The sequence below is a fragment of the Leopardus geoffroyi genome, chromosome B2, assembly GCF_018350155.1.
Source record: "Leopardus geoffroyi isolate Oge1 chromosome B2, O.geoffroyi_Oge1_pat1.0, whole genome shotgun sequence".
Taxonomy (NCBI): Eukaryota; Metazoa; Chordata; class Mammalia; order Carnivora; family Felidae; genus Leopardus; species Leopardus geoffroyi.
Window position 1 is genome coordinate 113596160 of NC_059332.1, and position 144179 is coordinate 113740338.

The 144179-nt window shown below is 38.7% G+C and overlaps 2 protein-coding genes, 1 long non-coding RNA gene and 1 pseudogene across 10 annotated transcripts; 2 read left to right on the forward strand and 2 right to left on the reverse strand.

Annotated features, from left to right (window-relative positions):
- Positions 1-856: 856 nt before the first annotated feature.
- Positions 857-10079, reverse strand: LOC123608980. Of its 5 annotated transcripts, none has more exons than XR_006717555.1 (4): positions 9966-10079; positions 9644-9694; positions 3916-5620; positions 857-2489 (listed from the first exon to the last, which is right to left on the reverse strand). It is a non-coding gene; the product is annotated as an uncharacterized LOC123608980 (long non-coding RNA). The 5 variants fall into 5 exon arrangements; XR_006717556.1 differs by lacking the exon at positions 857-2489 and having other exon boundaries at positions 3540-5285; positions 5449-5620; XR_006717557.1 differs by lacking the exon at positions 857-2489 and having other exon boundaries at positions 3540-4050; positions 5156-5620.
- A 108-nt stretch (positions 10080-10187) lies between these two features.
- HINT3 (histidine triad nucleotide binding protein 3) lies at positions 10188-28263 on the forward strand. Its single transcript, XM_045499485.1, has 5 exons — positions 10188-10550; positions 19244-19361; positions 23555-23624; positions 25597-25723; positions 27860-28263. The coding sequence occupies exons 1-5, from the start codon at positions 10350-10352 to the stop codon at positions 27890-27892; spliced, it is 549 nt and encodes a 182-aa protein (XP_045355441.1). The 5' UTR covers positions 10188-10349; the 3' UTR covers positions 27893-28263.
- A 10985-nt stretch (positions 28264-39248) lies between these two features.
- Positions 39249-97911, forward strand: TRMT11 (tRNA methyltransferase 11 homolog). Of its 4 annotated transcripts, none has more exons than XM_045499486.1 (13): positions 39249-39400; positions 45476-45541; positions 47087-47160; positions 48517-48598; positions 48688-48780; positions 49006-49140; positions 49845-50001; positions 58742-58822; positions 61924-62088; positions 62540-62612; positions 62726-62857; positions 77506-77626; positions 97339-97911. In XM_045499486.1, exons 1-13 carry the CDS (start codon positions 39329-39331, stop codon positions 97468-97470), a joined length of 1383 nt encoding a protein of 460 aa, XP_045355442.1. In that variant the 5' UTR covers positions 39249-39328; the 3' UTR covers positions 97471-97911. The 4 variants fall into 4 exon arrangements, with proteins under 4 accessions (XP_045355442.1, XP_045355446.1, XP_045355443.1 ...); XM_045499487.1 differs by having other exon boundaries at positions 39316-39659; XM_045499490.1 differs by lacking the exon at positions 48688-48780 and having other exon boundaries at positions 39272-39400.
- LOC123608982 lies at positions 72253-72877 on the reverse strand (annotated as a pseudogene).
- Positions 97912-144179: the final 46268 nt, after the last annotated feature.

Sequence of the window (144179 nt, forward strand, 5' to 3'; positions counted from 1 at the left end):
AATTAAATAGATTAATATATTTAAAGTGTTATTATAATACATACATTTACTTGTTTTTTCTTTACCCTTCAATGGTGTTTCTAAGATTCATTCATGTTGTTACTGCAGCTATATTTTACTGTGTGTGTGTGTTAAATATTCCTCTGGTGAATATACCACTATTTATCCACTATTTATCCATTCCCTGTCAGTGGATAGGGTTATTTGCAGCTTTGTGCTTTTTGTTATGTTTGGTCGACAAAATGTGAAAGACTCTCAATGGTTGGAGCTGCTGGTCACTGGGGTATGTGAATATTGGGTTTACAAAACCCCACAATGTTTCACAAAGCAATTGTATCATTTACATGCCCACCATAAGAATACCTAGTCCAACATCTGATATTGTTAAATTTCTTCATTTTTGCCATTTTCAAGGGTGTGCAAGGTTATTTCATTGTAGTTCTAATTTGCATTTCCCTACTAATGAGGATGAACATCTTTTAATATGTTTCTTGGTCATCCATGTTTTCTCTCTTGTGAGATGCCTATTTATGCCTTCTGCCTGTTTCTTCTAGTCTGTCTTCTGGGAAGTGGTCACATGAAATCCTTGCTATTCCTGCCTTACAAATAATAAACATTAGTCAGCCTGCTAATCCTATCTACTTCTGATGAGGAGGACAAATAATTAATAGGATGAAATCAGAGGTTCTCAGGCCCTACAAAGGTATTGTCTCAAAAGTCTCCCTGAAGCAGGCAGTATCTAGGGAAGGAGTGAAAAAAGAGGATGTTTGTTGGATTACATTTTGCTTTGCAGATTTGGGCATGTATTGGTACTTATTAATCTGGTTACGTGATTTTTTTTAAGAAACATCATAAAGCAGTTTATTAAACATTTATTGAGTACTTATGAGATAGGTACTATTCTAAGCATGTTACATATATTCTCAATTAATATTCACAATAATTTATGATGGTCAGGAGGTAAGATACTACTATTTCCCAATTGAGGAAATGGAAGCCCTGAAAAATTAATGACTTGTCCAAGGTAGAATTATTACATGGTGGAAAAAGTCTTCAAATGATAGAAACAGGCTTCCCCAGCCCATGCCTTTAATCACTCAGATAACCAGAGAAGAGAGCGAGCTGGTTGGGAGTATAGCAAAGATGGAGGGAGGGCACGGTGGGTACCCAGAAGCCACAGTCGGAGAACTTATGGGCCTTTGGGGTCTATGCTGGGCAAGGATGAAAGTGAAGATGGGAGGGCAACTCAAAGAATTGAAGAAAGATCAAGAACAGAAATTACTAAGAAGTCAGGAAAGTGTCAAAGTTGCAGAGGTGTGAAGGGTCACTAGAGTTCTGGTTTTCAGAGCATGTGAGTAAACATAAAGTTAGGATTTTGCCACAGGAATGAGTTGTGTTAAAGAGGAATGGAGGCAAAGGGCAATGGAATCCAGGTGCTTGAGGAGCTGTGAATCACGGGCATGAAGGCTGTCTGAGATTACAGTGAGAGTCTGGCAGCATTTGTGTGGGCCAGGTGCTGAAGCTTTCAGTGAATCTGGGGGAGTGACCTTGAGCTGGTGGATGATGATGATTACACTTCATGCTACAGCATGAGACTCAAAAGGGGGCATAAAGTGGGGAGTTTCATACAGGTAAGAATGGAATCACCTGGAACTGGCAGCTAGAAGCTAGGAGAATATCAACACTGCATCCACATACCTCTCAGCATGTTGAAAGGCAGGGGAAAAAGCAGTTTTTGTTTGTCAGGGCTCAAGGGAAGTGATGTCTTTGGGGGAAAAGCCAGGTTTCACTTGAGGCAAGAAAGTGAAGGTATGGCTCTGTGAGGATGTTGAGGCTGTAGAGAGTGCTTATGATGAAACTGTGGCTTCTGCAGTGGAAAGAGTTTCAAAGAGGTCAGCGGTGGAAAGAAGCTGGGGGAAAGAAGCATAGGCAATTTATGTACGAGTAAAGAGTTTGAGGGTAAGTAATAAGAACAGGAATGAATGGTGTAGATGAGTTATTTGGCCTTGAAGTTATAAAGAAATGCAAGTGTGGATCTGACTAAAAATTGACACTAACTTCAAGATGGTGGGGTGTGCTAATTTACATAGTAGCTGTCTTCTGTCCATTGGGGGCAACAGAAAGTACCTCTGGTCCTACTGAAGGGGTGGAGGATAGCCCCCTCTATCAACCACCAATTAAATTGATCCTGAGTAGGTTGGTTCATCTTCCTGGGTCCCATTTTATCCACTTCTAAACTAGGGACAATAATATCTACCTCTCTGCATTGTCAGAGAATCAAATTAATGTACATACAAGAAAGTGCTTTAGAAAATTATAAAATGCCAGACAAAGGTAAGTTAGTACTACTGATTAGGGTGTTGGTTATATCAAACTTTGTTTATGCTGAATTCTTTATCAAAAATACAAAGTCCAAGTGTAACCTTGTTCCTGATAAAGTAAGAATTGCTTTCAACAATTTGTTTGAAGACGTGGCTTTCAGGAAAGCACTATGGGGGAAAAAAAACAGAAATGTTTGCATTACACCTGTACACAAATAAACAAAATAATTCATCAGGGGAATGGCTGGAATCAAAGTTGTAAGAAGGGATTTTTTTTTTTCTTTTGTCATCCTTTCCACTACAAATGACTTACACAGTTTCCATTTAAGAACAACAATTCAGGACTTTCCTTCAAGCACTTTAGCAAAGCTCAAACAGCCACAAGTTGGGACTCTGGGCCACTTGCCAATATTTATTCAAAGAGAGTTTTAAGTAAGGCAGCCCAGTAACCAGACACTGGAAATTTCTCTCCTTTCCCACAGATAAGCACTCCTCCCTCCCCTTCCTTTGCCTGACACGTCACTCATTCTAACAGATGGAGGCCAGTTCACATCTAATATTTAGTACCAGGCAATAGCCATTTTAGCCTGAAATATTTCCTTTTATACTGCTTTTCTTAGGGAAGGAGAAATGTGTTCATGCTTGTTTTCCTCTTACCTTCAGAAAAATCAAATTTTCTTAGGGCACCTGGGTGGCTCAGTCAGTTGAGTGTCTGATTTTGGCTCAGTCATGATCTTGTGGGTCCTGGGTTCAAGCCCCGCATCAGGCTTTGCACTGACAGCATGGAGCCTGCTTTGGATTCTCTGTGTCCCTCTCTCTCTGCCCCTGAGTCACTCACACTCATGCTCTCTCTAGCTTTCAAAAATAAATATTTTTTAAAAATTAAAAGAAAAGAAAAATCAAATATTCTTGAGACACTGGTGAAATAGCAAAAAGTTATCTCCATTTACAAAATAGAAGCCAGGGAAGGTCTTTGTATTTATGTTTAGGAAATTTCTATTTAGGATGTGGAGAAGGGTGTCTACTGTGGAGACACAGTGTGAGATTAAGATAAATCCACCCACACACTTTCCCTATCTCACTGAAAAGGGAAGAGACACACTATACTGTATCCGGCGTATAGTTGTATCAGTTCTATAGTCCATCTCTGCCAAAAATACGAAAATTTGCCTGAAAATGTCCTGTACTTTCTGATATCGGGGTTGAGCAACTCAAAAATTTATGGAATGAGATGTTTATTTATTAAACAGAATGATTAAAGGGAATGAAGTTCATCTGGAATCCTGAATTTTAAAAAAATCTATAAGGATATTTTCCTTGTGGTAAATGTAATATATTTTCATTGTTGAAGATGTAAAAAATACACATAAACAAAATCAAGGAAAAACATCAAACCATAACTTATCCATCCAGAGATCACAGTGCAAATATATTGGTATATATCCTTTTCGCATTTTCTTACAAATCCATATGTCTATATAACAGGGACTCATACTAGACGTAACATCGTGTAACCTACTGAGCATATGCATGTGTCAAAGTACTGTGGGGCAGAGCACAGGTTCCCATCAAGCTGCTTGAGTTGGGGTCTCACCTCTGTCATTGATTAATGGGATGACACTGGGCAAGTTTCTTAATCATTCTGCCTATGGGATTGGAGGTTTTGAGCAGAGGAGTCACAGAATCTAGAAGTGGAAGGATCAGAATGCCATCAGCCGAGGTCAGAGGTCTGTGAATAAGAGGTTTGTAGTAGGGTTATCAGCAGCAGTTCAATCTACTGGACACCCAAATGGAAATACCAAGTATGCAGTTGGATTGTGATTTGAAGAAAAGGATGAATAAAGTTAGAAATGTGGGAGTCATGGCATATAGATGTTTCAAGCTTTGAGACTGGATAAGATCAAGGAAGTGAATGCAGATAGAGAAGAGCAAGGAGTAAAATCTGGGGCACTCCAAGACCAGGGGTTTAGAGAAGATGTACAAGGAAAGAAACTTTTAAATGTAATAAAGGTGGAGTTAATTGATCGGGAAAGGGTGGTGGGTTGATGTAGCTTCCTCAGATGGTGAGGAATGGAGACACCTGAGTAGACGCACTTAAATGATGTGTATTTGAGTTGGCAACAGCCACTCTGCTCCTGTACTCAGAACTCCAGCATCTCTGCTTCTCTGATCTTTACCAGTGTAGCTGTGTCTTTGGCATTCTTTCAGTACCTTCTTTTTTCTTCCTGTGAATACTCTGTTTGGTCTGTTCACATTTGCTCCCTTTACTTCATTTACTACCATTCTCTCTTAAACCCACTAGAATGAGGCTTCTTCCCCAACCCCAGCAGTAAAACTGCTTTTCTCAGCTTTACAACAACTTGCACTCAACTGCCAGTCCTCTTTGTATCCTACCAGCAGGCTTTGACAGAGCTCATCACCCCCTCTTACCCGAGATCATCTTTGCTTTACCTCCAGCACACCACTTACTCCAGGGCCACTCTTTTTCAGTCATGGTTGATTATTTCTCACTTTTCTGATTTCTAAATTGCCAGAGTGCCCCTGGCTCAGTCCTCTGAACTTTTCTCTACTTATACTTACTCCTTTGGTGATCTCTTCTAACTTCAGGAATGTAAATATTACATGCTAAAGATTCTAAAATTCATATATGCAGCCTGGATTTCTCTCCTGACCTTCAGATTCAGACATCCAACTACCTAGTGACATTGCCACTTAAATGTCAAATAGGCATCTGCAGTGTACTGTATTATTATTTGAAATATTTTTTGCCTTCTGCTTTTTACAGTCCTAGGATTATACTTAACCTTGATGTCAGAGTTGGCCACGTGACTTACTTTGACCAATGACATATGAGTAGAAGTGACTTGTGCCAGCCTGAGAAGAAGCCTTAAGGGCCATGATGTGGCTCCACTGTGCTCTTTCTTCCCTCTGTTCTAAAATCAGAACCATCTCTGCTCCTTCAGCCTGGGTCATGGGATGAAGTCAACACAGCTAGAGTCAACATGCAGCAGACACACAGGTGAGCAAGAAATAAACTTTTTTGTTTTAAGGCACTAAGATTTTTGGAGTTGTTTACTGCAACAAACTTACTCTAAAGAGCCTGATATAACAACTCAAATTCATATACCCAGAACTGAATTCCAAGGCTTCCTTGCTCCCAAACCTGCTATTGCAGAGTTCTCCATTTCAGTAAATATCAGCTTCGACCTTCCAGTTCTTGGACTAAGAACCTGGGAGTTGTCCTTGATTACACTTGGTATCTATACTCCACATGCAGATCTTGAGGATACTTCGATGAACTAAAAACAGACAAAAATGATAAAAATTCCTGAGAATTTTTGAGATTACATTCAAAGAGGATGAAACAGGCAATAATAATATGTAATAATATTAAATATTTAAATATTTAAATATAAATATCTAGAAGGTAATGGGCAGGATGGAAATGACAGAAAAAGGGAAAGGGAGAATTAGGGGGTGAGAATGAGGGATAGGTTGCCAAGGTGGTCAGAATTGACTTCATTAGGGAAGAAACATTTGAGCAAAGACTTGAAAAAGGTGAGAGGAGAAATCTGCACTGCCAGTAGTAGAAAGGAGTGTGTTCTGGGCAGAGGGACAACCATTGTGCCTAGATGTGGGTGCATGCCTGGCTGGCATAAGTAACAACAAGGAGTCCAGTGTGGCTGGAGTAGAGTAAGCAATGGAAATGGTGGTGGTAGCTGATGTCAGAATGTGAGGAGGTGGGCAGGTGGCTTATTATGTTGAGACTTATGGATCCTCATAAGTAAGAACTTTGGCTTTTACTCTCAGTGGGATATAGAACCATTGAAGGATGTGGAACAGAGGAGTGACACGATCTGATTCACATTTTAAAAGAGTCCCTCTGGCTGTTGTGTTAAGACTACACAGTAAAGGGGGCAGGAAGAAGGTTCGAAGTAGGGAGACCATATAGGTTATTGAATAATTTACATAAGAGGTGATGATGGTAGCTCAGCCAAGGTTGACAGTAGTGATGACATCAGATTCTGGATGTACTTTAAATTTCCTGATGGATTGGATATGGAGTTAAAGGGAAGCATCAGATATGATCTCAGAATTTTTGTCCTCAGTAGATGGCAGAATGGAGTTTTCCCTCAAGTAAGATGGTAGCAGATTTGGGAAGGAAAGAGCTTTCCCCATAGTCTAGTTTCAGACATGTTTATAATATATGTTATACATGTGCATAAGGTAGTTGAATAGGCAGTTGGCTACCCAAGTCTGGAGTTGAGGGAAGAGGTCTGTATTAGAGATTTAAATTTGGGAGTCACTGGCATACATGTGCTCACAACCACAGACGCGAGATTACCAAGGGGGTGAGCGTAGCCAAAAAGAAGAACCTTAGTAAATATGTACAGCTTTTTGTATGTCAGGGGGAGAGAAAGGAGGGGAGGGGAAAATGGGGGAGAGGAAACGATGTTACAAAAGTCTAATTCAGTTTCTATGTTAAATAGGAGCACTGCACCTTCTATATTTAAATGCAAGTAAACCATATGATCCCTTACCATCACTACCTATTTATTGGTAATGACTTTTAACATTTATTGAGAGTTTTGTGCCAGGCTTCCAGGCTTTAGTTCTCAAAATAATGTTTGCATTAAACATTATTATTATCCTCATTTTATAGATGAAGAAAGCCTTGACACAGAAAGATAAATAACTTAGCCTACATCTTCACAGATGGTAAGTTGTAGAATTTTCTGACTCCAGAGCATGATTGAAGCAAGGCTGCTACTAGCCCATATGGTGCCCTTGTGAAATCAGAAAACACTCCATTTCCACAAGTAAAATGTAGTTATTGTCACAAAACCCAAATGGCTGATTTCCAGGGGGGCTAACCAGAGCACCAACTGGTAGCAGCTCTGTGTGCACACACTGCCTATGCTTTTGCATGATCCCACACCAAGACTCCAGACAAGTTTTAAATAGTTTGTGTTGCTTCTCCCACTTCCATGGCAGACACCTCTATCAAGCTCAAAGCTGGAAATGGGAAGGGAGTCTTCAAAATTGCCAGGTAGGGGAGGGACCAATCACAGGTGTCACTAAGACAGGACAGGTGCACCTTGTGCAGGTATGTGCCAGTGTGCAGGTGAATGGTCTCCTGAGTGTGTCTGTGGTCATATGCACCCAATGAGGGTTTAAAAAAAATTCTTTTTAATGTTTTTATTTATTTTTGAAGGAGAGAGAGAGACAGAGTACGAGTGGGGGAAGGAGCAGACGGAGAGGGAGACACAGAATTTGAAGCAGGCTCCAGTCTAAGCTGTCAGCACAGAGGCCTATGCAGGGCTCGAACCCACAAACTGTGAGATCATGACCTGAGCCGAAGCCAGATGCTCAACCGACTGAGCCACCCAGGCGCCCCCCAATGTGGGTTTTTGTAGGAGCCAGCTCTCCACTGCTCTGGAACTCTTAGGCCTGCCTGTGATTTTAGAGGATATTTATCTATGATGCAAATTAACACATTTGCATTTATGGTACGCTTGTACAGTGTGCAATCTGAACACTTCCATGCAGCAAACTTATTCCTAGACACTTTTATTCATTAGACAATTGTTAAGTGTCTACCTACAAGCAAAGGGCTATAGGAGGCACTACAGTAGATTCACTTTTTATTTTTATCAAGGAACATAATTTCTAGTAAGAAAAAAGGTATCTACATAAATAGTATACAATACAAAGTGTTTAGTTCTACAAGAGAAGTATTGAAAAACTGCTATGTGAATTCACAAGAGGAAGTACTTATTTTCAGTTAGGTTAATTTAAAAAAAAATGTCATGAAGGAGGTAGTGTAGCAGGATTCTCGCACAGGGAGTCGTGACACTAAGGCTTTTCTTTCCAGGAAGCAACTTTATTCCTGCCAGCACCACTCAGTTGGGTTTGTACCCAAAGAACTGAGCCCCGAATGCCATGTGGCATAGTTTTTTATATATTTTTTACTTCTTGGTTTCCCGTATATGGTAACACACAAACATGCAGCCTGATTAAGTGGTCTCATGTTACAAGGTTGTGAGGCATGCTGTCACGTAGGCATATATATAGCCAGGTTGCCTTGAGGTTTTTTTTTTTTTTTTTTTTTTTTTTTCTTCCCTTAGGGAGGGGACCACAGTAGCTACCACAGTAGCATTTGAGGAATGGATTGGAAAGGGGATGTGCAGAGATGGAAACAAAGATTATTTCAGAGGGAAAAGTGTGGATAAAAACAAAGTGATGTGAAAGTGTATATCAAAGTGTATATTACAGTGCATGAAAATAGTGGATACTTAAGTAAGGCAAAGTACTGCATCGATTCTGAACTTTGTCTTGGACTCCCGAGAGAGGCTAGGAAGCTATTATAGTGGTCCCCCAAACCATTGGAAAACTGCAAAAGGAATGAAAAATATCTTGAACACATGTGTACTACTTAAAAATATATAATTTTTTTTTAGGTTTACTTATTTTTGAGAGAGAGAGTGAGCAGGAGAAAAGCAGAGAGAGAGAGGGGGAGAGAGAATCCCAAGCAGGCTCTGTAGAGCCCCATGGGGGTCTTGAACCCACCAACCGTGATTTTCTGACGTGAGCTGAAATCAAGATTCAGAGGCTTAACTGACTGAGCCACCCAGGTACCCCTAAATGTCTTCAAATAATACAACAGAAATCATTCAAAAACGACTGCATTCACAATAGGGCTTTGTTATTACGTATTTTCTGAGCCAACAAATAACAAGGTTACTATAACAAGCTAGTCTAAGAAATTTTTCAGTGTGAATAAAGGAGTTCTGTGTTCAAAAGGTTGGTGGGGGCACCTGGGTGGCTCAGTCGGTTCAGCATCCAGCTTCAGATCAGGTCATGGTCTCTCGTGAATTCAAGCCCCACGTCAGGCTCTGTGCTGACAGCTCAGAGTCAGGAGACTGCTTCGGATTCTGTATCTCCCTCTCTCTCTCTCAAAAATAAATAAACATTAAAAAATTTAAAAAAATGCTGGTGGATTCCTGAGTTAGACCAACTTTTATCTTAGTGGTCTAAACCAACCTTGTTTATTTTAACAATTAGAGAAATATATGGCACATTTTAGACGTTCAGTAAGTGCCAAGTATTACAAAATGAAAAGCTTAGGTCAAATCAGAGTCCACCCTGAGTATCAAATTAACAAATTGGGGCTTTTTGGGGGGGGGGCGCGATAATTACTGAGTAACAGGAGAATGGAGGAGGGAAGCTAATTAGAGGGTTACCGTAGCATGAAAGCATGAAGCAGGAGCAATGAATTTCTGGACTATTACAGACTATAAACTACAAGACTCCACATTTACCTGTGTATTGAGGAATGTGAAATAAAAGCCGCTATTTTGATCTAGATGGTGCTGTAAACAACAAAAAAGTAGACAGAGATATGAAGTTCAGTTTTGGATATTCTGAGCTTTAGCAAACCATCGTTGCTGAAAATGCACACGAAAGAAAAGATCAAAAATAATCTATGTTGAAAAGCAAGCTCTAGAAATTGTGATCATTCGTTTAAAACGTACGAAATTTTTAACACTTTCTTCTTTCTCTCTCTCTCTCTTTTTTTTTTTCTTTTTTTCTTCAAAATAAAGCGAACTTCCACCTTCGGAAAAGAAAGTCCAACGTACCCACCAAGTTCCTTTTGGCCAGACATGAGGGCGCGCAGGTGACGTCATCGCGACGTACGCGCTCCTGCGTCTCGAAGGACGTGTTGCGTCTTTACCAATGAGACGCAGGGGGCGGGGCGACTCCCGTAGCCACCAACTGCTCTTCCCGCTAGCACCCATGTGCGTACTCGCACGCCCCCTCGTGTTTCCTGGCTTTGAGGACCATCCCTGCGTCGCCCTTTGTCTATCGTCATCCTGGATCAGCGCGTGCGCCCAACTCCCTGCCATTCTCTGCGCCAGGCGAAGGGCGACGCCTCCAGGTAAAACTGAGGAGGTGCAGGAGGCGGACTCTACGCAGGGCCAGTGGTGCCCGAGCCGTCATAGCTCTTGGCCACCCGGGGCGGGTGCGATGGCGGAGGATCAGAGGTGCGACAGCGTGGGGTCCGAGCCTTGCTCTGAGGCAGCGGCGACTGCGGAACCTAAGGTGTCTTCATCGAAGACCGCCGAAGTTGTCGCAAGATCGTCGAAGCCCGAGGACTACAGTAGCAAGTGCGTGTTCTGCAGGATCGCGGGGCGGCAGGAACCGGGCACCGAGCTCCTGGACTGTGAGGTGGGCTGCGAAGCGGACGGGGCGTGGGTGCGGGAGCCCCGGGTCCGAGGCCTCGCGTGGCGGACCGTTGTGCGGTCGTGTCAGGCTCCCGGGAAGGAGGGAGGCCTCACAGGTGTGGACCGGGATTGGGGAGGCTGGGTGTCGTGGTGTTAATGACGGACTTGCTTCTTTCGGAGTGGGGACTGTCTCCAGCAGTATCCTTGCTGTGTCGAAGGGAGGACATTGTAGTGATAAAGCCGAACACTTCGGCTTCTGTCTGCTGATACCAGGTATTTGGCAGAAAATAGCATTTGTGATCTGTTTTTAATTGTGGGATTCCTCCGCCGTGTCCCCCACCGCCTGCCTTTCTAGACACTGCTTTTAAATTCTGCGCAGTCTGCTACTGCTACTGAGGAGCAAACTGGTGGAAAAGAGATAATGGTAATTGGGGAAAGCTTCTTTGTGAGACTGGAATTAGGCTGGGGGCGGGGGGGAGCGGGGCAGAGGTCGAACTATTTCTTAGTCGGCGCAGATTTCCACTGCAGGGTACAGTTCCTACAGGTGTCGACATTTGGAATGTATGCAGATTTTCAGAGCACTAAGATTTTGCTCAGATGCTTGCACACAGATACCTGCTACACGTTTTTTTCTACCGGTTCTACTTGCCTTTAAAGAAGCAGCCTTTGGGGAGGATCAGCTCCAGAGATTCTGGTATCTTTTTAGTAATCATTAATGCATTTGTTAAAAGTGAACTGGAATCTGTTCTAAGCACCTGGTGTTGGAGATTCACTGGCGAATAGGATAAAGGATAGTCAGTGTTCAGCTCTTGTAATCTAAAGGGTGGCATGAATACGGAGGAGACAACTGATGACAGTGCTCTGTGCTTGGTGAGGTGGTTCTGCCGCTTGCAGTATTTTGCTGAGCTGTGGGTTTGGTTCGGTTTGATCCCACCAGCCACAGCCCCAATCTAGTTTTAGACAAGGTGGTCAGTTGTGTCAACCCAGGGTTGGGTTTGGCTCTGTGGGTGTTACGGAAGGGCAGTGGAACAAACGTAAGAAATTATGGCTGACAGAGGGCTGAAGTGATGGACCTTGACATCTGTGCTGAATGGGGGAAGGAGTGAAGACAGGCAGCAGCTGACGGGGGTGGGGGGGGGGTGGGGGGGGGGAGACCCAGTAGTCAGTTGTCTGCCAAGTAGGCCTCTTGAGCTGATCCACAGAGTCAGCAGGGACCACCAAGCTCTCCTCCTTCATTCACTTCTTATTTTACTAAATTTAAAATAGAGGTAAAGTGAGGTTCTTAACTTCACAGAATTCAGTATTTCGTAGATTCCCAGGGACTGCTTTTAAATTTTGCACACTCCAACACCGATGATGAGGAAAACTAGGAGATAATAGATACTAGTAGTGTAAAAAGTTTGTCTACAAATAGTTGGGGGGGGGGGGAGTGGGATGGCCCAAACTTGTATCACAGGTTTTGTTGTTGTTGTTTTTCTTGGCCAAAGGTCAGGGTTTTTTCTTTGTGAAGGACATTTTCAGAGAAAATTATGTGAAAAGCCTGGGACATTTTTATAGAGGAAATTAGACAAACACTTTTTACTTTTATACCCTATCTAGGGGGCACACGATGAATATAGACATTAGTCCATGCAATACAGAACATAAGCAAGATGCACATGCTTGTACAATAGTGCCTCAAAAAGGTGCAGATCTTTTTACAATTGAATCTAGAATGATTTGATATATCAGAGCTCATTAAATGTTAAAGATTTATGTTTTTAAAAAGAGAACCTAATCTTTAGCCTATGTATTTTGTATTATACACATTATATTCCTATATTAATTCATATGTTTATTTTTAGAAATAAATATTTAGAAACTATTGGGTTTATATAAAGTGGAGTAGATTTATAATTAAGTACAGAGGAGAACATTGATTTGGAATCACTGGAGGTACTAACATAATGTGTGGGTCAGTCTGGGAAACCTTTCTGGCAAAAGCTAGAGAAGGTTCCTCACTCCATAAGCATCCATATAGTGTTTTCTTGTTGTATACTGAAGAGACTAAACAAATACTAGACCACACATTCTCAGTGGGGGAGATATCACTTCTGAGGGGATAAAAGTTGGTTTTGGGGCGCGGTATCTTACTCTTTTTGTATGAGGCAAAGATAAACATAGTGGACACAAACAGAAAAAGCGTAATCTGAGGTATTAAACTATCGTGACAGTGGAATCAGGAAAAGAAGTCTTAAGAATGTCTTTTGAGGGGTGACAGTGAAGAAATGGTTGAGAAACACAAGGCTAGATGTTTATTTTCACCTTGCTTGAGACCACACCGAGGAAATACTAGTTTAACTTTGATGTCCTCCCCCTTCTTAAATCAAACCTCAGATGGCAGGGTACTGAAATGTTCCTTCAAATGTTATTTCTTCTTAATTTGCTTTAGATATTAGGGGTCAGTTGCAGAAATAAAAACTAGTTATTTAAAGCAGAAATGGATTTCATATAGGGAATTAGTTGCTAAAAAAGTCGTTGCAAGGGCTGAAGGAACAGGATCTAGAAAAGCCTTCAAGAATGACATCCAGAACAGTATTTGCAGAACTGGAGCCCTGAGGAGCCATTTCCTGTGCCACAGTCAGGAAGGTGACTGCCATTGGAGCTGAGACTTCAGGAAGAGGTCTCTTGAGGTGTGACCCAGAGGTGAGGAAGCAGTGTGACTGCCACTGTTGAGCGGTGTCTCCAGTGGGAGCACTGTTGGCAGTTTGGGCTGGATTCTGCTTCATTGTGCATGGCTGTTCCGCCTCTTGCAGGATGTTTTGCATTTCTGACCTCTGGACAACGAAGGCCAGTAGCACCTACATATTTCTACTCTTCTTTGAGCAACAACACAGCGGCAGAGCTCTACTGCACCTGCTAGCTCCACACCGGTAGGCCATGGCGACAAAACAAGGGGTGTCTCCTGTGTGTCTCTTGACTCCCGGAAACTGTTGACTAGACATTGGAATGGGAGGGGAAAGGAAGAAAAAGGAAACTGGGTAGTTCTACAGCTGACCAGTTCGCCGGCTGGAACTAGCCGAAGCAACAGAAAGATGGCTTTGCTTCAGGTTAGCTCGTCAAAGCACCTAGGTCTGAAGTACATCTAATTGGCAAGAGCTGAGTTCCATCTGGGGATTTTGGCTTTTTAAAATTTCTGAAGTACTAAAGACACCTAAGTATTTGCAATGGAGGTTGAGTACCTACCTACCCTGTTCACCGCAGTTTATTTGTTGTATGTAAGTGGATGCTTAGCCTACATTGCTTAGATTCAGTGGTATAATGAGGTCAAGAGAGACTAGCTGTTTGTCTAATCTGTGCATTCTCAAAAGTGTTAAAAATTGATGTTTTTGCCTGGGGCAGGGGCAAAAAGCTTACTATTTATATATATGAAATACAGGCATAGCATATAGGATATAAATGGATGTCCGAATGGCTGTGGTTCTAAAATATCAGAGGAGGGGAGCAATTAGAAAAAAAAAATCTATAAAGTTTCCTTAGGGGGATGATAATGAAAAAAGGCTGAGAAACACTGTTAAAATCAAACAGTGGCCAAAATTCCAACTTAAGGTGTTTTGCAAGGACAGACTGAAAGATCATGGAAAGTCCATCTCTTATTGGAAAAGTATGTAAAAATTATAATGACATCATTTAAAAATTTTTTTTAAAAATGTTTATTTATTTTTGAGAGACAGCAAGCAGGGTAGGGGCAGAGAGAGAGTGGACAGAAGATCCAAAGTGGGCTCTGCACTGACAGCAGCAAGCCCGATGTGAGGATCAGTTTCAAGAACCGCGAGATCACGATCTGAGCTAAAGTCAGACACTCAACCACCTGAGCCACTCAAGTGCCCCAACACCATTTTCTTTTCTTTTCTTTTCTTTTCTTTTCTTTTTTCTTTTCTTTTCTTTTCTTTTCTTTTCTTTTCTTTTCTTTTCCTTTTCTTTTCTTTTCTTTTCTTTTTTTTTCTTTTCTTTTCTTTTCCTTCTTTCTTTCTTTCCAGGATTAGAGGAGGGAGCATTGATAGCTTTATCTTTGTATTTAAGCTTCTGTCATTTATTCACATTTATTTATTAAACAGTTTTTCAGGTTTACTATGTGTTATTCACTTGAAGTTCAAGGATAAACATGGCATGTCCTATACTTGACAAGCTCGCTGTGATCTGCGTTGAAAGCCTAAAGGAAAACTTCTCACTTAGTGGTTGTCAGTAATGGAGAATCAAAATTCTGTTTTAGAGTTACTTGAAATATCTTTCTTTGTGTAGTTGTGTTATCAACATGGCATACAGTTAGGATTATTTGTTTCTGTTTGTTTTCAGTTTTTAAGGATTACCTTTTTTTTCTATTTAAGTCCAAAAAGTATGTTAAATATTCATGTTTTAAAGTCAAAATTGTAAAGAAAAGTACATTCGGAAAAATGTAGCATCCATTCTCTTGTCATCTTTACCCTGTTGCTCTTCCTTCACAAGAAACTAAAAAACATATTTTTGGTTTATCCTTCTTCCATTGTGAGAATATGTATGTGTATGTTTAATTTTGTATTCTTCTTTCTTACACGAGAGATGGCCTAACAATTCTCCTGCTTCTTGCTTTATTTATTTATTTTTTTAACTTAGAAGTATGTTTCAGGGACTCCTGGTGGCTTAGTCGGTTGAGCTTCTGATTCATGATTTCTACTCAGGTCACAATGCCAGGGTCATGGGATTGAGCCCTGCATTGGGCTGCATACTGAGTGCGGAGCCTGCTTAAGATTCTCTCTCCTTTTGTCCCTATCCTGCGCATGCATGCTGTCTCTCTCTCTCTCTCTCTCTCTCTCTCTCTCTCTCAAAAAAATATTTTTCAGCAATCATTTCATAAGTATATAAAGATCCTCATTCCCTTTTATGGCTATATATTACTTTATCGTATGTATTTACTATAATTTATTCAACCAGTCTCCTAGTTGAATTATGGACCCTTGGGTTATTTTCTTCTTTTTTTCTCTCTTTCTTTCTTTCTTTCTTTCTTTCTTTCTTTCTTTCTTTCTTCCTTCCTTCCTTCCTTCCTTCCTTCCTTCCTTCCTTCCTTCCTTCCTTTCTTTTTCTATCACAAATCATGCTGTAAAGGATAGCTTTGTATATGCATCATTTCATACTTTTTTGTCATTGTATCTTTGTAATAGGAGAAAGTTTTTCTTAAAATGAAGAGTCTAAAAGGAGCAGCTGGGTGGCTCAGCTGGTTAAGCGCCTGACTCTTGATTTTATTAGCTCAAGTCGTGATCTCATGGTTTGTGAGTTTGGGCCCCACATCAGGCTCTGCAGTGACAGGGCAGAGCCTGCTTGGGATTCTCTCTCTCTCCCTCTCTCTCTGTCCCTCCCCTGCTTGTGCTGTCTCTCAAAAAAAAAAAAAAAGTCTAAATAATGGCTGGTTCAGTAGTAGCAGTGGGAGAGAGGGTAACATCAGAGGGCCAATTTCAATATTTTAGAAAGCTTGATGGAAATCTAATTCAATCATTGATTGCATAGGCTAAGTTTACTACAGGATCTTAAAAGTAACCATTTCCCCCTCCTCCCCATCCTCATCTTATAGACAAATTACACTTAAAAAAATTTTTTTTAATGTTTATTTAGTTTTGAGACAGGAGAGACAGAGCATGAGCAGGGGAGGGGCAGAGAGAGAGGGAGACACAGAATCCAAAGCAGGCTCCAGGCTCTGAGCTGTTAGTACAGAGCCTGATGCAGGGCTCGAAACTCACAAGCTGTGAGATCATGACCTGAGCTGAAGTTGGACACTTAACCAACTGAGTCACCCATGTGCCCCGACAAGTTACTCTTTAAAAAAAATAAAAAGATTTTATTTAAATTCAAGTTAGTTAGCATTCAGTGTAATATTAATTTCAGGTATGCAATATAGTGATTCAGCACTTCCATACTTCACCCGGTGCTCATCACAGCAAGTGCCTTCCTTAATCTCCATCACCTATTTAACCCATCCTCCCACCCACCTCCTTTCTGGTAACCATCAGTTTGATCTCTATAGTTAATGTGTTCCTTGGTTTGCCTCTCTCTTCCTTTTACCCCTTTACTCATTTGTTTTGTTTCTTAAATTGCACATATGAGTGAAAGGATATGGTATTTGTCTTTCTCTGACTTATTTTGCTTAGCATAATACTTTCTGGCTCTATCCACATCATTGCAAATGGCAAGATTTGGCTGAGTAATATTCCATTATATATATATTATATATATCATACACACACACACGCCCTACGTCTTCTTTATCCATTTATCACTCAGTGGACCGTTGGGCTGTTTTTGTAATTTGGCTATTGTAGATAATGCTGCTATAGACATTGGGGTGCTCTTGCACTGTTGGTGGGAATGTAAACTGGTGCAGCCACTCTGAAAAGCAGTATGGAGTTTCCTCAAAAAGTTAAAAAGAGAAAGAACTGGGGCGCCTGGGTGGCGTAGTCGGTTAAGCGTCCGACTTCAGCCAGGTCACAATCTCGTGGTCCGTGAGTTCGAGCCCCGCGTCGGGCTCTGGGCTGATGGCTCGGAGCCTGGAGCCTGTTTCCGATTCTGTGTCTCCCTCTCTCTCTGCCCCTCCCCCGTTCGTGCTCTGTCTCTCTCTGTCCCAAAAATAAATAAACGTTGAAAAAAAAAAAAAAAAAAGAGAAAGAACTACCCTGTGATCCAGCAATTGTACTACTAGGTATTTATCCAAAGAATACAAAAATGATAATTCAAAGGGATACATAGACAAGTTACTCTTAAAAGCTGGATAATATTCAAGATTTTCATGTTGTTGTGCCTATTTGTTTTTGCAAATCTGGGTTGAGGGTACGTTAAGTGAGGACAGCAACAAAGTCAATAATTAAACATTGTTAGTATTATTATTTAAATGTTTATTTTTGAAAGAGAGAGAGATTGTGAGCAGGGGTGTGTCAGAGAGAGAGGGAGACAGAGAACCCCAAGCAGGTTCCATGCTATCAGTGCAGAGCCCAACACAGGGCTCGAACTCATGAACTGTGAGGTCATGACCTGAGCCAAAATCAAGAGTCAGACGCTTAACCAACTCAGCCACCCAGGCACCCCAAACACTGTTTTAATAAAATTATGTTGTGGGCATTTTATAGAAATTTTGAGATAGGAAAGGGACACATAATACCCTGTTTTTGCTGCCTTCCATTTCAATCATGGCGCTCCTGAGGACTAAAGTAGACAAAAAAGTCTCATTTTCTGAAGTGTGGTCTTATCAAAAGTTGACTTGTCAGTCCCCTGAACCTTAGGTGATGAGCAGTATGGCTCCTGATAAGGAAGTTCATGGTATAATATGTACAATGGACTTTCACCATTGTTCTCATTGAAACCAAGATTACTGGTAAGGATATGAGGCCCTCATTAAATTGAATTTTTGATCTTGAAACAGAGAACTAATGAGCAACAGTGTATTCTGGGAATTTTTCTGAGGGAAACTTGTTGATATACTGATTTATAGTGATTTTAATTTTGACTTAAAAAAATTACTGAAATGTAGTTGACACACAATGACAATTTCAGATGTACAAAATAATAATTCAATAATTCTATACATTACCCAGTGCTCACCATGGTAAGTGTAGTCACCATATAACATTACTATATTATTGAGTATATTCCTTATGCTGTACTTTTCATCTCCATAACTTATTTTATAACTGGAACTTTGTACCTCTTAATTTCCTTCACCTGTTTTGCCCCCCTGCCCTTTCTTTGAGCAACCACCAATTTGTTCTTAGCATAAGAACACCCTCTGGGTGCATCCATGTTGTCAAAAATGTCCTTTTTTTATGTCTGAATGTATTGTGTGTATACATCATCTTCTTTATTCATTCATCTATTGATGGATTCCTGGGTTGCCTGCATATCTTAGCTATTGTAAATAATGCTCTACTAAACACAGAGGTGCATATATGTTTTTGAATTAGTGTTTTCATTTTCTTTTGGTAAATACACAGTAGTGGAACTGGTGGACCATATGGTATTTCTGTTTTTAATGTTTTGAGGAAACTTCATGCTGTTTTCCACAGTAATTGCGCTAATTTACCTTCCGATATAATGGATCGGACACTTAGTACAATATACTGGAGTTTGTTTTAGTATTTCAAAGGCTTTTTAATGTTGCAAATATAATAAAAATGTATTTATATACAGTTTATGGAAAAATGTTTAAAAAGGTAATATATGTAGATGCTAGATGATTTTCTTGTTATAATTGAGGAATATCTATTTTGTAAAAAAATTGTACAAGTGAAAAAGAATTTATCAATCTCGCTATGTTTCTGTAGTCAAACTTTAGAAGTACATATTAAGAGTGAAAGACCCTTAGGTAGGTAGAGATGGAGAAATATCTAATGAAAATAAAACTCTATTATTGTTGGTAATGAAGTTTTAATTAACTTCATTGATAATTTTTTTCCTGAAATTAGCTTTATATAAATCTTCTCATTTTCTGGAATAAATGAGCATGTCATGAAGGGCAGTAAGGCTTGTCTTTGTGGACTAAATGCATATTCACAAAATTGCCCAGGTGGGCTTAGTTGTAACGTAAGTACTATTTCCCTATCAGACTGAGATTTATGGTATTCAAGACATGCCAGAACAGCATTAGGAAATTCTTAAAAAAAAAAAATCCACTAACAAACGATATGTTTTCTCCTTCAGAATGAAGACCTAGTTTGCTTCAAAGATATCAAACCAGCAGCACCTCATCATTATCTTGTGGTGCCAAAAAAGCATATTGGAAACTGCAGAGAGCTAAAGAAAGATCACATAGAACTGGGTAAGAGGACAGTAGTATTCTTCTTAGTTATATCATTTTCAGTTGGCATCAGTGATGGCCATGACAGTTAAAAGAGAACAAGTCTGGCAGGTATTATGAAAAAGGAGCATTATGACTCTTCGAAATTTCCACTGTGAAAATTTTCAAATATATACAAAAATAAAGAACATAATGTAGTCTCCATATATTCATCACCCAAGCTCAACATTTATTAACTCGTGGCCAATTTTTTTCATCTGTTAACCTTCTCCCACTGGATTTGAAATTCCAGACATCATATTATTTAATCTTTAAGATCTCTAAAAGATAATGCCTCTTTATGTTTTTTTAAGTGATGGCTTTTCTCGACTCTGGAAATGGAAGATGCTATTTAAAAAATAACAAGCAAATAAGTTGTGATATGGCCTAGAAGCTCATATTGCCTGGGAGTGAGACCATATTGGTACCTCCCTTGTAAGCTTCTGGTGTAGATGAACTGACACCAAAATTTAGTTATGAGGTTTAGCAATGAATTTTTCACTTCTGAAAAGAAGATTTTGAATCTTATCCTTATAGGATTATCCTGTATTTTCCTACTCATGATTTCTGTGAGTTACCAGTTATCATTTACTAAGACATTTCTAAGTTCACTTCATATATGTTTTGATAGCCTTTGCCAACAGGGTCTGGGATTAGTTTGGTCAGTAAATTAAGTAGCCGATAAAATAGATAAATTGGGCCAGATTATTTTGGTGTTTTTTTTTTTGTTTGTTTTTTCATTTTTTTAAATGTTTATTTATTTTTGAGAAAGAGAGAGAGAGAGAGAGAGAGAGAGAGAGCCGGGGAGGGGCAGCAGAGAGAGAAAGAGAGATACAGAATCTGAAGCAGGCTCCAGGCTCTGAGCTGTCAGCACAGAGCCTGATGTGAGGCTTGAACTCATGAACTACAAGATCATGACTTGAGCCTAAGTCAGATGCTCAACTGACTGAGTCACCAGGCGCCCCTGGGCCAGATTTTTTTTGAAGGGGAATAAGAAATATCTTTGAGGGAAAACTTTGATGTGTACTTCATTAGTGTTTAGACTACTGAATTACCCATTTTTAAATTGTTTATTCTCCATATTGCCAAATGCCTTAGTCATCTTAAATTCTGTGAGTACATTCCATACTCATTCCAGCAGGGAAAGGCCAATATATATGCAATATTTAATATCAAGCAACAGCTACCATGCCTTAAGTATTTCCTTTTTATACTGTTTTTAAGGAGCGAAAAATATGTTCATGCTTGGTTTTCTTTTTCTAATATTTCTTCTATTTTATTGAAAGTTGTTATAATTGTTGCAAATAAAATGTTACCAATTTTGAAGCAGCATGGTAGGTGTTTGTGGTTTCTTTCTGATTTTGTTTATATTTTGATAGTTTCATAATAAAAGTTTAAAAGTTCTTTCAGGGTGCTAGGTTGCTCAGTCTGTTAAGCATCCCACTCTGGATTTCAGCTGAGGTCATGATCTTGTGGTTTGTGAGATCGAGCTCCATGCTGGCAGTGTGGAGCCTGCTTGGGATTAGGTCCCTCCCCCTCTCTCTGGGTCTCCCCAGCTTGCTCTCTCTCTCGCTCAAAGTAAATAAACTTAAAAAAAAAAAGATCTTGCAATTAATATTTTTATACAGTTTATAAAGTTGGGAAAATAATAAGCATATGGAAGAGTTCAATAACACTGTCACAAGCACTGTGATTATAACTGATATTTATAGAACTCCACTTAACTATAGAATACACAATTTGTTGAGACCACATGTTCACCAAGGTAGGCCATATTCTGGGCAGTAAACTAAGTCTAAATACATTTCAAATGATTGAAATCTTATAACATCTGTTCTCAGATGACAATGGAATTAAAGTAGAAAAATAATAAAATCTAGAATAGCACTAAGTATTTTTAAATTAACATACTTTTAAATAATTTCTAAATAAATAGGTCAAAGAAAACAATATTGAATTGATTGGTAACAAAAATCCAACATATCAAGATTTGTGGAATTTGCCAAAACAATGCCTACAGGGAAATTTATAGCTGTCTGTGTTTATGTTAGAAAATGAGGTTTGGGGCGCCTGGGTGGCGCAGTCGGTTAAGCGTCCGACTTCAGCCAGGTCACGATCTCGCGGTCCGTGAGTTCGAGCCCCGCGTCAGGCTCTGGGCTGATGGCTCAGAGCCTGGAGCCTGTTTCCGATTCTGTGTCTCCTTCTCTCTCTCTGCCCCTCCCCCGTTCATGCTCTGTCTCTCTCTGTCCCAAAAATAAATAAACGTTGAAAAAAAAAAAAAAAATTAAAAAAAAAAAAAAAAAAAAAAGAAAATGAGGTTTAAAACCAATAACCTAAGTTTCTTCCTTAGGATGCTAGAAAGGTGAATCAGTCAAAACCAAGTATAAAGAAAGAAGACATAACAGTGAAATGTAAAGGAGACAATAGGTTTTACTCCATGTATTTTGAGTTTGATTTTAAGTGAATACATAATTATGATTGTCATGCCTTCTCAATGAATTGAGCCTTTTTTATCATTGTAAAATGTCCCTCTTGATCTCTGGGAATATTTCTTGAGTCTATTTTGTATGATATTAATTTAGCTACTTTAACTTTCTTATTGTTCACATTGGGTATCTTTTTCTATACTTTGAACCAATTGAATATTAATATTTAAAGACTTGAAGATAGCAATAGACTTGGGTCTTGCTTATTTATAATTATATTTTAAATTTAATGTGAAAATCTGACTTTTAATTGTTTAGTTCATAAATGTTTAATGTAACTATTGATACAGTTCAGTTAGGTCTCCTGTCTTGCCATTTGTTTTCTGTTTGTCCCATTTTTAAAAAAATGTATTTATTTTGAAAGAGAGAGAGCATGAGCTGGGGAGGGGCAGAGAGAGAGAGAGAATTCCAAGCAGGCTCCACACTCAGCATGGAGCCTGCCACGGGGCTGGATCCCATGACTATGAGATCATGACCTGAGTCAAAATCAAGAGTTGAACCCTTAACCAACAGAGCCACCCAGGTGCTGTATGCCCCATTTTTTGTTATTGCTCTGTTTCTTTCCTTCCTTCTTGTGGTTGATCAGATATATATATATATATATATATATATATATATATATATATATATATTTTATAATTCCACTGTAATTTATCTCATGCCTTTTCATGTATTCCTCTTCATATTAAAAAAAAATTGTTGCTCTAGAGAGATTAAAATATACATTGTGTAATTATCACAGTCTACTTAGACTTCACATTGTAGCAATTCATGAAAAATGTAACTCTGCAACACTTTGTGTTATTGTTGTCATATATATTACATCTACACACTTTATAATATGGTACTGTTAAAAGCATTGCTTTAAAGCAATTAAAAGAAAAAAAAAACATTCTTTACCCCCATGTCTAGGATCTTGGGAATATGTTAAAAGAAAACAAGATACAATCTTGCTTGAAGTAATGAGCTTTTTTGGATGATATGCTACTGTCATCCTCCTGGCTCAAGCCTGACTTAGAGAAGAAAAATTAGCAATAATTTTATAATCTTCTTTATGATAACCATCTTCTGTAGATTCTCATTTCTTCCTCTTCTAAATACTTGACTACACCTTTCAGAAATAAAAGGGGTCTAAAGCTTGGCATTGTGCTTTGGACATTGCAGGTTACCAAATTTTTTCTCATGGGAAGCATATTTCCATCCAAAGGCCATAAAAGACCAAGATAATAAAGACAGTAAGGCAGAGAGAGTTTGGAAGCCAAAACAATTATACAAACATTTAGCTAGTCAAAGGTGGCCTGACACAAAGTGCTATCATATCTCTAATTTTGACTGAAAGACAAATTCAAAGTTTTCCTGTCTGTCTTTTCTTAATTCAAGTAATTTTTTTATTACTTGGTCTCCTTATGATTTGAATTAGACTTCAGTAGGATCAGATGTCCTAAGTAGTCACTTGATAGTACCCCTTAACAGCTGTTCAAAGTCAACCTATACATGACGCTTTGTGATAGGTTGAACCTTCATTTCAGTGCTGATGGGCAAACTTCTCAGTAACTTAAAACTATTAAACAGGTGGTTTAAATGCTTACCCATTTGATACAACTTTTGATTGGGACCCTAAAAATTAATATTAATTACAACTTAGTAATGTCTCCTGCTGTGTAATGTCATTTCTTTTCTGTTTTATAGTTGAGAACATGGTAACTGTTGGAAAAAGCATTCTTGAAAGGAATAATTTCACTGACTTCAAAAATGCCAGGTATGTGTACTTGCAGATAGAAACCAATATATGCAATTGTTTTTTCTGAAATATTGTTTCTTCGTGGGAAATGAGAGCAGAGGCGGCAGAGAGCCTGGTTTAAATGCAGTTTTCCTGAGAGTGAAGCATTCATTGTTCAGTGGTAGTGTAAATTTAATAAATAAGTCTTCTTCCTGTCATGTCTCAAGATTTTCTAATGATTGCCACTCATAGTTTAGACAGACAAATATATTTAAGCAGTGCATAGGTAAAATAGTTGAGTCTACTTTTCTTTGTTCAAGATGTGTTTTTCTATAAAATTGTGTGTAAATTGAATTTCTTTAGAAAATATTTTGTATGATTTAAAAATATATTATTGTACTTGTCGTGTGAAACTACTTGAATTTTTTCCCTGCTGAACTGAACTCTGGCATTCACCAAAGTTTGAGCAAAAAGCATGTAATAAAAATATTCAACTTGGCAATTATTTTAATTAATCTAAATAGTGGGTTTTTTCCTTTTTAAAAGACTTGTGACTTTGCCTAGTGTGACCAAAGGAGTAGCAAGGCAGGTGTAGCAGAGATCACATCTAACATCAGAACTGGAAGTGAAAGAGATCTGAATTCTGATGTTATCTGTGCTACTTGCTGAGTACTGTGCTTGTACTGGCTGTGCTACCTGAAGACATTTAACCTCTCCAAGATAACACCTGCTCTGCCTACCTATGGGCTCAAATAAGATGGCGTGTGAGAAAACGCTCTGAAATCTGTTAAGCACCATTCAAGAGTGATAATGACAAGGAACAGATAGTATTTGAGACCCTTTGGCCAAAAGCAGCACATTGCCTTTCCAGTCACAGGAGTGTGTACTAGAAGAATGAACGGCACCATGAGAGTCAAGAGCCCTGAGTCTCAAGCCTGTCTCTACCACTTCCTTACTTGGGGACCTTGGGAAGTCTCCCACTTTCTGGATTTTGGCTTCCCCATCTTTGAAATGAAAGGGTTGGATGAACCCTTGAGTCGCTTCTACCTTTTAGATTAGTTGATTCTATATTATGTGAGCTCCTGTTTCATGGAGGGAAGACCCAGTCTCCTTTTCTCAGTAGTGATGGAAGCTTTTCAATCTGTCTTGTGTATCTGACTCCACATTGTTAGCTATACTGTTGCTGCAGCATAGCCCTTCTCCCATGCCTTCCTTCTACACTCCACTCACTGGAGTTTTTTGTTTGTTTGTTTGTGTGTTTTTTAATGGAGACTCACAAATATTTGAGCAGGCAAATATTCCTAGGCTTGGATTATTCTTACAGGTATGCCTTGCTCCACTCAGAATTGCTAAGTGGACTTACAAAACTGTGAACTTATTTTTAAGAGGTAGAATCACATTTCTTAGTAGAAATTTGTTAGTAGTCCAAGGAATTCTCTTATGACTGTTTTATAAAGCAGATAAATTGTGAATAATTAGGTTATCTTCATTATTAAGAAACTTGAGTGATAATAAAATTTTTAAAATAATGGTATAATTAATCTCATTAGTGAAATATTGGTTGGTAAGGAAATCACTATTAAAGGAGAAAGCACACCATCTACTGGCTATGTCCTGGAATAAAGGAACCCTTCTACTTGAGTGTCCTGTAATTTTTTTTTTTTTTTTTTTTTTTTAAAGATTCATTGCAGAGCCATATCTTAGGAAAATTAAAGGTTAAAATGTTAAGGACCAAGGTGATAAAACATAATGCCAAATTAGAATTCATCAAGGTTTTACTGAGGCATAGTATGCCTTTAAGCCCTTCCTTGATGAAGAGTTTGTTACTATGAACTTCATGAAAAGAGGAGGAATTGTGAATACTTTTAAGTATAGAAAGAAGGCAGTAAAAGATACTTGACTGGTAACCTGTTTGGGACGTCCTAAATGTTTATGTGTTTTATCGTAAAAAAAGTAGTTTTAAACTATTGTAGAAGTGATTTGCCAAGTATCTCTTACCTTTCTGTTTTAGAATGGGTTTCCATATGCCGCCTTTTTGTTCCATTTCCCACTTGCACCTTCATGTTCTGGCACCTGTCGATCAACTTGGCTTCTTATCAAAATTGGTTTATAAAGTGAATTCCTATTGGTTTATCACAGTAAGTGTTACTATTGTAGTAGCTGCATACAAAAGTATTTAAAATATTTGACCTTTTTGTTGTAGATCTTCTTTTTTTGGCAACACTAGGCACTTACAGCTCTCATAGACCTGATCATCTCTTTTAACATACTGCTCGAATGTATGCAAAATAATATTTTTAATTTGAGGGATTTTCCAGGTTATCGTATCTGTAGGAAGAGAAGCTATGGCTAAGTCTCTCCATTGCAGGCAGTGGGTATGATATAAAAGAGCCATGGCATTAATAGTTTAGAATCCAGGGTCCAATCTGGATTGAAATTGTGGCTCCATTAGTTATTTGAGGTACTATGTGCAAGTCACGTAAACTTTTTAAGGCCCAAGTTCTTTATCTGTTACCTACCGATAAGGAATACTGCCTACCTGTAGAGTTGATGAGTGGATTGATAAAATAATTTGTATGTAAAGCACTTAAAACTACCTTGCAAATAGTGCTAGTAAATATTACCTGCTGCCTTTGTTATCATCATCAATATTATTATAGAAATGAATTTTTGTAATTTTCTAGTTTAGAAAAGGACTGCAGTAGTAGCATCTCCTGTCAGATCTGAGGTGGAAGCTTTGAGCCTAAAAAAATGCAGAATTCTGTTTTGCTAGTGCAAAAGTAGAATAGAATTCAGCTGATTATAGGCCTGTTGCTGGACAGTCAAGCCTTAGTTGATAAGTGACTATGCTTCCAAGGCCACTTGACTAAGTAATATACCAGTTGCTATTGTGTCCGTGATGTTAAGGTGACCTGTAGTTGCCATATACAAATTATCACTGAATTACAAATTAAATAATTACTGTTAGTTAATGCATATTATTATTATAGCCATGGTACACAAGAAATTAAAAAGCATGATTTCTAGAAACTTCATATTTCAAACTTATCCCTCTAATTAACTTGTCCAGATGATTCATTTAAAAATAATTTAAGATACATATGTGTGCGTGTGTGTGTGTGTGTGTGTGTATGTGTTCAAAATTTAAAAAGTGGATGTTTGACAGGGCAGTTGGTGTGGTCTCTTTAAAAAAATCAGTGTGATTAAAAAAGGAATGTTTTTCCTTATTTGTATTTTTGATTTTCTACACTATCCATGCTTTTATAATAAAAAACTCATTAAAATATATTCTTGTAGGGTTTTTAACTATACTTCCTTACATGACTTTTTAGTTAGAAAAAAATGAATGAACATTGTAAGTTATAGGATCTGTTAATGGTTCATCCTGTGAATCTGAAGTCTTCTTAAATCTGTCAGTATGTATTATGAGACTTTGAAGAAAATTAAGAGAAAGATATTAAGGTTTATTTCAAAATCTCTTATATGATGTTTCAGATATATAAGATGTTTGAGAAAAGTATTTGAAATAATAATCAGAAGACTTTGGTTTACTTTTTTTTTTTTAGAGTGGTTTTAGGCTCACAGCAAGATTGAATGGAAAGTACAGTGAGTTCTGATATAACCTCTGCCCCCCATACTATAGACATCCTATATACCACAGTGATACATTTGTTATAACCCATGAAATTACAGTGATACATCATTATCACCCACAGTTCGTGATTTACATTAGGGTTCATTCTTGGTAGTGTATATTTTATGGGTTTGGACAAAAGTGTAATGACATGTATCCCCCATTATAGTATAATGCAGAATAGTTTCACTACCTGAAAAAATCCTCTGTGTAGCCACTGATCTTTTTAATGTCTCCACAGTTTTAAGCCTTTTGTAGAATGTCTTATGGCTGGAAAAATACAGTATGTAGCCTTTTCAAATTGGCTTCTTTTACTTAGTATTATGCATTTAAGATTCTTGCACATCTAGTTAACTTTTTAAAATGTCAGTATTATATTTATTTTCCCTTTCTTATTGAAGCTTTTTAACAACTATGCAATGTGGATAAAAATCTGCCTACTTATATACAGTATTGAATCCTTTTACTATAGTTTGTAAAACTATTATATTGAGAAAATTTTCAAGATATTTTTAGGAACAGAATATGTCATATCCACCTCTTTTGCTGTGACTTATTATAATAGGGATGCCAGTAGAATTATTTCATGTAGGCTGTAATAATTAGAATTTAAAAATATGTTATGTTTTCAAAATTACAGGCTGATTGTTTGATTGAAAAACTAAGAACATGAAAATGTCAACAGTGGAAGATTTTTCCTAATCTTGGCTCAACATAAACTAATATTTTGGTCCCTTTGAAGTCTAATTACCATTGTAAGGTTTGTTGGGTTTTATGAGAGGCTATTACTGGGTAGCCTTAAATCTTTTTTGAATGTTTCTTGAGATCTGTGATACAGTTACATGGATACTTTGTCACTAACTTCTTTGTTTTAATGGTTACATGTCTAAGGTATAAGATACTGTAGATAATATCCCATTAAAACAAGTTCTGTTAATCAGGGAGGGCTCTATTTTCTTTTTTAAAAGTTCAAATGTTTTCATTTTTCCAGTAGTCAATTATAATCATGATTTATTTATGAAGAATAAACTGATATAGAAAGTACTTTGTCGACTTTGTTGGAGCCTTTATTATTATAAAGGGGGGAAAAGTAACCATTTCTTGACAGTTCTGTAATTTTACACACGAAATTTAAAAACAAATAGTACCATACTACATAGTGAGCTCTGTTCTTATTGCTGGAAAGAATTGTATATGTATTCCGTTTTACTCAGATTTCGGGTGCTGGTTTTCACTTCCGAAAGCCTAATGTTTTTGTAATAAATTGAAAGCTATAATATACAAAAATAATTTCTAATGGTGAATTTACAAGAACAATCAACTTGGTTATCCAAGAGAAGTCGCTGTAATGGAATTTTACCCATAAGAGCATAAATGGGGAAGAAATACAAAGTGGTTATAATAATGTTATTAAAACTGGACAGAAACTGTTGTTTTATGGTTTGTTTATTGTACCAAAGGAAAAGTAGCATTCAAAAGTGGTTATGCTTAGCTTTTATCGTGAAGAAATCCTGATTAGAAAGTAGTGATAGATAAGCTTAGGTGAGAAAATTTATTTTAATAGCACAGAGTTAGCATTACTGATCTATCATTTCATGAGACTTATATCTTTAGGAATTGTGCTGATCTACACTAACAATAGTGAATGTGAATGAAGACTAGGTACTGAAAGCTTATCCTACATTGTGCCAGCGTATAATAATACCATGTGCATGAATATAAATGAACACAAGGGTTAAAGTTTTGATGTTAGAAACAGGCTGTGATGATTAGTTTTCTTTCTTATTTTTGGCATGATATTAAACGTAGTTTTATGTAATGAAATAATTATTATAATGTTTAGTTACAACATCTGGCCTATTTAGTTACAGCATCTGAAATAAATATTCATTTATCCATTTAGCAAACATTTGTTGAGCATTTAGCATTTACCAGACACTGCCAGGATCAGGAAATAGAGAAGTGAGAGAGGAGAGTCTGTCTTCAAATGCTAATCTGAAGACAAAACCAGTGATCGTAGTGTAGTGTGTTAAGTGCTATAAAGTTCTCAGAAGAGGCTGTGGAAAGGAATACAATTTTGAGAGCAGGTTGTCAGTAGAACTGAATATTTAAGACTCAGTGTTAGGTAGGTAGATAGCGGGAGTTCAGTTAGGCCAAGAGTCCCACATGTACTTTTCTTGAGTTCTGCTTCTGTTATTATTTATTTTATAATTGAAATGAATGTTCACATTCCATTTTATTCACTGAAAGTGGAAGTAGTCGTTATAGGCTCTCAAAATTAGATTTCCAGGGTTTCCAGGACAGCTTTGTTAAGTAGTTCTCTGAGCACCTACACGGATAAGCAGTTCCAAGTTTGCAGAAATCAAATATGACCACTTTCAGAAAAGGAATTTTCTGCATGTACAACATGTTGTACTATGTGAGTTTGCAATGGTATAATTGACAGTATGATGATAACATGTAAGGTATTTAAGAAATTCTCAAATGCCTTATGGACTCTTCAAAAATATGATTAGCCAACTGATTTAATTTATATATGTTTATACCCTCTCATAGTTGTTTTCCTTCTTTCTTGGAAAACCATTGATCCTCATATTCTTAGCAGCATTTGTCTTTTACTTGTAAAGATTAATAAGGTTACTACAGTTAAAATTCACTGAACCTTTTCAGTAAAATATTTGATAACTTAGTAGCTATCCATAACATTAGCTCAGCACAAAACTAATTCATAACTTGTTTTTAAAATGTTTAGGGGCGCCTGGGTGGCGCAGTCTGTTAAGCGTCCGACTTCAGCCAGGTCCCCATCTCGCGGTCCGTGAGTTCGAGCCCCGCGTCGGGCTCTGGGCTGATGGCTCAGAGCCTGGAGCCTGTTTCCGATTCTGTGTCTCCCTCTCTCTCTGCCCCTCCCCCGTTCATGCTCTGTCTCTCTCTGTCCCAAAAATAAATAAATGTTGAAAAAAATTAAAAAAAAATAAAATGTTTAAAGTACTATCTAGAGCATTATTTATGCATGTTATGATTTTACTTGTTTGTAATTGCAGAATTGTAAAATTATTAGTGACCTGTTTCAAATTGTTCTTACATATATAAAAGAAGGCTAAATAAATATGGAAAAATACTATGTCAAGTTTTGCCTCTGGAGTTTTTAATGTATGTGGGTTTTTTTTTTAGTGATTTTATTTTTTTACAGCAGTTGTAGGTTCACAGCAAAACTGAACAGAAGGTACAGAGATTTCCCATATAGCCCCCCCCCCACACATATGCATAGCCTCTCCCATTATTAACATTCCCCATCAGAATGGTACATTTGTTGCAATTGATGAACCTACACTGACACATATAATTACCCAAAGTCCATTGTTTAGCTTAGGGTTCACTCTTGGTGTGGTACATTCTAGGAGTTTGGGCAAATATATAATGACATATATCTATCATTATGGTATCATGCAGAGTATGTTCACTTCCCTAAAATTCCTCTGTGCTCTGTCTATTCATCCCTACCTCCACCAACCTCTGGAAAGCAGTAATGTTTTTACTGTCTGTGTAGTTTTGCCTTTTCCAGAATGTCATATAGTTGTAATCACACAGTATATATAGCCTTTTCATATAGGCTTCTTTCACTTAGTGATATGCATTTAAGGTTCTTCCCTGTCTTCTCATGGTGTGATAGCACATCTCCTTTTAGCACTGAATAGTATTCCAGTGTCTGGCTGTACTACAGTTTATCCATTCACCTACTGAAGGATATCTTGGCTGCTTCCTAGTTTTGCCAGTTATGAATAAAGCTGCTGTAAACACCTGTATGCAGGTTTTTGTGTGGACATAAGTTTTCAGTGCCTTTGGGTAAATACCAGGGAACATGATTATTGGGTTGTATGATAAGCATATGTTTAGTTCTATAAAAAACTGCCAAACTGTCTCCCAAAGTGGCCATACCATTTTGCATGTCCCACCAGCAATGAATGAGCTTTTTGCTCCACATCCTCGCCAGAATTTTACATCGCAGTGTTTGGGATTTGGCCATTCTACTAAGTGTGCAGTGGTATCTCATTGTTTTAATTTCCTTTTCTCTGATGACATATGATAAGGAGCATGTTTTCATATGCTCATTTGCCATCTGTGTATCTTCTTTGTAGAGATGTCTGGGTTGGACCGTTTTTAATTTTTTTTTAATGATTGTTTATTTTTGAGAGAGAGAGGACAGAGTGCGAGTGGGGGAAGGGCAGAGAGAGAAGGAGACACAGAATCCGAAGCAGGCTCCAGGCTCTGAACTGTCAGCACAGAGCCTGACGCAGGGCTTGAACTCACGAACTGTGAGATCATGACCTGAGCCGAAGTCAGCCGCTTAACCAACTGAGCCACCCAGGTGCCCCTGGGTTGGCCTGATTTTAAATTGAGTTGTTTTCTTATTGTTGAATTTTAAGAACCCTTTGTATATTTCAGATAAAAGTCTTTTATCGGGTATGCCTTTTTGTAAATATATTCTCCCAGCCAGTGGTTTGTCTTCTCATTTTCTTGACATTGTCTTTTCATGGAGCAATTTTTAATTATAATGAAGTCCAGCTTATCAGTTATTTCTTTAATGGATCATGACTTTGGTGTTGTATCTTGCCATATCTGAGGTCATCTAGGTTTTCTCTTATATCTTAGGAGTTTTATAGTTTTGCATTTTACATTTAGGCCTGTGATCAATTTTGAGTTAATTTTTGTGAGGGTTGTAAGGTATGTGTCTAGATTTATTTTTTTGTATGTGGATATGCAGTTGTTCCAGCACCATATGTTGAAAAGACTATCTTTACTCCATTTTATTGCCTACGTTGCTTTGTCAAAGATTAGTTGATTATATTTATATGGGTCTATTGCTAAGCAGTCTGTTCTGTTCCATTGATCTGGTTGTTTTCACCAATTCCACAGTCTTTATTACTAGAAGCATCATAGTAAGTGTTGAAGTTGGGTTGAGTCAGTTCTCCAACCTCATTTTTCTCTTTCAACCTTGTGTTGGTTATTCTGGGTCTTTTTCCTTTCCATATAAACTTTAGAATCTGTCAGAATCCACAAAATATCTTGCTGTGATTTTGATTGAGATTGCATTCCAAATCCAATTGATTTTACGGATCAATTTGGAAAGAATGGACATCCTAACAATATGGAATATTGAGCCTACCTATGAACATGGGCTATCATTTATTGAGTTCTTTGATTTTTTTCATCAGAGTTTTGTAGTCTTCCTTGTTAGGATCTTATACATATTTTGTTAGGTTTATTCCTAAGTACTTCATTTTTGGGAGTGCTAATGTCAATGGTAATGTGTTTTTAATTTCACCTGTCACTTGACTTTTGCGTATTAACTTATCCTGCAACCTCACTATTCATTTGCTTATTGGTTTCAGTAGGTTTTTTTTTTTTTTTTTTTATTGTTTTGGATCTTCTACCTAGATGATCATTTGATCTGTGAACAAAAATAGTTTTATGTCTTCCCAATCTGTATACCTTTTATTTTCTTTTGTTGTCTTATTGTACTAGCTAAATCCTACATTATGATGCTGAAAAGGAGTGGTAAGAGAGGACATCCTTGCCTTGTACCTAATTTTAGTGGGCAAACTTTGATTTTATGACTTTAAGTATGATGTTAGCTGTAGGCTTTTTTTTTTTTTTTTTAAAGAAATTCTTTATCAAAGTTGAGGAAGTTCCTCTCTAGTCCTAGTTCAGTGAAAGTTTTTATCATAATAGGTGTTGGGCATTGTCAAATGCCTTTTCTCTATTGATACGATCATGTGATTTTTTTTTAGCTTGTTGATGTGATGGATTACATTAGTTGATTTTTGAATGTTGCACCAACCTTGATACTTGGGGTAAGTCCCAACAAGTCATCTGAACTTTTTAAAATAGTACTAAAAACAGAGGTTGAAATAAAAGATGTATAATAAATTGATCCTAATATATGAAAGATCCACTGACAGAGTTGTAGACATACCTCTTCTAAGAATCCGAGGTCAAGAGCACAGCCTTTATTATTGCTATGCTCATACATTTCTAGATTTTGATATCAAAAGACCATCTACAAAAGTTGATACCCATACTTTCATTAAGTGCCCACTACTCCAATTCACTAAAATGAAGCTACCTGTTGATTATCTGCTTGTGAATCAGCTTTTATTATAGCAATATAAATACAAAAAAAAACCTGTATTTCTGATTCGGTTTAAATAACCTTATTGAAAAGTCTACCTTTAATTGAGAAGAATCAGATTCCTGGGGACACCTGGGTGGCTCAGTTGGTTAAGTGTCCAACTTTGGCTCAGGTCGTGATCTCATGGTTCATGAGTTCAGGCCCCGCATCGGGCTCTGCACTGACAGCACAGAGCCTGCATTGGATCCTCTGTCTCCCTCTGTCTCTGCCCTACCCCAGCTCTCAAAAATAAAAAAATTCATTAATTAATTTAAAAAATAAGAATCAGATTCTTGTATGATTATTTCAAATCACATAGGTAGGGATGAATCCACAATCAAAACCAATCCCTAAGTCAATTTTTCTTTTAGGTAAATGTATTATATTTTTTACTGATATAAAACAGGCACCTTAAGCTTATTTCCCTCTATCCTGCCCATTCCTCTCCATCGTTCCCATCTTTGTTAATGGCAACTGCAATCTTACAGCTGCTCAGGCCAAAAATCTTGCAGTTATCCTTGACTCCTGTTTTTCATACTTCATATCCGACCCATTCACAAACCTTAGCAGTATTCTCCAAATATATTCAGAATTTGACCACTTCCCACCACTCATACTTCTGTCATCTTGGCCAAGTTCTCATCATCTATTGTCTGGATTATTACAGTTGGCCTCTGCACTATCTCCCTGCTTTTGTCCATGTCCACCCTCCAGTGTATTCTCAACATATTTGTACATTCAGTGTACAGAACATGTATGCCTGAATATTCTCTCAGCCCATTGGTCCCAAACAATTTGCCTTCAGACATGATGTTACCTTGAGGGGCCTGAAACAAAAATCAACTCATTCCTCACAGTGTCCAGTGTCTGTCTGCCTTTTCATCCATCCTCTCTTGCTCTGAACATTTCTAGAATCACTTGACTGGGCTCCATGCCCCCACTGGCTTCCTTTCTAGCACAGTCTCCATCAGAGTTCTTTCTACCTTATGACCTGATTATGCAATTTTCCTGCTTATGAAAACTTCACTGTGTTCCCTCAGAATTATTCATCAGCATTTTCAGCTTCATCTCCTGCACTTGTATCCCATATGCCAACCATTTTTACTATTCCAACTAAACTGAGCACACCCTTGGAAATCTGTTTACTTTTCATAACTGGGTTATTGCCTCTTGGAAGTCTTCCCTAATACTCCAATCCACAACCACAGTATTGGTTCTTCAGCTCTAATCCATGATATTTTTTCTTAGCATGAACCTTACACAGTCTAACTGGGGAATAATAGGATATCTCTTGCCACTGGATTTTGAGGTTTTTTTGAGCTGGGGAATCTAATTTTTTATCTTATGCCCCCATTGCCTTAGCTCAATGACTGACTTATATTACTGGTCAATAAATGTTTTATTTTAATCTCTGAGTCCCTTAAAATGTTACCACAACAAACCAAAATCTAATTGAGTACTATGATAACTTTCATTTCAACTACTTTCAATCTAAAAATCAAGAGTATAACCTAGATGTCAGCTGGATATCCCTGGCCTTATGTTCTTAATGGCAGTATACACAACCACTATAATTTAGGTGTAAAACCTCTTTGACTTTCTGAAGAATTAACCCACCCCAAGCATTTCAAGCATTTAATAACCAAATTTGGCAGGGCAATGGTAAAGGGTCATCTAGTTCCTGCCATCTTGCTGACTTTTCCTCTACTTCTCCCCTTGCCTTTAGAACATATTTCTCTTTTTTTAATGTTTATTTTTGAGAGAGACAGAGAGAGAGAACAGGGGAGGGAAGAGAGAGAGGAAGACACAGAATTCAAAGCAGACTCCAGGCTCTGAGCTGTCAGCACAGAGCCCGATGCGGGGCTCGAGCTCACAGACTGAAAAATCATGACCTGAGCTGAAGTCAGATACTTAACCAACTGAGCCACCCAGGCGCCCCTAGAACATATTTCTCTTCTCTTTACATTAGAATTTTTAAAATTCTCTCTGAAGCCTTTGTTCTAGCCAACATTCATTGCCCACAGGAAATCACCTAAGTAGGCTATTCTAGATATTTTCTCAGCTAAGGAGATTCTCTTGAGATTCTCAATCAAGTTGCTAAGAGAGGAATACTTTCTTCTTGTTACACCTTCTCAGAAAAATATTTGCAGCATTTTGCCAATTTATCACATTCTCCCCAAGCAGGCGTACGCAGTACTGGGACTCAAAGCCTATCTATCCATACTCTTCTTTCCCAGGCAAGGATTCTCAAACTTCAGTGTGCACCAGACCACCTGGTGGGACTGTTTGAAACAGAATGCTGGATCCTTCCCCCGAGTTTCTGATTCAGCAAATTTGAGGGTAGGCAGGACTTTGCATTTCTAAGTGGTTCTCAAGTAATGAAGTTGCTGGTGTTTGCCATCAAATTAACTGAGGAGTTTTTAAAAATATGTTCATGCCACACCCCAAGTTCAATCTGAATCCCTAGGGATAGAGTCCAGGCCCCGTATTTTTGAAAATCCCTCAGGTAATTCCAACAGGCAGCCAACTTTAAGATCCCGTGTCCTGTAGGACTGAGTAAAACTCCTTCTAGTGCCCTGTTACAGTAGATTCTCAGGAAGGAATGTTAATATTTGCATATGACTTGCCAAAAGCCTTTCTTTGTTTAGAAATCATGTTTGCTTCTTATATTTTAGGAATGAAGGAAGGAAGGGGAGAAGGGAAGTGGGAAGCAGGGAAGGAGGAAGGACAAAAGGCCTGGCTCAAACCTGGCAAATGCACTGTGAATTTACATTACCTCTGGTTCACAAAGTTCTGCCCAAGAGAAGTATTTAAATGGCGTCCCACTCAAAAATGTGCAAAGCTACCTAAGCTACAAAGTTGAAGCCTGGTGCAGTGTGGATAATATCCAGGTCTTGCCTTGCCTTGTATTTGGAGTGGAATACAAGTAGAGTAAAACGTTTTTTGGTTTCTCAACCTCAACCTCATTGCAAACAAAAGAACCAAATTAAGGACTGGCCCAAGGAAGGAAGGCATCCCTAATTTTGGTAGGCCCTAGGTTAGGCTCCTTATGGAAACCTGTTTCTATTGCAGCCAGTTGCTAAGATATGGGAAAAGTTGTTCTCTAGCCTAGCTCGATCATCTGTCTGGAAGTGCATGGCTTTTGGTTATTTGAATTGTGGCAGCATTAAGAGTTTAAGGATGACCTGGACAGAAGGCTGAATCTCCAGCCCATTTTCCTTCACATTTTTTTCTGTGCACAGAACCAACAATTCACAGGTAGCAAATTAGTAGGCCTAATTTACAATCAGCATTTCAGGTTTGTTCTGGGGAGTTTTTTGACCAGATGACAAGCTCTACTTTTTTCCACTTCTGGAGATCTTGAGTCATACTTAAATCAACTGCAGCTGCATAAGTTTAAATTGGTGCCTCGTCCCTACTTGTTTTATTTCCTAAGAGAACCCAGTGTTAGTTCTCTCTTACCCTCTTCCGGGATTATCTTCATTAAGATTGAAGTTACTGGAGACCCTCTGGCATTTCATGAAACTGAAACTCTGTCAGGAAGTTTCACTTCACTATAGTGAAGTTTCCATAGTTGTTACATAACTTCTTCCAACAAAACTTTATTCTCCAAACTGTTCAAACTGGTTTTTCCTCATTGCAAAAATCTTCTAGTCTTAATACATATTGTAAAGAAATTTGCTACCCCTCACTGGTACACAAATCTCCACGGTTCTCTGTGATACCCAATTCCTTTTCAAGTGTTAGGTGCTCAGCCTGAGACAGATGTATGGACAGTTTTAACATTACATATAACTTCTGCTGCTGGGACCTATGAACTCTTTACTCATTTCCTTTCCTCACTGACTCTGCCCTACTAGTCTCAGCAGTATAGCAACATGTTATAACCAGAACTCAAGATCCTTCTCTCCAATTTCTGGTCCCAAATATTCAGGAATAACCATGGTTTTCCAATCATCATCAGCCTATTACCAGATACTCCAATGCTTGCACAATAGTAATCTCACAGAAGCAGCCAAGTTTCTAAGAAGTCTGCCCTGGTAGATGAAGCATGGACAGAGCTTCAGAGCAGTTCCCAGAAGACAGACTATGAACTCTCTTGCCCCTTCCAGTACAAATTAAAAAAAAAAAATTGCAAATCTCCAGATGTTTAAACACCAACTTTCAAAGTCCGTACTCTCTTGCTGCTTCTTAAGGACTCTAAGCTCAAAAACATGGAACAGCTGTGTGACTTCCTCAAAGGCTGTTTAACGAGTAGTTCCACACTACCGCTAATGGCCTGGCCTGTGCAGGGTTAATTTCTACTTTCCCAGACCATGTACCCAACAGTTTGAGATTCATGATGTACATGGTCTGCTCATTTATGGAATGGAGAATTAGTGGGGATTTAGCTTAAAGGAAGCTAAGGAAATTCATGTGAAGAACCAGTGAAACTTGAATTTGTCTGGGTTCTCCTAGATTGTGTATTCTCATTTGCTGTCTCTACACAGCATCATCGTAATCCAGGCATATCTCCTAAAAAGTTGCCCCATCAAAATTTAATGTTTGGTGATTCTGACAAGTTTTGGTGATGGGGCATATCAAGCACTGCATGTCATTCCCCTAATGTTTCATTAGTTCTCTGTCCTACCTTGACCTCTCTTCTCATGTCTCAGAGCACTTTTATTCCTTTTCTGAGGCCTTGGAGCCAAGAGACATCTGTGTTCCTCAGAGACTCACTTTATCACTTAAGTGGACTTATCAAGACATTTTCCTAGCAAAGAGATTGTTTGTTAAGAGAAAATTTTCACACTTTAAGAGGAGAAAAGTCTCCTTAAATTCCATTTATTGGTTTGTACAATATACCAGGTATTAACATTAAACACTTTATGTACATTATTCCACTTAATCCTAATGATCCCTTGACAGAGGCAGTAGTACTCCAATTTAGATAAAACTGCTGTCAAAGGAGGCTAAGAAATTTGCTTAAGAGCATATAGATTGTAAATAGTGAAGTTGAGATTTGAACCTAAGACTGACACCACAGCCTAAATTCTTAATCACTGCTACTAAGTATCTAGTATATTCCCAGCACATGGTGCTCGGGATATGCAGTACTCTTGTATTATGCACAACGTTATGGTGGGAGGCAAAAGAAATTGCTCTCAATAAGGCAAAGGATTCAGTACTCTCAAAAGCAATACACATATACATGGACTATGCAAATTTTAAAAAAATTGTGAATACGCTACTACTTATTTTATGTGCTACTATGAAATTTGTGCCAGTGTGGATAGTTAGAAGCATTTCCATCGTTTTAATATAGAGTTGGCTGTGGATTGAGCCTGTGAGTCTAACATCACAACTCCCTACTTATTGAGTACTTCCTCTGAGGATGACATTGTGTTTTCCGGGGAGGTACAGAATGAACCATAAAAGATGGTCTAGGTCAAGAGCTTATTGTAGTTGGCGCAGATGCTATGTATCCTTTAGAAGTTATTGAAAAAATACAAAAAGTATACTGCACGTTAGATGAGTGGTCCAGGTCGTCCAATCTTGGAGTGGTTAGAGAAGTCTGAAGTAATAAGGTGAAATTCCAGTCCAGTTTCGAAGAACGAGGATTGGAATTGTTGTAGAGAAGGTTGAAAGTTCGCTCCTGGTGGGAGGACCAATGGAAACTACTTGTGTTATCACAACCTGCTCCTGAACACAACACGGCCCATCAACCAGCTACTCGTACTCCGGCACTCAACCAGAAAGCACCTCGCAAGCGGACATTGCTCCTCCAGCAGCTGCCAAGCTCAAAGTACCAGTGCGGGAACCCCGGGACAGCGCCCACCTCTCCCAGCTTCCGCTTCCGGTCCTTCAGGCTCCGCCTCAGCGGAAAAGGCTTTGTGAGAAGGGGGAGGAGTAAAGGTGGGAAACTGCGCGAGCCGCGCAGGCGCACCTTGGACGGCTGCAATGGCGCTGTCGTGCTCCCTGAATAGATATCTGCTGCTCCTGGCTCAAGAGCACCTGGAGTTCCGCCTGCCGGTGAGCCCGCAGCGACCTCCACAACTTAAGGACGGGAGAGGACGGCACGGTGGGGGTTGGTGTGCGGGCGGCGGCGATCGTTCCAGCCTGAGCAAGCAGGGACCCGGGTGTGTGTGCTTGTTGGGGATATCACGGGTCCCCAGTCCCTCGGTCCCTAGGAAGAATCTGAGCTTGGAGGAGGATGTGTGAGAAAGAAGTCCAAGACGCACTCTCTCAGCCTTGCCAAATGTTTTCATTCATTCTTCTACCCATGCGCCAGGTATTGGAGTTAGGTGAATATGACCGGTCCTCTTGCTTCGGGAGCTCTTCGTCTAGCAGAGAATAGAGACAGCCGATAGAAATGCTCAGGGCGGTGTTTTAAGTGGCAAATATGTAGGTCAGAGCCCGTGTGGCAGGGTGGGATTGCTGATGGTGGTAGTAGGTGGTAGGAGTTAGATAATGGAGAAGTTGGAAAAAGTGTTTTATTCATTCAAGAAACATTTTCCGAGTACTTGTAATTGCACGTGCTGGACGCTGGGGATATAAAGATGAAAAAGACTATTTCTGTCTTCAAGGAGCTTACTGTTTAGGCTAAGGGCTGAACAGATGTGAAAACATATTATGAAATAACATTTGTAAGTGCACTGATAGATGCTTAGGGAAGTATGAGAGCATAGAAGGGGAATCTAATCCACCTATGGAGTGGAAGATGTTGGTCTTTAAGATCGCTTCCATTTGACACTTGAAAGTAACTAAAGTATGAATATGAGTTAGTCAGGCCAAGCAGAGAAGTAAGTAAATTAGGATTACAATTTATTATTACTGGATTATGAAATAAGTAGCTGAGAGTGACAAGAAGAGAGCAGGAGAGGCAAATAGGGGCCAGAAAATGCAAAGCCTTGAAAACCCTGGAACGGAAGAGAAAATGTATTTAGCTTGTAAGGGAAACTTACTGAAAAATTTTAAGCTAGGAAGTGACAATAGATTTTTCCTTAAAAATCACTTTGGCGGCAATAATGAGGACAGATTTAAGAGGAATTTGAGTCTAGAATCAGAGACCAGTTATGAGTCTGTTGGCATAGTTTTATTAATAGATCAAGGAGGCCTGAACTGGCAGGGGGTAAGAGGATGGGATAGACCGAGAAAATATTTAGGTGATGAAATCATCAGGACTTGATGATTGAATATGGGGAGAGGGGGGAACAGAGGCCAATTAAGAATGACTTCTGGGGTGCCTATAAGAGCTTCTCCATTTAAAATGTAGAGCACAGGCAGATAAAAGATTTAAATATTGGTTATGCCAAATTTGATGTGTTTGTGTAATAAGTGGAGATGACTGGGCAGTGAATATATGAGTAGGCACAGAGTACAATATACTGGTAATAAATGTTTGGGAGGCTTCTGCATATGAATACTGGTAGTAAATGGATACTAGGAGGGAAAGTGAAATTATTTAGAGAAAGCACAGTGTTGAAAGAGTGATGGGCCAAATGGAGGTGCTTGGAAGCATGGATGTGGAGGGGAAGTGAGAAAAGGAGGTCATGAAGAGGATAGGCAAGTATCAGAATAGGAAGACTGTGAGGGCACAGAAATCAGGAGGGTAAATTTTTAGGAATTTTGCTAAAGCTGTTGTGTAGAATTTTAGGAGGGTAAGCTAGATTGCTTGGTTTAATGGTCGCTGAGAAAAAAGGAGAGATAGACTGCTCCAGAGCAGTCTAGAGCGTAAGAAGGGAAAGAGATTGGTTAACAGGTTGAGGGAGGCCTAGGGTCAAGCAAAGTTTGTAGGCTGAAGAGAAGGGGAGAATGGCTATAAGGACACAGTGGGGGGTGTTGGCCTTTCACTAGAAGGAGACAGCTTACAAAGGAGAGTTAGTTTGGATGTGGGGTGGCTGCCAGAAGGTCTGCTTTCTAGGTAATGAATGAGTCAGGGTTATTTCTTGAGAGATTAGGGACCAAGCAGTTGAGTGGAGAAGTTGAGAAAAATAGTTTAATTTAAAATAGTCATTGAGGGGCGCCTGGGTGGCGCAGTCGGTTGGGCGTCCGACTTCAGCCAGGTCACGATCTCGCGGTCTGTGAGTTCGAGCCCCGCGTCAGGCTCTGGGCTGATGGCTCAGAGCCTGGAGCCTGTTTCTGATTCTGTGTCTCCCTCTCTCTCTGCCCCTCCCCCATTCATGCTCTGTCTCTCTCTGTCCCCAAAAAAATAAATAAACGTTGAAAAAAAAAATTTAAATATATGCTAGATGTCTTTGTAAAGTTATTTGAAGAAATAACATGAAGACTGGGATGATGTAAATCCTCTTAAAGATAGGAACATTAATGATCTAGAGTGACTTGAACTCATTTTCTGGTGTTAAGTTTTGTTTCTGTTCTGATTCACACATGCTCCTCTGGTATGTAGTTTTTGGGGATCTCAGTCCAGACTGAGTGGTTTATCAAGCCTTCCTTGGTTTCCCAAGGAAGCAAGTGGCTGCACCTTGGGATTTTTGGCTTCTCCTGAAGTTTGGTTTGGTAATTCTTATAATGTCTCTATGCCTTCAGATGCCAGGTTTCTCTAGTTCTCCTCAGAAGGCTTAATCTGAATTACCTAGTTTGCCATCAGTGGAAGTGGAAGTCCTCTTTCATTTATACCGATTCTCCCTGTATTACGGGCTTAAGTCAGTTTCCATGAAAACTTCTAAAACTGAAGTAACCTTTTCTCTCTTGAACTCTGATATAATACCTTTTTGAGCACTCACTGTTTTACACCTCACATTTCAGTTACTAGGTTGAATGTTTTGTTCTACTAGACTGTAAGCTCTCTGAGGATAAAATGTGTGTTTATCTTTACCTAGCTTAGTGCCTTGCACATGTTAGTTTTTCAGTAAGTATTAAATTGAGTGAAAGGATCCTTTTGGGGAAGGGAATCAGAAGGGCTGTCAACACTTTTGAGTCAGTCTACTGTATGAGAACTGCTAAGCAGGAAAGCTGCAATGAGTAGCTGCCTTTATGATTTAAAATGAGAGATTAGGAATGTACATGTGGTCCGGTTTTACCTTTGTATAGTTAATCAGGGCCAATTTTAGTTGGCGCCTGCCTTATTGTACTAAAAGTAGACATCTGGGTTTTATTGCTGGCTCTGAAACAAACTAAGTGTATGCAAAAGTGAGTGGCTAAAAGAACTGAAAATCTCGTATGAATTAATGCATCAGGCATGCCCCAGATCAGGTTGTATTTTTATATCCGATAGAAATTCTTTTGTTCCTAATGGAGAAAAGTTCCCAACTAGAAAAATCAATTTGCCATAAGAAGAGTAAAGATTTTGTGTTTTGCTTTTTCCAAGTGGATTGAGTAGTTTAATACAGGTTTTGCTCATAAATTTGAAACTTGGGTCATCATATCTCGTTTTTAAGTCATTGCTTAAGTTTTAGGTAGTAGAGCTAATGCTATGCCCTAAACTTCAATAATCCTTCACTTTTTTTTTTCCAAAGTAGGAATTTTAAGTGTTTTTTAAAACCTTTGTGGGTTTTTGGCCTGTTACTTTTATATTTTATTTTATTATTTTATTTTTAATTTTTTTAATTTTAATTTTAATTTTTATTTATTTTTCTTTTTTGAGAGAGTGCACACACAAGCAGGGGAGAGCAGAGGAAAAAAGAGGGAAAGAATCTTTTTTTTTTTTTTTTTTTTCAACGTTTGTTTTTTTTGGGACAGAGAGAGCATGAACGGGGGAGGGGCAGAGAGAGTGGGAGACACAGAATCGGAAACAGGCTCCAGGCTCTGAGCCATCAGCCCAGAGCCCGACGCGGGGCTCGAACTCATGGACCGCGAGATCGTGACCTGGCTGAAGTCGGACGCTCAACCGACTGCGCCACCCAGGCGCCCCAAGAAGGAAAGAATCTTTTTTTTTTTTTTTTTTTTTCAACGTTTATTTATTTTTTTTGGGGACAGAGAGAGACAGAGCATGAACGGGGGAGGGGCAGAGAGAGAGGGAGACACAGAATCGGAAACAGGCTCCAGGCTCTGAGCCATCAGCCCAGAGCCTGACGCGGGGCTCGAACTCACGGACCGCGAGATCGTGACCTGGCTGAAGTCGACGCTTAACCGACTGCGCCACCCAGGCGCCCCAAGAAGGAAAGAATCTTAAACAGGCTCTGCCCAGAGAGTCCCCAGTCAGGGCATGATCTCACAACACTTAACTGACTGAGCCACCCAGGCACCCCAGCCTGTTACTAATTTTTAACAAGATATCTCAGGAGCAGCAAATTTTGATGTTTTAAACGTAAAGCTGATCTTGGGGTGCTTGGGTGGCTCAGTCAGTTGAGCGTCTGATTTCAGCTTAGGTCATGATTTTGCAGTCTGAGTTTGAGCCCCACGTCGGGCTCTGTGCTGACAGCTCTGAGGCTAGAGCCTACTTCGGATTGTGTGTCTCCCTCTTTCTTGCTCGCTCTCTCAAAAATAAACATTAAAAAAAATGTAAAGCTGACCTCACAATATGATTTAATATAGAATGAACAGTAATCGTTCTAGACCAAAGTAACTCAGTCTAGAACTTCATTTTTTTTCTTTTAAGAATTATAACTGTCAGTCTTGCTTGATTTCTTGAGGTACTGGACTTTAGTGTTGTGGTCATCATCATCTTGATTCCTTTACTAACACCCTCGTTTCTGTGCGTCTGTTGCCCAGACCTCCTTATTTTGTGAGGTAGCTATGATTCCCATTTTACAGGTGAGAAAACTAAGAGTTGGAGGACTGAAGTGTCTTGTATAAAACCACATGGTCCCTATTTGGAAGAGGTGAAAATAAAATTGTGGTCCCATCTGACTCCCAAGTCCAGTGGTACCTCCTATTTAAATGTGTATCACCCATGTTGCAAAATGACTTTTGGGTTACTTTCAGTGATTTACTGACAGACTGCTAGTTCTTAGTCTCTCCATATAATTCAATTGAATTTAGCTCCTTCTACTACCAGGAATTAAAAAAAAAAAAAAAAAAAGGATTTATTTCATAGACAAAAGGAAAAACAGAAAAGGCATGAGTTGCTCAAACCTTCCATTCTTTTTGGTCTTGAAGTAGAGGATGTAGGTGGTCTAGGTATACTGTCTCATGGTGGCTGTGGCTCATGATGAGCTTGGTGATCAAGGCTCCTTGTAGTTGGGATGAAAGGGGACTGTAGGCACCCAGCAGAGGGGACACATCTCTAATTAGGTTACCTCCATAAGACCTACAGAGACCAATGGGATTCTACCTGCTTTATGTTATTTGAGGAGAGTAAATTTGTTAGCAGTACAAATTGTAAAATGTATATAGTCCTCTTGTATTTAACAACACAAAGTGATTGCTTCATGGAATATACATACTATCTGAACAGATTTCAGCTTTGCATTCCCGATGTTTTTTTTTTTGTTTTTTTAAAAAAATTTTTTTTTCAACGTTTATTTATTTTTGGGACAGAGAGAGACAGAGCATGAACGGGGGAGGGGCAGAGAGAGAGGGAGACACAGAATCAGAAACAGGCTCCAGGCTCTGAGCCATCAGCCCAGAGCCTGATGCGGGGCTCGAACTCACGGACCGCGAGATCGTGACCTGGCTGAAGTCGGACGCTTAACCGACTGTGCCACCCAGGCGCCCCGCATTCCCGATGTTTTTAAAGTAGCTAGTGTGTTCTCTTTCTAGTTCTATAACTTTATCCAGAGAGAAGAGGAAGTTCACTTGCTATTAACTTCTGTTTAATGAATCCACAGTGATGCTTCCTGGTTAATCACTTACTTCTTGTCTGAAAATCCTCAACTCATTTGTTTACTAATTCATTTTATTGACCAGTTGTCAGATTTGCTAATCTATAGTTTTTGTCATCTAATATTTTCTAAAATCAGGGCATTTTCTGACCAAGTCTTTTGGCAATCCTCTTGTCTAAAATTTCTCAGAAATTATTTACCATGGTGTGGCTGTAAAATTTTTTCAGAGCTTAGAGTTGTAGTTTGTCTGGTGTTGAAACTTAAATGCTTCGGGTAGATCACCAACCCACTCTTTAAAAAGATCTAATTATACCTATATCTGTTAATAGGCTTTGAGTTCCCTGTGTTAAAATGTGTTCTTTCTATAATATTTTCAATATAGGAAATAAAGTCTTTGCTTTCACTTTTTGGAGGTCAGTTCACCAGTAATCAGGAAACTTATGGAAAGGTAAGTTGAATTTATATTTTTCATTAGACCATGTGCAACATATTTATAAGTAGAACCTTGTATTTGAAGAGAAAAACTGCAAATCTTAAATTTATATTTGTATAGTTGCTTGTATCTGTTTCTAGGGGAAATTGAATAAAAAGTATATTTTTGGGGAAAAAAGTTGTGGTTTTGCAAAGTCATTCAAGTTTATTTTCAATATTCTTTTAGTTTACTAGTTTTTTTAGCTCAGCATCTGTACCATAATGGGTATCTGTCCCTTAAATGAAAAAAAGGGCTGTTTTCCGTTGATGAGGTATGATTAGAATTTAGAATTTAGTGGAATTTCAGACTCATATTGAGAATTATTTAAAAATTTAAAATTGTGCATTTATGAGAATGTGAATTGATGAGATTTGTATTTTGTATTTGATAGCTTATCAGTGTATTAGAGAAGTTTGGAAAATAGAAAAAAGTCATTGACAATTCTTTCACATGACTTATAATTTGAGGGTACTGCCTTCCAGTCTCTTTTCATATGCTTTTCCCCCTTCAGTTCCAATACTATGAACTTCTGCAGTCTCTTTTTCACTTGATATTATTAATATTAATTATTAACATATGATTGATATTATTAATAGGCACGTATTGCTACGTAGCCTTCATCACTAACAGGGTTATATAATATTTCCATCGAAATTTTTCTGTAGACTAGTATAAATATTGGAAGAAGAAAGACAGGGTATGGAAGGGAGGATTTCTTCCAAAAAATGAGAGAACTTAGTTGAAAGTCGGCTACGGTTGGACTTTACTCCTGATTGACTTTCGTGTATTGAGGGAGGCGGAAAAGAGGGAGATTGTGGATATAATTGGGTGAAAGTGTTGAACTGAGGTCAGGAGGCTGCTTTGTGTTTATGTGTTCTGGCAAGGTGTTATTTGGGTGGAGATAAAAAGTGCCTTAATCTTGAGGGTTGAGACAGGGGATTGGTAAACCCTCCTGGGGCACCTGGAACTGTTTTCCTTAGATAAAATAATAAATAATGATAATTTAATAACGTACCCTATGATTTTCCATCATAGTTATTTCAGAGTTCCTCATCTACCCACTCAGATGGCCACAACTACCTAAAAGAGAGGGATCATTCAAGAAATACATTACTTAGAAGTTAAAAATAAAATAGCTGCATTATAAGGAATGATAACAATAAAAAAATTCCGAGATTATACTTTGGGGTAAAATATGCATCCTTTGCATTAATTATTTTGGTCAAAATACATAAGAGAACAAATACAGAATTAATCTTAACTGTGTATTTGCTGATCTTTGCATTTATAGTCATTTATAAAAATGTTCTGATGCTGTAGTTTAGTATCCTAACAAATAACCTGTTAAAATAATTCACTTTTTTACTATTGGAGCAATTTTTATTTTGGTAAGAGTCAGATCAGGTATTCTTACATAGACGTTGCAGATAGGAATCTCTCCTTATTGACTTCTTGAATAGAAGCATATGAGGCCATAAAACCAGTTACAAGTAAGTTGTATATATTGTTATTTTTTTTCAGTCTCCTTTTTGGATTCTTAGCATTCCCTCTGAAGATATTGCCAGAAACTTAATGAAACGGACAGTGTGTGCCAAGTAAGAGAAACTTATAATGTTTTCCTGCAGGTTGTACACCATACTTATACTACTCTGTCCTTTTTTGCTCTAGTGGCAGAGAATAGAAGGGGTTATTGTGGGGAGCTCACTGTAGCTTGCAGTTACATGAATTTGCCACTGGATGGTGGTGGTAGAACAGGGAGTTCTCTGCTGAAGCAGGGTGGGGGAATCTTAGTGGTGCAATGCATAAATAATTGTTTTGGAATAATGTTTTTAAACTTCTGTATAAACAGGAATATGGTATAAGATGTAAATGCTGTTATTTTAGAGGATAAATGCCACATTTAATTATAACCAAAGTATACAAAATCTAGATGGCTTTTAGTTGGATGAGCTGATTCAAGTTGAAATGACAAAAAGTGAGGACTGCCATAAAATATGTTTTGATATTTTATTTGTTAGCAGAATCTTGACTATCATCTCTTGTGTGGAAAGGAAAGGAAGAGTTCGTTTTCAAAGGATAATATTCTCAATCCTAATGGCAGCATTAATTACAGTTACAAAGTAGTTTGAATTTAGATGCACAAAACTGTGCTACTATGTAGAATGCAGTTCCATTACAATGAATTCTTGCTTGCAATGTTTGTATGAAATTTGTTTGTAATTGTCTAAATGTTCCTGGAAATTGGTGGAAGCTTTAGGATTAAAAAAAAATTTTTTTGAACATGTATTAATTTTTGATAGACAGACACAGAGCGCAAGAGGGGGAGGGGCACAGAGAGAGGGAAACACAGAATCCAAAGCAGGCTCCAGTCTGAGCTGTCAGCACAGAGCTTGATGCAGGGCTTGAACCCACAAACCATGAGATCATGACCTGAGATGAAGTCAGACAGCCACCGAGGTGCCCTGGATTTTTTTTTTTTTTTAATAGTAATTTGCTTTTTGTAATCGTTAGGAAAGTAACTACTAGTTACTAAATGTTAGTATTAGCTAAGTATTATTAATAGTAACATTTTAGCTGGTCTTTTTTCTTTTTGTCTTATGGAGAAGACTTTGGGAAAATTGGATTTACTGCACCTTTTCACCTGTTTCACTAAAATAAATGATGTTACTGCATGATTTGTATTCTAGTATAAGAATACAATGATGAAAACCTGGAAAAATCTTGACTCATGTTAAATTTCCCTCCTGTGTAAAGTGAAACTTCTCTGTGTAATTTGAACTAAAGCTATGTTGATTTTTAGGACACATTATTTCTAGCTTAGAAAATACAGGTAATAGTATTACTGTATTGTATTAGTGGAGCAAGCATAACGAACTAGGGAAGTAATTGTTATATATTACTGCACGAGCTGATTTCTTTATTGAATTTAGTACTAATCATTTATTTCCTAGGTCCATATTTGAGCTATGGGGTCATGGAAAATCTCCGGAGGAGCTGTATAGTTCTCTTAAAAACTACCCTGCGGAGAAGATGGTGCGTAGTGAAATGTGGTTTTATATAGGTATATTTACATATACTGTAGAACTACTAAACTTAAAAGAATTTATCTGCTTTTATTTTAGGTTCCATTCCTACATTCAGATTCTACATATAAAATAAAGATTCACACATTTAATAAAACATTGTCACAAGAAGAAAAAGTCAAACGAATAGATGTAAGTGAATTTAGCTAAAATCAAAATCAAATGTAGTCTGGCTGCTGTTGATAGGTGATAGTACTCAGCTCTGCTAAGTGCTTGTTTTGTAGTACACTGTGTGCTAGGTCATTTTCATGTTTTGTCTTAATGCTGATACCAAACTTACAAGATAGGTATTATTCTGTAAGCACTATTTTTCCTTTACTATTCTAATGAGACATGAGAATTACTTTTATTTTTTAGGCACTTGAATTTCTGCCATTTGAAGGAAAAGTGAATTTAAAGAAGCCACAGCATATATTCTCTATATTGGAGGATTATGGCTTGGACCCAAACTGCATCCCTGAGAATCCACATAATATTTATTTTGGTAGATGGGTAAGCAAGTGTTCTTGTTACCTATTTCAGATTGTTTCTTTAAAAGCTTAATGTTAGACCTTCGAAGGCTCAGAACTACTGTGTGAATTAAAATCAGTGGGAAATATGTGGTTATGTGTTCTGTTTGTTTTTTCAGAGATTCCTGTGAGGTGCAAGAGGCTTGTTAGATACAGGGTCTAGGTAGGAGGTGGTATATGGGGGAAAAAATAATGTAAGACTTGTCTGAAAGTCTGAATTGCTTTTTAAGCAGAGAGAAGGCAGAGTGCTGTGATAGCTGAGGGATCTCCTTTGTGGAGCTCTCGAATTTGAGTTTGCCTACTGAAAAGAAATGAGATTACAGCAGAGCAGTTCTGCCCACTTCCACTAAGGCTGTAAGTGGGTAATGGAAGCTGAGCCTTATGTTACAGAATATTGTTATTTAGCAGAAAAAAAAGAGGTGGCTAAAGTTTATTCACCACCAACCCCTGGAATTATTGTATTCAAACTCAATGCAAATTTAGTTTGAAAAGTCAAAGTCATTTGCAACCATTAAAAAATAGAAGGTAATTGTCCATAATCACTTCAGTCACAGTTTTTAAAGGAACAAGTTTAGAGCAATGGTAAGTGGAAAGAAGTTCTTATCATTCAGATCCTGTGGTTTTATTGTGAATAATAATCTTAACTCTGTTATGCAGTTACACTAATTTGAAGAATCTCTGATCTAGATTGCAGATGGACAGAGAGAGCTTATTGAGTCATACAGTGTTAAAAAGAGACACTTTATTGGAAATACAAGCATGGATGCTGGTTTATCATTTATCATGGCCAACCACGGAAAAGTGAAAGAAAATGATATTGTCTTTGATCCGTTTGTTGGAACAGGTATTTTTATTTAACTGTTAAAATAGTGCATAGATGTTACTTGTCTATATTAGTCAAGGTCATAGTAATATTTTTGCTAAAAGATTAGTACATTTGGACAATAATCATAATTATCATAAGACAGTGGCTAAGAGACAACCACATATTTGTATAATAGCCCTGTATGTAACACTTTCACCACTTCAAAGATAATGCTGATACAATTTTGTGAACTTTTTCCCCAGGTAAGCCACTAGGTGGAGAAGCATACTGTCCACTGCAATACCATGCACTGTGGAAGTGTTTTGCAGCTATATAGTTTATTTAAGTAGGAGAACTCTTGGGTGGAAAAAAGACTTGAGTGACAAGACAAAAAAATGTGTTCATCATTTAAAATTGATAACCATATATTTACATGGAAAAAAATGTGTAATGTGTCTTATCTTTGGTTTGGTTTGTAGAGGTCTATAAGTAAGTGTGAAAGTAAGAAAAGTGACTAATTACCAATGGGCTAGAGCCTGGCTGCTGAGGCTGCAATCTGGGTTTTCTGTACACACTTGATTAGATGTCTGTATAATTAACTGTGTGTAGAAGACTTAAAATTCCAAATTTACCTCATATGGCTCTGTGAAGACATTTTCCTGCTTCACCCCATGTTTTGCTGGGTCTTATTCATGCCTAGGGGATACTAGCATTTAGGTTTGTCTGGCTAAATTCATTGTAATTCAGATTATGTAGGAACAAATTATATTTGTGGTTGGAGTTTCTCCCTGTAGCTGTCTTTCCTCATCAGAAACTTGGGAAGCAGTGTTGATGCAATAGCTAACGTTGTTGAATTAGAAAGAAAAAATCTTCCTGAGGAGATCATGGCACAGGGAGAGGTTATGTGACTTAGCTAAGGTTATACAGTGTATAAATTTCATGAGATTCAAACTTAAGCAGTCTAACTCCAAAGGTCATGCCCTTGACTGCTATCCTATCTGTATTAGGATCTGTCGGCCAACTATTATACCATAAACTAACTTGAAGAATGTCTCTACATGTGATTAGGAAGAAATAGTATCAAAGTCAAGAGATTTCCAACTTGGAATGATTTTCTGTGTTTGTTGTTGAATTAATCTGCTAGTGAGTCTCTCTTCCCCACTCCACCAGTGTCTCCATATATCCCACATCGAACATATTATCTGTTTGTTTCTTTCTTCATTATCCTAAGTGCCTCCCCCCACTTTTTGTTTCAGTTTATTTTATTTTGAGAGAGAAAGAGAGAGCAAGCACATGGGAGGGAGGGGAGGGAGGGAGGAAGAGACATAGGGGGTGGGGGGGAGAATTCCAACCAGGTTCCAGGCTCCATGTTGTCAGCGCAGAGCCCCATGTGGGGCTTGAACCCATGACTGTGAGATCATGACCTGAGCTGAAATCATGAGTCAGACGCTTAACTGACTGAGCCACCCAGGCGCTCCCTCTCCCCACTTTTTTGTTAAACTCTTATTGGAAATAATACCAAACTTATAGTAAAGATCTAAGAATAAAAATATAACAGAGAACACTGGCATATACTTGACGCAGATTAAACTATTATTAACGCTTGGCCTCATTTTCCTTTATTATTTGTTTTCTTTTTATGTTTTTTCAGGGAGACACGTTAAAACCACATAAATATTCTATTCCACATCTAAATTACCCTCACCCCTGTCAGGTTGTCAGGTTTAGCACTCATTGATGATTCTTGCCTGAACCAGTCTTAACTTTGATGGTTACAAAGGGATGATTTCCAATAACAGCATTCCCCCCACAATAACCCTTTGACACTGATTTTATTATAAGCAAGAGCTCTTTCTTCTCTTCTATGTATTTATTATTAATATAAACTTGTAGATTCCCTTATTTCTCCTTAGTGGTCTATAATCCATTACTTATTTTGTTGCTCAAATTGTCCCACATTTGCCAAGTGAGAGCCCTTTTGCACTGGATCTTTGTGACACGTTTCTATCTTCTTTTATTTTTGAGCACTTTCTTACTTTCTGGCTTATCTTTTTACCTGCCCAAATCCTGGAATCAGTCATTTCTCTAAGAAACCATTGTTTCTTTTAGTGAAAATGGGATTAGAGACCACCAAGGTCTGGGTGCTAGACATCTTTGTTTCTCAACTCTTTCAGCCGGGAAGCTAGGACACTTGTGTGTGTATGAGCACATTATGTGTATAGATGTGTATGCAGATACGTGTTCCTACATGTTCATGTACACTGCAAATTCTGGTCTATGCTGACAGATTTCTTTCTTGCCTATCCCTATTCCATTTTTACATGTGCCGCCTTCTTCAGTGAGAATCCTGTTTCTGCTCACCATGCACAGATTTATTCTTTTGCTCATTCCTATCATGCATCTAAAATAGTTTCAAAATTGCTTTGTCCATACCTCTAAAAGCAAAGAAAAATAATACAAAACCCTATCAAAATGATACGTTTTTGGGGTATGTATTCAGTTCTCTACCTCACCTAACTGTCAGTAAAGTCAAATATTGTGCTTCTTTTTCCCCTTCATTTACAAATCAGTTCGGAGTTCATTTTTTCTATTTGCCCTCAGTTTTAGATTTTTACCTCCTTCCATTCTTGTTGATTTATTTTTAAATACGTAGAAGCTCAATTTGCTTCCAAAAGTCAACTATACAGGAGGTGTACTCAGACAGATGTCACTCCTCTCCTTATCTCTTCCACCTTCCTCCCCGCCTAATCCCTTGTAGATAACCAACTTCTTTTTTAGTTGATTCTCCATTTTTTTTTTAAGGATAAGCAGATATATGTACATTTTATTTCTTTTTTCTTACACAACTTTGCTTTTTTTCACTTAATAGTATTTCCTGGAAATCACTTTCTGTTAATTCACAGAGATTGTCTTCATTCTTTTTTATAGTTGTACTCCATGGGTGTATGTACTATAATTTATTCAAATGGTCTCCTATACTTGGACATGGGGAGTGTCCAGTGTTTTACAGTTATAAATCATGCCTCAATGAATAATCTTTTGAATATATTCTTGCATAATGTTGGAGATGTGGCTCTAGGGTAAATTCTTAAAAGTAGGATTGCTGGGTTGACGAATGTATGCATGTGTAGTTTTGTTAAATGCTGCCAAATTCCTCTCCATTGTGCCATTTTATATTCTTGCCAACAGCATATGAGAGTCCCTGTTCTCCCACAGCCTCACCAGCACGGTTCATTGTCCATGTTTTCAGGTGTTGCCAGTCGGTTGGATGAAAATGTTATCTCGATGTAGTGTTATTTTGTATTTCTCTTATGAGTGAAGTTTAATAATCTTTGATTTTTTAGGGGGTACTTTTTTAACTTTTTTTGAATTATCGTTCCTCTCTTTTGTCCATTTTTATGTAGACATTTTGTTCTTTATTTTTGAAAGTATTTTGTATGTTAGGGACATTAGCCCTCCCTCTTCTTTCCTGTTGTTTTGTTTTTTGTTTTTGTTTTGCTTTTGTTTGTTTGTTTTTTTCTCTTTTTTCTTTTTGAGAGAGGGTGTGCAGGCACGAGTGGGGGAGGGGCAGAGGAAGAGGGAGAGAGGGAATCCCAAGCAGGCTCCACACCCAGCGCAGAGCCCAAGGCAAGGGGGTCACCACCATGAGATCATGACCTGAGTCAAAATCACCACCATGAGATCATGACCTGAGTCAAAATCAAGAGTCTCTCAACTGACTGAGCCACTTAGGCACCCTCCTTATTTATCCCTGTTTTCCATATGTATATAAAATGTATAAATTATTAAATATATACATATATATATGTACACACATACAAAATTAAATATATTCTTTCCGTTTGCCATTTAACTTCGCAAGTAATTGCTTTTTTGCCATTCAGAAGTTTTCCCTGCATCTAAGTTATATAGAGGAATCTAGCTATGTTTTTCTTTTCGTGCTTCTATAGTTTTAATTTTTTTCTTTTAAATCTCTGGTTTATTTGGAATTTTTCTTGTATACTATGAGGAATGGATCCAATTTCTTTTTCCAAATGTTAAACCCTTTATTAATCCTTAATTTGTTCTTGAACTTTAACAACTTTTCCTGTGAACTGAGAAGTCTTTGAGATACATACATGTACATAATATGTATACAATATGTAGACAACACCATAAAGGTTACAGAGTTCCTAATGTACGTAAAATTTCTTTCCTTTCCCTTGATGTATATGAGGTTGGATGTATAATGAAATACTAACTGCCACAGCAATCAAAATATTGATTAGGCAAGGAGACCTGCCTCTAATTTAAGCTGCTTTAGAGCAGCTCCTTAGAGTGGTTAGGATATCTTGGTCATGTGACTGTTTACATAGGACAATTAATGGAAATTTGCAAAGAGGAAGATCTTTGCAAAAAATGCTGCTAAAATATATTTTTGTAATTTGTGTTTGTAATCTAAGCATAGATTTCGAGCTTTAGTTTTTGGTGCTTTAGTTTAACTTGGTGATAGTCCATAACTGTGAATAGACACAGTTCTAAGTATCATTTGTCCTCTTTCTTGGGCCTTTGTCTCACTGATGGGTAGTACCTTCTGAAGGATTGCAGAAATAGTAGCCCAGTGCCCTCTTCCATGGCCATAGTTTTTCACAAAGTATTTGATGATATTTTTATCCTTATGTTTCCTTTTCTAGTATTTAAAAACAAAGTCAAGTGCATTCAATCTTTTCTCATTTTAAAAGCACAAAATTAAAGTGTATTGCATTCCCGAATGCTTTATCCACTGATTTCTCATGACCTGTGATTTTCTCAAGGTTACAGAGTAGAAGGTTTCTGGGAGACTGAAAGGAGAGCATAATCTTTTCCTGCCTAAATGCCTTTCCTTTTTCTTTGAGACAGTCTGCTATTGTTGTCTAGGATGACAGTATGAACTGCAGAAACACACTATTTAGTGAATATGTTGAGTTTAACTTTAATAAGATTAAAAATTTTTTTTTGTTTATTTATTTATTTTTGAGAGAGAGAGAGAGAGAGAGAGAGAGACAGACAGACAGCTTGAGCGGGGGGAGGGGCAGGGAGAGGGAGACACAGAGTCCAAAGCAGGCTCCAGGCTGTGAACTGTCAGCACAGAGCCCACTGTAGTGCTCAAACTCACAAAACTCTGAGGTCATGACCTGAGCCAAAGTCGGACGCTTAACTGACTGAGCCACGCAGATGCCCCTTAATAAGATTTTTTAAAAGTTGTGTATCTCCATTTTTTTTCCCAAGAGAGAAGGTATGTATCATTGGCCAGCTCAATCCTCTTAGTAGTTAGGAAGTTAGGAAGTCCTGTTGTTCTAATATGAGCACAGCTACAGGATGGATGAGCATGAATATGTTGAGTACTATAATGGTACCAGCCTGCCTGTGATATATAAGAGTTGTGAATGGTATACAAGTCATATTAACTGAGTGTGCCCCTTTACTTACTTAATTTGTTTGATAACAAATTTAATTTTGTTTATCTAATTGGTAAGCTAAGTGTATATGTCATTTCAGTTGGTGCTGACCCCAAAGGAAATTAAATGGCATAGAGAAAGCAAATAGGATGAGTTTAAATCTTTACTCTAGGGGCGCCTGGGTGGCACAGTCGGTTAAGCGTCCGACTTCAGCCAGGTCACCATCTCGCAGTCCGTGAGTTCGAGCCCCGCGTCGGGCTCTGGGCTGATGGCTCAGAGCTTGGAGCCTGTTTCCGATTCTGTGTCTCCCTCTCTCTCTGCCCCTCCCCCGTTCATGCTCTGTCTCTCTCTGTCCCCAAAATAAATAAACGTTGGAAAAAAAAAAATTAAAAAAAAAATAAATCTTTACTCTGTCAGTTATTATGTCACTTTGGGCAGCATTCTTTACTTGTCTAAGCCTCAGTTCCATCATTGATAAAATGGTAATAGTAATACATTGTGAGGTTAAGTGAGATAATACATGTATATGGAATTCTTAGGAAGTTGCCTGATGCATGTAGACACTCAGTGAACTGTAATGGTTATCACTATTTTTAAATTATTATTTTGTTAGAAGCATGGATGCCTGTTTGGTGAAAGATGTCAGATATAGCCAGTATTGAATGGTGATGATAAACAATTTGGCCATGAGCTCATTTTCTATTCCCTTCTTTGGCTAATTTCCAAGATACTCATAATTTGCAACTGTTGACAATTGCGACAACAGGCAAGGAAAGTGAGTTAAAATCAGGAACATCTAATTCTTTGTAATGAAAATAATTGGTACAAGTGTCTGCCAGTTGTTCTAGGTAGCTGTGGTGTGATTTTAGGATGGAGCTTCATAGATACACTTTTGATTCCTTTTCTCCTCCATCTCAAGTAAGTCAGCTGTTATGGTAATTGAGAATATAGCCAAGAGACTATTAAGTATTCCTTGGCTGCTTCTACCTTCAGAGAACCCATAGTATAGGGAAAGGGGTGTAGCTCCTTTTGGAATTTCATCGTTGCAGAATGATAGACACAGGTCCCAGGTGCTGGGAAACTGGCTGTCCTGGTCATGGGAAGAGACAAGGAGGGAAGAGATAATTGATCCCTATAAACCTATGGAAGAGTCTCTGCTTCCTTCTCATTTTTGTCCACAACACTTTGTAGTCTCCTTTTCCTTTTCTTTGTAGACTGAATAGCTTACCTAGTAAAATTTTTATTTTCTAGCAATATCCTTTTGCTCAGGCAGCTGGTGTGACTTGGGTTCTATTTTAAAAAGGATAAAGTAGATATAATTGCACTTCATTTTTCCTCCTTCTCTCCTTTTCTTTCAGCAAAACCAAATCCCAATTTCTCATTTCTACACTTTTATGAGGCTTTTCACTTAAATCTCTAACGATGAAAGTCATACATTAGTTTCTGTATTATAAAGAAGTTCCACTTATTGTGTCCTTTTGCCTATCAGATATTGTCCTAACCTTAAAGTGGTTACAGTTTAAGAAAGCAAATATTAAAACACTGAGTTTGTGGTATGTGTACACTTGATAACATAGTAAGAAATTGGGTGAGTCATATTACCTGCTCCCTCACCACTTCACCCCTCCTTTATCACCCCTTCTACCAGAAAGCATCAAGGAAACTCCAACTGGACTAGAACTAGATGCAAAAAAAAAAAAAAAAAATCTTCAATTTAATTGAGAAAACAACTAGATGATTAACAGTGATTACCCAGTGACCAGTTCAGAGAAACTAATTTATAATGATTTTATTTAAAATTTGAAAGCTTAAAGGGCACGGAGTTAACTAACAGATGCCGTCTAACGGATTATCCATCTCCTTCCAGCAGTGTGCTCTAAATTGGCTCTTCTCAAAACACACTCTAACCAAATGGATAAGGTTCTGTTTAAGGAAGCACAGGAAAGCTTTTCTGTTCCCCTTGGCAACTAGTTCTTCTAGGTGAGTATCTGCCTTAATTGGCAGAATTGTAGTAATTCCTCATAATTTGGGTGAAGTGATTTTGTGAGAATTCCAAGCCATCACAATACAGTATCTTTCCTAAATATGGACGGTTCCATTTATAGAGCAAGAGTAGTAAGGTCATAGCTTACCTCTCACACAAATGCTTCTGGTAGTTAGTATGAGGGAACCTAGGTTTTGGTTTCTGCTGTACTTTTAGTCCTTCATTTCTCTTCTTCATGGACTTCAATAATAGCAGTCAGTTACAGTATTTTTCACAAGCAAAGTATATTTAAGTACATGTTCCCAGACTGTGTTTTAAATGGCTATGGAAGGAACACCATTCAATTATAGATCTTGACCCTCTGGAGGCACTACCCATCCTCGTGTTAGAGATGACCTTTGTAAAGGATATAAGGGAAAATACATAGTTATTTTCCCTTATCTGAGTTGGTGCATAGTTTAAGAATATATTTCTGATGTCCGTTTTACTGACACGCCTTTCTATAGTATAGCTATTAGGACAAAGAGCATTTTACGTTGGATGATTAAAAAGTAAAGTTCAATGAGAAGTACAGTTATTAAAATATTTAACTTTGTGACTTTTTTCTTAAACAACTTAAAAATGTTATTACTTTTTAAAGACTTCCTTTAATTTTTAAATCTTTATTAGGATTTTCTTCGTATGTGAGCTGGTCACAGCTAACAAGTTATTTAGTCCGGTCAAATTGCATTGGGATATTTGTTCTAACTTTGATCACAGCACGAAGTAAACAGAAAAGTTGTATTATTTTTGTGTATGCTTGATAATAGTTATTCAGAAATTCATTTTTACAGTTAAAAAAAAGACATTATCGCTTCACTGGTTACAGGAATAACTGTTTCTTGTCCTAACATTTTAATTTTTGTAGGGATTAATGTCTTACATATTAATTATGCCCTCTTTAGTTATTTGAAACCCTGATTTCAGTGGGAATTGAGCCCAAATGTCAGAATTTATTTATTGCCAACTCTTTATGTAGCAGCCTTTTGTGCTCATTTGTAAGCAAGGATCAAGATGCTTTGTATAGACGTCTGAAAGTCAGATGAAGATGTCTAAACATACATTATTTTGATCAAAAAGTAATTTTCCCTAAGTAGTGCATTTAGAGTAATGATGCCAGGACATGCATTAATTCCCTATGTTGTGACCATTGTAATGAGCACACCTTTGGGGTTTGTTTCTTTAGTTCTGAGGCCTGCTAAATATAGTCAGGACCAGTGTTACTCTATGGTACTCTGCCTACAGCTAGTCAGTAAGACTCTGGATCAAATTAAATAGGGGAAGAAACAACAGTCTGGGACTTTCTGGTTAAAAGACCATAATTGTGTGATTTTTTCAGGTGGCCTTCTGATAGCTTCTGCTCATTTTGGTGCATATGTATGTGGGACAGACATAGACTACAATACAGTTCACGGCCTAGGTGAGTAGAGGTTCTAGACAGTGTTACAGTCTTTGTTCTTGTACCAAATGTGCCTTTATAATAATTAAACAGGTTTATATGGTATTATACATCTATCTTTAGTGTTAAGATACAGAGTTGTGATATAATGTAGTTTTACTTATTTTTCCAAACAGTAAGATTTCATTGGTTATCTGCTTTTTATGAAGTGATCCAGTATGTAAAAAGTGATCTCCTGGGTAACACAAAGATGGCTAAGGAAGAGCTCTCCCCTCAGAGGTATCTATGGTTTTAGTTAAGAGAGATTTTTTTCCCCTTTGTTTTATAGTAAGAGATTTCTAAAAAGTTGGCAAACTATAAGGCTGTGAACTTTAGAGTTGGAAAAGAAGTTGGAGAGGGACTAGCCATTTTATTTATTTTTTAGAGAGAGAGAGAGAGGGGGCACAAGTGAGCAAGGGGCAGAGAGAGAGAGAGAAAGAGAGAGGGAAGAGCTAGAGAGAAGCAGGGCTCACCCTAAGCGGGTCTTGTGCTCACCTGAAGCAGGGTTCAAGCTCATCTAATGTGGGACTTGAACTGATGAGCCATGAGATCATGATCTGGGCCGAAGTCAGATGCTTGACTAACTGAGCCCACCCGGGCGCCCAAAAAAGCCATTTTCTTTCTTTTTTTTTTTTTTTTCAACGTTTATTTATTTTTGGGACAGAGAGAGACAGAGCATGAACGGGGGAGGGGCAGAGAGAGAGGGAGACACAGAATGGGAAACAGGCTCCAGGCTCTGAGCCATCAGCCCAGAGCCCGACGCGGGGCTCGAACTCACGGACCGCGAGATGGTGACCTGGCTGAAGTCGGACGCTTAACCGACTGCGCCACCCAGGTGCCCCAAAACAAGCCGTTTTCTAATCAGCATGTCCATATTAATAAAACATACAGTTTCTTTTTAAAGATTGTCACCATTTTTTTTATTCAGTAATCATATATTGTGTGAATACTAGATTAATTTCTAGTCCTTGAATACTATATCGATTTTAATTTCATAACCAACCAAAATATCTTTGAAACAGTTAAGGTGATAGTAACTTAGAAGATTCTGTGTTAGACTGAGGTTAACTTGAGACAAATATTTGCTTGCTTTTGAGGCAATTTTGGAAATTATTTTGAAATCTAGACACTTTGCTAATGTATGTATGTGATTGGATGGAATTGAATCAAACTGGAAAAATTTCTATATTTCCATATTCCATAATATTTCCATATTACCTGAATAGTACTAAAAATGTCAAGTTTCACTGATGATTCTGACATTCTGTTCATGTTGGTATTCAATTATTGTATCTAGAATCAGCCTTTTGAACACCCTTTTCCTGTTTGTCACCCAGTTATTCTCAAGTTATTGTATTGGTAAGAATTTACCATACTTTTTTCCCCCCTAAAAAAATTGACATATTGTGCTTGATGAACAGTCTTTTTTCCTAACTTGACTATAAGGAATTTAGTATATTTATCATAAGGAAAATTGGTTATATTAAGTTCACCTAAATGGGCTATCCAGAAAAAGATATTCTTGGCAATATGTTAGAGCAGACAGAGTGCTAAGAGTTATTCCAGTTAGCTTTTAGTAGAAGCAATATGTTTGCTTTAAGGGGATTGTCCTGTATAATTTAATAGAATTCTTATTTATGAAAATTATATTTAAAGTTATTTATAACCTTTCAGTTTACTTGTATAGAATTCTGATTGAGGTTGAATTTTTTCAGAGCTTATCCCAGATGCTGTTAAATAGGCCCTTTGTTTCTTATGCTTATAATCTCTTTCTATACTCTGAAATATTCTCAAATTTCTGCTATTTTAAAAATACAAAACCTTTTCTATTCCTGTAGGAGCCCTCTAGCTGTCACTATTTTCCTTTTCCTTTTGCCAAAGTGTATCTTGAAAGCTGGTATTTACTTGCTGTCTCTTTTTCTTCATCTTTCACTGTCTTCTGCCCAGTATTTTCTAACTTCTGTGCCTGCTGAAATCTCTTAGTAGGACCACAGATCTACAGCATTTGGCAGTGTTGACCTTTGTAAACCTCCCTTGGTTTCCTAGACAGTGATCTCATCAGGTGGTACTTGCTTGACTGTTCTGTCTCTGGCTCCTTAAGGCCTTGCAGTTTTCTTTGACCTGTATAACATGTTGTTTTCTCCAGGCATCTCTCTTTGACCACTTCTCCTATCACAGTGCATGTTATTCAGAGTCATGTCATTCTTCTTCTTTTGATTTTTAAATTTTGTTTTTATTGTGAAGTAGATCAAGATGCAGAATATTTTTATATTTTTATTCTATAATAATATTTTTTATTTATTTATTCTATAATAATATTTTTATTCTATAAAAATAGAATAACTATAGAACAAACACATAACTGCCACCTAGGTCAATAAAAATGTCATTCGTTCTTACAGGATTAACTTTAAGTGCATATATTCTGGCCTGTACCCACTAAATAGCTCTTTCTGAATGATCTATAGGTAGCTGATAAGCAAGGTTGATACATCTCAAGTAAATCTCATTTTTTCCCTTAAGCTTGTTTTCCTCTTGGTTTTTCTGATCTTAATCAACAGTGTCATCATCCACTTGTGATGCCTAAACCAGAACTTTGAACTTCTTCCTTCAATCCTCATTTTAACTTTTCTTCTGTAATGCCTCCATTTTGCTTCCTCTCTCCATGGTCCTAGAGCTCCATATTTCCCAAGTTAGCTCTCTTCATTTATCATTTATCTGATTCATTACTATTTCTATATGGGGCTGTATGCTCCTGCAGGAAAAGGACCATGTTCTTTTCATCTCTGTATCTTACTTGTATATGCTTTGAGTTTGGTAAGTATTGAATGAGTGTTTTAAGGCAGTTTCACTTGAAAGGTGACAGAACAAGATCAGGTAGAAAGTATGTTTTACTGTTCAAAATATTTTTTGTAATAAATGGAAATAAAAATAAGTTTATGTAAATAAAATTAATAACTTGAACAAGTTTTATTGTAAATATAGGTGTAAAGGAGTTAAAAATTACTTCTAGCTAAATGACAAGAAGTAAGAATGCTCTATTTGATTTAGTAGTTTCTGTATTCTTTTTTCTTTCCCTTCAGGAAAGGCTAGTAGGAAAAACCAGAAATGGAGAGGACCAGATGAAAACATTAGGGCAAATCTTCGGCAGTATGGTTTAGAGAAGTATTACCTTGATGTCCTGGTTTCTGATGCATCTAAACCTTCCTGGAGGAAGGGCACATATTTTGATGCAATCATCACTGATCGTAAGTTTATTTTTATACAAAAGTAGGAGTAGAATTAGTTCCCTAAAGTCACTTACACTTAAAATACAAAACTTATCAACACACACAAAAATGTCAGCCTTGTCTTCTCCCTACCGCTACTGTCTTCATATTTCTTTATTTTTCCCTCTGGGACAATAATATCCAGTCTAGTATCAGGTATTACATTTGGTAATCTCTTTTAGGCCTCTCTTAGTTTGTCACACTTTCACAGCCTTTCTTTTTTATGACACTGACGTTTTTGAGGAACACATTGGTTTGCTGGCCCTCCCACAGTTTTAAGTAGAATCTTCCTTGTGTTGTGTATTCTTGGCTGGAATATTTTATAGGCAGCAATGTGTTCCTTGAGTGTCACTCTAGAGACCCATGATGTCCATCTGTGCCTCATTGGTGATTAGGTGACTTTTGACCACATTACTTGTTTTTTGCCTAGCCCCATATGGTATCAGGGAATCTACAAGAAGAACAGGTTCTCAGAAGGAAATACCAAGGGGGATCGAAAAATGGTAAGTGACAGTTAAATGCAATAGGTTACTATTTTGAAAAGAGCATGTTGTTCTTTTTAATTAGCATAGTTTAAGCCTTAAGATTTTTCATTGATTTTGTTTTCTTGTTCTAGTCCAGAAAGCCATGTTCCTGTTTCCCTGAGTTATCATCTGAGTGACATGTTTTTTGACCTGTTAAACTTTGCAGCGGAGACCCTTGTATTAGGTGGAAGACTAGTCTATTGGTTACCAGTATACACACCAGAGTATGTAATGTTAAATAATTTTATTTTTTAATTTCACTTTCGTTATGGTATTTGTATATCTAGTATATTTTCCCCCTATTTCCAGTTGTATTCAGGGTAAATATATTTGTGTTTAATGTTTATAACAGTCTTTGTTTACCTACATATGTGTATAAAACCAGCCCTTTTCTCTTATTGAATTGCTTTAACCTTTTTATTTTATATCAGAAGTTGGCAAGCTATAGCCTGTGGGCCAGATGTAGTCCTCAGCCTATTTTTGTAAGGCACTTGAGCTGTGTTCTTACATTTTTAAAGAGTTGTTGTTTTTTTATTTTTTAACAACAAAGAAAGACATGTTACAGAAACATATGTGGTCCACAAAGGCTAAAGTACTTACTGTCTGGCCTTTTAGAGGAAAGGTTTGCCAACCACTGTTTTATACCATTTTTAACTCAGTGTCTGATAAATCATAGCTCTTCAGTAACTGTTTTGCCAGGCCACAAACATAGGTAATTTTTTTTTTTTTTTTTTTTCAACGTTTATTTATTTTTGGGACAGAGAGAGACAGAGCATGAATGGGGGAGGGGCAGAGAGGGAGACACAGAATCGGAAACAGGCTCCAGGCTCTGAGCCATCAGCCCAGAGCCTGACGCGGGGCTCGAACTCACGGACCGTGAGATCATGACCTGGCTGAAGTCGGACGCTTAACCGACTGCGCCACCCAGGCGCCCCAAACATAGGTAATTTTTAACAGCTTAGTGGAGTGATTCATCTACTACTAGCTAGCTTTAAATATGTATTGGCTATTATGATCACCTTAAATGCAGTAATTTTTTTTTTTTTTTTTTAATTAGAGCATGTGTGCATGGAAGAGAGGCAGAGAGAGAGAGAATCTTATATATTTTTTTTGGGAGAGAGAGAGAGTAAGGCAGAGAGAGAGGGGCAGAGAGGGAAACAGAGAATCCCAATCAGGCTCCGTGCTGTCAGAGCAGAGCCTAATACTGGGCTCAATCCCACAAACCGTGAGATCATGACTTGAGCTGAATCATGAGTCAGATGCCTAACAGACTGAGCCACCCAAGTGCCCTGAGAGAATCTTAAGCAGGCTCCATGCTCAGTGAGGAGCCCCGTGCAGGGCTCAGTCCCACAACCCTGGGATCATGACCTGAGCTGAAATCAAGAGTCAGATGCTCAACCGACCGAGCTACCCAGGCTCCCTTCAATAAATCTTTTTTATTGTATTGTATTGTATTGTATTGTATTGTATTGTATTGTATTGTATTGTATTTTTTTTTTTTGCGTGAGCCGGGAGGGGAAGAGAGAGAGGGGGACAGAGGATCCAAAGCAGGCTCTGTGCTGACAGCAGTGAGCCCAGTGTGGGGCTTGGACTCACAAACTGTGACATCATGACCTGAGCTGAAGTTGGATGCTCAACTGAGTGAGCCACCCAGGCACAACATCTTTGTTAAAAGCTAATACCAAAATAAAAGTTGTGCATATATTTAAAGCCCTGATTATGTTCAATATTGTTGGTTTGGGTTTTACTATTCAGTAATTATTAATTATAAACAGAGCTGTATATAACAACAATGAAACACAAGATATCTTGAATAAGACAGCATCTTTAGATTTCAAAGATAGTTTAGAATTAGGTTCAAAATTTGGCTGTTTCTTCAATCTGCCATAGAAATATTTTTAAAAAATTATGTAGTTCCTGTATCTGCTATACATAATTATATAGAAAGCATTTTAGAACAGTGTTAACTTTCTGTCTTTTCAAAATGGCGGATGGTCCTTCAGCTGTTGGAAGCTGTGCTGGTTTTTGTTTTATAAATGTGTTGGAAGTTACCATGGCTTTACTTAAGTCATGCATTTGTTTATCAGCTGATAAGACTGTATACATTCCTGCCCAGACTTCTTAACACTGACCTGTGATAATCTCATTTAATCTTTTCATTTTAGAAATAAGGAAAATTACTTCCAAGGAGTGAAGTGACTTGTCTAAAGTTAATAGCTAGCTAGCTAGCTAATTAGTTTCCTTATTCTCAGGGCTGTGTTCACTTAATTTAACAGTTTACCAGATCTCAGGTACCAGATCTTTATTAATATTTTCAGAGAAGAACACATTTATTTCTTTCTATACAAAAGTGGTTCCTGCCTTAGATAAGCTGAATTCCAGCAGTAAATTTTTTGAAAACTTATTTTGAGATAGTTTCAGACTTACATAGAAGTTTCAAATGTAGCACAAAAAACTCCCCTCATCCAGAGTTTCCAACCATTAATGTCATCTACTGTATCCTCCTTTCTCATTCATTACATAATCACATACCCATTGTCATTCATCCTTTTTGAAACTAATTAAGAAGTTGTAGATAGTAATGCCCCATCACTTGTACTTCTCAGAAACCAGAACATTCTTGTCAAACCACAGTCAACCCTCCAAGTTTGGAAATCAGTATTGATAACACTGCTGTTCAGTACATGGACCTTATTCACATTTCATCAGTTGCAGTCCATCTGAGAAAATGTGCTCTATTAACCCATCTTGTCATTCTCCTCCAGTCTGGGATATGTCCCCATTCTTTTCTTTTGTGTCTTTGATAGTTTTGTAGAGTATACAGCGTATATTCTAAAGGTTGACCCTCAACCAGGGTCCATCTGATGTTTCTTTTTTATTTATTTATTTTTAATATGAAATTTATTGTCAAATTGGTTTCCATACAACACCCAGTGCTCATCCCAACAGGTGTCCTCAGTGCCCATCACCCACTTTCCCCTCCCTCCCACCCCCTGTCAACCCTCAGTTTATTCTCAGTATTTGAGTCTCTTATGTTTTGGCTCCCTCCCTCTCTAACCCTTTTTTTTTTTTTTTTCCTTCCCCTCCCCCATGGTCTTCTGGTAAGTTTCTCAGGATCCACATAAGAGTGAAAACATATAGTATCTGACTTTCTCTGTATGACTTATTTCACTTAGCATAACACTCTCCAGTTCCATCCACATTGCTACAAAAGGCCAGATTTCATTCTTTCTCATTGCCAGGTAGTATTCCATTGTGTATATAAACCACAATTTCTTTATCCATTCATTGGTTGATGGACATTTAGGCTCTTTCCATAATTTGGCTGTTGTTGAAAGCGCTGCTATAAACATTGAGGTACATACAAGTGCCCCTATGCATCAGCACTCCTGTATCCCTTGGGTAAATTCCTAGCAGTGCTATTGCTGGGTCATAGGGTAGATATATTTTTAATTTTTTGAGGAATGTCCACACTGTTTTCCAGAGTGGCTGCACCAGTTTGCATTCCCACCAACAGTGCAAGAGGGTTCCTGTTTCTCCACATCCTCTCCAGCATCTGTAGTCTTCTGATTTGTTCATTTTAGCCACTCTGGCATGAGGTGGTATCTGAGTGTGGTTTCGATTTGTATTTCCCTGATGAGGAGCGATGTTGAGCATCTTTTCATGTGCCTGTTGGCCATCTGGATGTCTTTAGAGAAGTGTCTTCTTTAGAGAAGTGTTCTGCCCATTTCTTCACTGGATTGTTTTTTGGGCATGGAGTTTGGTGAGTTCTTTATAGATTTTGGATACTAGCTCTTTGTCTGATACGTCATTTGCAAATATCTTTTCCCATTCTGTCGGTTGCCTTTTAGTTTTGTTGATTGTTTCCTTTGCAGTGCAGAAGGTTTTATCTTGATGAGGTCCCAATAGGTCATTTTTGCTTTTAATTCCCTTGCCTTTGGAGATGTGTCAAGTAAGAAATTGCTGCCACTGAGGTCAGAGAGGTTTTTCCTGCTTTCTCCTCTAGGGTTTTGATGGTTTCCTGTCTCACATTCAGGTCCTTTATCCATTTTGAGTTTATTTTTGTGAGTGGTATAAGAAAGTGGTCTAGTTTCATTCTTCTGCATGTTGCTGTGCAGTTCTCCCAGCACCATTTGTTAAAGAGACTTTTTTTCCATTGGAAATTCTTTCCCGCCTTGTCAAAGATTAGTTGGCCATACTTTTGTGGGTCCAATTCTGGAGTCTCTATTCTATTCCATTGGTCTGTGTGTCTGTTTTTGTGCCAATACCATGCTGTCTTGATGATTACAGCTTTGTAGTAGAGGCTAAAGTCTGGGATTGTGATGCATCCCGCTTTGGTCTTCTTCTTCAATATTACTTTGGCTATTCGGGGTCTTTTGTGGTTCCATACAAATTTTAGGATTGCTTGTTCTAGCTTCGAGAAGAATGCTGGTGCAGTTTTGATTGGGATTGCATTGAATGTATAGATTGCTTTGGGTAGTATTGACATTTTAACAATATTCTTCTATGAGCATGGAATGTTTTTCCATTTCTTCGTATCTTATTCAATTTCCTTCATAAACTTTCTATAGTTTTCAGCATGGTTAGGTTTATTCCTAGGTATTTTATGATTCTTGGTGCAATTGTGAATGGGATCAGTTTCTTTGTCTTTCTGTTGCTTCATTATTAGTGTATAAGAATGCAACTGATTTTTGTACATTAATTTTGTATCCTGTGACTTTGCTGAATTCATGTATCCATTCTAGCAGACTTATGGTGGAGTCTATCGGGTTTTCCATGTATAATATCATGTCATCTGCAAAAAGTGAAAGCTTGACTTCATTCAATTTCTTGAATTGACTTGATTCAATTTCTTTGCTGGTTATGGGTCTGTTCAAGTTTTCTGTTTCTTCCTGTTTGAGTTTTGGAAGTGTGTGGATGCTTAGGAATTTGTCCATTTCTTCCAGGTTGTCCAGTTTGTTGGCATATAATTTTTCATAGTATTCCCTGATAATTGCTTGTATTTCTGAGGGATTGGTTGTAATAATTCCATTTTCATTCATGATTTTATCTATTTGGGTCATCTCCCTTTTCTTTTTGAGAAGCCTGGCTAGAGGTTTATCAATTTTGTTTATTTTTTCAAAAAACCAACTCTTGGTTTCATTGATCTGCTCTACAGATTTTTTAGATTCTGTATTGTGTATTATTTCTCTTCTTCTGTTGGGTTTGGGGTGTCTTTGCTGTTCTGCTTCTATTTCCTTTAGGTGTTTTGTTCGATTTTGTATTGGGGATTTTTCTTGTTTCTTGAGATACAGGCCTCGATCGCAATGTATTTTCCTCTCAGGATTGCCTTTGCTGCATCCCAAAGCGTTTGGATTGTATTTTCATTTTCATTTGTTTCCATATATTTTTAATTTCTTCTCTAATTGCCTGGTTGACCTATTCATTCTTTAGTAGGGTGTTCTTTAACCTCCATGCTCTTGGAGGCTTTCCAGACTTTTTCCTGTGGTTGATTTCAAGTTTCATAGCATTGCGGTCTCAAAGTGTGCGTGGTATGATCTCAATTATTTTATACTTATGAAGGGCTGTTTTGTGACCCAGTATGTGACCTATCTTGGAGAATGTTCCATGTGCACTTGAGAAGAAAGTATATTCTGTTGCTTTGGGATGCAGAGTTCTAAATATATCTGTCAAGTCCATCTGATCCAATGTATCTTCAGGGCCCTTGTTTCTTTATTGATCCTGTGTCTACATGATTTATCCATTGTTGTAAGTGGGGTATTAAAGTCCCCTGCAATTACCATATTCTTATCAGTAAGGTTGCTTATGTTTGTGATTAATTGTTTTATATATTTGGGGGCTCCCATATTCGGCGCATAGACATTTATAATTGTTAGCTCCTCCTGATGGATAGACCCTGTAATTATTATATAATGCCCTTTTCATTTCTTGTTACAGCCTTTAATTTAAAGTCTAGTTTGTCTGATATAAGTATGGCTATTCCAGCTTTCTTTTGACTTGCAGTAGCATGATAGATAGTTCTCCATCCCCTCACTTTCAATCTGAAGGTGTCCTCAGGTTTAAAATGAGTCTCTTGTAGACAGCAAATAGATGGGTCTTGTTTTTTTATCCATTCTGATACCCTATGTCTTTTGGTTGGAGCATTTAGTCCATTTACATTCAGTGTTATTATTGAAAGATAGGGGTTTAGAGTCATTGTGATGTCTGTAGCTTTCATGGTTGTACTGATGTCTCTGGTACTTTGTGGTCCTTGCAACATTTCACTCACAGAATCCCTCTTAGGATCTCTTGTAGGGCTGGTTTAGTGGTGATGAATTCCTTCAGTTTTTGTTTGTTTGGGAAAATCTTTATCTCTCCTTCTATTCTGAATGACAGACTTGCTGGAGAAAGGATTCTTGGCTGCATATTTTTTCTGTTCATCACATTGAAGATTTCCTGCCATTCCTTTCTGGTCTGCCAAGTTTCAGTAGATAGGTCTGCTACTGCCCTTTATGTGTCTACTTTTGTAAGTTAGGGCCTGTTTATCCCTACCTGCTTTCAGAATTCTCTCCTTATCCTTGTATTTTGCCAGTTCCACTATGATATGTCCTGCAGAAGATCGATTCAAATTACGTCTGAAGGGAGTTCTCTGTGCCTCTTGGATTTCAATGCCTGTTTCCTTCCCCAGATCAGGGAAGTTCTCAGCTATGATTTGTTCAAGTACACCTTCAGCCCCTTTCTCTCTTCTTCTTCTGGAATTCCTATGATACGGATATTGTTCCATTTGATTGCATCACTTAGTTCTCAAATTCTCCCCTCATACTCCTGGATTTTTTTATCTCTCATTTTCTCAGCTTCCACTTTTCCCATAATTTTATCTTCTTTCTTTAAAATTTTTAAAAATGTTTTCATTTATTTTTGAGACAGAGAGAGACAGCATGAGCAAGGGAGGGGCAGAGAGAGAGAGGGAGACACAGAATCTGAAGCAGGCTCCAAGCTCTGAGCTGTCAGCACAGATCCCAACACGGGGCTTGAACTCACGGACTGTGAGATCATGACCTGAGCTGTAGTCAGACACTTAACTGACTGAGCCACCCAGGCGCCCCACATAATTTCATCTTCTAATTCACCTATTCTTTCCTCTGCCTCTTCAGTCTGTGCTATGGCTGCCTCCATTTTATTTTGTACCTCATTTATAGCATTTTTTAGTTACCCATGACTAGGTTTTAGTCTCTTGATCTCTATAGCAATAGATTCTCTGCTGTCCTCTATGCTTTTTTCAAGCCCAGCGATTAATTTTATGACTATTATTTTAAATTCTTGTTCCATTATGTTGCTTAAATCGTTTTTGATCAATTCGTTAGCTGTCGCTACTTCCTGGAGTTTCTTTTGAGGAGAATTCTTACGTTTCATCATCTTTGGTAGTTCCTGCGGTAGCTCCAAACTGCAAGGCACTTCCCCTGTGCTGTCCAGAGAAACTTGTGTTGGTGGGCGGGTCTGCAGTCAGACCCGATGTCTGCCCCCAGCCCACCGTTGGGGCCACAGTCAGTCTGGTGTGTACTTTATCTTCCCCTCTCCCAGGGTCAGGACTCACTGTGCAGTGGCGTGGCCTCTGTCTGGGCTACTTGCAGACTGCCAGGCTTGTGGTGTTGCTTCGGTGGGATCTGGCATATTAGCTGGGCTGGATCCGCAAGGTGCACAGGGGTGGGAGGGGCAGGTTTAGCTAGCTTTGCTGATGGTGGTCCCCTGCAGCACCAGGAGGGAGGCAGGCCCATCAGAGGGATGGATCCACAGAAGCACAGCGTTGGGCGTTTGCGCGGTGCAAGCAAGTTTGGTGACAGGAACTGGTTCCTTTTGGAATTTCAGCTGGAGGATGGGAGAGGGAAATGGCGCTTGCCAGCACCTTTGTTCCCCTGCCAAGCTGAGCTCTGTCTCCCGGGGTTGACAACTCTCCCTCCGGTGTCCTCTAGCTCTCCTGCTCTTCGAGCAGAGCTGTTGACTTTTAACATTCCAGATGTTAAGTCCCGCTAGCTGTCAGAACTCACAGACTCTGGGTCCTCCGCTTTTGCAAGCCAGACTTCGGGGGCTCTGCCTTGCCCAGTGGGCTGCCTCTCCACCGCCCAGCTCCTTCCCATCAGTCCGTGTAGCATGCACTGCCTCTCCGCCCTTCCTACCCTCTTCTGTGGGCCTCTTGTCTACGCTTGGCTCCAGAGAGTCAGTTCTGCTAGTCTTCTGGCAGTTTTCTGGGTTATTTAGGCTGATGTGGGTGGAATCTAAGCGATCAGCAGGACGAGGTGAGCCCAACGCCCTCCTATGCTGCTATCTTCCTGTTGATGTCTCCCTCCATCTGATGTTTCTTTTAGGACCAGATTCAGGTAATGATCTTGGTAGGAATACTACAAAAATTATACTGTGTTTTTCATGCACTGCATCGTGGGGCACACAGAGTTAACTGCTACTAGAGATCTTAAATTTGATCATCTAGTCCTGTTGTTGTCTGTCAGGTTTCTCCACTGTGAGCCATCGTTTTCTCCTTTGATTAGTATTTCATCAGGGGAGATATCCCAGTATTACATCACTGTCTTGTTCATCCAGTCACTATTCACATTGTCAACTCCATTGTTTACAACCACCACAATGATGACTTTTCTGTTCCATCATTCCTTCTACATTTCTAAGTTGGCATTCTACAGTAAGGAAGAGTTTTCCCTTCTTCCCCTATTTGTTTACTAATTTATTAATTTATATTTTTATGGAGTGCTTAATTTATACTTTTATGGATGCTTGTATTATTCACTGGGCTATAATTTATTATTGTCACTATTTTGTTGCTCAAATTGTCTCAGATTTGATCAGTGGGAGTTACTTTGAGGTGGTTCCTCTGTCCTTTTGAAATATTCCCATTAGTTTTTGTGTACTTATTATTTTTTGGCATTTCTGACTGCCCACTATTTTGTTGTTTTGTATTTAATTATAATTCAAATTGAATGTGCTTAAGAATATCTTTTGTAGTTCTTTTATTTATTCCTTTCTCTTTATACAAAATTAAATTGGAGGTACTTTTAAGTATTTTTAATATTTCTAAAGACCTTACAAATGGACATTGGATATTTTTTTCAGTGACTTCTCAATTTTAATAATTTTCAACAATGAGAAATTTCCAAATGCATATAACCAAAGGGATATTTTAGAAGTAGAAAAGGGATACATGCTTTTATCACTGTTTTTTTTTCTTTTTTACCCTAGATGTTTATCAAGGGAAAGCTCTCATCTAGGTATGTGTCTGATGCACACATGGGAAGACTACTGTGGTATTTACTTCCCTGACTTTATCTCTCAAGAAATTTATGTCCATGTTCTCTAATGTTCATAATTAGGCTTCTGTTGTTTTACCCTCCCTGTACTTTTTTTTTTTTTTTTTTTCTATTTTTACTTTTATTTGCATTTATTTTATGCAGAATTTACTCCTGGGCCATAATTTTTTTGTTTCTTCTTAAAAAAATTTTTTTTAAATGTTTATTCATTTTTGAGAGACATAGAATGCAAGTGGGGATGGGGCATAGAGAGAGAGGGAGACACAGAATCTGAAGCAGGCTCCAGGCTCTGAGCTGTCTGCACAGAGCCCGATGCAGGGCTTGAACTCATGAACCATGAGATCATGCCCTGAGCCGAAATTGGTTGCCTAACTAACTGAACCACCCAGGCGCCCCTTCTTCAGTTTCTTCTGGGGTATATTTTTGTTCTGTGCAACCTCCTCTTCTGGTTTGGGAACAGTCTGCTCTTTTTCAGTAAGGATTATCTCACTGAAAAGAGATCATCTCACTGAAAGTGTGGCAGGGAGAGCTCATGTATGGGTTAATCTGACTGTGAGCCCTGTAAGTTCCACGCCACATCTTGGGGGCTTTGTTCAGCTAGATGTGCTCAATGACCAGAAAATCTGCATCTAAACCCTTAAACTCAGCATTACTCTCTGCATCTTTAAGCATGTGCAATAAAAATTCGGCTCTCTTTTTAGGCCACTGACCCTGTGTGCAGCCCCACTCTCTGGCCTGGGCACACCTACCACTCTGCCATTGTAGCAATGGAATGGCACACATTGCTTCTGCAAAGTGACATCCTTCAAATACTCGGTGGCTTTTCAGATATGCAAACCCTTGATGGCCTGGGAAGTTTCACGTGTGTTCTTAAAGTGAACATGATGATTTGAACCTCTTGATTTGCATGATTTTGTAGGGGTTTTTTGGGTCAAGTGAATAGAAAACCATTCTCAGAGGTCACCTCAGGCTGCATCTGGGAAGAGGAAGATCTCCTCTTTAGCTTAAAGTGACCTTACTAATGAAATATTAATTATTATTACTGTTAACTTATTAATGAACTTGGTTTGTCTTGTGTTAGGAAATAAATTATTTTTACTTCTGTACTATATGTCATCCAAAATCTTTGTTCTTTTTAAAATACCACAATGTTATGATGAATTTAAGACTGAAATCATCTAGAAATGTTTGAAATAATGTTCTTGGTTCCGAATTAAACAATTTAGAATTTGTTTGGTTATATTGTATTGAAAATATAGCTTTTTAAGAATAAAGATTTCATTTTAAAATACATTAGCACAGCTTAATTTTATTTTTTTTATTTTTATTTAAAAAAAGTTTTTTTAATGTTTTTATTTATTTTTGAAAGAGAGAGACAGAGCATGAGTGGGGAAGGAGCAGAGAGAGAGGGAGACACAGAATTCGAAGCAGGCTCCAGGCTCTGAGCTGTCAGCATAGAGCCCAATGCGGGGCTCGAACTCACAAACTGTGAGATCATGACCTAAGCTGAAGCCGGACACTCAACCGACTGAGCCACCCAGGTGCTCCGAGCACAGCTTAATTTTAAAATGTTTGTATTTTTTGTCTATTGAATACAGGCTTTTAGTTCTACTACTGAATTCATTTACTCAATCAAATTCTGTTACACGATTCAAGTTTAAAAATAAGAATTACATATTATAATCAAGTTCAGGCATTACTCTTTAAATCCAGGGCATTTTAAAAGTATAAGACATGATAAAAATAAAGTACTACCTTTGAAAGTTTAGTTATTTGCAAGGAATTGTCAGAGCTGATGATTGAAAAAGGATTTTCCATTTGCAGTGAAGAAATTGCTACTCAACAGACTGGCTGTATTTCCTTGGGTATAGTTTTTCCCCCACTCTAGCATGTTGGATTTTTTGCCAGCATCAAGATGCTCTGTACACTTCGTAGCTTTTCACCTTTGTTTATTCTGTGCCCATTGCTTGATAAACCATTTCTTCTTTCCTCTGCTGATAAAATTCTAGTAATCTTTCAAGGTCTGACTTAACCGTCACCATCTCTGTGATACTTTTCCAACCCTTCTTAGTAGAATTAATCTTTCATCTGTGCTCTCGGTAGTTTATTCTTATCACTCTTAGAGACTGACCACATAAAATTACTGTAAACTGTTGGTATTTATGGGTTTATTATTCAGAGTTGCAGCTACTTGCAAGTGACCCCGAAGATCTATGTCATTAATATCGTTTGGATGACATAACTTCAACTCGTGTGTTTGATATTATAGGAATTGCTAAGCTACAGAGTTCAGGTGTTTGCTCAGGCTTTATGTCTCCATATTGTGTTGTTTTCTTACTGGCATTACACACAGATAACTTTCTTGAGGTGATCACAAACTGCATTTCTTTGTAAAAGATGTCCTTTAATAGAAATCCCGCTGCTAATGCTTGTGATAAAAATGTTGATAAAGAAGCTTTATAAAGTATGCCCAATGTAGGATTTGGGGATACATTTTTCTTCCCAGTTTTACTGAAGAAATAATTGATATATGTCACTGTATAAGTTTAAGGCATATAGCATGATGGCTTACTTTATATTGGGAATAAACAGTAACTCTAGTAAAATGAGTTTTGGAGTCGCTCAGAGCAGTGAAGAAAACATGTTTTTCATCTCTTAACTAGGAAACAAGAAAAAGTGATACCTTGAGCTATTTTCAGTGAGTACTCTAATCAGTGCAAAATCTGTTTCTTAAATGGGAGGTGAAATTGTAGTGACATTTGGAAATAGCTTATGGCATGAAGATTCATAGGAAAATGAGTGTCATGATTTATGGAAAAGCTAGGGGCCTATGCACATTTGGTTTTGCTTTTAAAAAAATGTGTTATAATTTGTATATCATGAAAGTCACCTTTTTACAGTTTACAACTCCATGGTTTTTAGTACATCCACAAAGTTGTGCAACCATCACCACTTTCTAATCCCAGAACATTTGTATCACCCCTAAAGAAACCCCATATACATAAGCAGTCACCACTATTTCTGCCCCTGGCAACCACTTATCTACCTCTGTGGACTTGTCTATTGTGGCTGATTTAGGTTTTAAATAGATGTTTGGATTGTAGGGGTATAGTAATAGAAATGAAACGAAGATAGCGTACCATACTATCATAATAACCCAGGCATAGTACAGATTTATGGCTTCTATTTAACACTTTGCAAACAGTTCATTGACGTATGTTGGTATAAAATATATTAGTAAATCTATAGTAAAGAATTTTAGGGCGTACCTGTGTGGCTCAGTCAGTTTAAGTGTCTCTTGATTTTGTCTCAGGTTGTAATCTCATGGTTCATAAAATGGAGCCCTGTGTCAGTCTCTGTGCTGACAGCACGGAGCCTGCTTGGGGTTCTCTCTGTCCCTCTTTGCCCCTCACCTGCTCACATGCACTCTTTCAAAATAAGTAAATAAACATTAAAAAAAAAAGAATTTTTTGTTGATATTTTAAAATTCTTAGCTAAATTTGTCCTAGTATAATAGGGTAGTGATTCAAGGCGAGCTTGTTAATGGGGCGGGGCGCCTGAGTGGCTCAGTCGGTTAAGAGTCCGACTTCAGCTCAGATCATGATCTCACGGTTTGTGGTTTCAAGCCCTGCGTTGGGCTCTGGGCTGACAACTCAGAGCTTGGAGCCCACTTCGGATTCTGTGTCTCCCTCTGTCTGCCCCTCTGCTGATTGTACTCTGTCTCTCACAAATTGTCTCAAAAATAAATAAACATAAAAAAAAAAAAACAAAAAAAAACGAGCTTGTTAATGATAATGATAATCCAAATGACATTCTTTCATGCTTAAACTTAAAGATCAAGTCAAAAAGGTAATATAAAACACATAACTATGTTTTTCTGCTCTTAAGCCAAAGGCCTGGTGACTTAGTTTCACAAGCGTAGCATCATTTGTGTCATCAGTATTAGTTAAAATTGTATTGGTTTTGTACTTTTGATTTGTAAATTTGTTTTGGTTTTATAGGTAGTTAAAGAATGTAAGCATATGGACTTTATATCTAACTTATGCTTATATATCTTTAAGTTACATTTTAATAAGAATACTTTAAGTTAACTCTGCCAGGAAATAAGATTTTTTTCCTTTAAAAAAAGGTACATAACTAAGTTTGACAAATACTATTTTAGACATCTACAAACTCTGCTTTTTCAAGCTTAAGGTCAAGGCTATATTTTTTTTTTTCCTGTTAACCATGGTGTAGAATGTATGTCTCCATATCATAAATGCTTTGTATGAAGACTCCCAAATTTGATATTAACTAATCTTAGGAGAAAGACAACATTTCTGACTAGATAGTGAACTTTAGAGAATTGTTAGATCAGGCAAAATGTGAAATGGTCATTACCTACTGGAGAGCTCTAAGGAAGGATGCAGAGAATGACTTCAAGGGAATTCCTTCCACTGATAATACAGTGAAGTGCATTATGAATGTTGCTTTGTAAGTGGGTGATGAAGGTTTTGAGCATGTGGTTGAGGTAATGAGGGAGAGCTCATTGAAGGTCAGAGGGACTAGAGAAGTCAGTAAAAGAGTGGTAGTGAAGACCATGTTGATGCATTGGAATGGGCTAGCTGAGATGGTGTCCTTTATGGGAAGTGCTAATTGGCACCTTTCCCACTTTGGACCAGAACTTGAAAATTTCCCATATAATAAATGTTTGCAGAGGTTACCTAGAAAGGCAAAAGATTTGCAAAGGAAAAATAAAAACTAGGCATCACAGTGTTCTTAATGGTACCCATACCTAATGAGTGCCTCCCCTGCTGTTCTTCAGCATTCTTCCATAGCTGTTTCCCCCTCATCTGTCACCTGTTTCTTCTGCCAAGAGTGATGCCAACAACCTGTCAGATGGTTCAGAACTACTGCTGCCTGACTATCCTGCTTTCTAGGTGTCATCACCTCCATACATGTGGTACCTGGGCTGCATAGCAGCAATCACCACTGCTCATTATTGTGGCTTTGATTTCATCCATGGTTAAGGTGACCATGTGGTGCTTATTTTATTGCTAGTTTATTTGAATAATCTTACAAATAACTTTTCCTGTATTTACAAAGGTAATAGAGATCTCAAGATGCCATTAAAATTTTGCAGGAGCACTTCATTTTATAGGGAAAATATATGCTGAGTAGACTTCATTCTTTGGGAATTCATAAAAATCTCCAGACGAGTCAGTCCCTCATGCATATCAAGGGATTGTTTGTTACAGAATATATTTCTGTCTTATGTGCTCTTGTGGGACCCTTTAGGGTGGAATCCTTGTCTTGTTAACGTCAAATCGTTAAATGCTTTGTGTTCTTCTGTAAAACATTCTTTCACTGTCTCTTAGTCTCAGGCCACAGGTAAAAAAAAAATTAAACTGCTTTTTTCAGATGTAATATTAAAGTACTTTGTAAAATGTTTGTTTATGGATTATATAGTCAGTATATGTAAAATAAAATATGTAGAGCGTGGAGTGGGAGGACATCCATACCACACTGGATAACCCCATGACGATCCTGTGTGGGGTGCACATATGAGTGTTCCTAAAAGTCAGCTGTGCTTTCTTCAGATACACTGAGGAGATGGTACCCTGGCACCCTTGCCTGCAACTCATTAGCAACTGTGAGCAGAAGCTTTCCAGTCACACATCAAGGCGCTTGATAACCATGGAAAAGGTGAAGACATTTGAGGTAAATTATCCTAGTATTTTTTGGATAAATTCTGGAAGAATCCAAAAGAGAATTTTCTAGTTTTCCTGTAATTGAGTTTGAAGTTCAAGAGTTTTGTGACATTTGGTGAGATTTAGAGGGTAGGAATTGGATATAGAAGTTAAATAGCAGAGTAGAAATAGAAGTTGACTTTAACTTCTCATCTTTGTCACGAATGCAGTTAAAGAAAAACAGCACACTTAATTAAACAACTATTGTCTAACTAGCAATTTACTAGTTACCGTTTTTCCTCCAAAGCAGAACCTACTTGATTGAAGACTATTCTGCAAAGAAAAAGTCACTTTATATAATGGACAAAGTCATTTTCTCTCATCTGTTAGGAATCAATGCATGTGCTCTTTCTGACACACACACACACAATTCTTGAGAAGAACAAAACATCTGTTATTTCATATCCAGATCAGAATTGATATGAATAATGCCTCATTATGAATCTTAATTAAATCTACAACATGCTCCTTCAGCTATACTTATCTGGATTGACAACCACAGCTTTCCCAAATTCACTAACCTTGAGTGTGTCCCATCTTTGTTTTTGATCTGTACAATAAGCAGGAAAGAACAGTGTTACTGCCCGAAGATTTTGTCATACTCACCTCTACTCTGCATTTGATTTTTTTCATCTGATTTACAGCTTATGGATTCTTTCACAGTAATGAAAACTAATATTTGTAAAGTGCTTTTTGAATATTATTATAGACTTCTTGTTTTTGTCCTTTGTCCTTTTAATTTCCATTTGCTATCTGTCTCTAATTTAGACTCTTACTATCATATACCTCATTTGTTCTGGTTGTTTCCTAAATTATCTTTTCCATTTTTCACACCTCTAGTTCTTAACTGTTAAATGACTTTCTAAAACACTGCATCCATTATGTTACTTCTTTATGCACAAACTTTAGTGATTTATTTTAATTACTAAATAAGATTCAGTGTGACATAAAGTTTCTTCATTAATCAGGCTTCAGTATCGGGGCATTTCAGAACGTGAAGTTATTTATGTATACAAACAGTTGATTTGTGTTCACTCAGGAACGGGGTTATATGTGTGTGTTAACATACATATATATGTATAGGTAAATGCGATATAATTAATGTAAGTGGTTGTCTTTTTTTTTTTTTTAAATGTTTATTTATTTTTGAGACAGAGAGAGACAGAGCATGAATGGGGGAGGGTCAGAGAGAGAGGGAGACACAGAATCTGAAACAGGTTCCAGGCTCTGAGCTGTCAGCACAGAGCCTGACGTGGGGCTCGAATTCATGGACCGTGAGATCATGACCTGAGCCGAAGTCGGACGCTTAACCGACTGAGCCACCCAGGCGCCCCTAAGTGGTTGTCATTTTTAAAACAACAGAATTTTATATTGAAATGATAGATATTCTTGGGGTGGCATCTTGTACTTGTTATATTTATGTTGTACTTATTCAGCATATTCTTGAAATTTTTAGATTTACATTTAAAGAAATAATATTAAACAGTTATTTTGCTATATAGTGACACTTTGCTTTTCTTTGAATTTTATTACTGGACTTTGGTGCTCGCATTTTATAGCAGACCCATCACCTAATTGTTGTTTTTTGGAAATCAAATCCTGTTCCAAGATTGATGATCTACCATTGAATATTTAAAACATTAGGCAGATTCAGAAATTCTAAAAGAGGGGTTTCCATATTGTTTGGCACAATGACAACATTCCGAAGTGACAGTTTTTGATGGGTAAAATGTATTTGGATATACAATAGAAATCCTCTTAACCAACCTCCATGGCAAACTCCATTGATTGTCTAATACTGGCCATTTTTGTCCTAAAACACCAGCACCTATGCCTGTAACATGTTGCATACTTCCAGCTGGTGAGTTGCTTGATCTCTACTATATCTCTATGCTTCTGTACCTACCAGCTGAGTTGTCTGTATTCCATGAGCCAGTTGTGTTTGTTTTGTGAGTTGTTTATGCTGGTTATATTTGTTATGGTAATTATGTGATGTAATTAAATGCTAGTTATTCCAGTGAAGTGTGAGTGTGAGAATAAAGTTGTTGTTTCTATAAAAGCTAAGTGGAATTCTTTAGAAAGATGGGATAAAGTGAGTTGCTAAATAAAACTCTTGGACTGGGAACGGGTGAGATGAGTATAAAAGGTTAGAAAAAAGCTATCCGAATCTAGGTTTCTGTACCCAGATTGCTTTGTAAGAGTCTTTAAGTTCTTGCATCATTTTACAGAAGCCAGAACTAGAAATCTTTGTAGGAAATCTTTGATTCTATATCAAAAGATTGATAAATGAATATACAGTTTTTCAAGTTAAGATATTCAGTATATTTACAGAGCATTTTTATTTTTTTCCTGCTTTTACCAACTTTTTCAGTGAACTATGTGTTAGTCTGCTTGGGCTGATATAGCAGAATACCACAGACTGAGTGGCTTAAGTAATTGAAGTTTATTTACTCGGTTCTGGAGGCTGGAAGTCTGAGGTCAAGGTGCCAGCGGGTTTGGTTTCTGATGATGCCTGTCTTGCTGGGCTGCAGACAGCCTCCTTCTTGCTGTATCTACTGTGTGTGTATATTCTTGGTGTCTGTCTCTACTTTCAGGGACATCGGCCCTGTTGGGTTAGGACCCTACCCTTCCCATGTCCTTTAACTTTAATCATCTCCTTTAAGGCCCAGTCTCCAACTACAGTTATTCTGGGAGTAAGGGCTTTAGTATATGAGTTTGGGGGGACACAATTCCGTCCATAACTAACAGTTACTAGTATCTATCACAGTGAATAAAATGCCTGTTGCATGTTAAAGTCTGCTTTTTTCATGCTGTCTCAGTCAGTTCTCATGTATATGTTTGTCTTTTAGTATTTTGAGGGAAGTAAGGCATTTGATAAATTAGTAACACTGCAGCTCTTAGAAATCACAGCACTTAATATAATTATTTGAGTTACTAATTATAGTAATAGTAACTAACATTTATGTGCCAGGCACATGAGTAATACATGTAAAAAATAGAAATATTATCTGTGGATTTTATAGTTGTAAGTCTTGATGTTAGAAAGTAAAATGAATGACATCAGCATTCTTTTTGGCCTTCATAAATAGTACTTGGACCATATAATGGTTATGATGGCCTGAAACATTGTTCAGAGGAAAATATAGAGAAAGGATTCTTTAATCATTAATGGGTCACATAATAAACCAGTCATTTCTATCTTTTTTTTTTCTTTTTATTTTGACTTGTTTTGTTTTTTTAAATTTACATTCGAATTAGTTAGCAATGCAAATTAGTGCAACAATGATTTCAGGGGTAGATTCCTTAGTGCCCCCTACTCATTTAGCCCATCCCCTCTTCCACAATCCCTCCCGTAACCCTCAGTTTGTTCTCCATATTTATGAGTCTCTTCTGTTTTGTCCCCCTCCCTGTTTTTATATTATTTTGTTTCCCTTCCCTTATGTTCATCTGTTTTGTCTCTTAAAGCCCTCATATGAGTGAAGTCATGTGATTTTTGTCTTTCTCTGACTGACTAATTTCACTTAGCATAATACCCTCCAGTTCTATCCCCGTAGTTGCAAATGGCAAGATTTCATTCTTTGTGATTGCCGAGTAATACTCCATTGTATATATATACCACACCTTCTTTATCCATTCATCCATCGATGGACACGTGGGCTCTTTCCATACTTTGGCTATTGTCGATAGTGCTGCTATAAACATGGGGTTGCATGTGTCCTTTCGAAACAGCACACCTGTATCCCGTGGATAAATGCCTAATAGTGCAATTGCTGGGTCGTAGGGTAGTTCTATTTTTAGTTTTTTGAGGAACCTCCATACTGTTTTCCAGAGTGGCTGCACCAGCTTGCATTCCTATCTTTTTTTTTAATGTTCTTTTTCTTTTTTTTCTTTTATTTAAATTTATTTACTTATTTTTGAGACAGAAAGAAAGAGAGAGCAAGCAGAGGAGGGGCAGAGAGAGAGAATCCTAAGGTGATAGTGCAGAGCCCAATGCAGGGCTTGAACCCACACACTGTGAGATCATGACCTGAGCTGAAACCAAGAGCTGAAACCATTTAACCGACTGAACCACCCAGGTGCCCCACCACTCATTTCTATCTTAATGGCAAAATTGAGACCTGTTGTCAACAATGTCACATTTGCTTTCCTGTAAGTTTAATTTATTTAAGAAAATCTTTTTTCCAGTATTTTTTACCAGATTTATAATATTTCTCTAAGCAGTTTATTTAATGCTTGGAAGAAGAAATAAAGAATGATCTAAGGATGTTTCTGACAATCTTCTACATAAAAACGATAAATAAAGGCACTCACCTTAGATATTTTTAAACCTATAAAGGCAGTGTTAATTTTTGTTTGGTTGTTTTTATTATTTTACTCTTGTCCTTTCCAAATTTATTTAAAAAAATAAGGGAAAAGCCTAATGCTCAAGTAATTTTTTGAAAGTCTTCATTTTATTTATTTTTTAAAATGTTTACTTATTTTGAGAGAGAGCATGTGTACATGTGAGTGTGGGAGTGGAGAAAGAGAATCCCAAGCAGGCTCACAGTGTCAGCACAGACCCTGACACAGGGCTCGAACTTGTGACCTGAGCCGAAATCAAGTCCGATGCCTAACCAGCTGAGCCACTCAGGTGCCTTGAAGCAGTCTTCACTTTATAAGATCAAATTTGATCAGTGAGTTTTAACTCGTATGCAGTGTACTGTAACTGAAAATACTTTGTCATGTTAAATTAATCATTTGGTTTTTAATTAATCACTTCATTTCTACGTTCTGTTTGTACGAAGAGGACTGTGTATAATTGCAGCAAGATCCTAGTCCTTTATAATGCAAGTGATGACATAAAATTGTCAAACTGTTCTCATATGCATCTAACAAATTATTCTCAGTCTTGTTCAGCGTTGTTGATTTTGGCAATGAAAGACTTAATTGTAGATTTTTACACTCTTGTGTACTGTCTCTCTGTGTTTTTGGTTTGTCACTTGTTAGGTTTAACCTCAGTTTAACTTTTGGCCTACTTAATACATTTTGTTATAAAGTGTTCTCCCCCTCCCCTTTTAGAATGTAAACAAGTTATAAATGCAAAAAACTGTCTAAAGAATGTGGGTATTTTATAAAACTTTGTGTCTTTTCATTATTGACTATAGTTTTTAGACTTGCTTATTGGGCATTAGTAACAAAGAAGAAAATTTTCGCTGCCCATATTAATGAAGATGTCTGATAAGAGAAGCCATTATTCCCAGTTGATATATTCTGAAAGGGTGTGTGTATATATGTGTGTTTATATATATGTGTATATATACACTTATGTATGTATATATACATATATATACATATACATACTTACATGTATCTATAAACACATACGTATATACAACACTTTTATGCTGCTTATTGTTTACAAAACTTTCAGATCCATTTAAGCACTTTATTTTGCTAATTTTAGAGACTGGGAAGTGGCCCAGTTGAGACCAGAACTCCTCTTTGTACTTGAAATTCTTTGTCCTTTGTTATGCATCATGTTGCCTCTTTACCAAAACATGTTTCTACCTTTGGAATATGCTAAGGTTAAAAGGCAAATACTATTGAGTGGCATATTTCTAGTTTCTTTTAAAGATCATTTTTCCTCACTGTTCATGGGGCCATGGTAGAATGTGATTTGTTTTACTAGAACTCATTTTTCCTGTTGATACAGCATGTAGTCGATGCAGCAATATATAGTTGTGGTCACAGTGGCTACTTCTATAAAACATTTTTCTCGTACAAAAGTCATTAGGAAAAGAATGCTGATTTTCAGACGTGTCCAGAGCGGACCAGTGTAATAGCAGTGTCCTAGTTATATCTTCAGTGAAAATCACCTGTAACAGCACACTGTCCGCCTTTTCTACCAGTATACTTGGACAGATGAAAGAGTACCCAAGTAGCCCATTTTGAGACTTCCTTGAAATCTTTTTTTAAACATGCAGGTTTTAAAGTCTATTCTATAGTATGTTTAAGTGTAAAAAAAAAGAGTATCTTAAGTTGCCACTGCACTAAATGGGCCATCAGGTGCCCTGTTTGTTTTGTGGCTTCTTTACCTGACATGATTGATACCTTATAGTGATTTGGGAAGTACTGAAGTATAGATATATGGACACTAATTTAGACTAAAGTTATGTATATCAGCTGTAATTTTACAGTTAGCCAGTGTAATTCAGATGATTTAAAATAGGGAATGTTGGGAGGTCATAGTGACAGGTGCTGAGGGTTAATGTTCATTTTTTAAATTTTGGATTGAATGAAGAATCCACTAACAGGAAGCTGATGAATGCTTCATTAATCAGAATGGAGGGTGGCCAAAACTGAGGGACTTAAGTACCAAGAAATTTTGAAGCTATGGAGAGAGAACCATTAATATAACATGTTTTAAATGAGGAAGGAAGGGAAGAGACACCAAGGTCACTTCTTTGAGAAAATGACTTAGGGATGGCTTGAAGTAGAAGAAATTAGTCTTTGCCATAAGTAGTCTACATATTAGAATGATTAATAGTGTTGCTAATCATAAACTGGTGTTTTGCTGACATAATGCTTGTGCATATTTTGTTATGCTTTATCTGTTCTCAGGATTAGTGCTGTTAGTTGTTTTGGCAGCTCTTTGAATTAAAGATGGTTTCTCCGGGCTGGCCTTTCTTTCTGAAATATTTTAGGTTTTTTTTTTTTTTTTTTTTTTTTTTTTTCCTATCTCATGCCAGGAAAGTGGATATTTTCCTTTTGATTAGAGCTATGAAAAATTAGAGATTAGGTGTGAAGTATTTCAATCATATAATGCTTGGTAGAAAGGAGACACTACTTCATTTATCAGTGGGAAAAATAAGACCAAGTGACACTGGTAATTAGAATCTGGTAAGAATCTGGCAGTTAGACATGAACTTTAAGTCTGTATTAATAAGATACAGTGTTCATTGCCATCAAATGCATATGTAAGAGAGGGGGTGGGGGGAGAAAGACCAAGAAAGAAGAGTCTTTTTAAAAATTATTTTTTGTAGTAAGTCAGAAGGAAACTATTTGGGTTATCTATAAATTATGTTTAGACTTGATGTTTGAAAAAGGCTTGTAAAAGTAGATAAAAGCCTGGTGATGCTGCATGTCATGTTGAATTAAGTTTTAAGGATGATGGTCATCTACGTGTCTCATGTTATCTTGTTCTGAATGACTTACGTTAGTTGCTAATGGTACTTTTCCTTGAATTTAAATGTTAAAGGTCATCATTTGATTTTTTTCTTCTCTACTTCTGCAACTAAGTGATTTTGCCAAACAAACTGGATATTTTGTTAATACTCTCATAATGGTTTTAAATTGTTTCTGGTAAACCAAGAAAAAGCAAAAGTTTATCCCCTACCTGCTCCAGGAAGGTAATCATTTAAGATATCTGGATTCTAGGATATGTCTCTTTTATTTGCAGGAAAAAGCAGTTCTCTAAAGGTAGAGAGAGCATCTGCCATTATGCTCTGACTGTAATGATCATATTTTCAAGCTATGACAGTAAAACAGTTTTTAACATACTGATATTATATTATAGAATCTTCACGATCAGTTGCAAAATACAATCTGGGAGTCCTAAGGTATGAATGGTTTAGGGAAATGGGAAATTTATGTGTGGAATCTGCATGATCCTCTGGCTTCCTTTAAAATTGGTGAATGGCAATTCTAGTTGGTATTGTGTGTGTGTGTGTGTGTGTGTGTGTGTGTGTGTGTGTGTGTATTTTATCCTCTATTATATGCGTAACTTAGAATTATCTTCCTAGTGGTTTTCAAATTCAAACATGAACATACATCTTCTTCCCTCCCCATGACCCATGAGGAATACAACTGTGAGACTTTCAACATATTTTTTTTGCCTAAAACCTTAGTGTGCAGTTTAATGAATAATTATAAAGTGAACATCTGTGTAACCACCACCAAGGTTAGGGTTAAACAGCAGTCAGCACCTCTATTTCTGATCCTAAACACCTCGCTTGCAGGTATAACCACTAATCTGACTAATATAGTAATCACTTTCTTGCTTTCCATCATACTATCACTAGTATTGAAATGATCCATAAGCCAAGTAATTTTGCTTTTTTTTTGATCTTTACATAAATGCATGTGTTTTTTTGTTAATTTTTCTCATAATGGGTTGTGACGATTTAAAAAAATCAACTAGGAGAAGAATAGTCTCCAGTTTAAAGTGGAAGAGTATGTATGTGCATGCCAATGCATATTTTGCTCCATTTTTCATCCTTTGCTACTGACTTACTTAGTTTTTATTAAGTATTTTAGATATAGTAACTAGTAAGTTGTCATAACATTTTTACCTGGTGTGTTGGCCCTGTATTATTTTAACATTCGAAGTTAAGTTTTGAATTTTATAAAGTTAATGTATTTTTAGTGGTAGGCATGTAGAAACTACTTAGAGACTCCTAGGTGGCTCAGTTGGTTAGGTGTCCAACTTTGGCTCAGGTCATGATCTCGCAGTTCACGAGTTTGAGCCCCATGTCAGGCTCTGTGCTGACAGCCTGGAGCCTGCTTTGGATTCTGTGTCTCCCTCTCTCTCTGCCCCTCCCCTGCTCATACTGCTCATACTCTGTCTCTCTCTCTTTGTCTCAGAAATAAATAAACATTAAGCAGTTTTTTTTTTTTTTTTTTCCCAACGTTTATTTATTTTTGGGACAGAGAGAGACAGAGCATGAACGGGGGAGGGGCAGAGAGAGAGGGAGACACAGAATCGGAAACAAGCTCCAGGCTCCGAGCCAGCAGTTCAGAGCCTGACGCGGGGCTCGAACTCACGGACCGCGAGATCGTGACCTGGCTGAAGTCGGACGCTTAACCGACTGCGCCACCCAGGCGCCCCAAACAGTTTTTTTAAATAAAAAAAGTACTTATAGGGCTGTATCATCCTAATAGCTTAAATATCCATGATGGTCTTTTTACAGTTAGAAAGAAGTTATGTGTTGAGTGCCGGATATCAAAGTTGAATCATTAAATGTTACTCATTTTCAGAACTCAGTGAATATTTTAATATGCATTAAAGTATTTTAATAGACTTTAGGTAACTTAATATCTTGCAAAGTAATGAAATTTTTTACAAGTACAGATTATATATGAATACCTAATTTAGGGATGAAGATTTCCAACCTTACCTTGTTCCCATTAAGAATAATGTTAGAAGTTTCTCTTAATAGTATTGGATGCCAGACTTTTGACCTGCTTGTCCTTGGTTTGGAAATGGCCTAGTGCTGTTTATAGTTGTATAACTTTAGCACAAGTGGTTTCTATAGCTACTGTCCAGTACCAGATGTAGAACAGTGGGAAGCTTTGATAAGGGGAGCAGGATTTTTAAACAAAAGCCGGACATGGGTAATTACCCCGGAGCTGAACTGAGGCCTGTTAGATTCAACACTGTCATTTACCTTTCATTTCACTCTACTGATTACAAGAAAGGAAATCTACCCAATGTTTTTCTCTTCCATCTCTTTGCCTTCTTCCTCTCACCTTATGTAAGAATGTGTATCATAGCTTTAATCTGTTTCAGGAATACAGGAGGGAGTCTTTCTTGACAAAATCAGATGAGCATTGTTAGTTTGGTGGCTTTCACTATGATGACAGCATTGTTGGTTTTCACTTATCATAGAATAAGTTTCATAAGCCATTTGTACTCTGTTGTTTGCAATGAAACTGCTGTTTTGTATAAACTACTGTCACTCTGAGAATATAAATGGCTTAAGGTTAATACTAGTGAGGTAGAAGAAATCATTATCTCATTATCAGGAACTGTCAGTAAGTAAAAGGACAACTTGAACCTAACCTGTAATTATAATAGAAGCCATTTGGATTTCTTCTGAATGGCTGCAGAACTTCTGCAATTTCATCTCCAAACTCACACTTTTCTAGGGGAAATCCCTTATTTTTAAATGGTAATTTTATACATTGATGATTACCTCTCAGATATTTTCATCAAAGTTTGGGGGTTTCTATAAAAGTAACTCTTTTGGCAGTAAAAGGACACAGTGAGAGAGAACTTTGGCTTTACTCAGAATGTGGATGGGGATGGTGTGAGAGGTAAAGTTAGGGGATTGTTTATAGTAGAGGATGGTGGGGCAAGGAAGTTGAAGAAACTCATACCTGATGACTCATTGTTTCTCTGTAAAGGAGGTTTTAAGTTTTTGCTGGGAGTGAATAAACATAGTAATCTAAGGTCTTGAGGACAGGTGAAATTTTGGAAAAGGTGCTGTCAGAAATTAGTAAGAAAACTGTGCCTTTTAATGACTTTTATATTCATGTACTTCTCATATTTTTGTATGTTTTCTTTTCTGGACTTGATTACATGTTCCCTAAGGGGAAAGCCCTGGCTTTCATCACTCGGCCTGTGTTTATGGGACCATTTGTGTAAGGTGATGAGGCTAAAGAGACTAAGTCATAGTCCTTATCCTTAGAGTACTTGCACAGTGAGAGAAGTGGTCACCCAACCCATCCCAATCTCACATGTTCGGTTCTGTAGTGACCTGTGCGAGGTGCTATGTGAACACCGGAGAGCATCTACCTGAGGAAATGGTGCTTGTCAAGAGAGGAAGCCAGTTGGGGTGCCTGGGAGGCTCAGACTTTGGCTCAGGTCATAATCTCAGGGTTTGCAAGTTCGAGCCCCACATCGGGCTCTGTGCTGACAGTGTGGAACCCGCTTCAGATCCTCTTTCCCTCTCTCTCTGCCCTCCCCTGCTCATTCTCTCTCTCTCTCAAAAATAAATAACATAAAAAAAAAAAAAGAGAGAGAGAGAGAGGAAGCCAACATTTTAAGCAAAGGTACAGAGGCATGAGAGGGGTTGTGGACCATTCAGGGAGCCCTGAAGTATTTTAGCACGACTGAAATACTAAGTATTTGGGGGAGGAATGGTTGGAGCAGAAGTTGAAAACCAAAGAATGCTTAGTGTTGAAGGTCTTTACATACTAAAGAACTTCGAGTTGATCCTTTTGGTGATGGCAAGCCCATGAGGGATGTTAGGAGAGTGGCAGAAGTTTGTGTTTTATGAAAGTCACCTGGGCTTTAATATGCAGATAAGTTTGAGTTGTGGAAAGATACCTGTGGTAGCAATGTAGAGGCTTCTGACATGGTGGTGCAAAGATGATGAAGCTGTAAACTAAGAAGGGTAGAACTGGAGATTGTAGAGGAGTTAATGGAATTAAGAGTTTGGAGGGAGGTAGACATGACAGAATTTGATTACTGATTGTATAATTGGGCTGAGGGCAACAGGAGTTAAGGTAGCGTCCAGAAATCTGGCTTGAGATGAGTGGATGATAGTTTTCTTGAATTCCCCCCCCCCCCCCCATTCACATGAGGACAGTGCTTTCCTGGGCTATTGAAAATAGTCTCCCAACTGGTTTCCCTGCTTCTGTGATTTCTCCTGCTGTTATATTTCCTATGCAGTAGCCAGAGGATCTTTAAGAATGTAAATAGGTAAGCTCTTACCTGTGATCTCATGACGCATTGGTAGTGTGTCTGACTCCAGAATGTAAATAGAGAGTGGAGCTCCCCTGCTTAAAAGTCATCAATGACTTTCTGTGGAATTTAAAATAAAATTCAGAATCTTTCACATAACCTTAAGGCCAGCCTGATCTATTTCTGGCTTGTCTCAGCCATTTCATTGTGTGTCACCTTCGCTTTTGTGTACCAGGCCTTAGCCACACTGGCCTGTTTTCAGTTCCCAGAATGTATTTATCTCTTTTTAGTTTCAGAGTCCTCTCACATTGTGTTTCCTCTCTTATCCCCTCTCACCTGAGACTCTTAGGTGTCAGATAAATGCTCCTTCCTTAGGGAAGCTTTTTTTGTCTATACTCTTCACCCCATCTTCACCCCATCTAGCTGGGTGTCTCATATTATGGTAACTCTTCCCAGTGTTTAATCACGGTTTGTAAGTATATGTTTGGGTAGACAGTCTTTAATGTCTGTCTTCTACTAGCATATAAGCCCTGTGAATTCACAGATCTTGCCTGTTTTGCTCAACTCAACAAATCCTTAATGAATAGTAATTGTTCAGGGATTATTTGGGGCCCTTCTAGAATAAAAACAATCCAATTCAGCAATATTTAAATCATCCATTTGAAGGAAGAGAAAGAACAGTTATGGCTAACTAAAAGTTTTCTCTTTGAAAGTACATGGGATTTTGTCATTACCCTGACATCACTCTTCAAAAATCAGTGTTACAAAAACATTTCAGTCCCCTGGTACCTAGGCTTCATTTCTCACGAGAAACAAACCAAACAAGCAGCCGAATCACCATATTGTGGAAAATCCTTACACCTTCCTGCTGTTTGCGGAGGAGATGATAATAAAGAATGGCAAGTTTCGGGGAGAAAGCAGTAACTAGAAGGGTAGTGTTACCTATGTTGACTTCTCAGTGAAGAGACTTTAGTTCCTTTAAAGTCTGAGCAGTTTGTGAGGCTCCGTTTGAGAAATACTCTTACGTGTGTGTATTCTCAGTATAATTCAGGGTGTCAGTTCCATTTAAAGTGTCCATTTCAAAAGTTACTGCAAAACATACAATTTTGTTTTCTTGAGAATTTGTTCCCATTTAGATTAAAATAAATTGTAAGTGGCTGAAGTACTTTCAATGTCTTTTTTGTTATTTTACTCCTTTTGATGTAGAGTTGTAAAAAACAATTAACTTGAATAAGGATTAACTTGAACAATGTCTAGTTTATGTACTTTTTCTTTCTTTTATTAGAGAATAATTTGCAGTTCTAGGTCGGGCATAGATGACAAAGTGATACATTTTAGAATCACCAAAGAGGATATGTATTTCTATATTTCCACATCATTCTTTAAAAAATGAAATGGTGTGGATAAATGCTGATGTTTCCTGAAGTAAAATGGCCATCCCGATCATGTTGGTGCTCTGTGACTGTAGGTGTTTACAGCAAGCAGAACTACAAAGAGTGAGGGACTTACTGTCCGCTGGGCTTTAAGCTGCCATTACCCACATTAGGAAGTACTCTAGAGAAGGATTTACCTACTTCAGCCAGCAGAGGGAAGTGTACACACAAAAGTACACTACCGGTTGTAAGTCTTCCTTTGGTTTCTTTGGCAAGTGTGTTAAAATTCTTCAAGTGGTTTATGTTTAGAATTAGCAGTACTGATAGGACAGGAAATTGGCTGGGTGGGACAGTGGTTAAAGGGGTTCTGTCTAAAAGTTTAGATCAGAAATATGTGCTACCATAATGTTGCTGTTCTGTGAGGAATGTCTTCTAAATGTCAAATTCTATTTTGAATGACCCACTCACTGATCTACCATGTGGGAAGTTAACTCTTTAGCCATTGTTTTGATATAATTTCCACTAAAAAAAGAAGTGTAATGGAAAAAGCATGGGCTTTGAAGTCTGGTCTAGGCTACAGTTCTACAAATGCTACTTACTGGCTTATCGGTGGCAGATTATTTAAACTCTTTCAGCCTCCATTTCCTTATCTGCAAAATTTAGATAACAATCTTCTAGGAAAAGATGCAAAAAATAATTCACTTTTGTAAAACACATAGTTGTAAATATAAGTTCTTTCTTGAATCAGAATTTGTGTATTGTCATATTTATGCTGTTTGTCTTACAGGGTTAAATGATAGGTCTGAAAGCAGTATATTTCCATTATGTAGCCATCTGAGACTAGTACAAAATTTCCTGTAGAAACTCTGTTATAAAAAATGATATGTTCAATAAGGGGTTAATATACAAAGTACATAAAGAACTTCTATAGCTCAACACCAAAAAACAAAAAAACAAAACAAAACAAAATGAAAAAAACAAAACGCAAGCAATCTGATTAAAAATGGGCAGAGGACCTGAATACACATTTTCCAGAGAAGACATACAGATGGCCACCAGACACATGAAAGGATGTTCAACATCACTAATTTTCAGGGAAATGCAAATCAAAACCACAATGAGATATCACCTCACACGAGTCAGAATGGCTAGTATCAAAAAGACAAGAAATAACAAGTGTTGGCGAGGATGTGGAGAAACGGGATCCCTCGTGCTCTGTTGGCAGGGATGTAAGTTGGTGCAACCACTGTGGAAAACAATATGGAGGTTCCTCACAAAATTAAAAATAGGAATACCGTATGATCCAATAATCCCACCACTGGGTATTTACCTGAAGAAAACAAAAACAAATTTGAAAAGTGTATGCAACCCCTGTGTTTATTGTAGCATTATTTTACAATAACCAAGACACGGAAGCAATCTAAGAGTCCATCAATAGATGAATGAATAAAGAAGATATATATGCACAATGGATAGCCATAAGAAAGGATGAGATCTTGCCATTTGTGAACAACATGGATGGACCTAGAGGGTATCATGCTAAGTGAAATAGGTCAGAGACAAACGCTATATGATTTCATTTATACGTTGAATCCAAAAAACAAATATACAAAGTGGTGGTTACCAGAGGGGAAGTGGGTGGGGGGATGAGCAAAATAGGTGAAGGGGATTAAGAAGTACAAACTTCTAGTTATAAGTAAGAGATGGCAGTGAGGACGTGTACAGTGTGGGGAGTATACTCAATAATATTGTTAATGTTTTGTGGTGACTGATGGTGACTACACTTATTGTGATGAGCATTGAATAATATATGGAATTGCTGAATCAGTGTGTTGTACACCTGAAACTCATGCACCTGAAACCTGAAACACCTGAAACTGTATATACACTGTGCTTCAATAATGAAATTTTAAAAATGGTGAGTGTCTAAAACATAGTGTAATCAATAATCTTAATAGTTTATTCATATCTCCTGTAACTACTAACCTACTAGTAGGTTACTACTAACTACTAGTTAAATTTGGGAAAGGTAATCTGTAATCATTCACTGCCATAGTTTTCTCTCTGGGCATTTCCTAATTCTTTGTGTGTTTTAATTTTCCATGAAGCATTTCTTGCTTACTAAAAATTGGCAGGACTCAGACTTTATGCTACTTAGGTGATATGATGACTGATAGCGATAGGCAGGTTTGAAAGTGTTAGAGAAACCAGAAGTCAGACACTGTCGCAAGCTTGAGTTATGAGGGACATCAATGGTTGTGTTGCTTGAGGATACTCTTCTCCTTTTAAGTAAACACTTTGGACCTTCGAGATACGGAGTTGAAAAAAAATCTGCAGATATTCTTGGTTGAGATGGGCAGGGAATGTGAATAGAGAAGAGTCATGAAAAGGTGATGAAAAATATGTAGAGTTGAATATCATCATCTCAAGTGTGAGCCCTGATAAACTAAAGATAGGATGAAAGAGAAAAAAGAAAAAAACCTATCGAGTTTGCCATTTTCTTCAGCGTCAAGGTAACTTAAATTCTGAGCAGTTGCAAATAGTATATTTTTTATGGAAAGGGTATATTTTAAGTGTGTATTATTCATAGGTATATGATACTTACATGTCTGATATAATATGTGGTAGACTATAGATATACTAAATGTTTCATATGGAACATTTATGAACCATGACTTTTCCACTTAGGTGAAAACGGTGGCCCAAGTCCCTGGAGTGTCTCGCTTACCCTGAAGTGGGACTTAGGCTGCTCGCTATTGGAACAGCTCTTCCCAGATCTCTGACTGCACAAGGGATTTGGAATTTTTGGGTTCTCCAGGAGTTTTTGTTACAAATGTTTTATTTCACAATCAGCCTTGTAGAAGGAGGCATTCCAGCACAGGACCCATACACATTCCTTATACCAATTATTCCCTACTCTCTGAGAGATAAAGATGAATAGGGATTTCCCACCGCCCCCCCCCCCCCCCCCCAGAGGTTGCATTTCTAAGGTTATAGACGTTCCTAACTTTTCCAGTAGCACATACTTCTCTGCCACTGGGTCTCTGTACCACTGAACACAAGGTCTGTTAGGAGCTTATTTTACTTTTACTCTATTCTGAGGAAATCTTGTGATCTAAACTACCCAGATAAGTATGTCATAGGTAGTATATATTTTCTTGATAGCCATTAATTAGTTTAGATTTTAATTACTGCTATGGGATCTTCCAGGCTCCTGCTGTTCATTTCCAGTCCCTTACTCTGATCATCATATTCTCTGCTCTTTATCACCAGTTTGTCTTTTTAATATCCTTTAGGTCAAAGGCCAGCTGTTTTGTTAAGCTGTCTCGTTGGTCTGTGAGGAAGCCTATCTCCCACTGTGTTTCAGCTTTTGTGTTCTGTATGCCCTGCTTCCTCAGGTGCACTGCGTCCTTGGCAGCATGGTTGTCTAGGCCCGTTACCAGTTGAGCCTGCGTCAGTCTCCAGCCCGTCCTCAGCTAGCTGCCTACTGAGCCCGCATGCTGGAATCTATCTTATTCTCCTCACCACTGCGTGCTCCAGAACATTCCCCAAAGTAGTCTGCCGTGCATTTCAACATAGAGGTGGTCGTGCATGGTCTGGAGGCGTCACAGGGATAAGAGAAGACAGAAGGCAGAGCTGGGAAGGACCTCACTGCCCGCTGGTGTTGTGATTCCTCCTGTGTGGGAGAGGAAACTGAGAGGACGCTCAGCAAACTGATGTGCAGTTGAGTCCAACTCCCAGACATTAAGGGGAAAGCCTCAGAATTGGGGAATGTTCGAACCCATGTGGATTTTAACCAGGAATGCTGGCACATTAGATTTGCATTTTAACAAGTTGAGTTTAGTCTCAGTATGGAAAATAGACTGGAGAGGGAGCCACTGGAGAGAGGGCAACTGGCCATTGAGGGGAAAAAAAGGAGAGATGAGGAAGTTTAGATGCCAGTACTGGAGTTGTCGTGAAGAGAAGTGGATTTGAGACATTTAGGGTGGAGAATCAAAGATTTTCGGACTGACTGAATGTGACAGGAAAAGGGAGAGGCATTTGACCCTGGCTTCTGATTTCCATGTCTAGGTAGAGAGTGATGCAGGGAGCTGTGGGGAGGAGTAAAGCAGCAGGAGATGTCGACATCTGGACAGAGTTTTAAATAGCCAAGCAACATTTCTGCCAGGAGTGAGCTAGTGTGGCTCAGGAAGTGGACAGGTTTTCTAGTGATCTTTCTTGATAGAAGGACAGAAGTTGGAGGGTAGTTGAATGGCATGTCCCTTCCTTTCAGATGACCCTTCAGTCAGACTTTTGATGAAAGTTGAAATGCACAAGCCAAGGTTAAATGCTGGAACGTTGTTCTGTATTGCTGCTGCCCCGCGTACAGTCCTGAGATGTGGACCAGACCGGAGTCCTCCTCTGAAGTCCACTGTGCCCCTGGGGTATGGTATCCCTCAGGCATCCTCGTGGCTCCTTATTTGTCCTCCTGCTATAAAGATTTTGTGTCATTGAAATAATCCTCTTAGTGGCCAGAACGAAGTTAATAGTACTTCTGATCTAGTTCTTTTGCTTTGTGGGTAGGCCGCTTAGCTATCAAAGCCTTAGTTTATCGCCTATTTATTGCCAGAGATACTCCTTCTTGAGGAAAAAGTTAACTCTTGGAGAAAACCTCATTATGTTATAGTTAAGAGTATGGTATCAGGGGTCAAATGGACCTGTGTTTAAATCCTAACTCTGCCACTTACCAGCTCTGTTATCTTGGGCCTGTACTCTATAATTCCTCAGCTGTAAGGGATGTTAATAGTGTACTTATCTCTTAGAGCAGATGAGTTTATATTAGGTAGTTCATATAAAACATTTGTGTAGTTTGGGGCCCATAATAAATATCTAGTAAATGCCACGTTTCATTAGGTGTTCGTTAATTATGTACCTACAGGTTGATCTGATAAACTTTATCTTTCATCTTTTGCAAATTACATAGCCTGGAGTTAGTAACCATTGGCATGTTTTCATGCGCTTGCAGAAGTATGTAATGTACTTAGTGTCATAAAATTTAAGTAGCTACCTATTTTCTAAATTTGGTACTCCACCTTTATTCTTATGGTTTATGTTTTTTGATAAGCAAGAAGGCATAAAGGTTAAGGGCTCAAAATTTGAATCTCGTTTATTTTTACTTGAGTCGTGTGACCTTGGGCAGGTTAGTTAACCTTTCTGTGCCTCAGTTTCCTCATCTGTAAAATGGAGACAATTACAGTACTGTTCTTACACAGTTATTGTAAGGATTGAATAAGTCAGTGTATATAAAGTACTTGGAACAGTGCCTGCGCATAAGTAGCCCTATACCTCTTCTTATTGGGTTACGCAGTTAAAGTGCCTCAGGCATGGTAGTTTTTCTGCTTGTGCCGAGAAGCTCAAGTTGTAACTTTTTACAATCTTATAGGGTAGTATTTTCTGTACAATAATCCCCTTCAGAGCTTGCTGAAGTACTCAGCAAATGGGGAACTAGTGTGCACAGCAGGAGTGTGGGAAAGGGGTTCCAGTCCAAGGCGATGGGCTGACAATACAGGTTGTCCCACCTTCTTCCTGAGACCATGAAAAAGATAATAAAGACACTCACAAGAGAATGAAGTTCACAGCAAAGAGAGCAAGAGAAATGAACCAACAAAATTCCTAGGAACAGAATGCATACAGAATCCAATGGATACGTGAAATGGAACCCTGCAGGCTGCAGCACAGAATGGCAGAAGGGGATCACAATGAAGGCCTTTTTTCTTTCCTTTTTTTTAGTGAATCAGGAAATCTGGACATGTTTAATAGTTTGGATTTTGTGTGATTTAAAAAGAAATTCTGTGACAAAATAGTTTCTGAATAAACAAATCAGCCAACATAATTTTATTTTGGCTACACCTAGGCTTTATTAAGTATTAGGTATGAAGAAAAGGATGAAGATACTCATTTCATACAGGAATAAGGAAAAATATAAAAATACATGAAGATTGTTATATTCCAGATATATTTGTAGATATCATTCTGATACCGAAACCAGGATAAAAAATTAGGCTTCATATTTTCTAATTATGTCTTTATATCTGTTCTCAAAATCACATCAATTTACATGCAATGGAATCTGATTTTACAGTACATAGGAAGAGAGATTTTATTTCTAATTAGATTTTTTTTCACAGTTTGAGATGACTAGTGAAATTGAATGAGAAGATCAATTAGCCCTCAATTTTCTAAGCTGAAATATAACCTTCCGACCCAGATTTCTATTTCCAGTGTCCAAACATCAGTCTGAGCGCTAGTCCTTACCTGCCTCTGAAGTCTGAGAGTGTGGAAATCGCTTGTTTAACTTTTATCTTCATCTACTGTGGTAAAGTTGCCAGAAATAGTTTACTTCATGAACTGAATATGGTTTTGCCTCCAAATACTTTTCTCTATCTGTAGGACATTACATAAATCACTGCTGTTAAATATGTCTGGAGTGGAAGCTTCCATGTGTGAGGATTCTTACTGTCATGGGCGATTTCAGTTTCGGCTGAACTGTGGATCTGAAGATGTATGTGGTTGTCTGAACTTGTGTTGCCTGGGGCTGTTCTCTGTGCCCTCCCTGGATCTCTGTTTTCCCAGTGAAAGTATTTGCTCTCTTTGTGCAGAGGATTGTTGTACAGATCACACAAAGTGAAGCAGTTGAGAACACTGTTGGATACCCAAGCAGGATACAGATATAGAATGGTGGTGTATTTCTAATTCAGATAATAAAGAAAAACAAACATGCACCAGAGAGCGGGATTTTGCTTAAAGTAAATGGCTGCTTTGGTTTCAAGCTAACTAAAGAAATAACTCAAACATCTTTGTTTTTTATATTTTCCAACCAACCAGAACCGGGACCAGTATTCACATCTGTTAAGTGATCACTTTCTCCCATACCAAGGTCATAATTCCTTCCGTGAGAAATATTTCAGTGGCGTAACAAAAAGAATTGCCAAGGAAGAGAAATGTAGCCAAGAGTGAAAATGAAGATTCTGACAATGGAAAAAGAGTAAGGATTTAACAGAAAAGACATCTGGATGTGAACTTCCATGTATGATATAGAAAACATACACTGTTTTAAATACTTTTATATAACGAAATAAATGCTACAAAGTAAATTGAACAATTCTTTTACAATTAGCTTTGTTTTATAGACTGTTTTGTTGTATGTAGTCTTTGGAACCATATTTAATTTATATTTGTACTTTCAAGTATTATGGAAATTGAAAACAGTTATATTTTTGGTAATTAATTTGCAAGGGGAACTGATACTGTCGACTTTTTAAACAGATACTTGCCAGATATGTTACAAGCAGTTAACCATGGTTGAGAATTTATTCATTTAGTAGGTTTGTTTAATTTGGTTTCTGATTGTAATTGATTTACAGTGCCGCTAATAAAGTTTACTGAGGATCCCTAAAATGGTGGTGTATTTGGTGCTTTTGGGGAAGGGGGATGTGATGAAGGAAATGAATTTTTATTTATAAGTTCCAGACTAGTATGTAATGATAGCATAATGGTGATGAGAGGAAAGGCTAAGACCTGGCAACCTGAAAAGCTCCCCAACTCCTTGAGGCCTGTCCACATCTGAAGCTCGTCTGTACCTTGGACTTGCTCCCGCATTCCTAGAACTTGACTGTTGGTCAAGTTAACTACCCACAATTTTTGGTTTAGAAAGTAACCAATAGTTAAAAGCAGTAACAACAACACAAATCCTTGATGGTTCCCTAATGGTATTAGGCCTAATCAGAGCTCTTTGAAATAGAAGCTATATTTTTCTTGAAGGAGAAACTTTGCTGAGTCTACAGTGTGTCCATCATGAAAATATCTTGTTTGAAAACCACTCTACCCATTAATTCAGGATGCTAATAGCTTTCCTGCTTTTGGTGGTCAAATGTACCTCAGCAGGGTGGCAGTAAACTGATCCTCTCCTCTAACCATAACCTATTTTTATTTATGCTGTTATTGTTATTATTATTATTATTATTATTTTAGTATTACTGCAGGCTTTTATGGACTCCCCATTTGAATTTGCATGGCTTAAGACCTCCAAAAGACCAGTGCTGCCCAAGCGGGGGGTGGGGGGGTGGGGGGGGCATCCACTTAGTTCTCTCTCCTTTTCTTGTAGTTCTCTCTCCTTTTCTTGTCCCGCTACCCTGAATCTCAGCAGCAGATCTCAAACATTTCAGCGATTGTTTTGTTTGGGTTTCTGGATGTGATTTGTGGTACACTGGGGAAAATCTAAAAGTATTCAAGGATAATTTATTTTCAGTATTTCTGTTATAAACCATCTTATTTAAAATTTTTTGAGGTTATATGGAGGGTGAGTTTGCAACTTGGTAGCTGACTAAATTTGGAACATGAGATTGTAGCCTTGCCCTGTTTTTTGCTTATCACAAAAATTAGCCCAAATAGTTCTGGCAAATTACAACATGAATTTTAGTCACTTTGTCCTTAAAAATTATCCAACATTAAAAAAAAAAAAAGAAACTTCAAATTATTTCTTATTACTACTAACGGAGGTCTTCTAATCTTTAATTCTTCATCATATTTATCATCATGTTCAGTGTCCTATTCTTGAAATATCACTCGGCTCAGGGTGTTAAATATGTGTAGTTATTTTAAAGTTGGTGCCCAGAAGTAGAAATTTCAACCAATTTTGATTTTAGAGCAGAGGTCCCAACTCCTCTTATTCTGCCAAAAAAAGAGACTTCATTTTCTGGCGTCAGGATCTTGTTCCTTTCTGCATAAGTTCTATCAGATTGTCTCCAGGAGTGCTTTGCTTTATGTGTGTTCCTTATGCACTTACCGGCATAAATGTCACCTAGAAAAGTGCCTGCATTTTGGATAGTCCTGTAGTATGAATTTGCAGTGTAATCTGTGTATGAACCCTAGGTGGTCCCTCGGCTGGTCTATTTAATGTTTATAATATGGCACAATCTGTAACTTTTTTCTGGTATATATTAAATATCCATAAAATCCAGATGGGTACCTTGGTGGTGTTTCATCAGAAGTAACCTCTTTCCTCTCCATTCTGGTGGGGATTTTTTTTTTTTTTTTTTTTTCCCCTGGGATAGCTGGGAGGAAATAGTGGAGCAGATGGTCTTTGTCTACCCAGAGTGGCCAGCATATTAAAAAAAAAAAAAAAAAAAAAAAAAATTGCTACAAATTTCTTAGCCACTTCCTGCCCATTGTGACCCAGGTTTTGGCCAGCTTGCCTCTAACGTCCATATGACTAATTCTTTAAATACAAAGATTGAGCAATAAAATATTTCAGACTTTATGAAATTCTGGGAGGTAAGTCAGTGTTACCACTGTTTTCTTATGGAGAAAACTGTCTTAAAATTTGAGATTCCCTTCATATTTAAAAACAGTGATTATAACTAAAAAGAACCTTATTTCAAGTATGGTAGGGAAAGTCGAGTATGAGTTAACATTACCAGATGCATCATAGTGAATATGTTTGTATTACTGGATGAAAAATTTGCTTTAAAAGTTTGAGACTTACAAACAACTTTTGAGATACTCTTATTATAATTCAATTAAAGAAGCAGGGCAGGGGGTTGACTTTTTTTTTTTTTAACATCAGGAAATTAGATATTAAGGTTATATTATCTAGATGCCAATAGAAGCAAATCTGGCTCTTGAATCAAAGACCTCAGTTGCTCTGAGTTAGAAGAACTGACATCCTATGCGGGAAGTGTTATCAGGTATTGCTAATCCAAAGAAATATGGAATTAAACATGATGTTTATGTGTTGAAAATTGGATGTGGCACTTTTTGGGGGAAATGATCTTTCTACACCATTTTAGTCTCCCTAAAAAAGCACAATGGAACTAAGCTGATGTTAATGGTTCTTCTAGGAAAAGAAAAAATTCTTTGTTGTTGAAGCAAGGCATAAATAAATAAATTCATTAATGGACTATAGGGTGGAAATGGAGGTGAGTGTTGCTGAGAAAATTGGTGACCTCATTGTTGATTTTCCTGTTTGACCCAAAGGGAATAAATTATACCAGAATAAGGACCTTGGCTCCTTTTACAAAAGCATGGTTTTGCTCCATTATAAAGTTATTTAGAAAACTAAACACTTGTAAGAATCTTTTTTCTTAGAAGGATTGTATTCATAAAATAAGTGAAGTCTTACTTTCATTTCTAACTCACCCACTCCCATTTTTCTCAGATATTTATCAAGTAATGTGGTTTGTAATCCAAACAAAAAAAAGTGCCTTAATCCAGAACATACACATGGACACAATAACACTAGACTGATGATGTTTGTACTTTACTAAAACATTGAGATCTTCTCTAAAACAGAGTGGTTTGAGAACATAAGGTCTAGAGTGTAAAGAATTGTAATGGAATGATAAACATATCTGTGATTCTATCTAGCCATAGAATCATAGAGACAGCACATTCCTGTCTATCCTTTGGGGTGAAAAAGCTTACCAGGGAACCTGACCCTATTCCCTTAACAGAGGTCTGCCTCAGGATGTTCATATGTTTCACTGTGTGGGATAAGCAAATTGACATTTAGACATAACTGAGACCAACCTGGAATTTGGCTCTTATCCCTTTCTTCTGAGCCATTGAAGACAGGCTCTTAGGGGAATGGAGGCTAAATTGTCATGGCAGTTTCTTAAGAAGCCTGGGTCATGAAACAAAATGGAGCTTAACAGATGAATGTTAAGATAAGCCAGCTTCACTTTCCGTAACTGCTAGCCTTATTTCTTGGATATTAGGACGTATTCAGTATATTTTTCTCCTAGAATTTGAATGTTCCTACTAAGATAATATTGCAGTGATGTCAAACTGAATTGCCTAAAAAAGGAATCTGCTTTGACCTCTATTACTTTGAAATCTCTCCTTTAATCAAGCCTTCCTGGAAGAACTCTATTTTGTCTAATATTCAGCAGTGAAGATTAACTGGGCTTATGTATGAAGTTGGTCAAATTAAAAAAAAAAAGTTGTGAAGAAAATGTTGTGAAGAATTGAAGACTGTAAATGGTACTTGAGTTGGGTTTTGATGGACTGTACAAATATTTAATGTGTTATAAGTTTGTGAAGTGGATCAAGATGGTCAAAACCAGTATTGGTGAGCTTTAGAAATCTGAAAGCTCCTTAAATATGTATTTATTTATAAATCACAGACTGAAGGATCTCACACAAGTCTGAGTTCTGCCAGCACAAACATCAGAACTTTCTCTCTCTCTTTTTTTTTTTTTTTTTTTTTGCGTTTCATTTTTCTACAACTTCTACTTATGGGGAGATAATTCTCCATAGGTATCTTGCATCTCTATATATCTAAGGAGGTACTGACTGTCTCTGGGGATGTGGGAGCACGATTGAAAAACAGAGATAGTATCTCCACTTCCTGTGCCCCTCCCCCTTCTGTAAAAACTATTTAAAAAAAATTTTTTTTTTTTTTAACGTTTATTTTTGAGACAGAGAGAGACAGAGCATGAACGGGGGAGGGGCAGAGAGAGGGAGACACAGAATCTGAAACAGGCTCCAGGCTATGAGCTGTCAGCACAGAGCCTGACGTGGGGCTCGAACTCACGGACTGCGAGATCGTGACCTGAGCCAAAGTCGGCCGCCTAACCGACTGAGCCACCCACGCGCCCCCCTTCTGTAAAAACTATTAGCAAACTACTGTACTTTTGTCTAAACTGAACACCTTAGCCATCAACCTCCTGTTTCCATTGTGGGGCAGATGAAAGAGACTCTCACCAAGGTGAGAAGGGAAGGGCCCAACAAGCCTAGCTCATCAGATAATTGGTATTTTCAGAAGTACAACTGGCTTAGCCCCAGTGGCATCTTGGATTTATGTGAAAAAGTGGAAGCTATACATTTGGGGAAAACTTTCTCTCTCCTACCACTGCCTGAGACAAAGGTGCTGGCCCAGTGTCATCTTTGATTCATAATTTAGGTTGCATTTAGGAGATTCCTTCAAACACCTGCTACCCCTTTCACTATTGGATTGGCTCAGCTGTAGCCCAGTGCTCTTCAGTGGGCTGCCAAGGCCACTTAATCTCAGTGCTAGATGTGCAGAAATGGAAATGGATGTGGTTGGCCAGGTCAGTGGGCAGAACACAAAGCTGTTCTCATAGTTCCGGTTACTACCCTCCTTGCTGAGCCTTGTTATATTTTTATTGACTCTTAGGCTACTGCTAATGACCTTTGGTTTGGTCTGTCAGTTGGAAAACTAGAGATTGGTAGATTAAAGATACCTTCCTTAGGAGCTACAAATAGCGGAAAGAGATTGTGGCTGCTGACAGAACTATATGGGTCATTTTCTGATGAGACCCAACTAGGATAAAACTATTGGTTGAGCTGGCATCAACCAAATGGCTATCACTGTTGTCTGGATCTGTCATTGTCTCAAACACATCCACCATTATAGATGGGACATAAAATGAAGGACTGTATTTCTGATGCAGAGCTACCATTTGGTGCCAGACTTGTGACTCCTGGCCAAAAGGGACCTGGTTGCCTTGCGGTTTAGGAGACCACATTGCATGGGGTATTGTCCAGCATGTTCCTGGCAGATTGATTACTTCGGATCTTTGCCCCACTCTGAGAAAGCTATTGGTTGTGCGTCACTGCTGTTGACACTTTCTCAGGTTACGGTGTTGCTGTTCCAGTCCAATCAGTTGACTCCAGCCATACCACTTTAGCCCTTCAAAGTAATCTGTATCAAGTGTTTGGCTTTTTGGACCATCTGGTATGACAATGGTGTTATACCTTTTATTGCAAAAGCCACTCAACCATGGGCTGATAGTCAAGGTATTTGATAGACTTACCATGCTCCCTGCCATCCAGAGACATCTGGAATTTTTGAGCTTTGGAAATTTTCTCTATATTTGTTCCATGTTTTCTCTGGCAGTCCTTGACCAAGCCTTCTCAGAAAGGCTCAGTACATTGCTCCAAAGTTAGCTCTGAATAGTACAGTGTTTTGTCCTATGTCAGACACCAAAGTCTTAACCAGTTGTCTCTGGTAATTACTAACTTGAGTTTCAGGCAGGGAAAGTTTTTCACAACCAGTACCAAAGAGGGAGCTGTGACAATCTAGTCCAAAAGGATTCCTCTTTCTGGTTAAAGCAAGAAAATAAAAATTCCAACTCTTATTACCTTTAATTTTCTTTACATTTTCTTCTAGATCTCAGAAAATGTTTAAAAAAAACAACAACAAAATTTCTATTTTATTTTAGTGGTAACTGCTGTTCCCTGTACAAATTGCATGTGTTACTCTACTTTTCCTGCTATATATGTTGTAAGGCTTGCCTGCTGGTGATTGGCTGATGCCAAGGCATAGGAAGAGTGTGGTATGTGGGGGAGCTACATATAATTCAGAGCCAGTGAAGTGTGAACTGGGAACCAAAAAGTAAGGCTGGAAAGTGTGGCAGGAGGATTTCAGTATTCTTCCTGCCCTTGCGCCACACTGAGGAAAGACGGGGAATTACCTCAGGATTTCCAGTGAGAAGGTGGTATTATCAGGCTTGGTCTGACTGTCACTTCAGTGGTAGTGGTTTGGAATGGAGAGAGAGAATCTTAGAAGTTACAATGCTAGTCAGGAGGTTGATGCAGTCATCCAGGTTAGAGATGTAAAGATCACTGAGTACCAGTAGAAGGGTTGATTGGAGAATATTTAGAAGGTGAAATGAGCAGGTCCTGGTGATTGATTGGAGTACAGGGATGAGGAATAACAGATGATGTCCAGAGTTCCAGTGGGGGACTCAGTGGATGGCATGATACACACTGGAATAGAAAATGGCAGAAACAGGATACTTTTAGGTTTAGACATACTGAATATGAGGAGCTGATTGAACAGACCTGGAGAAGTGCACAGCAGGCTGTGAAATATGAACAACGAAAGTTGGACAGTGATGGCATATGTGAGGAGCAGAAGACTCCTATATGGGACAAATAACCACTTAAGATACACCGCACAGCTCTGAAGTTCATTCTGTCGTATTTCTTCCCTCTGCATGATATATGTGTTTAGCAAAAAGAATTGGCATAATCCAATGTTCATGAGACTGAATCAGGCAATTCCAAGTTTATTACAAAAAAATTTCTACTCAAAATACTAATGAGATGAAGTTACTCTGTTGCGTTACTTGAAGCTCTAGAGAACAGTACTGGCTTTGGGGTGATGTGCTTCTGCCCGAATTGGATGGGTAGATGTACTCCATTTGTTGTAGAAGTTAGCATATTATGTGGTAAATTTAGGCCTTAAAGAAGCTGACAAGCTGTTGTTAGTTGCCTCTATGAAAACCTGCTAAAGAAATACCCAGGCTAACTACTGTTTGGACTCAGGATGTGGAAAAAGAAAAACTCAGAGTTTTTTCTCTCTTCTCCTTATCCCTTAAAATTAAAAATACTTCCCCTTCCTTTCTCTTATTTAAGTAACTACATAATAGCTTTTGGGCAGCGACATAAAAATTACAGGGTAGGCCAGAATATGGGGAAAATCTTAATTAAATCGGGAGTTTTGTTTGTTTTTTCATTTATTAAAAAATGTTGAGCCAAAAATCCTAATTTCCCCCTGCCCCTTTTTATATATCCTTATACATTTGGCAGAGTTCATGACAAAACCTCTTTCCAGCTGTGGACCCACCAAAAGCCTTTTCTGAAGCTCCTACTAATTTGGAATAAACTGGTTGAAAGCCTCACGCAGAAATTCTGCCAGGAAATGTCATAAAGTCCCTTGACATTTAATTCTACAAACAGTCTTATCTTTTGGAGCAAAATAAATTAAAATGAATAAAAATTTTTTTATTTTATCTTTGGTAACTTGTTTTCACATAGTTTTGGAGAAACAGATTAAGAACCTGAAAACAACAGAACTTATTTTGCCTTCAGTCTGGCTTTTTTGAACCTAAAAAGAAGACCTTTCATGACGCTAAGTGGGTTCCTAATGAAAGATGAAGGGCAAGTAATGTGTCATGAATAAGGCTTCTGGGGGGACGACCTGACATTTCCATCAGCGGTAAGTGGCCCAGGAGACTCATCCCTGCAGTAGGTGATCTCACCTACTGTGTCAAAGCCAAGGGCCAGACCTTGAATACTGTAAAACTGATCTCTGTGTACTTCATTGCCTTTCTCAACAATGACAAGGACACTGCCTCTGTCCTCAGTGACCTTATAGTCCAGGGGCCAGGGGTGGTGATTAACAAAGAGGTAGTAAGTAGTTAGTTAAAATAGTGGTCGGTCTTTTCAGAGGGTAAGCCTAGGATGAGTATAAGAGGAACTTAACCACTTCTAACAGTGGTAGTATGTATTAGCCGTGTGTTTCTGATATTTTGATTTGGGGGACCTTGATGACCCGGGAGAGGCTGCTCCCCTAGGACCAGCCAATTCCTAGAGGTAGAAAGGGACGCCTGCAAGAGTGCCTTTCCTATGCAAATTAAGCAGTCCAAAAGCTACCACCTCCTTTCTATTCTACTCTGGGCCACTGTTCCTCTGTCCTAATAACTCCAGGCACAGGTACCAGGCAACTAGGGACAGACCCTACACCCCAGAGCCCACTGTAATGATTCAAACTAGTCAATCCCAAACCTACTTCCCCGGCCTTGCCCATCCTTTCCCATGGGAACTCCAGTAAAGGCTCTTGCCCACATTTTCTCTTTGCCCCACTCTGTCTCCCAGCTAACCCTTTGTGGTCGTGCATCGCAAGGCATGCCCTCTACTTTTGTGAACTTCAAGGAACAAACTGTCTTTTTAGTGGCAATTGTCTTCTGTTATGTTGGTCTTTCCATACCTGAATAATTATAAAAGCTACATTTAAAACATATCGTTGGGAGAGGATTGGGTCAAGGAAGACTTCTGAGAGAGGATGACATCTAAGTAGACTCCTGAGGAAGGAGTAGAAGTTGCCAGATGAAGTCCAGTGGTGAGGGAGGGAGGGGTTCCGGGCAGAGGGGTTAGCATCTGAAAAAGCACAATTTAGATACAATTCAAGTAACTCATATGCCTGCAGCTAAATGTGTTGGATGAAGAGAAGAAATGAAGCTGGAGAGAAAATGAGGGCCAGATCATATAAGACTTCTGTGCCTTGCTACAGAGTCTGGACTTGATCATAGGAGGATATCCCTCCCCATGATGTTTGATCTCTTATGATGATGACATCAAGGACTCTTCAGGAAGTTTTAGCTTCTTCCAAAATGGTGCCCTGTGGCTGAGGTGCTTGACTTCCTTGAGAATAGGGTCCTGGGATTTATAGCTTTGCCACTGTTCTAGGGTCTGTTTTTTCTCTTGGTTCTGGGTCTCAGTTAATGACTGAGTTGGATGAGCCATATGCTTTATGCTGCCTGAGTATTACTACCCCGGAGCCTTAGTTTCCTCATCTCAAAGCCGCCTTAGGTTCCCAGTTACACTGTGTAAGAGATTTCCTGGATAAATGCAGCAGAAACCTTCCTGACCCTGACTGACAGATACTTGCTCCAGAGCCAAGAAACAGTCTCCAGTTGGCCTCCTGCAATGAAGGAGACGATTTTTATTGATTTCATTCCTCACATAGTGCTGACCGTATAGGCCTGCAGAAGAGCAAGCTGACGAAAATAAGGATGGTGGGCTGCCAACTCATGTTTGTCCTTATTTCCAAGGACAAACACAAGCCCCATCTCCAGGAGCTGCTTCTCTACTACAAGACAAATGAGCTGTTGAAGTGTCATGATTTTGAAATCCCTAGCAATATACATAAAGGATATTTTACTGATCAACCTCAAAGAATCTGTCATAAATTAAAAAAAAAAAATGATTCATGATTTGAACACTGTTGCTTATTTCAGAATTTTTCAGTGAGGTCCATTGTTCTGTCTTCTGAGACACAGAGTGTTCCCTGAAGGAAAGTGGCTCAGAACCCCTGCACTTCCCTTTCAACATGCCCTTGAAGTTTTAAGAGCATCCAGCACTTTTTTAAGTCACCATCTTCTGATGACCTTAAAAAGAATTCACCAATAATGAGGACGAGAGGGAAAGAAGGATGGGATGCCTGTAGCCCTTGTTTGTCATTCTTTCCTCTCTGACCCTCTCCCTTTGTTATTCTTTGCTTTCCTCTCCTTCAATGTTTACTGCATACCTGATGTATACCCACTACCTTGGATACAAAGATGATAGAGGTGTGTTTCTTAGGCAGAAAAGCTACACATAGTCTTTGGCTAAAGGAATTTTTGTTAAATTATGAAAAACAATCATACTTATTCTGAGTCCCCGTCTCTGATACCTTAAAAAAAAACCCACAAGACTGTACACTTTCAATATACTGTTCTCTGGGTGACATACTAACAAGGTTGGGAATGGTGGGGAGGCAGGGTGAGGGGATGTAATCAATCTTAAAGGAATTGAAAAATTTTCTCCTTTAGTGCATGTTATTTCTTTTCATGTCTTAGCCATTTTCTTTAAATGTTCGTGTTTCTGCCTATAAAGTTCTACAGCCATCTTTTTCATGCTTCCTCTATAAATTTCTGCAGCCCTTTTTAAAAATTTTAATTTAAATTTTGTGAATAGGCAATAAATTTACATGGTTTAAGATTCAAAGCAGTTCAAAAGGGTATATCCAGTGAAAAGTTTCCTTCTCTCCCCGCTTTCCCTCTCAGTGGGTCCCTCAGCTGCCCAGCTCCCTGCCCCGAAGACAACCATTGCCACAGATGACTTAGCTCAATGTCAGATAACGTAGGATGGTCCAAATGTGAAGCCATAATTGCAACACCCATGTGGAGTAATGACAAGAACAAAGGACCAGGAGTCAGAGGGACTATCCCAGCCCTATCAGGACAGCTCTTAATTCATTTGTGTCTATTTCTCACTGTTAACATAAAAATAATAATAGTAACGTTTCCTTAGCTATCTCCCTTAGAATGAGAATCCATTGCGATGATGTGTATAATGCATTTGGAAAAATTGTGCCCAAAGGGGAGGGAAAGCCCAAAACCTAAAGCTAAACCCATCAGGCATGTTTGTCAGGGGAAGGACTTGAATCATGCAGGATGTTGCCTGAGAAACTCTTTCATTTGATTTCAAAGTTTCCAATGAAGAGATGTATGTGAACAGGGTACTGGGCCCAATAGGGGAGGATAAAAGGTGGATTTATTTCTTGTCAGTTTTCAAATCCTCTGTTGAGTTCTCCCATCACCTCCCTGAAGGGATGGCCTCTCCTAGATGCATAACTAAGCAAAGAATGTGGCTCTTTTTGTAGCTGCTGATCTGCCACCTTTGGGGTCATCTGAGGCTTATTTTTTGGGCTGCTTGATTCCTTTCTGGTTCTTAGAGTGGTTTCCAATCAAGGAAAGATATGGTCAAGGCTACTTTGAAAAATGTGTGAGTTGGGAGAACATACAAGACTGGTGTTAGGATTGTTACTTCAAGATTAATGTCCACATCGTCCTGGAGGCAGAGTTTGCCATTTACCTCAGAGGAAGTTGTACTTTGGGAAGGAATGCAGACTTCATGTGCAGTTAAATGTGCAAGTGTGAAGGGGAACTGGCCTGATAGCCTGGGGCTGGAGCCCTTGTTTATCCACAGAAGATAGGAAGCAAGGAGTAGAGATAAAGCAGGCTTTCACTTGGGTGTGCCCACACCTAGCCCCGGAAAGGCTGTGTCTAGTGCAGATAGGAATTTTGGGTTGGCCCACTGAGTCTTGTGTGGTGCCAGATAGAGAGCCCTGTAGTAATGTGGAAGAGACCAATGTCCTCTAGTCAGTGAACTCTGGTGCAATTTAGCAAAGGAATCCTAAGCTTATGCCCTTTGTAGGCCCTTCCTTTTTATTTTTTTAATTTTTTTTATTTTTATTTTTCAACGTTTATTTATTTTTGGGACAGAGAGAGAGCATGAACGGGGGAGGGTCAGAGAGAGAGGGAGACACAGAATCAGAAACAGGCTCCAGGCTCTGAGCCATCAGCCCAGAGCCCGACGCGGGGCTCGAACTCACGGACTGCGAGATCGTGACCTGGCTGAAGTCGGACGCTTAACCGACTGCGCCACCCAGGCGCCCCGGCCCTTCCTTTTTATTTTTTTTTTTATTTTTTTTTTTTCCAACGTTTATTTATTTTTGGGACAGAGAGAGACAGAGCATGAACGGGGGAGGGGCAGAGAGAGAGGGAGACACAGAATCGGAAACAGGCTCCAGGCTCTGAGCCATCAGCCCAGAGCCCGATGCGGGGCTCGAACTCACGGACCGCGAGATCGTGACCTGGCTGAAGTCGGGCGCTTAGCCGACTGCGCCACCCAGGCGCCCCGGCCCTTCCTTTTTAAAGAGACAATTATTAATTTGCAGAGACTCAGTAAATGATAAACTTGTGAGCATTGTTTTTCCTTTATAAAGTAGCTTAAGCAAAGCCCCAAGAAACCAGGTGGAGTATCCAAATTGGCAAGCTTTTTCTGCCTCCTCTCTCCCTTTTCACTCTTCTTCATTCTTCTGGGGCAAGAAATAAAGGTTACTCCACAGGTAACTATCTAATAATGGTGTCTATGGTCATCTTGACTTTTGGATGCTGGGAATCCAGCATGTTTTATGTCTTATGTCTTAGGTTGTGTTTGAAGTTACTTATCTTCCGTGTATCAGGGAAAAATCAGGTACTTTTAAGAGTGTGTTTTAGTGAATTATATTGGGATGTCTGGGTAGAGACACTGATTCTATTAGTTTCTCTATCAGAGGAGAAGTTTGTAGTACTCCACTGACAGGAAGGGATGGGTGGCTTTTTTGTCGGTTTCTAAGAGGAATCACAGTGACTGATGAACCAAACAAGCATGGTTAAACAAGTTGCTTAAAATGCACAGACACCAGGAGCTTTGTAATAGGTTTGGTAATTATTAAAATAGTTAAAATCCTTCTGTCCAGGTAGCAATTAGTCTCCAGGAAAAACACAGCGAATATGTCGTTTACACCATTTCCTTCAGTCAGTCAAACCCACCATCTGTATGTGAGATGGTTTTAGGTTTTTGACAACAGTGGAACTCAAGGAACCTAGGTCAAGACCTAGTGGCCTAAGAGATTACCTCCTTATTATTGCCTTGGTTGTCTTCAAAAGTGTTTCTACAAGAGCATCTTTGCTACAGGGCGGGCAAGGATTGAGTGGCTTAGCTGGGCAGTTCCATCACCCCAGTGATATTTCAAAAAGATAGGCCTAATGCAGAGGACTGAGCTGGCTGGAATTTGTGACTCTAGGAGCCTGCCTTGTGTCTTGTATACTTTCCTGGATGTGTCAGTTCTTTGCACCTGCACCTCTGCTCTCTATTCGTACTAGTCTGTCTCCCTGTCGATGTCCAAAGATGGGACAGTTAATAGCTCTACTCCCAATTGGGTTAGTGACTAGATTTATTTCATTTTTTGTTTTTAATGTTTGTTTTTGGGAGAGAGAGAGAGACAGAGCATGAGCAGCAGAGGGGCAGAGAGGGAGACACAGAATCTGAAGCAGGCTCCAAGCTCTGAGCTGTCAACACAGAGCCAAAATGGGGCCGAACTCATGAACCGTGAGATCATTACCTGAACCGAAGTCAGATGCTTAACTGACTGAGTCACCCAGGTGCCCCTAGTTACTAGATTTCTAAGTTCCTGTTCACTTCTAAGACTGGACCCAGAAAGATCCCCGAGGTGGTGTAAGCCTAGAGTATATCATATTGTTCAAGGTGCTTATCTATATCCTCTCAATATATTTTGGACCAGGCATTATGTGGCCATGACAGCTCTTGTAAATAGTAGGAAAAGCAGTTAGGGAATAGAAGTCAGAGGCTGGGAATAAGGGGATTCGATGAACTATACTATTGATGATGATAATTACAGTATATACTAAATATTTAATAGGCTGACATTGTGATAAATGCTTTTTACATATTACCTAATCTATATAACCATTCTGTGCCCTAGGAATTATAGTCACTTTACAGATAAGGAAATGGAAATTCATAGAGATAAGCAAGTTGAGCAGTTTAGTGGTGAGTAATGTTAGAAGTAGTATTTGAATCCACATCTGACTGATGAGATCTGCATTTCTGACTATTACTCTACTGTCAGTAGCCAGTAGCTCTTGCCTCTTGTAGGTGTCTCCAGAATAAGACCTCTGGCCCTTTCCTCTTGGTGTTCTCAGTGCCTAATCATAGTGTCTGGTTGTGTGGCATTAAATCCTCCTGTCACAAAACTACAAAGGCCTCCATTGACATGGAATTGTACATTGTCATGTCCAAAGACAGCTCTTAAAAGTGTTCAGAAAATGTATCTGGAGGAAAGGAAGGAAAAAGAAATCATGGCCAATGGAAATGTATGTGGGAATGGTTTGTGCTGACAGTAACCTTTTCATGAGTCTTCCACTCATGAGCATTCTAGTAAAAATGATCGTAAAATGACCATCAAAAACCAGAGAAAGATTATGTAAACCCTATGGATTTATTTCAAATGCACTGTAACTCTTACTCTTCTGAACAGGTTTTGTTTTCTTCTTCCTTTCTGAATGCTGTAGACCCAACCTAGACCTGGTTGCAGGATTTTTATTCAATTTCTTGGGTCGAGAACTCAAATTTAAAAATTTGAGGAATTATTTCCGCCTAAAGGTTAGCTACGCTATTACCTACAGGCTCTAAAAATAAGGCTCTGCCCCAGGACCCGACATCTGCTGTTTCTGTTTTACTTTTATCTTATCGCTGGCTCTCCAGCTCAAGCCTTCCACCAAGGGAAGTGAAATGCCAGAGGGGGTGTATGCGGTGACCCCACCTCTCCTTTTAGGCAAGAAAGGCCAAGGGAGATAGGAGAACAGGTTGGCTATTCACTTCTTGCTCCATCACTCAGGGCATCTGTGACAAGGTGCAGATAGCAGCACCTCAGGGCATCCAGAGGTTTTGGGTTGGCCCTGCTTACAGGATGTGGCCAGTCACTGCTGGGGGTGAGGACAAGGCCTGGGCTCTGTCCAGAAGGCATACAATAGATTCGTTTCAAAGTTTTCCTTTTTTTTTTTTTTGACTGGAAATAGATCCCCCAACTCTGATGACAGACAATGACCCACTTTAAGGGCTGAGGCTAAGTTAGTGTATTAGATTTCTGAGTATAGTAGCATTTTGAGAATGCAACACAGACCACTTGTCTACTTTCATTCAGATCAGAAGACTGATGCATTATTTGTGTAGTTTCTGTGCTCAGGGAAATGGGATCACTTGGTGTTTTAGTCTGTTTGGGCTCCTATAATAGAATACCATACACTGGGTAGCTTATAAACAGCAGACATTATTATTATTATTATTATTATTATTATTATTATTATTATTTATAGTTCTGGAGGCTGAGAAGTTCAAGATCAAGATGCGGGCTGACTTGGTGTCTGGTGAGAGCCTGGTCCTGATTCGTAGATGGTTGTCCTCACATGGCAGAAGGGGCAAAGGAAATCTCTGGGACTCCTTTTACAAGGGCGATAGTCCCATAAGTGAGGCTCCACCCTCATAACCTAATTACCTCCCAAAGGCTCCACCTGCTAATAAACACTGGGGGTTAGGATTTCAACATAGGAATTCTAGGGGGACACAAACATTCAGTCCACTGCACTTGTATGAATGAAATCTACAAGGCTCATTTTAGTGGGCAGTTTTAATCTTCTTTCTCACTAAATCTTTCTAAATTTGCCTCAAGAGTGGCCTCTTGTTACTAGAGAGAAACTAGAGTATTTGAGTAGAGAAGCTAGAGTTACTTGTTGCTAGGGAGAAGCGGGATGGCCGAATGAGGGATTGAGTGATAAGAGAGGAGATCTTGGCCATGGGTGATCCACAAGGGGGCAGGAGCCCCAGGCTTTTGCTAGTTTGCAGTTCATCAGAATTACCCCAGCACCTGTTAGAAATGCCTAGTCTCAGGCCCCGCACCAGGCCTGCAGAATCAGAATCTGCATCTTTACAAGGTCTCCAAGTGATTAATATGGTCATTAAAATTTGATAAGCACAGCTCCAAACTCAAAACACACTTCCATTAATATCACACATGTTACAACTATTGTTGGCTGGCAGCGAAGAAAGATGACCAAAGTCATTAACATAGTTCCTAAACTTTTGTTATCAAGGTTAATCATTTGTTTATATAAACTAAAATGGTCTGCTTTCTCTGAATCCATTTATGGTGCATCAGTAAATCACAGGCTTTTTTATTCTTCTGCTTCATAGTTCTCAGAATGAACTAAAGGTCAGTCAGTTTTTTCAGCCACTGATGCCTGTTACCAGTTCAGTCTGACACTCAAGTGTGTTAGTGGCCTTCTTTGTACCAGTGTTGGAAGGCAGTGGCTGTTGTGGGCAGCTGTTGGTTTTACCTGCCCAGACACCTACTTCCTCCTCACTTCATAACTTCCTTGTCAGAGGTTTGCAGGTTAGTGGGACTGTCATTCAAGGTGCTCTCCCCTCCAATGACCAGGGGTCGGTATGTGACCACAGCAATGGGATGCTCTCAGACTGTGAGGCTAGAGCTCATTTACTCTATCATACTAGCTGCAAGGACCATTGCTACCTAGATCCCAGAGCTTCTGGATTGCTGTCCTGCCTGAGGCCTGGCTTTTAGCTTTTTCTTCTGTCGCTCTTCCATCTTCCTATAATAGAGTCTATTTTTATTTGCCCAAGGTAGCCAGAGTTCCTTTCTGTTGATTCAAACCCAAGCTCCCAGCTGAGCAAAGGAATCCAAATATGGTTCATGTTGTGGAAAACCAATTTTATTCTTAATGAGGAGAGAAGGCACTTATGAATCACCACAACCTTCCACTCTGTTTTGTTGGCTGGATTGTGTCTGTAGCCAGGTATGAAACATTTTAAGGTTTTCAGATGTTATTTATAATTTTTCTTCCTTGCCTTGTTATACTTCTTATATATGTGTGTATCTGTGATCAGTCATTATCAGAATACAGGTAGTCTTTTGCCACTTCTGTGGCAACTTCGACCTTAACCTCAGTGTATTATTAGTTTTTAAACTTAGGACTTAGGACTTCAGGTACTCTTAGTACAGCCTAAGCAAGTTGAAAATTAGCCCCAGGACAAGAAAGAACATATGTATAACTTAGCAATCTATCAGATTAGTTTTATCTAATTAGAGAACTGTATAAAAATTCACATATCTCTCCCACAAATGAATTTCTTAATTTTATCAGTGAACACAAAGGATTGAAGGCGATAGAGACTGATCAAATAGTAAATAATACTGCCTTATAAAAAATTGATTAAATCAAGCCCAGGACATAATTAACAATATAGCTCTATTTTTAAAGTGACATTGGAAAAAAAAGTAGAAATGGATTCTGACACAACACTGGTTGATTTAATGTCTTAAATAAGTAAACAGTACCTTTCAGCCATTAAAAAAATATTATAGCTTGATATTTAATGCGCATGTATTCACGATAGAGAAACAAAGGTATGTACCATGTGATTACATTTTATGTTATTTATAGTAATATTACTTACACATGCAAGTATTCTAATGTCTTACAGTGGTCATCTCTGCATGGTTGTATTTTTTATTTATTATTTATTTATTTATTTATTTATTTATTTTTGGGAGAGAGAGAGAGGAAGGCAGAAGGAGAGACAGAGAGAGAGAAAGAAAGAGAGAGGGAGAGAGAGAGAGAGAGAGAGGGAGAATCCCAAGCAGTCTCCACACTCAGTGTGGAGCCTAATGCAGGGCTCAATCCCATGACCCTGGGATCATGACCTGAGCTAAAATCAAGAGTTGGATGCTCAACTGACTGAGCCATCCAGGTGCCCCATTATTTTATTGATTTGTTTTATTTTCATTCTAGCTATATGTTTTTTTTTAATTTTTCTATTTAAATATGTTTTGCTTTATAACATGAAAAATGGAAAAGGTTATTTTTAGTTAAAAATATATTAGAGACTCTGTGGACTTTGTGTGTAAATTAATATCGGAATATATGTCAAAGATTAGATATCTAGACTCAACCTTGTTATACTATGCAGAAATACTATATTTCCCTGAGAATGCAGGAAAAGTCTTGTTAGCTTTTATTTTTTATTAACCCAACTCAATGGAACTTAAATTAAGAAAAGATTTCTGTAACAGTTCTGTTTAATTTTGTAAAAACGTTCTGTAGTTGGGGATTTAAAAAAAAGAATAAATTGAACTTGTAACAGACTTTTCTGTTTTCTAGACCGGAGCTTTTCAAATTTTAACATGCCGAGGAGTCTCCTGGGGATCTTGTGAAAATGCAGATGGGTCTGGGATGAGGCCTGAGATTCTGTATTTCTATCATGTTTCCAGGTGGAGCTGGATGCTGCTGGTCCGTGGGCCATGCTCTGAGGGGCAAAGGTCTCTACACAGAAGTTGCCATTCTTAATGACATCAGAAATCACTCTGAGTCAAGGAAAAAGTAGCTAATTGCTGAGCAAAAGCTTTTACAGCCCAGGGCAGAAAGTTGGGAGGATTGGAGCCTTCTGGGTCTGGGACTTGAATATTGCATGAGAATAGGACAGAGGTTAGAGATGTAGGAGTAGGAGTGGGCTGGAATGTCAGGTCAGAGCATATGGAGGTGGGCTGAGGGGGAACCCTGGGAGGAGGGAGTTCATCCCACTGACCTGGCTGTTGCTTACCGTATTATTTGCTATAATCTTCCTGAAGATGCCACTGCTGGTCTCCTTTAGCCAGTGGATTATAAAGAGAGAAATGTTGGCAGCCTCTGGAGAGGACACTTTGGAAGAAGTTGTGGTCTGTGAGCATGAGGGGAAGGAGAAGGCGGGGTGAGGTCTGAGTGCTGGTGTTAGCCCCTGAGCAAAAGTGGGCAAGTGGTGGAGAGAGAAAGGGCCCATGCAACAATCTGGGATCCTTGGCTCTGGTGTACCTGAAAATCCGCCTGTGTGCCAGCTGATACCTGGCTTAAACCAGAGCTCTCTGGACTCCTTTTATTTTTATTTATTTATTTATTTTTTAAATTTTTTTTTCAACGTTTATTTATTTTTGAGACAGAGAGAGACAGAGCATGAACGGGGGAGGGGCAGAGAGAGAGGGAGACACAGAATCGGAAACAGGCTCCAGGCTCTGAGCCATCAGCCCAGAGCCCGGCGCGGGGCTCGAACTCACGGACCGCAAGATCGTGACCTGGCTGCAGTCGGACGCTTAACCGACTGCGCCACCCAGGCGCCCCTCTCTGGACTCCTTTTAAGAACATGTGAACAGTTCCAGGAGGGTTAGTTCTTCCTCTTCTCAAAATGGAAATGCGAATACCTTCAGTACACTGCTGCTCTAGTAGCTCAAAGCCGTGGGCTTCTGGATTGATCTTGTGTGGGGGAAACTGAGGCAGAACCTGTTAGATCTCGTTTCCCAATTGACTTGCTTTCTGCAGGTGGAAAGGCAGTCTCATAAGAAAGAATTAACTTGCCTCCATATACAATAAAAGTTGCAATTAATGATTAGAAGCAATTTTTTGAAACTGCGTATTTAATAAGCTGTGACAGTCTCTGACAAGATAATAATACTCAATAAACCGTGAAGTGCAAATTCTATTTTGAGAGCAAACACAAGGTCAGAAACATGGTTTCTGCAGGCCAAAAAAATCATGTAAGTTAGGAGGTCCGGTGGTTTAGGTTCTGTCTCTTAATCATTTGTTTAACAGCCTAGTTTTATGTTTGTTTAGTACTTTTGGTGCAGAGCAGGGGTAGCTAAAAAGGATAATTAGCTGTAATTACTTGATACTAGAACAGAACTTGCTTTTTACTTTAGAAGTGGAGGCTGATCCCCCAGGCAGCCATGGGGCCCTGGCTTTGAGTCCAGGAGCATCTAGATTCATGCTGAGATTCTCACCAGCAGAGATGTGCAGAGTCATCACTTAGATTAGAGGAGGAAGAAGATACCGAAGGAGAAAGCAAAAGGTTAGGGAGGGTTCTTTGTAAAGACAGAAACCACCCACAACATCCCATGCATAAAAACATGAACAATGTGCCCATGAAAAGAGCTCTAAAAAACTGAGTAATTGAATCAGGAGCTTCTTTTTTTAATTGTTTAATAAATAGCTCAAGATGACCTATTATAACGGGAATCTGTTAGCTAGACTAGTGTGAAGGACCTGGGGAAGCTACATGGCTGTTCCAACGTGGAGGCAGGGTGGGAGCAGAGCTGAGTCCCACTGGCCTGAGGTGCCCGCATGGAGCCCAGCCATCAGGTGGTGTAAAGCATTTCCTGTTAGTGTTTCTTCATTCACTGGTAGCACCCTTCTCCTGATACATTTGAAGATTCCAAAAGTGAACACTGGTTAGCTCACGCTTGAATTCTGGGCACCTGCCGGCTAAACTGGGGCTGGGGCAAATTTGGTTTAATGTGACGCCTCCATTCACACCTTGAGAAAATTACTTGGTCCTCTCTGTGTCTCAGTGTTCTTAACTGTGAAATAGAAATAATCAAAGTACCTGTCTCATAGAGTTATTGTGAGCATTATAAAATCAATAAAGTGCTTAGAAGGGTGCCTGACACACTGTACGTATTCAACAGATAATAATAGAAATTCCTCTTCTGCTTCAGCCACACAGTATGAGCAAATTGCATTGTTTCTCTGAAATTGTTCCTTTTATTTACAATGAGGATAATAGTCCCTATTTCATGAGCTTCTCAGGGGTATAAAGGGATAGACGCCAAGATAGGTGCTCGGATTGTGGATGGCTGGAGCTTACCTGCTGCTGGGCAGAGTTGGGGAGATAGATCCCTGTGCCTGTACAGCTGTTGACATTTACATGGGAATGGGAACCTCTGAGGGAAGTGGGCTCAGATTTGAACCCCTTCCTTGTTTGATGGCTCCAGGGAGCCAGATTGCGACAGCAGGACCTCTGGAAGAAGTGCACTTTGCAGGCCAGGATCAAGGCTGGCCTCTGTCCCAGGCTGGAGTGAGGAAGGGGTGCTCTGGGGCCAGAGCTCACCTCCCCAGCCTCACCGTATGAGGGAATCATAGGTCCAGGCTTGAGCCTTTGTGGATGGAGTATAATCCTGCTGTCTGGATACTCAGTTCTCTGGCCTAGAGATGCTGGAAGCCCTAGATGAGTTGCCAGGCGTGCCCCGAGGGCAGGCAGAGAGCAAGGTGCAGCAGGGTAAGGCTTGCTCCAGGTGCCCTTTCCCTGGACAGCCAGGACGTCGGCTACACCAGCACGGCAAAAACCAGAGTGCACTGCCTAATGGTGGGAATGTTGGGGTGCCTGGGCAACTCCCTTCACAACCTCACTTTTTCAATTAAAGAAAATATTGTTTTGTAAAATATAGATAGCGAAATGCATAAAACATAAAATATATTGCTCAATAAAGTGTCACAAAGTAAACATGTAACTGCCACTTGAAACAAGAAAAAGAAACTTGCACAAGTAGGAAGCTCTCCATGTACCACCTTCTCAACCCTGTTGCAACGGTGCCTGCCATGTGTAATCAACATCCTGACTTCCAGGAACCACTTCATTCTTACCTTATAGTGTTACTGCCTAAGAGTGCATCTTTAAACATGATAGTTTAGTAGCTTCCTTTGTTTTGGTAAGATTCATCTATATTGTTGCATGTAGCTAAAGTTTGTTCATGTGCTTGGAAGTATGCATAATACCATAGTTTACAGTGTTTATCAATCCTACTGAGGATGGACATTTGCAATATTTAGTTTTTGGCGTTTGTGAATAATGCCTCTGTGAACATTCTTTTACAAGTCTCCTGGTGATCATTTACGGGCATTTGGTTAGGTTTATACCTTGGAGTTGACCTGCTAGATCATAGGCATGAATATTTTTAACTTTAACAGATTATGCCAGATTACTTTCCAAAGTGGTGGTACTAATTTATGTTCCCCACCAGGCATGATTAAGAATTTTAATCGCTCCATATTCTCACCAATACAGAATCTTTAATATTTAGTCATTTTGGTAGGTGTGTACTGATTTTGTTGCATTAAAAAATTTTTAGTAACAGTTGTATTGATATATAATTCACATGCTAGGTAAGTCACTCCTTTAGAACGTATAATTCAGTGGCTTTTAGTGTATCCAGACTTGTGTATCCATCACATACTGTTTATAATTTTTATTTTCCTGATTCTGATAGGTGACCACTCCTTCCCATGTTTTCAGATCATTTGTCTTCCTCTGTGATGTGTCTTTTTAAGTCTCTGCCTTATTTTTCTATTGGGTTATCTTTTTTTTTTTTTTTTTTTATTGCTTCATAGGAGTCCTTAAAAATATTCTGAATTTGAGTCTTTCTTCAATTGGTGGCTCTTGACTTGTTTAATATTACTGTCTGATAAATAGAAGTTTTCATTTTTGTTGTAAATTAAACAATTTTTTTTTCCTTATGGTGAGAACTTTATGTGTCCGGTTAAAAGAATGTCATGTTTTCCTGCCTCAGGTCATGAAATTACTCTCCTATATTATTTTCTAGAAACTCTGTTATCTTGCCTTTCACATTTAGATCTCTGATCCACTTGGAAGTGATTTTAATGTATGGTGTGAGTTAGGGAGGTCAAATTTAATGTTTATTCCATGAGGATATCCAGTTTTCCTAGCACTGTTTATTAAAAACATCGTCGACTCCCCACTGCTCTGCAGTGTCACTGTTGCCACAAATCAAGTAACAATTTATGTATGGGTCTGTTTTAGGGCTTTCTTTTCTATTCTATTCTGTTCATATAATTGTATATGTTTGTGCCAATACCACACTGTCTTAATCACTAACTTTGAGAATGTGATTTGATTTTTAATTAATTAATTAATTTTTTTAAAGTTTATTTTTGAGAGAGAGAGAGAGAGCGAGCTAGCGTGAGCTAGGGAGGGGCAGAGAGAGAGGGGGACAAAGAATCCAAAGTAGGCTCCAGGCTCCGAGCTGTCAGCACAGAGCCTGACACGGGGCTCAAACTCACAGATTGTGAGATCATGATCTGAGCTGAAGTCAGACGCTCAACCGACTGAGCCACCCAGGCACTTCGTGATTTGATATTTTATGTCTAGAAAATAAAGTCATCCTATTTTTCTTTTTCATTTTGTTCAAAAGCATCTTGGCTATTCTTAACTCTTTGCATTTCCCTATAATTTTTTTTTCTTTTTCTTTCTTTCTTTTTTTTTTTTTTTGGAGTGGGGCAGGAAGAGGGAGAGGGAGAATCTTAAACAGACTCCACACCCAGCATGGAGCTCCCTGCTCTGAGAGATCGTGACCTGAGCCAAACTCAAAAGTTGGACGCTTAACCAACTGGGGCACCCAGACACCCCTCCCTATAAGTTTTTAAATCACCTTGTCAGGTTCCACAAAAAGGTCTGCTAGAATTTTGGCCAGAAGACGTTTTTCATTCTTCCTCCCCCCCCCCCCCATTTTTATGACGTGAATCCCAGAAGAATGATTTCTTCTCACTTTGTGAGAGACAGTACTCTAGGTCTACCCAGTTCAAGTGCACTGCAGCTTTGATGGCCGCGGCAGCAGTCTGGTACTGGCTTCTGTAGGAACCAATCTCTGCAACAGCAGTTGTAGAGTTGTCAAGGCTCGAGAGCCATCAGAGTTGCTAACCTAAGGGAGCTCCAGGACCACTTGGGGGATATCTGGGGATTTTTGGAAAAGACAAGAGTCTGCTGATTTGGGGAGGGAGAAACTGGAGTCATTGCAATTTAAGGTTTCAAGGTGTATACCTGGAGGCTGGAGAAATCCAGTCATTCTGGTTCCATGGTGACTGAAAAAGTGAAGGGTTTCTATTACCCCAAACAATGCCAAGTCACAGGAAATGCACATGAGTTACATTTCTCCTTCCCTTGCTTTGCCCTGACCACCTGTAAGGTGAACACACAACGGGACTAGATTGTGACGTTAGGCAGGGTGCTAAAGCAGCAGTAGACCAATGGCTTGGTAGTTTGTGATCAGAGAGAGGGAATTTCTTTTGAGCAGACATGTCTGTGACGCCATAGAGATAAAGCCGTTAGCAGCCATTAAAATGCCAAGTGTGACTGTGCCTTGTTTTAGCTTTACTATTTCTGAGAGAATTCTGAAAATATCCCCAAAGCTATAATCACTTGGGTTTCTCTGGTTCCTATTTATTTTCCTAAATGAAACAAACTTCCGAAATAATACAACAAAACTCCAATATTGAATTTTTCCTAGGTATTCTTGATGGGTTAGTTGCTTTGGACCTTTGTCCAAGACCTGCAACCGGAGACAGCTATCAAGCTGCAAAGCTGCGTGTTACCCAGACTCCCCTTTTTTAACAGTTTCATCATGGGAACTATCCGTCTGCTGTTGCCAGCAGGGTGTCTTTATTTCAGAACCTGTCATCCAGGACCTGCTGACATTCAGATGCATCATCTTCTCTGGTTATTGGAGACTTCTAAAGAACAGTTTTTCTTTTGTTTTATCAAGGCTATAATTGTGTACATGAGGGGAGAGATTGATAATAGTGATACCTTTGGTTTCTGTAGATGAAGGAGGTTTCTTTCTGGTTTCATTGAAGCAAAAAGGTCTGTCAAAATGCCTATTAGAACTATCTTAAGGTTTTTTTTAATTAAAAAAAAATTATTTATTTTTGAAAGAGAGTGCATGAGCAGGGTAGTGGCAGAGAGAGAAGGAACAGAGAATCTGAAAACAGGCTCCAGGCTCTGAGCTGTCAGAAAAGAGCCCACTGTGGAGCTAGAACTCACAAACCATGAAATTATGACCTGGGCCAAAGTCAGGCACTTACCTGACCGAGCCACCCAGGCACCCCGAATTACCTTCATTTTTAAAGAATCAAATAGAGGAGTTAAGATATAGCTACTTCCCAATTGGTCTCTTTGGGGGGATTTGGGACAATTAGAGGGTCCTACAAAGCAGAACCATATGAATCAAAATAAAACCAAACACACAGATGACATATTAAGTGGCCATGGACTCCCTTTCCTTTTCTGAATTCTCTGGAAAGAAACTTAATCAGGAAAGAGAGACTGATCTCTGGAGACAGTGACGGAGATGTGCTTCCCATCAGAGAATGAAGGGACTTTCACTTCTTTTGCTTTCTGTCTAGGATTCCCATCTCAGAATTAGAGAAAGTTGGTTTCCAGTTTGCTGCCATTGTTTGGGGTCTAGAGAACGTTGGAAGCATGTGAGGTTTGTCCTTTTGGCACAGACACCTACTCTCTTTTTATTTTTTTGTCCCCTTTTATATACCTGGCACTCTCACATGTTCTCTTTGTCCGAAATTTGAATAAAAAATGACTTTCAGATCTTGCATTTGTCCTAAAGGAGAGACGTTTGCAAAATCAGATGGATTCATGAGGTCAGAAACCTAAAATAAAGGAATGAAGCTCTAAAGGTAGAATTCTAGGAACTGGCCAATTGGTGGGAGAGTTTGAATGGTTTTCTCTTCTGCCCTTTTCTCCTTCCCACCTTCTTTGCTAGAGGTGATAGACTTAGTACTTGTCTTCCAGGAATTTATATTCTGGTTGGTGACGTCATCACACATAAACCAAATTTGAACAATAATGCAAGATAACACCACCACTCATTCAGCATTCACTTAAACAACATGCTGAGCATTTTATAATTTTTGTCACATTTAATCCTTAAAACAGTTCTGTGATCTTAGTAGTATTATTCACCACATTTTTCAGATAGGGAAGCCGAGGCTTAGACTAAGATCTTGCCCAATGCCACCCATCTAAGTGGAAAGGCCAAGCTGGCCCGGCTTCCACCACTTTGATAATTCAGCCCTACCCGTACCGCACAGGCCACAGTAATTTGGGCTGTAAGAGAAGGAAATAAAATGCCAGTGAAGAAAGCTTTGTGGGGTTGATAGGACTTGAACTGGTGAAGGATATATGGAAGCAATGGGTAAATGAGTATCATTTATGGCCTTAATATGTCCTCAGCTCTGATCAGTTCTTTGCTTTCAGCCGCTACAGTCATTCTCATTGCCAGACATGAGTGTTTGGAGTGTAGTAGTTTTCCACTCTAACTAGGGACTGGTTATCATTAATCACAGTATGCAGTGCTGTTTCCTCTGGCTTCTTTTGGTTGCTGATAAATCTTTCTAATTAGCTGTAAAAATAATGAAAGTACACGTCATGTTTTAATCATAAACCGAATGGGCCATTGGTATTCGTGTGATAGCTTGAATTTTTATTTTCCTGTACCAAATTGCTTTGAGTTTATGACATTTTTAGTAGATCTCCTGTGAGTCTACAGAGCTCAGGATTGCAAAAGCTATGAATTGTTTTCAGTTACTCAATCACAGAAAAGCAAAGCAAAAAAAAAAAAAGCATTGACACATTGTCAGTGGTTTCTTTTCCCATGTGTTGGTAGGATATTAAAGATCTTTGAGATCTTTGCAAATAATTCAGTGCAGGCCTGGTTCTAAGAATAAAAGCTGGCATACTGATCAGTGAAGGAGAATTTCTTTTTTTTTTCTCAGAAACTAAAGTGAGCTTTTCTAAGAGTCAGGGGAAAATATATAGGCTTAGAAGTCACACTATAATTGGCTTTCAGTATTAAGCCATAGCATCGGGGCAGGTTCAGTACATAATGGCTGCAGCTGGGAAAATCCCGTCTTAGATACAGTTCTCCATGTCATGGCATATCAGTGCTCCTCAAACCTCAGCATGTATCAGCTCAGATTGTGGGGCCCTGGGCCAGACTTTCTGACTTAGTAGGTCTTGATGGGGCTGAGATTTGCACTGCTGACAAGTTCTCAGGTGATGCTGCTGTTGCTGCTGGGACATGTACCAAAATTCGAGTCTGACTTGCAGCCCCAGCTCAGTGCTAGCCAGCTATGTGACGTGAGCACTATTTAGTGTCTTTTTTACATGAATCTCCTGTACCTAGTTCAGTGAAGGTTTAGGAACCACTGTGTTATATCTAATAGCGTCTGCTGGGATCTCAGCTAAGAAAAATATTTATTTCTTTGTCCCTTCCAGTTTGAGTGGGATCTGCTTTGCCAGAAGCATTGGTGGGGATTTTCTGTTTCTGGGGAGCTCTGAAGAAGAACTAATGCTGTTCTTCAGGATGCAAAGCATCCCTCTGAGTCTGATCCTCATACAGATGTAGAAGCCATAACATAGGACAGGGAAGCCCAGTAGTTATATTCAGCACTTATTCTGAAAAGAAAACACTCTTATTTCTGATAGTCACATACTTGTGTTCTTGCCTATATATTCCACAGTGCCTAATAGAATGTCTTGAACTTAGTACATGTTCAAAAAATGCTTGCTGAGTTGGAAAATTTATTATTTTATTAGTATATTAATACTATTATTAAACATTTAATACTTTTTAAAAATATTAAATATTTAATATGTAAATATTAAACAACACACTACTGCACAATGGCCCAAATAAGAAATCAAGAAATCGAATGGCAAATCAAAATATGAAACATTTAATTGAGAAGATTTTTTTAATGTTTATTTATTTTTGAGAGAGAGAGACACAGAGCACGAGAGGAGGAGGGGCAGAGAGAGAGGGAGACACAGAATCCAAAGCAGGCTCCAGGCTCTGAGCTGTCAGCACAGAGCTGGATGTGGGTCTGGAACCCACGAGCCATGAGATCGTGACCTGAGCTCAAGTCGGACACTTAACTGACTGAGTCACCCAGGCGCCCCTGAAACATTTAATTTTAAATTTACAGTTGGTGCCAAGAAGTCATAAATTAAATAGTGTCTTTTGAATAAATAGAAGTAATCACAATTGTATACATTTTATATGTGCTTTAGGATTTATACAGAATTGGAGGACAAATTATTTGTCCTTCTCAATCTTTATAAATGTTGAATGTACTGATAGAGCATTTGGTGCTCAGATCATGGGAGATCCTACATGAAGAGTATTAGTATTCCTTTGATAGGATTTTTAGGAGTAACTTCTGGCCCCAAGTCATTTTGGAAGGATTTTCCCGGTAGCCATTGATGACTGGGTCTGAATATAGTTGAAAAAGCAGTTTTGTATCATAGCAGAGACATTGTGACGCCAGTTGATTAGCAACTCAGAGGGAGCTTTGACTACTCTGAGCACAGGAGAACAGTGCTCTCCCAGAGCACTCTGTTCCATTCTCCTGATGAAGACTCCAATGAGAGATTGAGGCTATTCTTTCTTAAAATGCAATCTGGAAGCGCCTGGGTGGCGCAGTCGGTTAGGCGTCCGACTTCAGCCAGGTCACGATCTTGCAGTCCGTGGGTTCGAGCCCTGCATCAGGCTCTGGGCTGATGGCTCAGAGCCTGGAGCCTGTTTCCGATTCTGCATCTCCCTCTCTCTCTGCCCCTCCCCCGTTCATGCTCTGTCTCTCTCTGTCCCAAAAATGAATAAATGTTGGAAAAAAAAAAATTAAAAAAAAAATGCAATCTGAATCACTAGATTCAACACACCAAATGCATACTGATAATTTCTCTTTTTAAAAAGAGTTTATTTATTTTGAGAGCAAGAGTGCACGTAGGGGAGGGGCAGAGAAAGAGGGAAAGAGAGAATCCCAAGTAGGCGCTGTGTTGTAAGTGAAGAGCCCAATGCGGGGCTCAAACACACAAACTGTGAAATCATGGCCTGAGCCGAAGTCAGATGCCCAACCGACTGAGCCACCCAGGTGCCCCCTGATAATTTCACTTTTTTATTTTTTAATGTCAGGGAAAATTGGTTTATTTCTTTAGTTAATAAATGCAATCCTCTAATAAGACATTATTAGTCACCCACTCTTGTTATCCATTTCAAATGGGTATATGAATCATAAAGTCACAACATAAACCACTTCGGAAATGTAACTTGCCTGGCACTCATTTCGTGAAACTGAGCCGTCTTCTCCTTCTCTAGGCTCTTGCTGTGGGTGCTCCTGTGCTTACGGCTTACATTGCACTTAGTCCTTATTACACCGTACATGTCCATTAGCATATGCTCCATTGGACCACATGCTCCTTAAACACAGGGCATGAGTTTCATTCTATATTATAGGAATATACTATTTATTGAATGGATAAGTGGTATCTAGATTTTCCTCATCAAAGTAGACTTCTGGGTTGGGGATGGGGATGGGAATATATAAGCTAAAGTATTTTGAATACTACCTATAGCTAAAAGAAATTTGCAGAAGTGGAGACAAAAGACACTAGGGTCCAGGAGTTATCACTTAATTTTTTTGCTGTCAGGCCCCTGGGACAATGTCTGTTTTTTTTTTTTACAGTGTAAAATGTCTTTTATTGATTTTTTTTAAGAATTAATTTTTTACACATTCTTTCCTCAGAGAGAAGATTCATCCAAAATGACAACTTCTCAATTTCATACTACAATGAAACATAGATAAGTAGGAACTTTATTAGGTATAATCTTTAATTAACTGGATCTCACCTGAGCCAGACTTTAGAGAAAGAAGCAAAAGCAAAGAACAAATATTTAAAGAATTATTTTCAAGACTGGCTGCCAGAAAAAATCCATAGATTAGTATTCATTCAATCCATTTCTTCATTTATTTAAGTATATAAAAATAATTGATCTTCATGGGAATGTTCCATCATCAAAAATTTCTTAACTAGAGGGGCTCTGGGTGGCTCAGTCTGTTAAGTGTCCGACTTCGGCTCAGGTCATGATCTCACAGTTCGTGGGCTCAAGCCCCGCGTTGGGCTCTGTGCTGACAGCTTGGAGTCTGGAGCCTGCTTCAGATTCTGTGTCTCCTTCTCTCTCTGCCCCTCCCCTGCTCATGCTCTGTCTCTCTCTATCTCTCAAAAATAAATAAATATTTTTTAAAAATTAAAAAAAAAATTCTTAACTAGAAAAAAAAGTAATGGCTGATAAAGGAATAGTACACTTTAAAAAAAATTTTTTTAACATTTATATATTTTTGAGACAGAGAGAAAGCATGAACAGGGGAGGGTCAGAGAAAGAGGGAGACGCAGAATCTCTGAGCTGTCAGCACAGAGCCCGACGCGGGGCTCAAACCCACGGACCGCGAGATCATGACCTGAGCTGAAGTCGGATGCTTAACTGACTGAGCCACCCAGGCGCCCCGAATAGTACACTTTAGAAAAATTCAAAAAATTCAAAAACTTTTTCAAAAAATCATTTTAATGCAAACATAATATCCTATTTAGGGAATCAAGCTTCTTAAAGTAAGTCTGAAATGCCAATTATGTTCTCTGTATAAAGAAAGCACTTACTGTCAACAAATTAATCATGGAGACACAAGGCAGGACAACCTTGAAACGACTGCTTCTCAGTCTCTATTTAAAAGAAACTTTCAAATTTCCATGTTAAAGAAGTCAGAGAGTAAATGACTATGTGAGATCCATAAGACTTTATTTAACCACTACTTATCTCCACAGAGACGCTGAGAAATAGTAATGTATTTGTAGGGTAATTACCTCTAGCAGCTCCAACAGGTAACTCCCCAAGTCTCAGTGACTTAATGTAATAGAGTTGGTTTCTTGCTTGCATGGAATCCAGTTTGGGCTGGAGAGTCCTCTTCCATCTAGTAGCCAGTCATCCCACTTGAACCACAGAGTCGCCAAGGTCACTGTTGCAAAGGAGGAGGAAGATGGAGAAAGCACATGGCCCTTAATTGTCTTGGTCTAGAAGTGACAGATGTCACTGTGGCTCGGTCTGTTGGCCAAATCTAATCACAGGGCCCAAGATAACTGCAGGAGAGGCTGAGGCATGTATATAAACATGTGGATGGTTGGCAAGCATTAACTGCTTCTGCCACAGTCTCCTGGGAGATGACATCTCATCCACCCCCTTTTTCTGCCTGCTTAGTGTGCTACCAAAGTTGATAGGGTGGGGAGAAACTGAGGACAAGAGGACATACGTAGTGGATATGTACTATTTCCTCTGGTAGCAGAACCACATTTGCTCATGAGAACCATCTGTCTCCCAATTTGGTTCATATAGTTTTGGCTTGACCTTTCCTTTTCTTCCAGAGTCGGGCATGCGCCCAAGCCTGGCCAAACAGAGATGGCCGTGACACAGGAGAACCCTTCCTTCAGATCTCCCTAGCTTTAAGGGCTATGTATGCCTATAATGTCAATAGCTGTGCCAGTATAGTACCACCAGTGGATGTGTCTGCTTGAAAATGAAGCCAAAAAAAAAAAAAAAAGATACTTTAAAGCCAACAGAAAACAGAATTTGGATGCCCTTGATTGAACGCCTGGAACAAACAATGCCAGTTCATGCCTTGACTTTCCTAGTCATGTAAGCCATGTATTCCCTTAGTCTGAGCTAGGATGAGTTGTGCTTCTGTAACTTGCAGCTAAGAGAGAAGAGCCTGCATCTTTATACCCCTTTGTCTTTAAACCCAAATAATGACAAAACTTCAAAACAGCACCCTTACACCCAAATAACTAGCTGTTACCTTTTAACCCAAATAACTAGAAGTTACCTAAGAAAGTACTAATAATTGTAACCTTCACATTAACATTGAAGAATTGTTACTTTTTTAAAAATAGATACCATAGAAATAAGAAGTGACTAATTGTCCTATATGCATTTCTTCTAATCCTAGTTCAACCATTAGTAGTTTTTATAAATACCAGTTGGCTGATTACTATCTGAGTAACAATGGATTTAATTTTGCCAGTTAATCATTTCCACTCGTAACAAGTCAAATATTTAAATCTGCTTCAAGAATAGTAAAGGAGAAACACATCTTCATTCCTTATCATCTCAACAAAACTCAGATTATTTGTCACTAGAAGGTTTTACAAATATATAAAATAAATCTGAGCGATGTTTTCAGTGGCCATGGCACTTCAAGGGTATAGATCCCTTTGCAGAGTTTGTGGAGGGCTTTGGCCTAATTGTCCTATTTAACCCAACACTTCTGAAAAAAAAGATACACAGCAACTTTCTGGTGATCCAAACTGTTGTAGCTTCAGTATCTAAATCACATATTTGCTTACTTTCTTCCCCATAGGCTGATTAATTATTTGCCTTTATTTAGTGCTCTATATCAGGAGCCAAAAGAAATTGAGCATATGGGGCCAATTTTTAAAATTTAAAACTAACAGAGCATTTAGCTATCTGACGTGGAACTAAAGGGTGTCTTCTTTAACACTGTCACCAACACAGTGTCCACCCTGCTCTGTTCCAGATGTGCAACATCTGGGCTTTGAAGGGTGTGATTAGGAAATCAAATGGGACATGTGGACATCCAAAATGAGATAAGGGACTCCCAACAAATCACTTTCCTTTTCATCTGATTCTGTCAAAGTTTGCTAGAAACATCTATCTGGAAAGCAGAGTTCCTCCTCTTTTATAAACAAGGCAGCAAATGTAAAGAAAGTTTTATTGTCCATGATAATTAAATGAACTGAATCAGAATCCACATGAAAAATCCCCTAAATCCCTCCCCATAGAATATCCTCAGGTAATAAGGTATATTAAACCCCAATCCTCTTACTGACTAGATAGAAAATGTTACTGGTCCTGGAGAGGTGGGTGGGAGCAATCAAGTTTCCTCTTAGAAGATATTTACTTTTTTCCCAGATTGGGGCTCATTTTCCTTCAACTATAAAAACATTATTTTCTTCCCTGCATTAGACCAAAGATATAACAACACAGTTGACAGCTGCAAATGACAGTAATTGATATATAGCAACTTTGGCTGGGAAAAGCTAATGTTAAGCTTTAAGTAGGATTCTCTAGGATTGGAAGGAGGTTGATCATTTGACTATTAGCCTGTCCTTCATTACGACCCTCCTTCTGTGATTAACGCAATTATCTCATGTCTAAAAAATCCTGATGTTGACATAAACCAAGTCTGGGCTGAAGCTAGTTGTTTCAGTTGAATACCAGTGTAATCCTGGGGCACCTTGGGTGGCTCAGTCAGTTAAGCGACTGATTTTGGCTCATGTCATGATATCATGGTTTGTGAGTTTGAGCCCTGCATCAGGCTCTGTGCTGACAGTGTGGAGCCTGCTTGGGATTCTCTCTCTCTCTCTCTCTCTCTCTCTCCCTCTCTCTCTGCCCCTCCCCTGCTCATGCTCTTTCTCTCTTTCAAAATAAATAAAAGTTAAAAAAAAAAAAAGAATATCAGTGTAATCCTAATAAAGGAGTAAATATCCTTTGTCAAGTAATTACTGAGTATCTGTTGAGGATACTCTTTGTGCTCACATGGTATTAAGGGAATGGCAGCAACAGATCATGTCCCCACCTTGTTCACACTGTAGTTGGTAAGATGATACTAGCACAGATGAAACAATGGTTGCTAGTAAAAAGCAGTATCCCATTAATAGTATGTTAATGTTGTATAGACTAAAACTCTCTAGGAGCTCAGAAAACAGGCTGCAGTCATGATAAATGATGGCGAGAGTGAGGGATTGTTCTGGGATTTAAGGAAGTTTAATCACTGATTGTGCCCCTCACCCCTTACATGTGCTTGAAAAACACACACCCTTAGTCCCAAGATAGACTGGTGTGGGAATATGGGTAGCTCCGCGCTAATGCGTTGTTCCCACTGAGGAAACAATGTGTTCTACTTTGTGGTTTTATTGCATAAGTGTTATGCTCATTGGAAAGAATGTCTATCCATAATGTATCCCATCCTTTCTTATTCTTACAAAAGAGATCTCCAAAAGGTAAGATAGTCACTTTCCTGAGGGAAGTACAGGACTCAGTGATGAAGAGAGCACTTTGGGATTGTGAGAATTGCCTGTGAAATCAAATTTAGGTAAAAAGATAGCCCAGCAGCCATATGTAAATTGTTCCCTTATGTAGAAACAATAGTGTGCACTGGATAATTCAATAGAAAACATTAGTCATTTATCATCCTTAATTATCAGTCATCTCTAACTGCATCTGGTTTGCATTTTTTATTAGAAAGTTTTTTTTTTGTTTTTTTTTTTTTTTGAGTTGGACCGGGGCATTTTTTTCTTCTGTTCCTGATTTCATTTTGTTATTCTTTTCAAAATTCCATCACTAATTCCCATGATGTGAGGAGGTTTCGATTTCATCAGGCACAATAAATCAAGCGGCTCCTCTGCCGTAACATTGTCCATACCGTGCATTTGTCATAGGCCCTGGATCGCTAAGTTGACTTAAGGTTAGAGAGTCAAGCTGCTTTGAAGACAAGCTCAGCCAGCATCAAGGGTGTGCACGTAGCCCCAGTGGAGGAGCCAAAGGTACATGACTTCAGTCAACTTGAGGGAGAACAGCTGCTTCAGAGAAGTCAAGTGGCAGAAACTGACCTTGGGACGTTTTGAAGTTCATGTGCTCTTGACCTGCTTCTCTGGACAGTGTGTGGTGGCTGAGGTGCACGTTAGCATGCAGAAGTGGTGTGTAACAGTCTTCTGTCCTAAAATACTAGTGACAGCTGATACGTGCTCTGTGTTATGCAACATCCTTTTATGTGTTGTCAAATAACTTTTTGAGAGAGGTGAATATTATTATGTGTATCTTCAGGTGAGCAAACTAGGACCTTAGAAAGGTGTAGTTGCTTGTTAATTTCTCAACAGGGGGAGTCCCTGGACCATAAAGGCAGAATAAATCAGAACCTCAAACCTGAATGAGGTAGGCTTATGCTATAATTTCTCCAGAGAGACTCATTTTTACCGTGAAAATCCCAGGACGAGATAGGTAAATTCCATCCCTGCCCCCCTGCCATGATATTATTGTGTGTGTGTGTGTGTGTGTGTGTGTGTGTGTGTGTGCAGTGTTTTGCTTTTTACTGAGGTTCTAAGTTTCTGTAGAGAGCAACAGGGGCATAGTAATCATCAGAGTGCATTGGGCTGCAGAGATCTCTGGTGGTGGCTATTGATTATGGATGGTGTCCCTAGGGATGAAATAGATGGGAAGTCTACTAGAGCATTGCTTGATATATAACATAGAAAAACTCTAGTTCTGGTGGCCAAAAACATGACTCGAATTGCCACAATGGAGGGTAAGGTACATTTACCAAGTCTCCTGACCCAAGCCAATTCACAGATGGAGAGCCTCTGGACTGAAGGAAAGGCCAGATCCCCTTTAGGAAAAAAAACCACTATTGCCTCAAGTAAATACCATAAATCTTCCTGCTAGTCTTTTCTAAAAGGAACTGGAAGCCATTTGATAGAATGTGCACTGTGGAAAAGGAAATACCTAGATCGTTTTGGAATTACTAGACACTGGGTTTGAATTATGTTAATTCTGGTGACCTAAACTATTCACTGTAGCCCACCAGTTAAAATGGGAATTTTTAGTGGCCAGGAGACAGATGAAGTCTGAGCCCAAGTTTCGTTTACGGTGAGCCCATTTGGTCAATTGAACTATGCTGTGGTTATTTTCCTAGTTCCTGAATCTATAGTAGCCAGTAGTCAGGAACTGCACATTGGCTCTCCGACCCATGGAGTAAGGGCCATTATGGGAGAAGGAACAAAATTGAAACTCCTGGAGCTTCCCATCCCTACACATGTGGTAAACCAAAAGCAATATCACATCCCTGATAGAAATTGCAGAGGTTAGTGCCATTGTCAAAGACTCGAATGGTGCAGAATGATACCTATCACGTGCCCATTGAACTGACATGATCATTCTGTGAAGACATTGACTGGATCTTGGAGAATGACTGAATCAAACAGGTGGTAACTGCAATTGCAGCTGCTCTCGCAAATGTGGTATTTTTCCTGGACCAAATCAACAAAGGCCCTGGAACTTGAAATCCAGCTACTGACCTGAATAATCCCTTTTACTCCAGACCAATATGCAAAGACTGTCAGAAACAGTTTGCTTTTGTCTGGCAAAACCGACAGTTATTCACACATAGACAACAAGACCTTCACACCAATTCTGTTCTCTTCTCTAATGTAGTTTGAAGAGAAATTGACTGTTGTGACATTGTACAAAACATCATACCGGTCCTCTCCATAATATTATCTTGATTGGATCTGATAAGCAGGAGGTAGCAAATCATATGCCTTACTAAGAAATATGTAAACAAGAGAGCAGGACATAAGTCCCACAGAAATTCAGTCCCACCACATCAGTGCAGTTTCAAGGAGTTCAATGGTCCGGAGTAAGGTGAAAGACAAGTTCCTGCACCTTGCGTCATCTCCCATGGAAAAAGAGGTACAGTGATTGGTGTGAAGGCTTAAAAACTTTTTTCAGTTTCATGTGTACCACATTTGAATATGTTGCTTCTAGCTACATGCAGAATTAACCCCATAATGCAGCCAGTTTTGAGTGTTAACCAGAGGAAGAGAAGACCCTAGCAATTCCAGCTGTAGTGCCTGCTGCTCTACCACCTTGCCCTTATGCTCCAGCAGATTCAGCGACACTGTGTGCATAGCAAATAGGGATGCTGCATGGAGCTTCTGGCAAGTAGATCTCTAGGTTGCAAATCTATACCTTCCTCTGCAAGTAATTATTCTTCTGAAAACAGCTTCTGGCTTACTACTGCACCATGTAGAGATGGAGTGCCACGGGACACCAAGTAACTACGGAGATCTCTGGTGGTGGCTTTTGATCATGGATGGTGTCCCTAGGGATGAAAGATGGGCAGTCTACCAGTGACTGTGTGACTTGAGCTTCCTCTCGTGAATCGGATGTTGTTTGACCCACTTAGCCACAAGGTTGGGTGTGTACAGCATGATCTATCATCAAGTGGAGATGATATATAAGACATTTGGGCAGGTCGAGAAGGTATCTGTAAGTCGCTCTAGCAGGTGGTTCAGACTCTTCCACAGTTGACTCCTATTGCATTGCCTCCTCACTCTTGATTCAGTCCTATGACCTCCAGTGGAGTTCCTTACAACCAAATGAACAAGGAAGAAAAATCTTGAGCCTATTTTACAGAAGGTTCTGTATATGATGCTGATACCACGGAAAATAGACAGCTGCGTCTCCACAGCCCTACTTAGAGGTGATTCTGGATATATATATCCTACTGCTTCCGTTTCTCTGAACCCTGGTTAATACAGACAATGTTATTGTGGTGTAATGTATTGTAATATATAATCAATATGTTGTGTATTTTATGGCAATTTCAGTTATATATTGTAATTTAATATCAATTGTGTATGTAATATACATGTGATAATGTAATATCAATTAACCATTCCTTATGTGTTCTTTTATTTGAAGACTTGGTTGCCACCCTGTAGAATCTTGCTTTAAATCATTATCATGTTCACTTTTTATAATTTGTCATTCATTTGGAAAATAAGTCTTTTAACATGTTGTCTATTCTCCAAAATTCTTGAACTATTGTCATCTTTTATCTACTTTATAGCAGGTTTCTCTTTGTTCTAGAAAGGCACTGTGAGATGCTTATTTCATTTTAGTTTTCACATTTTAGAATTTCATATACTCTTATTTAAATTATTTTCCAGTTTTCAATGTTAAGATCACTGCTTTCAACAAATAATGCAGAAGCAGGTGCAAGGATTCACCCTAATCCTTTGATATCACTTTCCTTTAATGACTTCTTGTTTTCTTTTTAAAGTTTATTTATTTTAAGAGAGAGAGAGTGTGCACACGTGCATGACGAGTGGGAGAGGGGCAAAGAGAGAGGGAGAGAGAGAATCCCAGGTACGCTCTGCACTGTCAGCTCAGAGCCTGACAGTGGCTCAATCTTACTAACCATGAGATCATGGCCTGAGCTGATATCAAGAGTTGGATGTTTAACCGACTGAGCCACCCAGGTGCCCCTAACCACTTCTTGTTTTTAACCATGATTTTTGCTGAGCATTCCTTTTGGAAGCCTCAGCTTCTTTCAGAGCTTTGCTTTTCTGATGTGCTTTCAGGCCTTGACAAACTGATATCCCATTCATCATTACTCTTGATTAGGCAATCCAAGGCACCATTACTGAGTTTATCAACAGTAGTTTCTAACCCTTCCTTCTTCCTGGAGCACTCTCCCTTTTCCCTGACCCCAGTTGACCTAGGTCTAAGTATAAATATCTTTTGCTCTGGGATATGTCTATGACCCTTTGCACTAGATTTGATCCCTTAAGTGAAGTCCTCTGCTGTTTACTTCCATAGTACTCTGTACCTGCCTCTTCTGAATTTTCAGCAACCTTTCATCATTGGTTAAATGTGTTTTTCACTAGCTTACACATTCCTGATATAGAACACCAGTTAACATATGGCCAGGAAATGCTCTAGACTTCTTAGTTATTCATGAAATGGATAGTTACCCATTCTTATTTCATAAGAAGGCTAGGACCTTTACCATTTTTCTTTGGTCTCTTGCCATTTCAAATTCCTTTACCTTCTAAACATATCAAACATTAGAAAAATGTTTGATATGTGAAGTAGCATAACATATTTAATATGAGAAAAGCTGTTCCCTGTGACTTTCAATATGCCTCAGTGTATCATGTACTCATGAAGGCCTACGGCATCAGTATGTTACAATAGGCCAATCCTTGATACAGTGGAATTCTTCAGTCAGTTTACATCATGGCTCTGTTCAAGGTGATGTCTGCCTATTGTCTGCCTGTTGACTCAGAGGTTGAACAAATGGATGAGAAGTGATATCAGAGGCCTATAATTGTAGGAAAATATCCTTAGATTACTCACTTCAAAATGGTACATTTTCCTTTTTTTTCAAAATTTTATTTAAATTCTAGTTAGTTAACATACAGTGCAATGTTGGTTTCAGGAGTAGAATTCAGTGATTCATCATTTACATACAACGCCCGGTGCTCATCATAACAAGGGTCCTCCTTAGTGCCCATCGTAAAAGGGTACATTTTCTAGTCTCTAGTTTCTGTGCTGACTTAAAAGTGACAGATTTAAATTAAGAAGTGCTCAATTCAGACATCATACAAATATAACCACAAATGAAATTTTGCCACTTTATTCTTGAATTGTGAATGAATTAGTTAAATTTCCCATTATTACTTAAGCATATTTATTTAACTTAGTTCTGGGCAAAAACGACTTGAGCCACAAATGAGTGTAGGAGAGGAATGTTTGGTTAGTGGCATCACATCCACGTAGTTGCTAAAGCTAGAAACCTGGATGCCATCCTTCACTGCCTTTTCTCCATCCTCATCAAAGCATTCCATGTGTCTGTCAGTTCTACCTCCAACTGACTCTCAAGTTCATCCCTTTGTTAACATACGAATCTCTGACTGTGAGCTATAGTCTCACTGTTTCTTACTCAGATTACTGAGTCTACTTCTGTTCTCCCTGTCCTCGCTGTTTTCCAAATCACAGCCATGTTAAGCCAGATCCTGCATCTCTTACTTAAAGTGCTTCAGAGATTCCATGTTGTGTATATGGGTAAGTTCATACTATTGGGGACCACATTGTAGATCTTCCAGACTTAGTTCTTGTTCATCTCTTCGGTCCTATCTTGTTACTTCTTCCATACACTATCTTCATGAAATCTCTTGGCTTTAGGCCTTTGTATAAACTTCTTCTGCCTTCAGAGACCTTTTCTCTCTTATTTGTGCAGTTAAACCCTTTGATTTTACCATAGTAGAGGCACCACTTGGGATTGGGACTACTCTCCCTCTGGGCTTGCCATAGCTCCCTGTGCTTACCTTTGTCATGACATTATTCACATTGTATTTTAGCTCTCTTTATTTTTCTGTCTCCTCTACACTCCCCAAAGAGTTATAAATTACTTGGAGACAGGAGTTGCGACTTATTTGTGCCTAGCCTGGTGCCTGACACAGAGAGCATGTTTCCATAAACATTTGCTGAAGGAATAAATTAATGAATAAAAGGAAAAGAGTAAACATCCAAAAGTTTCCTACTGTTTATTAGTTCACAAACCTAGTCAAGTTAGTAGTTTACCAATTATAAACTGTCACAAGTTCTATGCAGGAACTCACTTTTGTTCTAACTGAATACACTGTTCTTCAAAGACACAAATGACATTAAATGTTTTGTAAATGAACCCACTGGGATACAAGAAGGAATATTATATTGGAAAACATTAAACAACCTGAAACAAAGAGCAGATCATTTCCCAACCACAAATTAAAGAAGAAAAATCTTCAACCAATATTAAAATCTACTTTAAAGTACATGCTGACAACATGTTAAAGAGAGGGCACAACCAAATCCAGGGACCAAGAGTGTAGAATGAAGACAAATGATAAACGAAAGAACATTAGCTAAGAAAAGAAAATATCAGGAAACCCATTTGGGCAATGATTGAAAATGAAATAAATTTAGGAGTTTAAAAATGTCTCATTTTTACAGGATTGCTTCATTGTTTTTGGTTTTGTTTTTCCCTGTAAGTTGATCTCAGAGACTTTCCTTTGTAGAAAGAGGCTATGGCTATCATTTTATCATGGTGTGTGTTCATATCCTATACAAGCACCAAATTATGAAGAAAGGAGAGTCTCCTAGGAAGTCAGGGGCAGGCTGGGCATGCTTTTAAACTAGGTGATGATAAATAGGCCCAGCTAGAAAGATGAGTTGAAAACTGGATTCTTCCCAGCACACATCCCTGAAAAGAAATGCTGAAATTCCTTTTCCTTTCCTGCTTTTACCAATTTTACCACTTTAAGACCTGTCTCAGTTGTTCCCAGCTTCTCTGAAGCACTCCCCAGGATTCGACCACTGTGCCCATTTTTTCCTGCCCATTTTGTTGTTGATATTATTGTATTGTAGTTATCACTAATTATGGTTTTGTATGTAAATACTGTCTCCCTAATCAGATTATTCCCTCTGCCAACAACTGTCACTGACTTTTAAAAAATATTCCTGACAGTTATTAGCACAATGTATACTATACATAGCAAGCACTCAGTCAACATTATAGTTACTTTGAACTAAACAAAAGACACTTAATGACAGAGAGATAATTTTCCCCTTGCAAAATTATTAACAGAAACAAAAATCAGAATGTGACCATCTCAAGTGTCCTACATATAACCAGTATTTTCTTCTCTCTCTCTCGTTTTCCAAATTATAAGTGGGCATTATGCCACACTAGTGGTTTTCAATCCTGCATGCACATTTGAATCACATGAGGAATTTTTAAAATACAGATCCCAAGGCTGCTACTAAGACCCATTTAACCAGAAAACACAAGGGAGTGTAAAAGATCCCCAGGTGATTTTAATATGCAGCCAGGGTTGAAAAACACTGTGCTTTCCTATCAGCTGTTGAGGCTGCCGATCCACAATGCTAATCAATCAAGATACCCGTGAAAACTGCTTATGTGGGCTCCTAAGTAGTAAGTATACCATGCTCTTTATGAGCTTTTCAGCTTCTCAGATATCCAGTATCCCCTTCTGTGGTGTATAGGTGCTTTTAGTTCACTCGTTTATTTATAATAAATAATATAAGCAACTTGTAACTATAGACTGAAACCCACTAACCCAAGCCCAAGAAGTTTAGGGAGCTTAGTGAGAACAGAAGTTTAGGTTGCTTCTATACACTTATGGGATGAGAAATGGCTTACTTTGCCAGAAAAATCAAACCTCAAACTATCTGCATCTGAAACCCACATTATTATTTCATATCTAAAATAGCTAGTTATTTCTCAAGAATTAGCATGATCGATTATTCGGACAATTTCATAAACTCCTAGTTTTGCTTGCACTTATAGACCAACATTGTATTTTTTTGTTCTGACTTTTAAATTATTTATTGAGCTCCTACTACATGCCATACTCTCTGCAAAGCTCTTTACACATAATCTCATTTAATTATCCGATTATCCGATTGAGACATGTGCTTGTATGACACCTGTCTTATACACAAAGAAATTCAGACTCAAGAAGGTAAGTAACTTACCAAGAGTCACATAGCTACTGAGAAACAAAGGCAGGATTCAAAGGTTTTAACCTCCACACTGTGCTCCAGGAATGGCTTCTACCACCTGCTGCTGCTGCTGAGTAAAACACTAAGTGAAATGCTTAACCTGAAATCCAAGAGTGACGGAAAAGATATAAATTGCAGGGAGGGGGTTCCTCTTCACTTAAGTTCAACTGTAAGTCATTTATGAATTACGTCTACTCTCTACTGTAATTGTGTTTGTAACTTTCCACTAGAATGTGTTTTGGATGATCCTGTGAAATTCAAAGAAAATTCATGGGATCTTTTTTTCTTTTTTTCATATTAGAGGCTGGGAAAGAAGCAGCAATGTGGCTTCAATGTATCATTTATTTATTGTCAGGAAATTAGACACAACTGTTGTATGTTTAAATCTAGTGACAGCTCAACTGTTGGTTGAACATGCTGTGCTGTTTTTGCCTCTGTGAATATGCACATGCTGTCTGCTCTACCCACATGCCCCTCCATCTCCTTTTGGTCATGTCTCCTTGTCAAATTCCAGCCAATCCTTCAAGATGCTCAAGCATTTTTCCCCTTGTTGAACAGTTTTCATGACCCCTATCTCCCTCCCACCCTGGGCCCTAAATAACTTTTTTCCCATGTCTCCCTACTTTAGGCTGTACCTTATGACTTTCTCTTTTCTAGCTTCTACAGTTTTTGTGACAATCCTGTCTCACTTGTCCCTCCTGTGTGGTGAGAAGCTTCTTTGGGGAGGACTCTTTCTTGAACCTATATCCCCCAGAACATAGCATGTGCTCAATAGATGGCTGATTGCATTTTTGAATGAATCATTAAACAAACTGGAATTTACCTGAGAGCCCATGCTGTGAAAGTTGAGCAAAACTTTCATCCTGATCTGATTAGGTCTCTATTCCATTTGAAAACCTGTCACCCCCCTCCCCCCTTGCCGCCCTCCCCCCGCCCTGCCTAGCTCCCCAGCCCCTGGAGTGCCTGGGTAGCTCAATCAGTTAAGCATCTGACTTCAGCTCAGATCATTAGCTCATGCTTCAAGTTCAAGCCTGGTGCAGTGACAGCAGAGAGCTCACTTTGGATCCTCTGTCTCCCCCCGTCTCTGCCCCTACCCTGCTCTCTCATGTGTGCTTCCTCTCTCAAAAATAAACATTAAAAAAAAAAAAGAAAACCTGTCACTCCCCAAAAAATTTTAAGGAAAGTATAAATATGCAGATAAGCACATTTACTGTTGAACAAAGAGAAAGTCTTCTGTGAAAGCAGTTATTTGATCTACAGTGCCATTGATAGCAGTGTTTATGTATGGATGTTAGTCTCGTGTAGACAGTTTACCTCTTTCAAAATGTTGATGTTCTATGTAATATTAAAATTTGATATACCAAGAAATCCTTATATCACTGTTTAGTATATAAGATTGGTTCATCCTGACATTCATCTGTGGGATGTCTGTGACTAAAAGACCCACTTTGGGAAAGAATTAATCCATACATGTGAGGTATAGGTGTTGGTTGGTTAATATGGGAAATGACAACTGAATCCAGCCTCCTGTCTTAAAGCTTTTCTTGGAAACAGATTTCTTCTCTCATGCTGAAGAGCATGGTGACCTAGAGTGGCAACTTGGTGGTTTGCACAAAAGCCTGAGGAACACTAATTACCTTTTTTTTGTGTTGAAATAGTAAAACTCAAACCGTTATCTCTCAGTGTAAAGAATGCTGTGCATCTTGATGACACACGGATTGCTTTCCTTCAGTGTTTTCTGGCCTTAAAATGATCAGATGGAAATTCATGCAATTTCTTGAGATCTTTTCAGTTTGCTCAAATTCTGACTTCTTAGTTAACACATTTCCCATGTGTTTCAATTACCCAGAAGAGAGGAGTTAAAAATAAGTCATCACCGGGGCGCGTGGGTGGCGCAGTCGGTTAAGCGTCCGACTTCAGCCAGGTCACGATCTCGCGGTCCGTGAGTTCGAGCCCCGCGTCGGGCTCTGGGCTGATGGCTCAGAGCCTGGAGCCTGTTTCTGATTCTGTGTCTCCCTCTCTCTCTGCCCCTCCCCCGTTCATGCTCTGTCTCTCTCTGTCCCAAAAATAAATAAACGTTGAAAAAAAATTAAAAAAAAAATAAAAATAAGTCATCACCTACATTCATGAGTCTTAAAAACATTTAAGTCACATGCAGCCATAGGATTTCAAAATTTAAGAAGCTGTGCAAGAAATAGGAAATAGCCAGTAAAAGCGGTTATTCAGGTGATTCAGGTTTAGTCTGGTGAAAACTTTATTTGATATGATGAATCCTAATTACTTGCTTATAGTGGTTTAATTCTCTGTGTAGATTTAGTTTTAGTTTGAATTTTTTTTTTGATGGTAGTGGTTAAATTACTTTTTTTTTTAATTTAGTGAAACAATGATTTGAGGAGTAGATTCCTTAATGCCCCTTACCCATTTAGCCCATCCCCCCCCCACAACCCTTCCAGTAACCCTCAGTTTGTTCTCCATATTTATGAGTTTCTTCTGTATTGTCTCCCTCCCTGTTTTTATATTATTTTTGTTTCCCTTTCCTTATGTTCATCTGTTTTGTCTCTTAAAGTCCTCATATGAGTGAAGTCATATGATATTTGTCTTTGCCTGACTGACTAATTTCACTTAGCATAATACCCTCCAGTTCCATCCATGTAGTTGCAAATGGCAAGATTTCATTCTTTTTGATTGCCGAGTAATACTCCATTGTGTGTGTGTGTGTGTGTGTGTGTGTGTGTGTGTGTGTGTGTGTGTGTATACATACCACTTCTTCTTTATCCATTCATCCAGGGATGGACATTTGGGCTCTTTCCATACTTTGGCTATTGTTGATAGTGCTGCTATAAACATGGGGGTGCATGTGTCCCTTTGAAACAGCACACCTGTATCCTGCGGATAAATGCCTAGTAGTGCAATTTCTAGGTCGTAGGGTAGTTCTATTTTTAGTTTTTTGAGGAACCTCCGTCCTGTTTTCCAGAGTGGCTGTACCAGCCTGCATTGCCACCAACAATGCAAAAGAGATCCTCTTTCTCCGCATCCTCGTCAACATCTGTTGTTGCCTGAGTTGTTACTGTTAGCCATTCTGACAAGTGTAAGGTGGTATCTCATGTTGGTTTTGATTAGTATTTTCCTGATGATGAGTGATGTTGAGCATTTTTTCATGTGTCGTTTGGCCATCTGGATGTCTTCCTTGAAGAAGTGTCTATTCATGTCTTTTGCCCATTTCTTCACTGGATTATTTGGGGTTTTTTTGGTGTTGAGTTTGATAAGTTCTTTATAGATTTTGGATACTAACCCTTTATCTGATATGTCGTTTGCAATCTTCTCCCATTCTGTTGGTTGCCTTTTAGTTTTGCTGATTGTTTCCTTCGCTGTGCAGAAGCTTTTTATTTTGATGAGGTCACAGCAGTTCATTTTTGCTTTTGTTTCCCTTGCCTCCAGAGATGTGTTGAGTAAGAAGATGCTGCGGGTACAATCAAAGAGATTTTTGCCTGTTTCTTCCTTGAGGATTTTGATGGCTTCCTGTCTTACATTGAGGTCTTTCATCCATTTTGAGTTTATTTTTGTGTATGGTGTAAGAAAGTGATCCAGGTTCATTCTTCTGCATGTCGCTGTCCAGTTTTCCCAGCACCACTTGCTGAAGAGATGGTCTTTATTCCATTGGATATTCTTCTCTGCTTTGTCAAAGATTAGTTGGCCATACATTGGTGGGTCCATTTCTGGGTTCTCTATTCTGTTCCGTTGATTTATGTGTCTGTTCTGGTGCCAGTACCATACTGTCTTGATGATTACAGATTTGCAATATAGCTTGAAGTCTGGGATTATGATGCCTCCTGCTTTGGTTTCCTTTTTCAAGATTGCTTTGGCTATTCGGGGTCTTTTCTGGTTCCATACAAATTTTAGGATTATTTGTTCTACCTCTTTGAAGAATGCTGGTGTTATTGTGATAGGGATTGCATTGAATATGTAGATTGCTTTGGGTAGTATCGACATTTTAACAGTATTTTTTCTTCCTATCCAGGAGCATTCAATCTTTTTCCATTTTTTGGTGTCTTCTTCAATTTCTTTCATAAGCTTTCTATAGTTTTCAGTGTATAGATTTTTTTTTACCTTTTTGATTAGATTTATTCCTAGGTATTTTATGGTTTTTTGTGCAACTGTAAATGGGATAGATTCCTTGATTTCTCTTTCTGTTGCTTCATTGTTGGTGTATAGGAATGCAACCGACTTCTGTGCATTCATTTTATACCCTGCAACTTTGCTGAATTCATGAATCAATTCTAGTAGTTTTTTGGTGGAATCTTTTGGGTTTTCCATATAGAGTATCAAGTCATCTGTGAAGAGTGAAAGTTTGACCTCCTCCTGGCTGATTTGGATGCCTTTTATTTCTTTGTGTTGTCTGATTGCAGAGGCTAAGACTTCCAATACTATGTTGAATAACAGTGGCAAGAGTGGACATCCCTGTCTTGTTCCTGACCTTAGGGGGAAAGCTCTTGGTTTTTCCCCATTGAGGATGATACTAGCATTGGGTTGTTCATATATGGCTTTTATGATCTTGAGGTATGCTCCTTCTATCCCTACTTTATTGAGGTTTTTTATCAAGAAAGGATGCTGTATTTTGTCAAATGCTTTCTCTGCATCTATTGAGAGGATCATATGGTTCTTGTCCTTTCTTTTATTGATGTGATGAATCATCTTAATTATTTTGTGGATATTGAACCAGCCCTGCATCCCAGGTATAAATCCCACTTGGTCGTGGTGAATAATTTTTTTAATGTATTGTTGGATCCGGTTGGTTAATATGTTGTTGAAGATTTTTGCATCCATGTTCATCAGAGAAATTGGTCTATAGTTCTAAAAACTATAGTTTTTAGTGGGGTCTATGTCTGGTTTTGGAATCAAGATAATGCTGGCTTCGTAGAAAGAGTTTGGAAGTTTTCCTTCCATTTCTATTTTTTGGAACACCTTCAAGAGAATAGGTGTTAACTCTTCCTTAAATGTTTGTTAGGATTCCCCTGGAAAGCCATCTGGCCCTGGACTCTTGTTTTTTGGCAGATTTTTGATTACTAATTCGATTTCCTTACTGGTTATAGGT

Coding starts and splice junctions, on each gene's coding strand:
- TRMT11 (XM_045499487.1), top strand. CDS start 39,582: ATGTGTGAGAAAGAAGTCCAAGACGCACTCTCTCAGCCTTGCCAAATG. Junction 48,599..48,687: donor ACTACCCTGCGGAGAAGATG/GTGCGTAGTGAA, acceptor CTTTTATTTTAG/GTTCCATTCCTACATTCAGA. Junction 62,858..77,505: donor TTACCAGTATACACACCAGA/GTATGTAATGTT, acceptor TGCTTTCTTCAG/ATACACTGAGGAGATGGTAC.
- HINT3 (XM_045499485.1), top strand. CDS start 10,350: ATGGCGGAGGATCAGAGGTGCGACAGCGTGGGGTCCGAGCCTTGCTCT. Junction 10,551..19,243: donor CCGAGCTCCTGGACTGTGAG/GTGGGCTGCGAA, acceptor TTTCTCCTTCAG/AATGAAGACCTAGTTTGCTT. Junction 25,724..27,859: donor ATTCCTATTGGTTTATCACA/GTAAGTGTTACT, acceptor TCAAAATTACAG/GCTGATTGTTTGATTGAAAA.